This window comes from Ruditapes philippinarum, unplaced genomic scaffold, assembly GCF_026571515.1.
Source record: "Ruditapes philippinarum isolate M1 unplaced genomic scaffold, ASM2657151v2 ctg2326_1_1_1_1, whole genome shotgun sequence".
In the NCBI taxonomy this organism is placed as follows: domain Eukaryota; kingdom Metazoa; phylum Mollusca; class Bivalvia; order Venerida; family Veneridae; genus Ruditapes; species Ruditapes philippinarum.
Window position 1 is genome coordinate 3,872 of NW_026860994.1, and position 144,179 is coordinate 148,050.

Here is a 144,179-nt window from a genome sequence, read left to right on the forward strand (position 1 = left end):
ATAGGTTATATGGCCGTATATAAACGGCTGTTTGCAATATAACCCTCGCCTAGCGGCTCGGGTTATATTTACAAAAAGCCGTTTATATAGGGCCATATAACATGTCAACAATCTTTATAACTAATAATATACACGGCTGCTGTCAATTTATGAAAAAATCTCCTTTTTGTCTAAAAAGGGAGTTTGCTGTATAATAAATTCGTTATAGATATTCCTGACAGGTTATATGACCGTATATAAAGGGTTGTTTGTAATATAACCATTTATATAGGCAATATAACCTGTCAGAAATCTGTATTACTAATAATATAGCTGCTTAAACTAAACAAAATGTTATAAGTCGACACATGCTTTCGCTTCACTCACTTAGCATACTTTATTATCGTAGAATAATCTTAATAATTTTTAAGCTATGATTTAACAACCATTTACATAAATATCTTGAAATCGGGTGATCCCTCAGAAGCATAAAAAACCCAACAAAATTGCATGAAAATTGCAAACTCGTTTTGATTGAGTCTGTACATGAGGGGTAATATAAAAGTGCAACATCCCTCGCGTGCTCTAGATACTCAATTTATTTTCAACACTTAATATGCTGTAATCAATGATCCTGAAGAACCAGAAAAATATAGCAGCAACTATAAGCCATACTTGACAATTCACTTCTGGGTTACTTTGATTTCTTTACGACATTTTTATATATAGCTGCCTGCATTTTGTTTAATATACTAGTATATCAGTGTAATGCATTTGTTTTCATTCTTTTAATCGTCTGCAATGTTTTTATCCAAAAATCTTATTGTTAAATTCTTCAATAATAAAATATATTTTTATAATGCGTGTCGTCCAATATAAATACCTCTTTCTCGTCTGATTTCTGGGAAAATATTTCTATTTACATTATAATGTCATTCAGTGAACAAGTTAACAGTCACTATGCCTTCATTTTTATCATTTTTTCACAATTTTCGATATTCCTAAATACTTGGAATACATCGCCTAAGAAAACTTATACAATGTCGTGTAGAAAGATTTTAGAAAAAAAAGATAGTTTGTTAAACATTTTATACATTCTTCATGATCATAACCAGGATCACTGTCAGTAAAAAAATGCCTTACAGTATCGGAAAAAAAAACATTTTTTTCTTTCGTTTGTCAGGTGCCAATCATGTTATTTTATGAAAGTAACTGTTACTATTACGCCAATTTAAACTTTCTTAAATATACTTTAGAAATATTGTGTCCGCAACGACTTATTTTTTTAAATTGCGGAAATTTTGGACGCCGGCCTGAGACTAAAAAAAAACTGATATGATTAAAATTCAGTACAACACGAGACAGTTTATATTCTGAATCAACGATGATTATTTTGGGTAATTTCAGGTTTTGCAAAACGTATATGTTTTATGTACCACCAAAACCGCTGCCATTGTTAAATGAGGTTTTCAACATAGAAAGAATTATAACTTATTAATTCACAAATGTTACTTCCCTTTAATAAAATTAGAAATCGAGTAAACACATATTTAAATGGGTCGTCACCAGAACTGGATTTTAATTAGATATTGAAATATGTGTGACATGCAATTTCTTCTATTATCGGCACACAACGCTAGTTCGTGAATATCTTATCTAATGCATTATTGCACAGAATACACATCATACATACTTATATGTTTTTCTTTAAGACCACTATCCTATGAAACAAATAATTGAATATAAAACATTATTATGATAAGTTGCAACCCTAAGATATAAAAAAATAAAACGGTGGAAGTTTCAAAAACGCTTTACAAGCGTCCTACTCAATCCGTAAATTTTATTTTATGTACTTTATCATGTAAATGTATGGATTATAAATGAAATATTGTTTAAACTAACAAATTGAAATAATCTATCGTCTGCTATTGTTAGCTGAACAGATATGATATATTTCCAACCCTTATAGATCGTTCAGAACACCATTTTTGTGTGTGTTTTGGTAATTTTAGTTCTAACCATTTGGCATCTTCAAGTAGGATGGTTCCAATATTCCTGCTTGAAAATATGATTATGATATGTTGTCTAATTTTTAAATTTTCTTTTGACATCTGATATGTGAAATGTGATATGTAGGCTTCATAACCTGATCCCTTTTCAAATTCCATTTTGTTTATTTCCGCCCATTGTTTTCTAGTTTAGGGTACACGCTTTCTATGACTTGGATGTTTCTTAATCCAAAATATTAAACTTTTTCATGTTTAAATGTTGAACTCTGCTTAAGCCGGTGCTAGGTGTTTGGACAGAAGTTTGCTCTTGAGAGTATCGTCCATGTATATGCTCAATATAACCGAGCCTGCAACATTTTCAATTTTGCCGTTTTAAACTTTCATTAGAGATTTTTTTAGTTATTAATTAGCAATAACTTCAAGACATTATTTTAAAAGATAACTAAAATTTATTCCTATTGATTGACATGATAAAAATGATTTAATGATAACTTAAAAATAATAACATAATATCGACATTATGAGCATTTGCATTTTCAAAGACATGCATGGCATGTACCGATGACTATTATTGCTTGGAATAAACTCCCAAACTAACAGCTATTCGTCATCACCTATAGGAAATACTGTGTTTAGTCACGTGACTTAGTTTACGTATTATTATTTGCAATGTACTATCCTGTTTCTCTTCTATATCCAACACATGCAGGCAATGTTTTACCACGTGCAAGTTTTGTATGTAACCCGTGTAGGAAATGTATAACCCTATATCTATCACTTATATAAAACGTGCATGCACTGTTTTACCACGTGAAAGTAGATACACAGGTAGAAAAGTTTGGTCCTGTATCAGGACTAAATTCACCATGGGCGGACAATACACTAAGTTGTATTTGTTCTTTATCATAACTATGCAGCCAACATAATAATTATCATGTATAGTTTCTTTATCTTACACGTGCAACCATTGTATTATCATGTATATTTTCTTTATCTTACACGTGTATTCAATATATTATCATGTATATTTTCTTTATCATACACGTGCAACCAACATATTATCATGTATATTTTCTTTATCTTACACGTGCAACCATTTTATTATCATGTATATTTTCTTTATCTTACACGTGCAACCATTTTATTATCATGTATATTTTCTTTATCATACACGTGCAGCCAACATATCATCATGTATATTTTCTTTATCTTACACGTGCAACCATTGAATTATCATGTACATTTTCTTTATCTTACACATGTATTCAATATATTATCATGCATATTTTCTTTATCTTACACATGCATCCATTGTATTATCATGTATATTTTCTTTATCTTACACGTGCAACCATTGTATTATCATGTATATTTTCTTTATCTTACACGTGTATTCAATATATTATCATGTATATTTTCTTTATCATTCACATGCAGCCAACATATTATCATGTATAATTTCTTTATCTTACACGTGCAACCATTGAATTATCAGTATATTTTCTTTATCTTACACATGCATCCATTGTATATTATCATGTATATTTTCTTAATCTTACACGTTCAGGTTGACAATGCTGTATCTTTTATATAACCACACGTGCAGGCAAGGTTGCTGTTCTATATCTAACACGTTGCTGTTTTATATCTAACACGTTGATGTTCTATATCTAACACGTTGCTGTTTTATATCTTACACGTTGCTGTTCCATATATAACACGTTGCTGTTCAATAATCTAACACGTTGATGTTCTATATCTAGCACGTTGATGTTCTATATCTAACACGTTGCTGTTCTATATCTAACACGTTGATGTTCCATATCTAATACGTTGATGTTCTATATGTAACACGTTGCTGTTCTATATCTAACACGTTGCTGTTCTATATCTAACACGTTGCTGTTCTATATCTAACACGTTGCTGTTCTATATCTAGCACGTTGATGTTCTATATCTAACACGTTGCTGTTCTATATCTAACACGTTGATGTTCCATATCTAACACGTTGCTGTTCATATCTAACACGTTGCTGTTCTATATCTAACACGTTGCTGTTCTATATCTAACACGTTGCTGTTCTATATCTTACACGTTGCTGTTCCATATCTAACACGTTGATGTTCTATATCTAACACGTTGATGTTCTATATCTAACACTTTGCTGTTCTATGTCTAACACGTTGATGTTCTATATCTAACACGTTGCTGTTCTATATCTAACACGTTGCTGTTCTATATCTAACACGTTGCTGTTCTATATCTAACACGTTGCTGTTCTATATCTAACACGTTGCTGTTCTATATCTAACACGTTGCTGTTCTATATGTAACACGTAACTGTTCTTTATTTAGTTCGAGCAGACAATGTGTTACTCTGCATCTGTTCGATATTGAGTAATGTATTAAATTTTATTGTTATATATCTAACACGTGCAAGTTATGTTTATGTTCTGTATTTAACACGTTCAGGCAATGCTTAACCCTTTGTCTATTATATATTTAGCACATGTATGAAATATTTTACAACCTCCCCCCATCCCTTACTGCCTATATGTTCTATTAAAGTGGATTAAAAGATTAATAAAACAAATCCAGCACGTTATTTCAAAAACGATTCTTATACAGCTGAAATGAAGTACATGGATCAAATATTAATAACTGAAAGAAATAAATGTTCAAATTTTGCAAATCTAAGTTTATTGCCAACTACAAAGTGCTAAATATTTTAAAATCAATTAAATATCTACTTTGTGCTTATAAATTTCATGGTTAGAAAAAAATTTAATTTCTATAATGTCAAAAAGACAACATTTATTTTTCTATTTCAAACAAGTTGAATAAAAGCTTTTACGTCGGTCGTAAATCGATAATTTAGTTAAAATACAATTAACCGACCTTTAAACGTGTTATCGCAAATAACTCTAGATAAAACAAAACAAATTTACTTCATTAGACACGAATAGAAAGTTGTAACCCAATGCCTTTCTTAAAGACATTTTTGTGATTGTTAAAAAAACGTATTTCAAAAAGACGAAACTAAGGAGAAATCTTTTTTATTCGAGGCATTAATCACAAAGCATTTGGTAAGTTATTTTTTTTATTTCTTATCTTGTCTTGAAAGAATTCAACTGATCAATATATATCTTAATTTATTTTTTGAACGAATGTATTTTTCATTCACTGGTTTTAAGACTTACTTAATCATTTCAGTTTTTACTAAAACTGACCCAGTGAAAAAAATCCAATATCATAATAAATACGATCAAATATTTGCTAAGTTTTTCATTAGAAATCAGAATAATGCATCAGTAGGTTTTTAAGTTGTATATTTGCGTTTAATGTACCTTTAAAAAGTAGTAATTTCACTTCACACAATGAAATTGATATTTTGTTATATCTAAGTGTGTACCTTTCTTAATGAAGTACCATTCATCAGTTTGTTGAAGAGAAATCCAAAATAAAATCATAAGAAAAATGTTTAATTTGCTCAATTTTATTGTGATCTACCTTTCTATCTATATATGCCATAACATTCGGAAATATTTAATCCTTTGTTTTATAGATTAGTGCAGAATTTTATAAGCACATTAAACTGGAAAACGTGATTCAGAAAAGTAATAAAGTGACATATAGTGTACATTTCAGATAGGAACTTACATTTTATAGTTAAAAAAAGATTCGTTTTTCGTGTCTTTATGACTTAATTTCTTTTTAGGGGAAATCGACTTGGCACTACCTCTACAAAGAGTTTACCATAAGAGAAAGGAAAGTATGAATAAATCATGTCGATGAGACACATATATGGAAGATAAAATTTGTCAGACTTCGATGATCAATTAGAATATATTCCCTCATTAAAGGACATGTTAAAATGATATCCATCGATTTGTCAAATAGAGAGAGACAAGAATAAAAGGGGCATTTCATTGTTGTATAGGAAAGAGGATCATAAATCATTAAGAATACAACACTTTTTGGGGGACAAGAGGAAGTGCAGAATTGACTGAGAATTTATAAACATGAGTGTAGTTCAATACTACGGACGACCAGGTCCGGGTGTGTCTGCCACATATCGGATGAATTACGCCGTTAATTCGTATTTTCCATCGCGGAAACCGCGACCAAGCAGCTTAAAAGGAAATAAAACACTTAAAAAGGATATTAAAGAAACAATACAGCACGCAACTCTCATTAATATCGTCGCTGCAGTAAATGAAAATTTGCACAGATATACTGCCCCGCGTCAAGCATCCGGTGCAACTGCACGTAGTACCATTACTGTTATTCCAAATGTAATGATTCCGCATGAAAAGACAGTTTCAATCCCGCAAGCAAAACAGAGGATATTTAACATGCCAGACGAGATAGTTCAAAGAAAGCCAGTGTATTACAAACATTCGGCTGATCTTGAAGTAAGAACAAATTCGCATATACGGTTTTACGACGAACCTGTTTCGTTTGATCTGAAAGGACAAAGGAAAGGAGTTGTCAAAAAAAGGGTGTCGTCTGCAAAAGAATTTATCAAAAGTCTTCCAAATAAACCAAGGACACTTGACATTAACTTTCAAGATCATCTGAAAAACAAAAGATCTGAAAATAAACATATTCAAGTTCAAAATGAATATAAATTGCGAATAGCCTCAAGCGTTCGTCGCCTCGGCTGTGTCAAGAAATCAGCACCTCGTGAAGTTTATGACCTTCCTAAATGCGATGCCATAGACATACAAGATACAAAGACGGGTGCAAATGACGAAGAAAGGTCAGTTTTTGATGACTCGAAGAGCGCAATTCCACCATTCACTCAAACAAAAATACCATATATTCGAACAAAGTCCTTGCCTGTGTTGTTCCCAACAAAGACGAGTAATAGTTTATCAGCAACTGCAACTTCCTCGCTTCAAAAGCAGCCATTAATTTTCAAAGACCGACCATTATCACAAAGTTTGCGCAAGCAAACCCCGGATTCCATGTATACAAGAATAAACCATTTACCTGGTGGATTCGGATATGGAGGAATGACAATTAACAATGGTATCAATCAAGCACCTGATGTCTCTGGAAAATTAATTCATGATTCAGAAAAACAGCCTCATACGAAAGGATCGGCATCAAGTAATGCTCGACTGAGACTAACTCGGACATTAAGATCGCCGTCTTCTCCAACAATAGGTAGAAGAAATGGAAATGTGTTTACGCCTATTCAAAGCGAATTTCATAGTAAACAGACAAATGTAAGATCATATACAAGTAAACACGACTTACATGAGGCAGTTCGCTCAGCAATTAATGGTCAAGTTGAAAGAACTAAATCTTGTGAAGCTAGAGACGATTCCAAAAGGATACTTACGTCTGCAAGGAGTAGAAAAAGCTGTTTAACCAGCAAATCTGGTATAAGTGACACACTAAGTGGAAATCAAGCGACAAAGAAAGTTCAGTTTTTAAGCAGTGACTCATCTCTGGATAATTCTGACACAAACAGTGTAAAAGATGAGCAAAGTGAATATTTCGACGTACGTGGAGGTTCAAGTGTTCTACAAGCTCCAACTCCAACTTCTGTTCTAAGGTCATTCTCGCCCGCAATTCAGCCAATGTCTGCCAGGGAACTTCTGCGTTTGGAGCAAAAAATTCTACCTGCCAATACTCGTCCACCACCAGCAGACAACCTTCAGGATTATTACGCAACAAAAACTTTATTAAGTGTGCATACCTTACTACGTAATGACAGTGATATTTCAGAAAAGCCATTTGTCTGTGCTGATAACAATACAGACAATAAGATTGGTGTAGACATCGATAAAGATTTAAAGCACAACGTCAAAGAGACACATGATCATGATAATGATATTGATAATGATCAATATACAAGTGAAGATGATAGCGAATTTCGTGTATTCACTGACTCCAATGATATGGAAGGGGAGGAAAATGAGAACGACACAGAAGGGTTTTATAAACTTGTTAAAGCATTTGATAAACAACCTTATGAAGGTTTTGAACATAAAAAGATCCGTCGGGCGTCAGCTGGTTCAAAATCGAAAGACATAGAAACAGATAACCAAAAAGCTCATTATGTTAAAGTGAGATTATGTTAATTTTGTTTTACGCTAGGGGCCTGACAAAAAATAGCGCAAGAGTTGGAACTAGTTTCGCAATGTTTATGCCGCGAAACAGACTTTTACTACACAATGATAAAAAGTGATGGAATAAACAGTTTAAGCGTATTAATGATTATTTTCCCGTTATATGTGTATAGGCGAAAAAGGTATGACTTTTAAATATAAATGAGAATAAATAACTTTAACGGTGTTGATAGCAATCTTTGTTAGATATGTGCCATAAGCATTATTTCTTTGTGTATCCTGCGATAGATATTTAATACGTATGAAGTTCAGTCATTTCTGAATATGCAAATTCAATATCTGATCTATCAAAATGGTTGCATGATCGATAGCTTTGTATGATGTGAGTCAATTTCTAAAGTTTATATCCAGGAGAGAATTTGGAATAGGACTGCCTACTGTATTTTTAAATCAAAATCTTTTAAAATAACAATGGTAATTCTAAATCTGAAGCAGGCAAAGTCAATGAAAGGCGTAACTTATGTAAAAAGAGCGTTCCCCATAGGACACTTTGTAATTACGTGTGGATTGTTAATATCAAATACTATCAAAAGCATTGGGCAAGTAAATCCACGGTGGTTTTGATTTGCAGAGATAAAATGTTTAATATATTTCCATTGAAACGTATAAACCTTTTAACTACATGTACATGGAGTATCCTATTACTGAAGGGCACTTTATCAATACCCGTGTTTTAGTTAAACCTTTGACACTATCTCAAGACTGGTATTATAACGTTTGCATGTACTAAGTATATCATATTACGTTATTTAAAACACTTAAAAGGCAGCATGACAATAATATTAATTTTCACATGTGTTTTATTTGCTGTCAACTATAAACAATCAAATTTAGTAAACAAAGTGAATACAATTTTAACACTACAGATATATGTGATATGCTATAATGGCATTTTTGTTGTATTAAATTCATGTTTATTTTAAAACGATATGAGCTGTATCTGTTCGGAATACCTCGATGATTACAAACAGTTATGTCGGAAATAATATAGATTGAAAGTAGCTTCATCATGTGACTTTTGATTACCTTTACAGTGCAATGAGTAATGAACATATTTATCGAACATCAAGGACAGTACAGTGTAGTTTGGCAATATTCTGATTTGAAATTATGTCTAACAATCATATTAATTTTAGAATATCCGTTGCAACAAATCCGAAATATCGTCAACAAGTATTTCATGTGTACTTCCGGTTCTAATAAAGCCATAATAGTTAGCAAATATGATTAAACGATATAAACTAACTCAACAAATTCCAACAATTAAATACTTTATTTAAAAAATTTATAGCGTAGGTCAGATCAAAATATCGTCAAAGTCCTTGGCCGAAGTTTTACGGAGTTGCGACTAAACATTTGCCGGAACCGTAAGTGATAAGCCTTTCCCACTTGTACATAGTTTAACAAGGTTCTATTTTGTTAGTAGCTCATATTTGTATGCTGATATAAAAAAAAACCTATAAAATTGAAATTATTTTTCGAAATTCAAAGCTGTGCATATCCATTACACAAATTCAGTAGACTTAGATATAATACTCGTATATAGCATATTTGTATATTTTTCTTAAAGTTACATTAAATAAATATGTAAAAATATTTTGCCGTCGGCCTAAAAATCAAACATTCTACAGTTTCATTAACCTGTTTAATAGTATTGTTGTAAATCTCATCAAACTCTGGGTTTATTTTCTTCTATATAGAGCAGGCGATATTCACAAAAATCCTGGTCCCGATATAAATAGCTCAGATTCTTTTAATTATACATCTTCCCTCTTCAACGGTAAACGAAATCTTAGAGAGTTTCAATAAACTCCTTATCAATTGTCCATTATAATGTCCAGAGTTTCTTCTCAAAGAAAGATATCGTACAAGGAGAACTACAACATTTTGATATAATTTCTGTCACAGAAACATGGCTTAACAGCAATATAGACTCGGAATCGATCTCTTTTTTTGAAAAATTTTTTCTACTCCATTTAGAAAGGACAGAGTTGCTGATTAACCATGGTGGCATTTTAGTATACGTTAAAAAATAGCATTCCAGCCGTAAGAAGACAAGATCTCGAGATTAGTGGTATTGAATGTATTTGGATAGAGTTAACGATTCATCATTCGAAAATTTCTTGTTGGCACCTTCTATCGCCCTCCAAATTCTCCTGCATATGTTCTCTCCAAATATTGAACGATCAATTGACCTTGCCTTTGATACTAGCATTAAGAATATAATAATCACCGGTGATCTCAACTTAGATATCTTAAAAAAACAGCATCATCCAAGAAACTACTTGATATAGCAAATCAATACAACATGACACAAATAATAAACGAACCAACGCATTTTCACAGAATCATCTTCCTCTCTGATTGACGTTTTCCTTGTTTCTTTTTCGGGTAGTGTCCATGCTTCGGGTGTAGGTGATCCATTTCTTGACCAACAATTAAGATATCATGTGTCCAGTATATTGCTTACTTAACTGTCAAAAGTCACATGCTAAATCATTTAAAACGTCTTATCTGGAAATATGATCAATGCAACTTTAATAATATGCGACGTGAAGCGGCTTCATATAACTGGGAATCCCTTGAAAGTGACGATATCGATACTTATGCTAGTAATATTACTGAAACCTTAATTACATTATCAAAAAAACACATTCCAAACAAAATAGTTACTATAAGACAAACAGACCCTCCCTTGGAATGCATAATGAAATAAGAAAATATATACGGAAAAGAAAAAGGGCATATGACAGAGCTAAAAAATCAAATAATATTGAACACTGGAACAAATACAAAACATTAAGAAACAAAACAACTCACCTACTTAGAAATGCAAAAACAGATTATACTAAACAATTATCAGAAAAAATAAAAGGAGAAAATTTAAAAACAACAGATTACTGGAAAATTCTCAAATAATTCATTAAAACCAACAGTAAATAGTAAAATTAAGATTTTGAATGATAATGGCACCATATTGACTTCTGACACTGAAAAAAGCAAATTTACTTAACCAATTTTTCCAATCACAATCCTCACTTGATGATAAAAATAAGTCTTTACCAAACTTTCATGTACATCAAAATATTAATAAACTTGACACAATAAATATAACTTATGATGAGGTTACGTGATACTCTTAAAACTCTCAATGTTGGTAAAGCATCAGGACCTGATAATAATAACAACAGGATACTAAAGGAATTGTCAGAAAAGAACTCTCTGTACCTCTCTGTCATCTTTTCAGGAAAATCATTAACAGCTTGTAAAGTCCCTTTCACAATGGAAGCTTGCCAATGTATGTGCAGTCTACAGAGAAAGGTGACCCGTTCAATTGTTTTCTAATTACAGACCTATATCACTTCTTAGCACGATCAGCAAATCTTTAGAAAAAATTATACATAAGCATATATTCAATTTTCTTTGTTGCTAATAAACACAATAACTTCATTACAATCTGGGTTTGTTCCCAATGACTCAACAAACAAAATCAACTTGTTTCTATATATATAATACATTTTTGCAAAGCCCTTGATGATGGAAAAGAAGTGAGAGCTGTCTTTTTGCGATATTTCAAAAAGCCTTTGATTCGTGTCTGGCATAAAGGTCTCATTTTCAAGCTTCAGTCTGCTGGAATAAATGGTGGGCTTTTAAACTGGTTTAGTGACTTATCTCAGTGATAGAAAAAAAAACAAAAAGGTGGTTCTTCCAGGCGGTTCCCTCTCAAACCGTTTTTATTTTCAGCCGGAGTTCCTCAAGGGTCCATTCTAGGCCCTCTTCTCTTTTTAATCTATATAAATGACATTGTTCTTGACATTAACTCATATATCAGACTCTTTGCAGACGATACAAGTTTATATATTCATTGTTGATAATCCACTTCATGCTGCGGTGACTCTTAATTCTGATCTGAAAAAAATTACAGAATGGGCAAATGGCTGGCTTGTAGACTTCAATCCAAGTAAAACGGAATCAGTAATTATCTCTCGTAAAGTAAACAAACCAATTCATCCCCCCATTGACAATGAACGGAGTGCAAATAAATGAAGTGACCTCACACAAACATCTTGGAGTAACATTTTCTAATGATGGAAATTGGCATTCTCACATACAAAATATTACCCAAAAAAAGCCTGGCAAAAGAATTTATATAATGAGATTCTTTGAAATTCATTCTGATCGTAAGTCACTTGAAAATATATATCTCTCTTTCATTCGGCCCCTTCTGGAATACTCGGATGTTGTTTGGGAACAACATAACTCAACAAGATGAATTTTGAACTTGAAAAAAATACAACTTGAAGCCTGCAGAAATAATAACCGGTACAACAAAACTAGTTTCTATCTCTAATCTTTATGAAGATACTTGCATCCAACCCCTTAAAGTAAGACGCTACAAACACAAACAAATACTTCTTTATAAAATGTTCAATAATCTTTCTCCTCATTACCTCTCTTCATTAGTTCCCGATACAGTAGGAGAATCTTCAGATTATAATTTACGAAATGCAGACAACACTAGAAATATATTTTGTCACACACAACTTTATTCTCATTCATTTTTGCCATCATCAATTAAATACTGGAACAATCTTCCTGTTAATTACAGAAATTCACCATCCATTTCAATTTTCAAAAGTAGACTTAATGAAGATGTTTCAAAGTGTGCCTTCTCATTATTATGTAGGTGAGAGAAAATACCAGATTATACACACACGACTTAGAAACACATTGTAGTTCTCTCAAAGAACATTTGTTTTCAAAAAACATAATAGAAAGTCCCCTATGTGAATGTGGTGACATAGAAAACACAATCTCATTATTTCTTCTCGTGTCCAAGGTACCAAGATGAACGAAATGTCCTCCTTAATAATTTAAGTGAAATAACAACTGTCACACTTAACGTTTTACTCTATGGTGATAATTCAATTGCTGACGATTTAAATGAAGCAATAGTCCTTCATATACACTCATATTTACACAGAACAAAACGTTTTGAAATGTAAATAGAAAGTTATTTTTTCGACTAATATGAAATAGAGATTTAGATGCATAATATCTTCTCAAAAGTATATTGTAAACTCGTTCCATCAACTCCATAGTATTTTAGTGACCATTCCTGTTGTCTTTCTTTTTCTTTCTCTCAAATCTGTCTCTTATTTCCTACCATCTATTACCCAACAATTTCAACAATTAACTAACGTTTCCATTTATTTATTTTTCTTTAAATTTTTTTAAAACATGCTTTAAAGTTCTATTATTTTTCTTGAAAAGTTTAAACGTGCTAATCTGTGCATTTATCACTTACGTGTATTTATGCTATAGAACTATAGGGTTTTCTTTCACATTTTTATGTCAATATTCTATTATTAAGGTCGTTTCGATTAGGAAAACCAGAGTGTAAATTGCTAACTTTCCTGTACATGTAAAGAAGCAAGTTTATAGTGAAAATGTTATGTATATTTAACTCAAAAATGCATACAATTGTTACCATTTTACATACTGTTTGAGATAGTGATTACGGAAAGAGTTTTTAAAAAAGCTTTCAAGCTTACTACTCAATCCGTACTATTTATTATTTGTTAATTATCATGTAAATGTAATACTTATAAATAAAATATTGTTTAAACTAAATCTCATCAAATATTGTTCATAAATTAGGATTTTAAACGGGAAACCCCACGGTAACACTAAAGTTCGTATACGAATTTTAACATGCAAATGAAGACTATAATGAGCTCGTGTATGCGCTACGTCACAGTTTTATAGTTGCTATCCGTAACACAGCAAATGTGATATTTTCTTGTGCAAACACACTTTTACCGTTTAAGCTTCACGGTGCACTAAACCAGGGGTTCAGTAAAAGTAATCATCTCGTAAAGAGATTAAATTTGTATGAAAACAATGCGGAAATATACCGTTAAATTAGGACTGCCACTTATAGTCATGTTTGTTGATTTAATATTGATGTACGGATGATCCGAAGGCGGAGTTTCTCATGCAAACAGAAATTGTACTTCCCATTTCGCCACAATGAGGTTACCTATTTTTATGCTAATTAAACTCATTTTGGTTGTTCGGACACCAAAATAAGACCTGGAGTCGTTAAAAACCCAATTTATTAATGAAATGTCGCTATTTAGTTTTTTATGAAATTTATTAAATGTAACTTTAAAAAAAAAGTTTAAAAAATCTAATAATGTCCTTTTTAAAAGGAGACAATATTTTAACAAGTGAAAACAAAGCTTTATATACGAATATTCATCAATTGCCTACTTGTTATTTGTTGTTTGAAGTGGATAGATCTTCAAATGGCACATTTTCCATTATTATTTCAAATATTGATAAAAACAATAGAAATGTATCATTTGGATTTTCTTTAAAATTCTGCTTGAATAAAAATATGTTGATAAAGTTCGGGGTGATTTAGAATGACAATATATATGCGATGCTATATAAATGAGCCGCGTCACGACAAAACCAACATAATGGTCTGGATCCATGCTGGTCGCAAACGCACTATGTTGGTTTTGTCGTGGCGCGGATCAAATGTATGTAATATTGGATCATATATCTCACATTTGCCAACAACTTCCATGTATAATTCTTTCGTGGTTTGTTGTTATGTTTAATATGGTTTGTTGTTATGTCTAATATGGTTTGTTGTAATGTCTAATACTAAATGATATCAAGGTTTATGTATTTATTAAGAATGATGCATCAGTTTTGAACCACACACGCAACAAATTTTATATTTCAAATATTACCCAATGAGAGCTTAGCGATATTTTGTACAGTATTCATTGTTTTTCTACAATTACACATGATAGCAAACCTTTCTACATGAATCTTGAAAGATGACTGTCCTCTTGCAAATTGCCATAAGCAAATCAGCTCTCATGATTGCAGTATAAAGAATTTGTTATATTCTATTTTTATTGAGATGTTTACACAATTTGTCAGAAAGCTTCGGTCTAGAAATGCAATGGACTTTTGTCTCTTGGAGATGACTTATCTTTCTCAAAGCAGTGATGTTGTTATAAAGTAAATAAATAAGTATTAAAATAAAAATTATTTCTACGACCCAAAACCCCACCCCCTTCTCCTGCATCACCCCCTACTTAATGTAAAAAAAATATCAAAATCTATCAAAGCGAATAAATTCTAAACGTACAGCCTGTATCATTTAATTGTATCATAGTTTGGGGACCTTTCTGTTGAAAAAGTGTCAGAGTTAAATCGTATACATATACATGCACAGTGCGGTAACTGGAGTGCAGGTATCAGTTACCCGCACTCCAGATAATGCCCGTTGATTGGTTCATTTTTGCTGGGGTTTACTTATTGTGACGGAAGGGAAAGGGGCAGAACTATCATATTCAAATGCTCGTTTATTGGTTAATTTTCTCTGGGGTTTCCTATTATGACAACACCTAACGTGCTGTCATGTTTGACTATGATACAAAAGAGAAAGAACACCAAAAACACTCGGCAATCTGATTTATACTCGGGGGCTACGCCCCCTCGTACAAATCAGATAGCCTCGTGTTTCGGTGCTCTTTCAATTACTTATTTCTGATATTTCATTATGGAAAGGATGAGTAATGGGACATTTTTTACCACGAACATTTCGGACCAGACAGGCAACTGAAATTAGTTAAAGTTAAAGAAAAAAAATACGGTTGGGTTTATGAATAATCTTTTTTTAAAAGTACATAAATGATATTTCAATGCAAGTAAAAAGCACTGGTCAAGTAAATGCCATGTGTATGATAGTTTGGGGTATTTTTTACATCTTGTTTATACTCCGATGTATATCTCAGATGATGTTTTAGGTAGGAGTATAATTATTACAGCTAGAAGGTGTGTATAATTTCTGTACCAAACACTGCTAGTATTTTACGTTTGATCTGCAACAAAAAAAATCTTGTTATTCTACATGAATTAGGATTAAGTATGCTAAACAAGGGACGCAATTCGAGTCGACCCTCCTCTTGTCAATAAAGCATATTTACATTCATATTTTCATTATCGTGTCACGTATTTATTTTAGTCTGCAGATATTGATTTTATATATCAATGCATTTTATTGGTTGAGTTCTGATCCGATGACTTGTAAATAGAGTAACTTCAACAGATTAAAGTATACATATACCCATCCTCGGTATCGTATACCAGTATTAATACGGAATATACCTTGGGTTCCGCAATGATACATCAGTACCTAGTATTTTAAAATCATTATGTACAGTATCTGCTTTAGTCTTTACGGATTTAAACAGGAAGTTAATAAAGTATTTGAATCGGTGATGTGTATTTTTATTGAAATGAAATCTTCAAAATATGGATAAACAGTATTATTGATAGTGTTTTTGCAGCGTGTAATAGATGCCCATCTGATGTCCAGGCACGTATGTACATAATTGGTAAAAAGGCACATTAAGCCTTTGAACTGAATATTTTTTCTGTAGAAAGGGCAAATGTATGTTTGTGGATTTAGAACATATAAGACGGTTGTCACCTCAAGAAGATGTTGCAAAATGTAAACAGAATAGAATTTTGACTTCCATACAAAATACGCAATCATTCTATCTGTAAGTATTTCAAACTGCAAAAGATTACTCAGCTATTGGTCATTGAGTAACCTTTTAGAAACTGTAAAAAAACTCTTAATGTAAATAGCTTTTAGGAGAAAATGAAAATATTACCATTTAAGGCTTAATGGGCGTTTAGATAGTAATATTAAAACAATGTTTTATTTAGAGGTGAGAGCGCAATTTAATTTGTTTGTAGACTAAGAAGAATCTATCTGCGGCTTTACTTCGTTGCGAAATTGTCATGTTTTATTTACATACCAGTATATCTATTTTTTCATGGCGAAAAAGTTAAATATGTTTTAATATCACACATTTCTGCATAACAATTTACTAGCTCGATATGTAAACAATAAATTACATTTTTGAAACATAAAAAAGAAAAGCAGAATTCGTGTTTCCAGAAAGTCTTCTTTTTTTCATCTAGCGGAGAAATAATGAACTTGGCGCTATATGTGAGATAACTTGTTTAGTATCGGTGTACAGAACACAGTGTATTTGTTTACGTTTGTATATACCTTTTTCTTTTCATTATTACAATAGCAAGGTTGCATATTAAGTTTTATCCGCTTGATCATCAATCATTACTGGTATGTATATGGTAAATGCCCAATTACAGCGAGCAGATATAATTTAGTCTTTACTTAATGTGGTAAACATTATTAATATCATCAATGTCTCCAACCCTGCATATATCGTTCTATTTCAAATGGCACAACTATTACTGAAATGCCCAGTGCTGGCATACATGTGCATGACATTTTGTCACCACACATACATTCACTCACTTTCCACTACTTAAAGCTGCATGCCTCCATATAAGCCAAATTATGCGCCGTCCGGTTAGCTCAATAGGTAGTGTTGGACTGTGAATTGGGCGACCCGGGTTAGATTCCCGGACGGCGAGGTTCACTTTCGTAATGATTGATCATGAAATCCTTTCTACGGTCATTCGCTTTGTACCTCTGCTCTTGTATGTACAGAAGTTATCAGTTCCTTGCGAAAGTGAAGGCAGCTAGTACTGGATAACTGCTCCACAGCATGCACAGGAACAATGCGGTGGTTGAACTGTGCTCTGGTAAATTCAATGTGACTTACGGCCGTGATCCGAAGTGAAAACTACCAACATATTTCAATAAAAACAAACTTGAAATACTGGCTAAGATTTTTAGAAAAGTAGAAAGATTCAAGTTTCAAGTAATATTTTACATGTCATGTGCGATTAATAACTCATTTGCAGCTTTGTCTGCGATGCATATTGAGACCTCTTTTTTTTGGTAATTTAAGTAAATTGTACATGCAGTTTACTTTCTTTGTTCACTTTACAATAATTTACTTTCAAACTCGCTTTCATAATTTTCACGAAAATTAACATAAACCTGGGGGCATGCTTCTTTAAATACACTTCAGTACCAAAATGTACCATAAAGTTTTTTTTATTCTGTAAACATTCTTACATTAATGTGAATTGATCCATTATGAAAGGTCTGCAAGATATGAAATACTAATGGAAAATGTGTCCATTGCAGACCAAGATATTTGACAATGTTAAAATGTCTTAAAGTTTAAACATTTTAAAAACAACAATAACAAAAATATGAAATAAAACAAAACATTTAACCCGTACACTTTGTGTAGGATCATGAGGATGGAAAATGAAGGCTAATAAACGAATCATGCGGAAAGAAACTGAAAAATTATAAATGGACCATTAAGGTAATAAAATCTCATAAACCGGATCTTTTGAAAACTGTGGATTTTTTCCAAACCATTTTGTATGATACAGTTAGTTAACCCGCTCATTCATTATCTATATTAAAAGTTTATATGTACAACTAAGATTGTATTTTGTGCGGTTTACAAAGCGTGTAATATGATAGTTAACTAATACAAATAGATATAGGTAAACATGTAAATTAATTTGAATTTACGACGTATTATTCAATACGGATACGCAGTTTAAAATGTTTTGTTCAGCTTGTGTAGTAAAAATTTATAACAAACAGCACGTCAAAAAGGAAGTAAATATTGTAGTCAATGCTTTTGACAATCCCCCAAATTTATTCTACGATTTTTTAAAACTAAATATACACATGACGGGATAGTGATACTTGTTTGGATATTTATGTTAGATGGTAAGCTAAAGAACTTTTTAAAACAGCTAAATAAGTAAAATATACCGTTTATTCATTGATATGTTTATTCTAATTCGAATTCAAAGTTCAAGATAATTTTTGTATACTTAAAAAGTTATTAAGTACATTAATGAAATATCTACATTATGTACTAAATGAAAATCCGGTCATATAAAACGATTTATTTCAAATCGATAATCGTGTTTTATAACATGAACAAATTATAAATTAGGCAATAAAAAATATTTTGATTGAAAAGTATGTTTTTGCATTTTGCAGGGGAAAAAATGGGAAATTGTACATGTTCAAAGATGAAAGAAGAGACAGGCACTGAATATTCATATAATGATGATTATTTAGACATTGGTCTTGGTGACATAATTGATGAGATATTATCTCCTCCATATCGTCCTGAATTCGCTGACTTTATTGCCGAATTAGATGATTTAGATGATGATGATGATGATTATGAAGATGACGACGAAGATGATGACGATGATGAAAGTATACCAGGTTTACATCGTGACATATCGTTTGAGCGGGACTCTAATGTGAGTAAGCCAGAAAACGTTTTTATCGAAGACGAATTGTGTGCTATTTGTACTTACAACTTTGACGAGGATCAGCATGTTCCAAGGATTTTACCGTGTGGACATACTTTCTGTGCCTATTGTATTAGGAAAATTGCTAGAAAGTACAAATTCAGGTATTTAAGGTGTCCCCTGGACAGAAAACGACACATTCTGAAGAAACAACAACATACCGGTATGGTTTAAATTCTTACAATTTAAGTTTAAAGCAGCACGCCTCCAGATTCATGCTTACGATAATGAAAAATTTGACAATGCATTTGAATGTGAAATATTGAAGTAAGCAAAAGGAAGCAATTAAAACATTACAAACAGCACTCACGACTCATGTCAGTAACACAGCTAGTAGAAATATGGTTATAAACACCGAAAAATCAATCATTAATCACACACAACATGTTAATTATTACTTAAATCTTGAATCGTTTTACTTTTCATAAAATATTAGTACATACATTTCTCAGGTTTGATTTATTAAAATATTTTGCCTCATCTGGAGGCATGCAGCTTTAAAGATACTTTTGGATTTTAGGATTATTCTATTTAATCATTTTTACAGTTTATGAACTAAAGAATTATTGGTTATGAATAAATAATTATATGATTATTTTGACGATAATTCTGATCAACGAAACCTATATTTAAATCAACTTAATTAGTTTTAGTTTAAAGGGAAAAGATAGTGCGGTAAGTAATGATAAGAGAAAGTTCTAATTGATATGATACTTCACTTTCAGATCCTATTTTGATTGGTCAGATGCCTACAGACACTGTTAGTATTGCGAGTAGTATTTCGGGTAGTGTTGCGAGTGGTAGTATTGATTTATCACAGTTTTTGCATTTAAATCACCGAGATAATGCTGTTGACGAAGATGACATGATACATCACTTAGGGGGAGGCAACATAGATACGCCAAGCGAAGGAGAGACTGAAGAAAATTTCCTTGACCTTAGAAACTTACCTTCAAAATACAATACGTCTGATGCTGAAAGTCAAGTTTTTGAACAGCTATCAACAAACTCTCATGAAACGTGCTCAAAGTATGCTGTTCAGTACTCAAATACTTTATCAGGAAGATACTCAGACATAGGTGATGAGTCCGAGATAGATAATGATTTATGTGAACATTTAAATCACATACCGCAAACCAATGAACAACGATCATTAATGCTTCCTTATAAACGCAAAAGCGGTCGCTCCTGGCGTGAAGAATATGATGAAAGTGATGATATATTTAATGAATATAGTGATATAATTTATTGGAGACGAAAGTTAAAATCGGAAACTTTTGATAATGAAAGTAAAACAGATTATGATGACGTTTACGCCGACGAGAGATCTGTGAGGTCTTTTAAATGGGTAGAGCCGGATTATGATTGACAGAGCGAGACAACTTTATTTCACTGTACCCAGTTGCCAGAGTAATAACTCAAATCAATATGCATTCATTCCGAGTTGATATCAAGAATTATAAACACTCAAAATTCGTAGTAGATCTATCATAATATGATATATTATAATTCTCGAGTAAGCTTTATTTACAGTTATCTTGATTATCTTTTTTATACTAATATCGCATTGTGTAAATGTTCAAAATGTAAATGTTCATTATATGTTCATGTGTTACCTTTATGGCAAATTATTATACATTTTGCGTTTCTGTTTGCAGGTAACAGGCATCTAACATGCTCCAAAACCATTACTTATACTTTATAAAATTAATTTTTGCTCTTCGTACGTTATAAAAACAATATTAATATTAATGTGCCCGTAATTTATATCAGTCATTCGTTTTTAATATGAGAACGTTGCATTTTTATATCATTTGAAGTCACGGTTACTGATTTCACTTGTATGATACACAGAAGAACAATATGTTTTAAAAGTATTATTACAGAAAGGTATGGAATGCCGGTAGGGACATGCCACTTTGCTTATTTGCCAACTACTTAATTGCTTATTTGCTAATTGCTGATTTGCCAATTTGCTTATTTGCCAATATGCTTATTTGCCAATTTGCTTATTTGCTAATTGCTTATTTGCTTATACATGCATACATAATTTTTTATGCTATTGTCAGGCGACACGTCCGACTCGCTAAGTTCTTGTTTGATATAAAATAACAAGTCTTTGTAGACTTTATTTCAAGCTCATGAACCTATATCATGTTAATATTATGTTTATAAGGTTTTGTTGTGACAATTATGATCAATCCATCATTACCTAGAATATAGGTAGAAAAACAGATGGATACATTTTAATCAATTTCGAAAAAAATAAATTCAGTTTCAGAAAGTAGTTGTTTTTTTTAATTATCTTGAGTTTCCGTTTTAGCTCCACTATTCAGAGAATAGGGATGCTATTCTTAGTAACTTGTTTTTCTGTCATATCTCTGTTACTTTTGCTGATTCATGCATCTTACTGCAACTTTGCATAAACTTTGAGTTACAAGCATGCATACAAAGTACATGAAGAAGCTGTGCCCGTTATATACTGAATGTCAAGGTCACCAATGTATTGTACTGAGAAACCTTTGTTTTTCTGTCATATCTCTGTTACTATTGCGTATATCTAACTGTTACTTCACATAAGCGTTAAATAGGCAGCATGCATACACAATATTCAAAGAGGCTTTGTCCATTATACCCTAGGTCATGATCATGGTCATGGTCACCTGATAGCATGTAAAATGTACAATATGAAAAAATGGAAAAGTGTGACCAAATTTCAAAACCATTGAACCAAAGCAAAATGTTGATGCACACACTGACATAATTGATCTCAAAATCTTACAGAGCTAAAAACGAAGCCTATTGCTTAAGTGCAAAGACAAACACCCGTGTTAAGCATGCACCAAATGTATCATTCGTGATACTATGTGTTCGTACCACTAAAATGAGGCCCTCTGTGACAAATCTGCTGAGAATAACGACATTTTATATGCCATAAAATAATAAATAGTTTTGTTTTCAAGTTCTTTTATTTTCAATCTTTAACCAATATTTTTCACTTATATATGACTAATCAAGTGTTTATTATGCCACCAATCTCTGACTTAAGCTGCACAAACAGATCTATAGCTGCAACACATTATAAGGCATTCTCAAGCACAGATGCTGGCGGGTCAGATCCTGCCCCTAACGTGATACGCGTCTGTAAACACTATAATTATCAAAACTATTTTAATATTTATTTAAATACAAATTGGACATTTGTTACAACGATAAAACCATTAAGTACTTTATTGAGACTTGGTGGTATATGGTATTTTTTCATACCGGTATATGTAAAAATTGCTTGAAAATCAGTTTTAACGATGTCCAATTCGTGTTTAGATATCAAAATATTTTAAATAGAGTGTTAACAGGGGCACGTATCACGTTGGGGTACGGGATCTGACCCCAAGCGTCTGTGTTCTCAAGGACATGTCAGCCATCAGTTGTAGACATATATCTGCGTAGGCATCACTGCAATTAAATTCATTGACCAACAGTATTCTTGGAAAAACACTGAATTTACAAGAATACTGTTGGTGAAAGTTAACAGATCTGACTCAACTGGTTGTCTGTAGTCAGATGTTCCATATACTTCCGGCACAGTGTAAACTTTTTCTATTGCAAGAAAGCAAATTAGCAATAGGCAAATAAGCAAATACGTAAACCAGCGGTTAACAAATAAGCAAATTAGCAATTCAGCAATTGGCAAATAAGCAAATTTGTCATTAAGCCTATCAGCCATTGGCAAATAAGCAAATCGGCAATTAGCAAATAAGCAATTCAGCAATTGGCAAATAAGCAAATTGGCATGTCCCTACCGGCATTCCATAGAAAGGAGATAAATCTGAGTTCTAGCCGGGACCAGCCGCCAAAATTATTGCAACTAAAAACTTTATTACATAATCTTTGTCTTTGATGTTGTTGTTGTTATTTCATCAAGTCATTACATTTATTTTGTGCATGCCTTTATCAGTCACCTTATGCTTTATCGGAAACCTCAGCAATACATACTGAAATAAAATGGAGAGAATGGAATGTTTTGCCTCATACAAGTTTGAAAATATTAAACTGATAAAACTATGAATCGAATTGAAGTTTTGAATGTTAAAGTCTCACTTACATATGACAAAAAAAACATTTGGGACTATCAATTATAGGTACGATCCTTGACATATTACTGTGCGCGGCATGAACTCGACAGTTTCTTGACTAGGTTTTGTTTCATTTGAACGAAAAGAATTTGATGAAAAGAAGCGCACATCAAAATTGCAAACATTATAATAAGAATACCAAGCAAGTGTCTGGTCAAGCTCGGCACGAAATAATTATAAAGGGCTCAGCAGAGCCTCCTCCTTGTTTTTTCTTTACCTCGCTTGATAAATTGTGTAATATCAGACACTAGCATAGTATTCTCTATGTCTCCTTTCATAAGAATTTTTTAGACAAATAAGATATTTTGAAGTGTTTAGGTGAAATCACCTAAGATGTTTACAAAACAGTTTGTTAATTTGTAGAACAACTATTGCTATTTGTCTGAGATCAGAGATGCAGATGTTATCTATGTCTCTGTGCAGATTTAACCGTCTGAATGGCATATGAAGTATAGCACAGTGTTGATACATTAGCTTGTTTGACAACCATCCCAAAGAAATACTAAAATATATAATAAAGGAGTAGAGTTCGAGCCAGTATAAACATCCAATTATGGCGGATCAATTATTTGTCAAGTTCTGGTATAATTGCGGTTTCAGAGTTTTGTACCTATCAAAATTTCAATTTTGACGTATTGTGCGTTCTATAGGGATTCTTATTTATTCTTATTCATATTATTCTTATTTTTATTGATTACTTTTTATGAGGCACACATGGTAGATTGCCTTTGTTGCAACTGAGTAGGCTCAATAAATAAAGACTTTATTATTATTATGATGATGATGATGATGATGATGATGATGTTGTTGTTGTTGTTGTTATTATTATTATTATCATTATTATTATTATTATTATTATTATTATTACACATGTATTATTATTATTACACATGTATTATTATTATTCTCTATTCTGGCCACATTACCATTACCGAAAGGCTCCGCTTGAGACTTCCCAATAGGGCAGGAATTGTCAATTACACCGAAAAAAAAAAGAAAAAAAAAGTGTTGAGAAATAAAATGAGGGTCATTAAGATTTAAAAATCGAAATAAACCTTCGTCAAAAGCAATTAAACGCATAAATTATCAATAAAATTCACGACATTTATTCATTTGTCTTTCTTTTGGGTTTAAATGTTTTTATGTAATCATTACTTGAAAGAAACATTTTCGGTTAGTGTGCTTGAAAAGCGTTAATTGGATATATTTCCCTTTATTATACACGAGATACGTCACCCATATAATGGTCATGGCATATGATTTTCTGTCTGTAGTCTCCATTTGGGTCCATCCGCCCTTAAAAACACAAAAGGTAGCTTTCACTGTCGAGTGCGGACACCGGACATGTCACCAGTTATGATGTATGAGCCATAGATATGAAATTTGAGCCAAAAGTAGGTAATTGTACGGCGGCCAATGAGAACCTAAATGTACAGTAACCTGAAAAAATATAAAAAGATGGTAGCACTTGAAAGGGCTATTGGTGCAAGGTTCAAGCCGTCACTCTCTGTGCAAGGGGCTCACGCACTATAATACACTTTCCTCGTCTTCCCTGTCTACTTTGCAAAGCCATTCCCCTCGGCTTTAGTCAGGACACCGGCAGCATACTTGCCGTACACTTCATTCATCTGCCAATGTACTAGCTGTGCCAGCCACGCACACGCACTGAGGGCTTGTACAATGTGTATATATATAAGAAAGTCAGGAGCATGAAATTATACACAGAAAAGAAAAGGAAAATCACACGAAAATTCCTACACATGTAATTATTGAAGTTGTTTCCATATTATGTTTCTTTGCCCTGATGATAAAGTCGGCATTATATTCAAACACAGATTTATATTGTAATATATATCCGTGATTAAAATGAGAAAAATATGTTAATGCCAGTTATATAATGGTCCCCAAAATACTTTGCCTTTTTGTAAATAATGCCTATCCGGGATTTTATCAAATCAATATCACAATTATGCAAATTGGCTTGGTTTATTATCATACGAAATTTATAGCACCAATAATTCAAGATGATGCAATAGGATGTTATTTTACTACCTGTGAATTACATAATCTAATATACTTCACGTGCAGATGTCATGCTGGCAGGGGTATCAAAAAGATAGGCAAGTGGCTGGTTAAATCTTTTACATGCGTGTGTATCAACATTGCACTGTAGTATATGGTGGCTAATTTTAAACGCTTTTGTGCGTCATTTTGTCGCTTGCGACGGAACGACAAAGAGCCAAACGACGCGTTGTCAGACTTTCGTCTTGTCGTCCTGTCGTTAACGATGCACGCCAAACGGCGCGTTGTCGCGAAGTCACATTGTCATTCAGCTTAAATCGAAGGATTGTCTTATGAGAAAAGCAACAGGGTGACATTGTGCCACACGACAACGCGCCATAATAATAATACTTACTTACTTACTGGCGTTCGCTCTACACGATCACGCCAGTATCTCAGAGCCCGGCACTGTATCTCCCTGGAGGGATTCCAAAGATCCAGCACCACATCGATGAATACCATTGTTTCGTGTAGTCATTATAGCGTTAATAATAATATAATATAATAATAATGATGATGATAATTTTATTTTGAGAAGGTGACATATTAAAAGTACATAATAAACATACAACTTATTTCTAATATGACCTTCTATACATATATAAACAAATAAAAAGAAAAAACAATGAACAGCAATATAATTACGACAAACACTCTTACAAAATACATAGCATTTTTGTGAATTATAAATAATAACTTATGGTAATTAGTACTTAAAGGGACTCCACTGAGGTTTAAAAGCCTAAAAACATAATATTTGAATTTCTTACATAAATGAGCTGGGGCACTTTAAACAGAAATTATGCAAAGATAATTAAGAAATATACTTTGAAATACATTGAAATCGCATTTTTTTGCTTTTCTTAGCCCGATTTGAGTGGGTATTTTTTTACCATTCTGGAAAAACAAAGAGCGCAAATGATCTGAAATTATGCACAAAGATTAGTGGTCCAAACCCTACATCAAATGGTACATTTATCTGGAAAAAATATTTTCAGTCCCATCATGTCAAAAAACCTCAGTGGAGTCTCTTTAACTTCGTATGCACATACAATCATTAATCAATGTTAACAAACAAACAAAACGCTATACAGAGCTATATCAATTTCTGTTGAAAAATCAGTTTAAAGAGTTTAGCGCTTTAAGCTGTATTTTTTATTAAATAATCCTTTAGTTTACCCATAAAAGATGACAATTTGCTTTGTAGTCTTATGTCAGTTGGAAATGTATTCCATAAATGTTTGTTCCGTGGCCTGAAGTGAATAAGATCATTATTCGCTAAAGAGCGAATATTATATCTGTCATTATTAGAAAAACTAGTAGTTCAGATATATATTTTGGTGCAAGATTATATTCACTTTTAAAAACCAATAAGGCCATGTGGTAATTGCATCTGTTTTCAAAAGTAAGCAGATTTTGGGTTTTATATACACTTTTTAATATACATGTAATTGTTACATGCTGTTTCAGAATTACTCGAAGTGCCCTCTTTTGTATGTTGTATATTTTTTCGGTATCCGATTTGCAGTTTTGTTCCCATGTGGTATTGCAGTAGATTCTAGTCCATTGTTGACACTATATATGCATTATAGTATAACATTTTCATATCATCTGTCTTAAAATGAAATTCGTTTTAAAAGTGCAATTTTTGAATTGTGTTTATTTATAACATTATGAACTTGAGTATGCCATGTTAAATTACTATCAACACATATCCCGAGAATATTTTGACTTGATACGTTTTCTAATATAGTGACATTTATAGCAAGCTCGAGGTTTTTGTTTTTAGCCCGCTTAGTTTTGAATTTTGAACCTAATAACATACACTTAGTTTTTCCACGGATTTATATTACATAAATCCGTGGTTTTTTCATGGGTGCAAAGATATATTATTATTTATACACCATTTGTTGACTAAGTTAAGACTTTTTTGGAGTTCTTTCTCAATAACGAGAATATCAGTATCAGATTTGTATAAAGTGGAATCATCGGCGTAATTGTCAATGTTAATAGAATCTGAAATTAATGTCGCTATCGACAACGCAACGCGCAAAGTGTATCAAATCAGCCACCATACTGTATTTCATAGATCACTTTTAAAAATACTGCACTGAAACCTCTACAATGGACAAGGAGCTGTTAAAAGTCGATATGGCATATTTACTTCAATCAAAGTACATTAACATGAAATTTTATGTGTGTGCATGCTTTATCAAAACTCAGTAGTGAACTGATTTTTACTTTATCTATATAACTGTCTGTCTGTCTACCCTTCCCTTCGCATATTGATAAAAATATACTGGTCCTCACACACGTACACATCCTTAATCAGTGGTGTCCAGTCTAAGAGCATTGATTTGGTGGTCTGATTCAGAAGCATTCGTCACAATATCAACAATATCTAATCACACCGTCTGAGAAAAATAACTTCCGGTTTTATTATTTTTTGCAAAATTATAAAAATAAACTGTTTTGTGGCATTATTCTATGTATATTGATAATATGCATTAACACTAAACCATATTTTGTATCTTCGTTTAAAAATTTCGGAAAATAAATGTAAATTGATTAATTATTGGCCTACGTCGTCTGCAGTCAGGCGTCCTTGGTTATGTTCACCTTGACTAGTAAGACATAGGTCAAGGCCGTTCAATTGTAATTTGCAAAGTCTGTTAAAAATATTCAAAACGGATGTTTAGAATTAAATTTTTGTTTTGTATGTCCTGGTGCATTTTTAAACAGTCCAACTTGATGTGGTTTTCATTGCAAAATTTGCATGACAATTTCACGTTGATGCTGCACAATGACAGTGTCAGTTAGCATGGATCAGCTGTTCTGTTTTTCATGATGGTACTGTTGGGGGACAGGTGACATTAACATGGAATTTCACTCAAGGTTAAATTAAACCAGAAAGTGATCAGTTATATTTTGGCTCGGGACTGCCACTAGGGAAAAAACAGAAAAATATCAGTAGCAGTGATTCCAGCATCCTGAACAGTTTGCATCTTTGGATTTTACTGATCAGTGAACTTATTTTATAACTAGGAGAAGCAACCATTTTAGATATTGATAAATCAAAACATTTTTGTAAAGATAAAGTTTCCTTTTAACTAAAACTGTTAAATTAATAAAGAATTTATAATTAGTGTGACCAACATCGGCAAAAAGGATTTAGAGGGTTACCAGTATTTTGACATACCTGTGTCAATTCAATAGTAAGTAGACAGCATCTTGATTATAATTTAAAAGTTATTTCTTATGCCATAACCTTTTTTTCCAGCATTTTAACTTGAATAAGATGTATTTTTAAGTTTATCAAGACAAACTATAATGTTCATTTAATATGTGAAGTATAAGATCTGCAGTATGGTCCTCGTAAGTATTAAAGTGGTTTTTAATTTTCTTGCAAATTGTAATAAAAGGGGACTAACATGCATTGATTTATTTTTATTAACTTTTGTCAATGCATCATTTCTTTAAAGTACATGAAAGTTTATTGATTTAAGACAATAATTAATGTGTCAGTCTGAGTCATGCCTTAGCTGTTAAGATGGTATGCATTGAAATTAGCATTTTAACACACTATCATCTTTGACACAGTTCTAAGTGAAAGTTGGTATAAAGAATGAAATACAGTCACCTTTAACCAGCCTGCTTTAAAGCAGTTTGCCTTCAGATATTTGGCAATTTTTACAAAATTTTAGGAAATTTGAAAAAAGGTTCAAATTCAATGGTAACTATGTTGTCCAAGTGTACCTATTTAACAAGTGACATTTAGCTCAATTATAACTTTATAAGGAGAAACAGCTTATGTTACCATTGGCTTATACCTGAATACTAAGTAAAATATAGTAAATTCAGTTCCCAAAACATGTAAAATGTCACCAATATTCTATGTGGACGGTTGGGCATTTTCAAATTTGTTATATTATTTCTTAGACTATTTATACATTCATCTGGAGGTGTGCAGCAGGAGGACAATTCTGTAAATCATTTATAATGAATACTATATTTTTCCAAGAATACTGGAGCTTTCCTACTCACCGGAATATCAGTGTCAATGTAACTTTTTGGCTAAACTTTTAATTCCAATTTCGTGTGCAACTTCAGATCTCATCAACCACTAAAGATTTCGCTTTTATTTACTTCACTGGCAGTCTGCCACATGTCTTTGGGTTCATTGTTTGAGGTCTGTTTCCAAACCTCATGTCTAGCATGTGACATATAACAGACGAATGTTTACAGCACATGTGCTCTTGTATTGTGTTTAAATGTAATAACAATTTTTTTGTAGAATTTAAAAAAATATATGAAAGTTATTATTTTTGTTGTAATTGTTTATGTACATTATTGTATCTTTCTTTTGTAGATCATGGCTTCTTGTCAAGTAAGAGTTTTGACATTGAATAAGGGTGAAAACCTTGAAACTACACTTTTTCGGCTTGAAAAAGGTTTGTCATTTTTTAGCTCGACTATTCGATAAGAATAAGTAGAGCTATTGCAGTCACCCGAGCGTCGGCGTAACCACTTATGTTAAAGTTTTTGTAATAGTTCAAATATTTTCAAAGTCCATAGACATATGGCTTTGAAACTTTGCACACTTGTTCACCATCATGACCCCAACCTGTAGACAGGAGGAGGTAACTCTATCAAGCATTTTGACAGAATTATGCCCCTTTTTCGACTTAGAATTTACGTTAAAGTTTTTGTAATAGTTCAAATATTTTCAAAGTCCATTGACATATGGCTTTGAAACTTTGCACACTTGTTCACCATCATGACCCCAACCTGTAAACAGGAGGAGGTAACTCTATCAAGCATTTTGACAGAATTATGCCCCTTTTTCGACTTAGAATTTACGTTAAAGTTTTTGTAATAGTTCAAATATTTTCAAAGTCCATTGACATATGGCTTTGAAACTTTACACACTTGTTCACCATCATGACCCCAACCTGGAAACAGGAGGAGGTAACTCTATCTAGCATTTTGACAGAATTATGCCCCTTTTTCGACTTAGAATTTACGTTAAAGTTTTTGTAATAGTTCAAATATTTTCAAAGTCCATTGACATATGGCTTTGAAACTTTGCACACTTGTTCACCATCATGACCCCAACCTGTAAACAGGAGGAGGTAACTCTATCAAGCATTTTGACAGAATTATGCCCCTTTTTCGACTTAGAATTTACGTTAAAGTTTTTGTAATAGTTCAAATATTTTCAAAGTCCATTGACATATGGCTTTGAAACTTTGCACACTTGTTCACCATCATGACCCCAACCTGTAAACAGGAGGAGGTAACTCTATCAAGCATTTTGACAGAATTATGCCCCTTTTTCGACTTAGAATTTACGTTAAAGTTTTTGTAATAGTTCAAATATTTTCAAAGTCCATTGACATATGGCTTTGAAACTTTGCACACTTGTTCAACATCATGACCCCAACCTGTAAACAGGAGGAGGTAACTCTATCAAGCATTTTTTTTACTATCAAGCACTAAGAATAGTCGAGCGTTGCTGTCCTACCGACAGCTCTTGTTACATTTACGAAAAGAAAATTCGTTATAAGCCTTTGAACTTTAGGAAACCTTTTTTGGAAATCATATTTGATCTACATGTGTATTTATATTGAAGTGCATTCATCATCATATTATTATAGATAAAGTTGAATTAAAAGGTAAACTTAGTGTTTGAGTTCTCAAGATTCTACCAAATAAGATAAGGTGTAAGTAGTTGGTAATATTTCAGTCTGTCTGTCAGTGATAAATTTCTCACTCTTTAGGACTGATCTGATATCAAATGAGTGTCTCCAGTTATTTGATTTCAATTCATTATTGCAATCTAAATGATTTGTATTGTAAACTTGTTCAATAATTGCTGCTAAAATAAATTGCAGATTGGCATTTACGTTTTGTATTGGGTCCATCTCTTCATGCCAGCACAGTACGACTGTATTGTAATCATCCTCCAAAGAAAGAAGTGCCATTCGAGAGAACAACATACTATGAACTTGAATGGAAGAGCTCCAGTGGCTCAAAAAGTGACAGTCATGATGTCTACACAGAAATATCCATGGTTATAGCTGGATCATTTAACTACTATTTTACCATAGATAACAGGTAAAACTTTCATTATACTCCAAAGATTCTTACATTAATTAAACATTAAATAAGATTTACTCTACTTTAAAAGATTTTTACCTAGGCTCAGCCATATGACTGTGGTATAAAGTCAGTCATATTTTTGTGTAAATATTTAATTTGAATTACAAAGAATTCTAGTTTTATATACATGTATCATGATTTTGCTACTATTACATGCCCCAAAGGGTGACATATACTTTTTAAATTGTCCATCTGTTTGTCTATTCTGTTTTTGTGCAGTCAGTAGCTTTGTTACTCATTGACAATTTTGATATGTTTGCACAAGAATCGAATCTCCAGGTCAAAGATCAAGGTCACACTTGTGTACAATGTTATAGTATGATTGTGAATAGATGGTTGTGTCTGGTCCATGACTGTCATTCATTGATGGATATTTTTAAAAATATTCATAAATATTTATTTCATTTAGCTGAAGTAGCTTCCACGAAAACCATTACTTGTCAATGGTCAAGGTCACACTAAACTTGATAGTTTTTATTTAAGTGCATTGATGTTCATGTCTGGTCAACAATCCTTATTTCATGGATGAATTTTAAAATAGCTTTGCATAAATGTATACCCATTATGACAACATGTCACACATAAGAATAAGATCTCCAACTCACACTTATATGCAAAAGTTATCTAAGTAGTTATGTGTGTGTGTAATTTTTATATTCATGGATGGATTAAGAAATAATTCAATAATTATTATTGGACAGTATTATTATTCATACAATGTACATTAAGAAACTTTGCTACATACTAAACCAAGGTCATCAACTCGAAAGCTGAAGACTATATGGCCAGTGAAAATTAGTTCAGGCCAGTGCAAATTTTAAGAGAATTTAGTTAAAAATATAGAAGAATAAATTCAAAACTGGACTTCATGCCAGTAAATTCAAAATCTTAAATTCACTGACTGAATGTATGCATATGTGTGAAACAATCATCATTTTCTTAAGCCTTTTTTGTTGAAAAAAAATCAATTTTGAGTTACAAAGTAAATATGATTTTAATATTTAAAATTTAGCAATATAACATTTAGTAATATTAACTGAAACATGAAAAATATAGAGTGTAACACCATTTATCGTCATTTAAATTTTTCAAAATGGCCGACCAATGATCTACATTTTGACCATTAAATCTGATTATGATTGAATGTGTGGTTTCCTTGTGTCATACAGCAGAAAATACCTAAATGTTACAGCTTATAATAATTTTTTGTACAGTAAGTGACTAAGTCCATTCTTTGTTTTCCTTCTTGTTTCCATGAGCTAAGAGGAGCGCTGTATATGTGTAAGTTCTAAGCAAATTAATTATCACATTCATTATTCATTTTTTTAAGAGCTGAGAAAAAAAGTTAGTAAAATATTGTGTCTAACAATATAAATCACCATGACAGATGCCTCTGCAAATATTTGGATTATTGCCACAAAGTAGCAGATACAAAGTGATTGATTCTTCCTTGCAGATAAAAACAACAGTTTTTTCTGTTCTATACAGTATGCAGATATAATAATAAACATACATAATCTAACTGAATTCTGCACGTCAGGTAGAAAAGAGCAAACACATTTAAGCATTATGAGGTTGAAACAAGTACATGCATTGTGTTTGAAGTGGCATTATTTTACTTATGTGAACTTCAATTACACTGATATTTTACATCAATTCAAATGATACAACAAGTAATTTATTTTCCTCCCTTTTTAGCTCACCTGTCACAAAGTGACAGGGTGAGCTTTTGTGATCGCTTTTCGTCCGGCGTCCATCCGTCCGTCCGGCGTCCGTAAACTTTTGCTTCAAATGACATCTCCTCATAAACCACTAAGCCAATTTCATCCAAACTTCACAGGAATGTTCCTTTGGTGGTCACCTTTAAAAATTGTTCAAAGAATTTAATTCCATTCAGAACTCTGGTTGCCATGGCAACCGAAAGAAAAAACTTTAAATATCTTCTTTTAAAAAACCCAAAGAGCTAGAGCTTAGATATTTGGCATGAAACATCTTCTAGTAAGTGTCTACCAAGTTTGTTCAAATAAAAGCCCTGGGGTCAAAATTGGCCCCGCCCCAGGGGGTCATTGATTTTCCCTATATGCATATAGTAAAAACTTAAAAATTCTTCTTTTAAAGAACCCATGGAGCTAGAGCTAAGATATTTAGCATGAAACATCATCTAGTAAATGTCTACCAAGTTTGTTCAAATAAAAGCCCTGGGGTCAAAATTGGCCCCGCCCCAGGGGGTCATTGATTTTCCCTATATGCATATAGTAAAAACTTAAAAAAATCTTCTTTTAAAGAACCCAAAGAGCTAGAGCTAAGATATTTAGCATGAAACATGTTCTAATGAGTGTCTACAAAGTTTGTTCAAATAAAAGCCCTGGGGTCAAAATTGGCCTCGCCCCGGGGGTCATTGATTTTCCCTATATGCATATAGTAAAAACTTAAAAAATCTTCTTTTAAAGAACCCAAAATCAAACTTCACACTTCATACTTGAAACTTCACACTTTACAGTTCAGATTTCAGACTTCACACTTTACATTTCAGATTTCAGACTTCACACTACATACTACACATTTCTGATATAAATATATTATGTGTAAAATGAAAAGTCTGAAGTTTGAATTCACCACCGGTCTTCCATATATTGCTGTGTACATGTACTTGTTGTTTTTGAAGAGTTGTGTCTATATGTAAGCTTAAAGCTTTCTACAGAATGTAGCTAATCCCGTTTTGTATAAACTAACTTGCCGATGGGATTGTTAGGATAATCTATTTCTATATCTTGAAGCAAATCTATATTTATTTTATTATTAATTACATTCACCTTAAAGGACAATTTTTTGTTTTCTTCAGTGGAGACATTGAAAATGCTGATGGACAAGGTTACTTCTTGGTTGATCCTACATTATCTGTTGGGGAGCAAGGCAAACAGTATACTCTTGACTGTTTACAGTGCCAGTCTGTCATATCTAAATGTCTTGGCCATTTTGATGACTGGGAAGGTAGATTGTATGTTTCCAAGGCAACTGGATACAACCTCATACACTTTACACCAATCCAGGCACTCGGCAAATCTAACTCGGCATACTCCATCAAAGACCAGCTTAAACTTAACCCAGTTTATATCAAAGAGGGGCAAAACTATGATTTCAATAATGTGGAAGGGCTGATCAAAAAGATGAATAGAGAATGGGAAGTTTTATCCCTGACTGACTTGGTATACAACCACACAGCTAACAACAGTGAGTGGCTACAAGAACACCCAGAGTGTGGGTATAATATGGAGAACTCTCCACACTTAAAGCCAGCTTACCTTCTGGACAGAATTTTACATCACTTTAGTTTAGAGGTAGCTGAAGGAAAGTGGGCAAGTCAAGGCATTCCACCAACTATCAGTAAAGAAGCTGATATCCAGGTATCATTGTCATTGTATTTATTCCAACATTTGTTTCTTTATTCAAAATAAACTTAAAATAATGCAGAGTATTGGAATTTTAGTTTTGTTAGCAATAGATCTAGTTTACAGCAAATATTTTGATATTGAAAAAATAAACAGCACACATTATTAAGTAATTAAGAAGTTGAAAATGTACTAGTACCTTAAAATTGGTTCATTATTGGGTATAGTTTTTGTCTTCATGAATATATATCATCATTTCTTTTATTACGTTTTTGGAAAGTCAAAATTTCTGTAAAATTTTTTAATAAACTTGTTGATAATTAGATATATTTGAGATTTAAGAATGTATAACTCAAAGATGCTATCTTTTCTTTATTAAAACTTTTCGTTAATGCTTGAAGATAAATCTATATGTACATGTATATATTTTTCAGAAAATAAGAGAGGTACTATTGTATGAGGTGCTCCCTGGTTTTAAAATGCATGAGTTTTACACAGTTAACATTGATGATATAATGAAGAGATTCAAACATGGAATTGAAGGTAATAAATACATAAATGTTAATATAGGTTCATTTTAAATGTCCATGTTTGCCACTGTGTAAATCCCTGCATTACATTTCTTTTCTTCTTAGAGGTCTGTTGTCTTGAAATTGCAATGTATATAAAAGTATACAGTTTCACAATTTTGGTGTTTTCACTTAAACTATTCAGCATATCAATATTTCACTAAAACATTACTGAGCAGTACATTGTTTGAAATCTTGCTGATAAATGTTCGTTCAAACTTTTTTAAGAAAGTGTTACCACAGTTGCAAGTTAATGAAGCTGTTGAGAGGTATTCAGTTGTATGTCAGAAAAAAAAACAAGACAGGAAGAAGTGAAATATCCAGGAAAACTGATATAATTGGGAAAAAAACTGAAGTATCCAGGAAAAATTATATATGAAGGGGAAAAACCTGGAAGTAGTAAAGTATCAAAGAAAACTGATATATGACCTTTTGTACTAGAGATTGGTAAAATAATCAAACTGTTTCCGTTATTACTATTTGAAGATGTTTGATAAACATTGTATGTTGTGTTTTACAGAAAATAGAGTCATAAAGACCGATAGTAAAAAGTTAGAATTGATTCAAGATCCCAGATATGAGAGAAATGGTTGCAGGATAGACATGGATGTGGCCCTGAAACTTTACAACACTGACAGGTCTGTTTCTGTCATTGCTTTTTGTTTATATAGGGATTAGATAAGAAGCATTTAAAGGCATATTGAGCTTCAGAAATGTATACATTTTTACTTCTGTAGAAAGAGAAAACCTGCATTTTATGTTTTAGTAATGGATTTAGAGCATGTTAGATGCTTATCACCTGAAGAAAGTATACAAAAATGTACCTGTATGTGCAATTAGAATTATTTGTCATAAAAGTAGCAAAGTATAAACTAAGTAGTATTTTGACTTCCATACAAAATACTTAATCACTTAATAACTGTACTAATTGCAAAAGATGATTCATCTATATGGTCAATAAACAACATTTTGGAACCTTTAACACGACACCAAAAGTAAAAAAGTTTGTGAAATATAATAATGTAAGTGTCTTTGGTACTTACTTAATGGGCTTTTTGTAAGATTTTTTTCTTTCTAAACATTTTTAATGCTGCCAAGGGATTTTAATTTTCTTATTTCAAGAAAACAGGAGAGTAAAATTGTGCAGCCAGACTATGGCTTGAGTTTTGTTTGTAAATTCACTAACTGTACCAAATAATTTGTTACCTCCAAGTCAGGTTTGTATGAAGATTTACTGTTATTTGAAACCAGTACAAGCTGGTAAATGACAGCTGTTGAAGTCATACATGTCAAAGGAGACATTTTGATTTGTACTGAAATTTAATATATTTTCTTGTCCATAGCCTATTTTCGTTAAAAAGATAATAATAACATAAGTAACTTAATATCATCACATGCGAGAAAAGATTAAAGTGACTATTTTAGATTATAGTTTGTCTATAAAAAGACTTTAACAAGGTGTTAAAAGGTAGATAACAAATAGATATTTCTTTCTTTATGTACATTATATTGATATAGCTATTTGCATAGCTGTTGGACGTTAAGATAATGCATTAAGGTCTTTTGTATGCTGATTATTTATAGGTAATAGTGAATAAGGTTAACATGGACAAAATCTTTAGAGAATACTTCAATACTTCTTGCTATGTATATTGTGTCATATACATTTTGACCTATATTTGAACTTGGTTAGTATTATTTGAGTGACTTGGTAAGTCTTACAAAAACTGACATGTGAAGTAGGTGAAGTGTTGTGCAATATGTAGGTGAAGATATGTTAGCATATTTACCTATTACCCTACTGTATTGCAGAACTGCGTATTTATCGTATTCTATAGTAATTGATTTTTCAGATACAGGTTATAGTACATTTTCCTCCAATTGTAAGATAAGTGAATCTATAGGAATTGCACTTATAATGTATTTATATCATCCTGTATGCAGAGAATATTCATTTGAATAATCTTAAATGAAAAAGAAATTTTTGCTTTTGAACAATTATTTGTCTTGTATATGTACTGAAATTATATAATGTTTCAACTTTGCTGATTTTCTTCTTGTTTTTTTCCACATTGAATAAATTTCATTTGATTTGTCAATCAAGTATATTTGCATCCTCATGCATAGATCCCAGGACCTATCAGATTAGTGTATACAATAAGAATTTTGCAACAACATATACTTCAGGTTAAATCTATTGTCATTTAAATAAAAGCCTTAAAGGTCAGTCTTGGTTTAATCTTTAACCTGCTGGATTTGAGTACAGGATTTTCCCAGCTTTTAATTTTGGAAAGGTCTTTTATGATTTTAAGGGATTTTAATAAGAAATTACAAAAATAAGTTGCCTAAAGTAAAGAGCCTGGCCAGGCTGCACAGATGTGTAGCCTGTTTAAAACAATATTGATAAAACTTGAATAATTGGCATCCATTGAAACATTTTTGTTTTAAAAAAGGTTGTTAAAAAAGTACATTTGTTTGAGTTGCCACTTCAAATATAATTTTGGAAAAGAATAAAGCCCTTTTGTGTTTAGGAAGTTGATTAATGAAGAACATTTTATTCTTTTATTTTAGATTTGAGCTATTTGTTTATAGTTTTTCCCTTTTGACTGAAATAATCTCAGATATTTTTTAGAGAGATTAGGATTCTATTGTGCTGAGCAATTTTCTTTGCTGGCCAATTTTTCTTTAATTTATTATACTTCTCCAAAGAAGGAATGGGAGTATATTGGAGTCATGTTGCCAGTTGGTTTGCTGCACATGCAAAAATCTTGTAAGCACTTCTTTCCCTTACTTTGTAATGGATCTGCTTGAAACTTATGTACACTATTTATGCAATAAATTAAAAGATTTTTAATGGGGGACAACACATGAAAACACCAGGTTGGTTTATATATTTATTATAACTACCAGTTTTGGGTAAGATATACCCTACCCTTCATCAGGTTATCACTATTTATACAAGCATGTAAATTTGCTTTGAAAAAAATTGTAAATTTCTCCCTTTCATATACATGTACAAGATTTGACCCCTTGACAATTTTTAGCTCACCTATCACAAAGTGACATGATGAGCTTTTCGGATCGCTTTTCGTCCAGTGTCCGACTGTAAACTTTTACTTTAAATGACATCTCCTCATAAACCACAAAGCCAGTTTCATCCAAACTTCACAGGAATGTTCCTTTGGTAGCCAACTTTAAAAATTGTTCAAAGAATTTAATTCCATGTAGAACTCTGGTTGCCATGGCAACCGAAAGAAAAAACTTAAAGATCTTCTTTTAAAAAACCTTAAGAGCTAGAGCTTAAATATTTGGCATGAAACATTGTCTAGTCAGTGTCTACCAAGTTTGTTCAAATAAAAGCCCTGGTTTCAAAATTGGCCCTGCCCCTGGGGTCATTGATTTTCCTTATTTGTATATAGTAAAAACCCAAATAGCTAGAGCTTAGATATTAAGCATGAAACATCTTCTAGTGGGTGCCTACCAAGTTTGTTCAAATAAAAGTCATAGGGTCAAAATTGGCTTCGCCCCAGGGGGTCATTGTTTTTCCCTATATGTATAGTAAAAACTTAAAAAATCTTCTTTTAAAAAAAACTCTAGAAGAGCTAGAGCTTAAATATTTAGCATGAAACATATTCTAATGGGTGTCTACCTAGTTTGTTCAAATAAGGGCCCTTGGGTTAAAATTGGCCCCACCCCCGGGTCATTGATTTTCCTTATATGTGTAAGTAAAAACTTAATAAATCTTCTTAAAAAAAATAAAAAATCTAAAGAGCTACAGTTTAGATACTAAGCATGAAATATCTTCTAGTGAGTGTTTGTTCAAATAAAAGCCCCTGGGTTAAAATTGGCCCCACCCCGGGGGCTTATATCCAGGTGATCAATTTCATGGCCATCATGGCCCTCTTGTTTGCAATCTGTCTGCACATGTAAAATCGTGTGAATGCTACTTCTACAATTCATGAATTGATGTTTTTCCACAATATTTAAAACAAGCATGTAGATGTGTCAGTATACAAAATTATTTGAATTTCTCCTCTTCATATAAAAGCAATGACCCTTTGAATCTTTTTATTGAAAATCAGCTTGTACATAATGGATTGGGTACAAATTTGTACAAGTTTGCATATGTTTTACAATATCAGAAATTGTGTTAAGATAGCCCCACAAAGTACAAATCAACAAGTTACCAACTTCATGATAATAATCACATTTAAAATGTTTTCAGGCCAGGTGCTATAAATAGAGAACAGAGAATTAAGAAATGTTGTGAGTTTTTGAAGGGAGATTTGGACGCTATAAACAAAGAGAGGCTGGATGCATTACATGACCATCTAAACACAGCTGTCAATAACTTCATGGCAAATATACGATGGAGATTCCTTAATGAAGACGGTCCAAAGATTAAACAGGTTACAGAGAGAGAACCGTTGATGCATGAGTAAGTTTAAGTTTAATATACATATACTGAAAATTATAACCTTTTCTTGCAATGGATCTTATTTGAGCATTCAATGGCCATCATTGGCCTCTTGTTTACATATTAACAAACACAACATATCAAGGTATAATCTAAGGATTGCTGACGATGTGGGTTCAAACAACCGTCAGGGGCAAGGCATTGTTTCTTTGAGCAAGAAAGTACATTCATTGGTTAGTACTGGTTGATTCCAGAAACAGGTTTGAGGGTGTTTTAATAAGCTTATAGCTTCTAACACAATCGAACTAAAATAAATTCATATAAACTAACACTACAAAATATGTATTGATAGCAAAATAAAACGTATGTATAGTGATCGCAATATTTTATTTTACAATATTTTGTTATTAAATGATACAGTTATTCAAATTACTGTCAAATGAAAATGAAAGAACGATATTGTTACAATATAAAAGAGAAATACAAATTACTGTCAAATGAAAATAAAAGAACAATATTGTTACAATATAAAAGAGTAAAAGAGAAATACATGTATGTTGTATTCACCTTACAAACAATACACAATATGACTTATTTATCTGTTTGGTGATTTAGTTCTATAGAACATGAGTGACATTTTTGCTGGGTGACAAATTGGAACCATTGAACCAAAGCCTTACTTCTGACCTTGATTATCAATCCTCTCTGATTTTTTAACCTGCCAGGGAAAAGTATACTTCTTGCATTTTGATTATTTAGAGAGATTTTTCTGTATTTTGTATAATTTGACACAAATTTTGTTTGTTATCCAATTCTTACATAAGCTACATTTCAATGTTGTAGTAAATAAAAAAACAAGCAAGGTAAGGCTAGCATAAGGATGTTGTTCTATCATGAAAAAGTGTATACTAGAGATGAGGACATGTATTAGGTAAGTTGGTTACAACAAAGATTGTTGAATGCATGTTTTATATACAGATGGATATATGAGGTGAAATGTATGTTTTATTTTTCAGTTACTTTATAGTATCAAAAAAGTACACAGGGTCTGTAGGGTCAGAGGAGACACACATGAATGGTGATGGTGGCAAATATGTGTTTGCTTGTAATGGTTGGGTGATGGGAGATGATCCACTGAGAAACTTTGCTGAGTCAGGTATATTTGTCTAAAACAACCATAAACTCAAATGTTAGTTACAAAGAGTAGGGAATATCTAGAGTTAGATAATGATGCCAGAGAGTGTAACTACTACATATGGGAATGAGACAGTGTTTCTTAAAGATATACTATGCACAAATTGATAATCATATTAGAAAATATTGATGATTGCTATATGGTCTCTTTGCAAATATAAAATAAACATGTTTTGACCTCACACAAAGTAGATATGTTTTGTTTAAAGCTCTACACACTATGGGTGGGCTAAATATGAATATATAATGTCATTAAAACAACTGGCAGTTTTTTGTTTTTTAAAGTACGACTTTTACCTGACGTGTAATAAGATATGCAACTTCCCATACATAGTTTATTCATTCTTTTATTCAAAAACAACTCTGAAACCGATAACCAACTATAGTACCAGAAACATATCAGGCTTATCAAGAAAATGTCATTTTTGCCATGATTTGCCATTCACAAAAATAATCAAAGAGTAATTGAAGTTAAAGAAAAAAAAAAAGAACTTTATCATAGTCTGATAGAAATAAAAATCTGGCATCAGCAAATAATACCTGTGAGAAAATTTTTAAATAGGATGATTCTCTGTGAGAGTAATTTTGTCATGAAGGGCTTTTGATAGGTATCAATATGAAAATATTACTGTACTTAGGTATGAAAATTTGTGATATTATCATTTAATACATTTACATAAAATACACCAATGATCCTTGCAATATTAATTACTTGCCATATCTTAAAACCATCCATAACTGTTGTAACCAACTAGTTCCAATAAATGTTGGTATAGACAAGATTCACTGTATGTTTGTTTTAATTTTGCAACAGGGCCTGTAATTGTTATTAAGATTTTATGGAATTTTGCTTGAATTTTAATACAGATAATGATTTAATGCACATTTTTTCCACACTTAAAATCATTATATATTACTCCAATATCTTGATTAAATATTCCTTATTAGCTTCTAATATTTCAGTGCTAAAATGTGAAAGACAATCAACATTCTTGCAAGTATATACTTGAGTCCAGGTATTAATTAACAGATGGTTTAGTTGAAATGATCATGCATTTTGTCTTTGGTTTCTTGTCCCTGTATTTGTTATTTTCCATCAGTGAAGTCTGAATCTAAACTACTTTCATGTGGATCTAGTTGACCAACCTGTACTGGTAAATTGTTGACAGCTTGTTCATGTGTGCAGATTGGGTAAAAGTTGTCGTCTAACTTATCATTGTTGTCTACCATGTCACTATCAGTTGGTTTGACAGTGCCAGGTGGTAGCAAGTGATCATTATTCTGTGCAGTACTTGACAGCCTGACAGTTTCCTTACAGGTTGTTTCTGGGTGGTTGTTCTCTTGTTGGTTGTTTTCTTGTCCTGACTTTTGCAATGTCTTTGGATTACTTGATATTTTCTGCTCTTGTCTGTGTGTTATTTTCTGATATTTCTGTGCAGTTTGTTCCGTCTATGTTTAGTGGGTGTGTAGTTATACTTTGATACAAGCTGATTACAGAATGATTCTGTACAGATTGATTCTCCTTCATTACATGTGTCTTCAGTATTACTTGTTAGTGCTGCCCTTTTTGCTTTGGCTCTCTCTATATTTGTCAGCTGAGTTTGACTTTTTGATGATGTTCTTTCTAATATTCTGTTTTAAATGCAACATTTCCAACACTGTCTTCCTGAATGTGTTAGAAGTTAAAATGTACAGAAAGAAATTGATGCTGTAATTGATCTGTTCTAAACGTTGTGAAGTCTCCCTGAACACAAAGATAGAATATGTTCTCTCCATCTCTTTCTTTTTAATATGTAGCCAGAATTTTACCTGCTGGAAAACAGTAATTGGTGTCACACATATGATAAAAGCTGCCACAACTGAAATGAGAACAGTTGTTGTCCGAATTAGCTCTTGCAATTGCTGAATTTCACGTTCTTTTCCGGTCTCTGTTTTATTGGTGAGAGCTTTCTTATACTGATATCGTTTGTACAGTTGTAGAATAATGATAGGTGTTAGAACTGACATGAGAAAAATTGGTCCTACAGAATACAGCAACATCTCGACCAACATCAATGCTCGAAACATTTGCTTCTCATTTGATGCTATAGCGTCCTTTTTACAAATCATGTTGTCAGTGGCTGTTGAGAAACTCAGTATTATAGCAAAGCCAGTCATAGTAAGGTAGACAACAATGATGTAGACCTTTATCCTCATTTCAGTAATGATGATTTTAACTTTGAGGGGAAACTTGACAGCAACAAACCTCTCAATGCAGAGAAATACGATAAACCATGATGAGGTCATTTTTGAAGTATGATAGAAAATATAGAATATCTTGCATCCTATATCAGAAAATGCCCTAACATCAAGTTTAAAGAGATCTTGAAGAAAATCTTGGTTGAATGTATGACTGCATATCATGGCCGTGTCAGATACAGCCAATGCTATCAATATATGTCTGGAGGTTACGTTTTTCCATTTCTTATAGATAAGTACACCTATTGTGAGACCGTTGCCAACCAATCCAACAGCTAGAAATATACAATGAAGAATGATCTCAATGTTGTACATTGCTTTTTTCTCATCTTCCCAATCTATAGATGACATTGGAGAATTCTTGGTTGGTTTCACATCATCAATGGGGGTAGTGACATTTTGCAAGGTTGTTTCACTGTCGTTAGACCAAGTCTGGTTCAGCAAAGTTGCATTCATTATGCTTTTCTATGAAAATAAAAAAAGTTCCATGGTTAAAATTTTTTTTGCAGGTTATCAAATTTTATTGCCTTTTTCATTGAAATACAAAATATATTATTAATTAAAAAGACAGAAAGATAGATAAAAGTTTGAAAACAGTAGGAGCCAGCATCATATTTTTGGCATAAAACAAATAACTGTTTTTGTTTGTTTTTTATCAAAAGATAATTGTGAAGAACAAAGAAATTTTGAATTTAAAAAATCAGAAATTTTATACAAAAATTTTACTTTTATTTGATGATTGATGTTTTATATAATTTACAATATTTTATCATTTAATAAAAGGAATAAATTGATTCTTTTGTATCTACCTGATAGTAAAAGTTGGGTCCCTATATCCAACAATATGTCCTTTATTACTGAGGTTGTTTTGAATAAACACCTTTGCTGGATGTACTGACTTTTTATATTGTACGGGTATAATGGCTATGGCTATAATGGCTATAGGACACACCCTTACTATATAATTGACAGTTTTTAGCTGAACTATTATATTAATGTTATAGGTAGATACTTCATGTCCACTAAAGTCGATATATCGCCGTTGATAAGTTTATGTGTTTGTTTTTCACTAAACCCCTTAATGTTTTTGTTTTAAAACTTTAAATCTGTTTTAAAATTGTCTTAACAACCAATCAACAAAAGGAAATAATTCTGTTATTGCATTTGATAAGAAAATCCCCTTTTTCTCTAAAATTTATTTGTTGTTTTTTTGGTGTGTTGAATTTGAGCACCTGGGTGTGTGTAAAAAGATACATATAGTTATAAGTCAGTCTGGTCTATAAATCTAAGGGGGGCTTTTGTTTGATGAACGGGGAGGGGGGGTCTTTTGTCCTACCTGTATTTTTGATGGGAGGGGGCTTTTGTCCTATGTGTAAATTTCATGGGGGGGGGGGGAGGCTTTTTGTCCCCCTTGTAATTTTTAAATTGGGAAGGGGGCGGGGGGTAGGTATCGCTCTCCTTGTAGGCATAAATAAACAACTCTCATGATTTTGACAATAGCATTGTCCTTTTACTTCTGCCTGCAGATAAGTAAAAATATTTTTAGATAATCAAACTTTAGAAAATTGTACTAAGATTTTAAGAAAAGTAAAAAGATTCAATATTTAAGTAATAATTTACATAAATGACTGTTTTGCAGTATTATCACCATATTTCTACCTCGTTACTAATGCATTAAGGGCTATTTTTGCACATTTTTGCCTCTTTTTGGTATTTCAGTTGGATTGTAAGCGCTGTTTGCAATGTGTAAATTATTATTTCTGTTCTCTTCACAACATTTTACTGTTAAGTACATTTTTAAAATTTTCATGCTGCTTTAAATTTTGATGATGTTTTTCTTGTGCCACTTCATTATTTCACTAGATCATTTGTTTATGACAATTACTGTATTTTATATGCATAATGATTGGATTACTCACTCATAAATACTGACAAAATTGTGCCTCACTTCTTCCTCAAACTTATGTCTTTTTGTTCCAATCTCATGTTGTCACTAAAGTGAACTCTTTTAGATATGACATTGAACACTAAATGTTAAGGACCTATACTTCCATAATGAATCTAGAGTGCATAACTCTGCATAGATTTTGGGCATACATGTAGTTTGAGTTATGTTTTTTTTTGTTTTCTTTTTAAATGTTTTTATAGTCCAAATCTTATTCCAATGTCTGTAGGAATAGTAGAGCAAACCAATACAGGGCAGCTCTTGTTCCTATAATTGGTTAATTAACTATGATATTTATAATGGTGTTGATTTGGTGTTTTAAGGTTGACCCTTTGGTTCCATCACCGATCAATAAATGTGATAATATCCATTAGATATGTGACTGCTGATTCATTTCTTTTATAATAGACACTGTTAAGTACAATTTGTATGTTTGCGTACATTTCTCACATTTTTCATTATCATTTTGTAAATGAGTTTGTTTTATTTCATCTTGACAATGATAGGCATAACAAATGATTTATATAAAAATTATAGAGAAATTATTTTAGTAATGGTAATAATGTTGTTCATGTCACATTTGTTATCTACTGCACTACAATCAGTGTAATGGTTTGGGCAAATTAGCAAATATGTGTTGATCGTTGGAATTGGTAAATGAAATGATAAATTGTCCTATTAGTAAAAATATGTATGGGGATAGAAATTTGTGATAATGACAGGCCCAGATTGCATTTACAAGTATATTGTTCTATCTTGATACTTCCTTTTTGCTTACAAAACTTCATGATTAGTTAAGAGACTAGGACTTGCCTTTTGTTGATTTCAGGTTCTAATATATATCTGCGGAGAGAACTGGTTGGATGGGGAGATAGTGCTAAGTTAAGGTACGGTCAGAAACCTGAGGATTGCCCATATTTGTGGCAAAGAATGAAAGAATACTCAGAAATTACAGCTAGGATCTTCCATGGTGTACGGTTAGATAATTGTCATAGTACACCTATACATGTTGCTGAGGTAAATATACAATGACCGTTCTTCAAAATTACATACTTTTCTACAAGAATTAAGAGGTATTTTTTTATTTGTATTTATTTTTTGGCCTGAAACTTAGTTGTGACACTTGGAATAGGGTTTTCATTATTAACAGATTGGCTATCCATATCATCAGTTGAAATGCTGTTAAAATCAGTTAAGCCTGTAGGTTCAAATATCTACCTTGACTCTTGGCCAAATCGGTTGTTTTAATTTGCACATCTGTTGCCTCACATAAAAATGAAGACCCTGTTGGAATATTGTTCATATTAAATTGCTGTATGGTATATTTCCATATAATTACTCACCCACTTTGATCTTACCAGAAGTAATTACACAAAATAAAATACCCTCTTGACTCAAAAATTTAATGAACATTTTCCTCAAGTTCACTTGAGTCAACTGGTCCTGTGGCCGATCTATCCACGAATGCTACACTTCCTACATCACTTGATGGATTTTCTAGCAACAACTTATGTATTCTGTTTGTAAAAGCATGTAGCTCTGAATCCATGGAAACAAATCTAAATTTTAAACCGACAGTTTAATATAGAGTCTCACATTTTAACTAAGACTGAAGGTCACATTATTTGCAGCTTAAAATATTTACAAATAAAATAATACAGACATATCCTTCATAAACTATAAACATTTTTGTGACATATTTATTGGTTTATGTTTGAGTATTGTATATTTTATATTACAGTATATGCTTGATGCTGCACGGAAGATTCGACCAGACTTGTATGTTATAGCAGAATTGTTCACAGGAGGGGAACATCTTGATAACCTCTTCATTAACAAACTGGGTATCAACTCTTTGATCAGAGGTTAATATTCTTATTCACCTTTAACCTTAACTTGTGTTTATTGAACTTGGAATTGTCTGTTGCTAATTCAAATGATTTCAATATTCATTACTGCTAAGTCATAGCTTAAAGAGTTGCTGTAAACAAATTTCAAAGGCCACTTAATTCAAATTCAAAGGAATATAGACAATAGACAATATCAGAAAATATCAATAGTATTTAAAATCATCCTTACATTTAAATATAATATATAGGGTTAGAGATAGCAAAACAAAAGTTCAGAAATTCTTACATGAAGATTTACATTTTAATATGAATTCAACCATATCTGAATTATTAGACGGCTGATTAAACAGAGCAAAAGATTAATAGTATTCAATGTATGAAAATGTTAGTTTTATGTGCCTTAAGTTCCTTTACCTTTGTTTTTGAGGAATATTTAAAACAAAGAAAAAAGGAGGAAAGGTCTTTAACAAAGAATCACACAGTTTCCTTTTGTTGTTTTAGAGGCAATGAGTGCAGAAAATAGTCACAAACTTGGTAGTTTGTTACACCGGTATGGAGGCCAGCCAGTTGGAGCATTTATCCAGCCACGTATGAAACCCCTGGTTAGAAGTATGGCACATGCAGTGTTTTATGACCAGACTCACGATAACCCATCTCCAATAAAGGTACTAATTCTTACACTTGATAACAGATGTAAAACATGTTTATATTTTGACCTTTTGTTACTTAACCAAAAATATTAGGAATTGTTCCAATTAGCAGAACAAGATGGCTAAGCCACAGACCTAGAAATATAAATAAACTTTAAATGATATCTTCTTAACCACTTAAAAGATTTTGCTGAAACTTAACATAAATGATCATTTGGTGCCATGTACAAAGATAATGTAAATTGTTTTAGTGTCAATTATAATTCTTCTTGTTTGCTGAACTATAATATTATTTTTGTCCTGGTGAGTTGCTCACTCAAGTGAGTGATTTAGGACCATAATGGGCCTCTTTTTAAATGTTATATTGTTGTTTATTTCAGACAAAATCAGCATATGATATGTTACCAACAGCCGCTCTTGTGTCTATGGCATGTTGTGCTACAGGAAGTAACAGAGGTTATGATCAAATGATACCTCATCATGTAGGTTTTACACTTGTTCTTTCTGTTATAATGTTCTTTTTATATCCAGAATAGTTCAATTTCTATTAAGATTTGTGTTTGCAAAATTAGACTCTACAAGCTACTGAAGTTCTAAAAAGGCCTACAAACTTACTAAGGGAATGTGTGAAATGTGATTATGAAAGCATTTAAGAAGGCTGGTTAAGATATTTGATGCTTTCTATGTTATAGAAATGTTATTGCATTTCTTTATAATGAATGATAGAATAATCTAGAAATTTTTATTGTTAAACTGCATATGTCAATATTTTGTCTAAAAAGAAAAGCGAGGTAAAAATTTACTCAGTTTAAGAAAGATATATACACAATTTGTAACATGATATTTAGAAGAAAAAAAAAAGCAAAAGTTAGAAAATATTTGTCACAAATATAGGGTTATGTAAGTATGCACCGGAATTCTAGTTGACATGACTATAGATGCACATTGTAAGTACACATTAATGTAGAAATCCTGCATAATGAACAGTTCTTAAAATGAATGAAGGCCAAGACTGTTAAACAGTTCGAGTTGTATTAATGTTAAATCATTATAGAATGTTTCAATTATTTCAGATACATGTAGTAAACGAGGAAAGAAAGTATACATCATGGGCAGACTGGGAGTTTCCTGACAGACCATACATAAATCAAACATTTGGAATCAGCCGGGCCAAAACTCTCCTGAATAACTTACACTTTATGATGGGGGATAGCAGTGTTGCAAATGATCTCAAAGAGAAACATAATTTCTCTCAGGTAATGTCAGTGTATAGTGGAAAGGAGATATTTTGATTGCATGCTTCCTGACTGAATGTCACAAGTAGTTTTTAGCAAACCTGTCACTTTGTGACAGGGTGAGCTTTTGTGATCGCTTTTCGTCCGGCGTCCGGCCGTCCGTCCGGCGTCCGTAAACTTTTACTTTAAATGACATCTCCTCATAAACCACTAAGCCAATTTCATCCAAACTTCACAGGAATGTTCCTTTGGTGATCACCTTTGAAAGTTGTTAAAAGAATTTAATTCCATGCAGAACTCTGGTTGCCATGGCAACCAAAAGGAAAAACTTTAAATATCTTCTTCTAAGAAACCTAAAGAGCTAGAGCTTAGATATTTGGCATGAAACAACTTCTAGTTAGTGTCTACCAAGTTTGTTCAAATAAAAGCCCTGGGGTCAAAATTGGCCCCGCCCCAGGGGTTCATTGATTTTCCCTATATGTATATAGTAAAAACTTAAAAAATCTTCTTTTAAAGAACCCAAAGAGCTAGAGCTAAGATATTTAGCATGAAGCATCTTCTAATGGGTGTCTACAAAGTTTGTTCAAATAAAAGTCCTGGGGTCAAAATTAGCCCCGCGCCAGGGGGTCATTGATTTTTCCTATATGCATATAGTAAAAACTTAAAAATCTTCTTTTAAAGAACCCAAAGAGCTAGAGCTAAGATATTTAGCATGAAACATGTTCTAATGGATGTCTTCCAAGTTTGTTCAAATAAGAGCCCTGGGGTTAAAATTGGCCCTGCCCAGGGGGACATTGATTTTCCTTATACGTGTATAGCAAAAACTAAAAAATCTTCTTCGAAAAAACCCGAATAGCTAGAGTGTAGATATTAAGCATGAAACATCTTCTAGTATGTGCCGACAAAGATTGTTCAAATAAAAGCCCTGGGGTCAAAACTGGCCCTGCCCCAGGGGTGTCATTGTTTTTAAATATATGTGTAAAGAAAAAACTTAAAAAACTTCTTTTAAAAAATCCAACGAGCTAGACCTTTGATGTCTAGCATGAAACATCTTCTAATGGGTGTCTACCAAGTTTGTTCAAATAAAAGCCATGGGGTTTAAACTGGCCTGGCTCCGGGGGGCCTATATACAGGTGAGCGACTTCAGGGCCATCATGGCCCTCTTGTTTTTTTTTTTAGCTCACCTGTCACAAAGTGACAGGGTGAGCTTTTGTGATCGCTTTTCGTCCGGCATCCGTCCGTCCGGCGTCCGTAAACTTTTACTTAAAATGACATCTCCTCATAAACCACTAAGCCAATTTCATCAAAACTTCACAGGAATGTTCCTTTGGTGGTCACCTTTGAAAATTGTTCAAAGAATTTAATTCCATGCAGAACTCTGGTTGCCATAACAACCAAAAGAAAAAACTTTAAATAACTTCATCTAAAAAATCCAAAAAGCTAGAGCTTAGATATTTGGCATGAAACATCTTCTAGTGAGTGTCTACAAAGTTTGTTCTAATAAAAGCCCTGGGGTCAAAATTGGCCCCGCCCCAGGGGGTCATTGATTTTCCTTATATGCATATAGTAAAAACTTTAAAAATCTTCTTTTAAAGAACCCAAAGAGCTAGAGCTAAGATATTTAGCATGAAACATCTTCTAATGGGTGTCTACCAAGTTTATTCAAATAAGAGCCCTGGGGTCAAAATTGGCCCCGCCCCAGGGGGTCATTGATTTTCCCTATATGCATATAGTAAAAACTTAAAAAATCTTCTTTTAAAGAACCCAAAGAGCTAGAGCTAAGATATTTAGCATGAAACATGTTCTAATTGATGTTTACCAAGTTTGTTCAAATAAGAGCCCTGGGGTCAAAATTGGTCCCGCCCCGGGGGTCATTGATTTTCCTTATATGTGTATAGCCAAAACTTAAAAAATCTTTTTTTGAAGAAAACCAAATAGCTAGAGTTTAGATACTAAGCATGAAGCATCTTCTAGTGAGTGTCTGCAAAGTTTGTTCAAATAAAAGCCCTGGGGTCAAAATTGGCCCAGTCCCGGGGGGACATTGATTTTCCATATATGTGTATAGCAAAAACGTAAAAATCTTCTTTGAAAAAACCCGAATAGCTATAGTTTAGATATTAAGCATGAAACATTATCTAGTAAGTGTCTACAAAGATTGTCCACATAAAAGCACTGGGGTCAAAACTGGACCTGCCCCAGGTGTGTCATTGTTTTTAACTATATGTGTAAAGAAAAAACTTCAAAAAATCTTCTTTTAAAAAAACCCAACAAGCTAGACCTTAGATGTTTCGCATGAAACATATTCTAATGGGTGTCTACCAAGTTTGTTCAAATAAAAGCCCTGGGGTTTAAACTGGCCCCACTCCGGGGGCCTATATACAGGTGAGCGACTTCAGGGCCATCATGGCCCTCTTGTTAAGAATTTGTATATACCAGGGAATAATTCTCACCATCATGAGACTATTTGTCTTAAATGGTCATTTCACAATGTTGTACTAAAATAAAAAAGAAAATAATGTAGATCTTGATTATACAAAGCATAAGGAGAGCTGTAGTGCTCACCCTGCTGTCTACCTCCAGATTTGTGGTGTAAGTTTTTGTGTAGTAAAATATTTTTCATATACTGTAATTTCTTTAATTTTTAATAGGTAAATTTATTTTCATTATTACCACCCACAAAAACCCTTACCAATTCTTTTTGAAAACTTCCATGTTTCCTAGTTTTCTCCTCGTTATCTAACACACTACTAAACAGCCTTTGAATACTGTAAAGGTGTCATTCTTGCAACATAATAAAACTTTTTACTTGATAAAATTAATTAAATAATCATAGGGAAATGAATATAAAATTAGAAATTCAAAAAAGAAAAAGAAAAAAAACAGATAAATAGCCCAGTAATGTGAAAATTTGAATAATTATTTTATCCTGATGAAGAACCACATAGGTTTGAAACTGGTAGGTCTTTATTAAAATATTGTTCATATTTATCCGGTGTTGACGTGTGGTTTCTTTAAATTCTTCAATTTCATCCAATTTTCTTATTTGAATTATGTTTATAATTGTAGGTGTATGTAGACCAGGTGGATGAACATACTGTATCTGTGACTCGTCATAATCCAGTCACCCACGAGTCTATTGTACTAATAGCTCGTACAGCATTTAGTAAACCTCAGGAGCCAGAGAAAACACCTTATATTAGACCTGTTACATTACAAGGTACAGTAAACTCGCTTATAACGAACTCATCGGGACATTCCAAATCTGTTCCTTATATCCGGAGTTCCTTGTAAGCATATAGCGAATTAGTTCCTTGTATCAGAAGTTTTTATAGCGAACAGTTTTACATATAACGAACTAATTGTTTACCATCGTCCTCCATTTAGAAGAGCATTTGATTAGGAGAAATAACTCTTGGGTTCGTCATTGTTGGCTCCCTTATATTGATTTGATAAAGAAAAAAAGGAATAATTGCAATGTTGTTTCTTTTTAGTATAATTTTTATGTATAAATATATCTATAAGATAATTATATGATATGTACCATATATGCAATATTGTTATTTATTAACGATACAGTATCATGCACAAAAATAATCACCTAGCTTTGAAGAAGTCGCGAATTTTAGTTTGGGAATGTTTACAACTCTTCAGGTTAAATTCAATATCCAATAAACTTATAAAAACTGTTTCTTCAACATGGGCATTAGACTCGAAGTGTGACCTTATCTTGTGCAAACAATCAATAGCTTCATTTTTTTGACACAACCGGCAGATCATCTAAATAGATCTCGTCTTCGGAAGATTGACTGTCATCGTCATTATTTGTTCCTAATATATCCGCTACATTCGGCCAAGTTTTAATCTGTGCCGATGAAAATGCGGATAGCCGATATTTTGGAATACGTTATAAAAGTGTAATTTTCTGTACTTTTTATGGCATTGGGATTTAAAAATGAGTTCCTTATAAGCGATAATTCCTTATAACCGTGTTCGCTGTAACCGTATTTTTTTAACTTAAATAAAGAAAGGCAAAATTCGGGCCAAAAAATTTTGTTCCTTATAACAGGAAGTTCCCTGTAACGGTGTTCGCTATATGTGAAGTTTACTGTATACTGAATATATGAAATTATTTTTTTAATTATTGATAAAAATGTATTTCTATGGAGATAATAGAAACTCTTTGATTGTATTGGATTAATAATAATTAATTAATGATAGTACATAATTAATAATTGTAAGTTACTTGCAGATTTTTTAAATTTTTAATTTTTTTTTTTTTTGATAATTGGGCTGCTCAGCTAAATTTTGTTCATCATTACATATCAACCTAATAAGTACATGGGTACAAGTTTTTAGACACTTGATGAAGTTTAATTTTATTAAACTGCTGAAAACTTTCTTTTTCTATAAAAACCAATAAAAATAATGCTAAATTCAGGGTTTTCAGGTATCAGAAATTTTACACTTGCTTCAAGTAAGCAGCATGTTTATGCATTATTCTGATGTGGTCTATAATACATGTTTGACTGTATTGATGTCAATATTTACAGGTATGGTAGAGACTATTTTATTTGAGATACAGACGTTACATACGGAGGCTTATGAGTACACTGAAGATAGTGATTATATTAATGGTCTTCCTGATTATTACCTCAAACTACAGGAGAATATACCACCTAGTCTGAGCAAGATGGTTCGAGTAAATGTAACTGGTGATGGAATGTGCTCTTTGATCAACTTTGAGACATTTACCCCAGGAAGTGTGATAGCTTTCAGGTATTTAGTTTATATGAATGTATTTTAGTTTGATTGTGTTGGAAGCTATTGCATAGATGTGACATCCCAGCGGGATTTAAAAAAATCCCGATATTTCGCAACTGATCCCGATTCCCGATATTACAGCTTGAATTCCCGATATTTAAAAAAAAAAATCAACATAAAAAAAATCAAGCCCTGCACCTGTATCTAAAATGTAAACTGTGCCTCCGGGCATTGATTGTTATCTGTCCATATCCTAAATTATAGCGGATTAAATGTTGAGTCGCTAATTGACAGCAAGGTGACGTAATAAACAGTTCCATCACCCAAAGTTATTTTCACATGTTTAACTTAACACGTGTCGTGTGTCTGTCAATTGACCTCTTTTATAATTTGGCAGTAGGTATTACACGCTACGTCATCAAAACGACCCTTTAAGTTTACATGTATGAATTCCGCTCAACCTTTGATTTTCTTTGATTAGTGCTGCACTGATAAAGATTAAAGGTGAGCAGAATCATTTAAAGTGGATCATTTAAAAAAAAAACTGTTTGAGATGCGGCAAAACCATGTCTAATTAACCTATTTTTAGTGAGTGGGTAATTTGTTTGTTTTGTTTAGGAATTACACAATCATTGAGACAAAAATGTGGATTTAATTAACGGAACGATTCTTGCATTTATTTTGAGTCTTCTACTTACGTTACGTTATTTAACTGTCAGAGTCTTATGTTCATGAATAGTTGTTGCACGTTTTCAAATAGCTTGTGTTTTAAATTATTAGCCAATTATTGTATGACTGAAAAGACAGATATAATTATTCAAACTGAAAATAATGAAATGTGAAAATGTGACTGTTTTAGAAATAGCCTGTATGACTACACTTATTTTATCTATTTATTTATTTTTGGTGAAATAAATTAATATTGATCAACAAAAAAATCATAAAAAGTATAATCATTTAATGATTTTGAGGGTAATATAGATTCTTTGAACCAAATGTGCCAAACAGGCATTGAAATTCGAGTTAATAAAAAAAATCCAGTTTTGAGCCTCAAAATCCTGCTGAATATCCAGATTTGGCCCATTTCTTTTGTCACATGTATGCTATTAGCTTATTAAACTGGCTAGAATCTGCTCCTGGAACCAACCAATATTAAGCAATGAGTGTAAAGTGTCTTGCTCAAAGAAACATTGGCTTGCCCCTGACAGGATGTATAGATGTGTACAGTTGTAACAAAATGACCTTTCTTTGTCCTGTTTGGGTCTTTTTTAGTATTAAGAAAGCAGATCTAGCTTTTAGTATTAAGAAAGCAGATCTAGCAGATAATGATGAAAGAAATCAGTAGTTTACATTGCTCAATAGAAAGAAAATCAATATGTTTAAAACAACAAAAAGTTAAGGATAAGCTTTTAGTACATAGATGCTCAGACAATTGTCAACTAGCGTCAGTTAAATTAAGTTAAATCTCTTAAATGAACTGATCAGATATATATACAGAATATATACATACATATAGTAGAATAATGTATTTGAAGGTGTGTGTTACCTCAACCAGCCCTGAAGGCAATTTTGGAGATAAGGAGAGGTCTTGGACAGTTTGGTTACTTAATGAGATCTTACAGTGGTCGGAAACTATTTGATGAAACTGTAGATACATCCAACTTCCGCTCTATAGTGTCAGCCCTTACACTGAATGATCTAAATGTGGCTTTGTTCCGATGTAAACAGGAAGAGGAGGCTGACGGCAATGGTTTTAGTGTGTATAATATTCCAGGCTATGGTGATTTTAACTACTGTGGTCTCAGAGGTAAGAATCACAGTTTGTTGTTGCATGTTTACCATTCAACAATATTCCCTGCTTTAAACAATGAAATTTCAGTACAGCCTCAGAACCAAATGCTTTCAAACTTTACTTGATTCTTTGTCATCATAAGTTATTTAAACAAAATAATTATTGCTTGTTTTTGTTGTGTAGCACATTTGTTTTGTTAATTGGCCAATGTGTCTTTTCCAGTCTTCCATTGCCCTTTGAATCAAATCTGCTTAAGTATATTCCATTGTTTATCAATTTATTTTAAGAAACATAAACAAAAAAAGGAGTATTCCACTAACACATTATGATGGTCTGTATTTCACATTTACTCATTGTATACTCATTTTGTTGATGATAAATATTACATGCCTCTTATAAATAGTTTTATAAGAATATAAGAATATTATCTATATTCATGCAGAATGCATATATTGCAGGAAGACATTCTAGTTTATACTTTTACAATGGTTTATTTCATTATTTCAAGGTGTGACAACTGTATTAGGTCAAGTGAGGTCTCAGAATGATCTAGGTCATCCACTGTGTTGTAATCTTAGAGATGGTGACTGGTTACCCTCCTATATAGCTAATAGATTACTAGTTTATCCAGGAACCAAGAATGTGAGTAAATTACCATTATAGATATATACCTTCACTGTTCATAAGAGCACATGATTTTGCGCAATGCTGTTAACTCATTTATTGTATGTTTTGATTACATATTAATTCATAATTACCAATTTCTATGTCTAAGAAATAAATATCTAAAAATAAAATGTTGTAGTTGTGACATGAAAAAAAGTTCGTTATTTTCTCTTTTAACAATATAATGTGGTCAAACCAAGGTTATTTGACAGTACCCTTATTTGAATATGGGTAAAAAGTATATGCACGGTCCCCTTTTATTTACTGTCTGAATTAATATAAATAAAAGTGTATTATCCAAAAATCCATTATTTGAATACTTACTATTTCTTGAAACAAAATTTTGTTACTGACTATTCATTTATGAAAGAATTGAAGCATGACTGACGCTGACAAGAGTCTCTGCACATTCCATATTGTGAAATAAAAAATCAAGGTTGGACAATATCTCAATTTTTGCCATATTTGAAAAGACAAACGGTGCTATGGCTGTGACCTGTTGAACCATCTCTAATTGCCATGTTCTCTATTCCATTTCTCTGTAAATGTATTTATATTTTTAAGCAGTGTTTTTAATTGCTTGGTTGCGTAGTCCTTGTCATGCAAAAACTTTAATGTTGCCAATTATTCAAGCATTTCAAAACAAGTTAGACAATGGGCATAAAACTGAAAGCTATATTGTTGGTATTATGCCCCTTTTTAACTTAAAATTTTTGTCAAAAGTTGTTAAAGAGACGAGAAAAAGCACATTCTGTGGTGCTCTTGTTCTTAAATTAATCATTGATATTATTTTGCTTATATGAATGCTTGCATATACATGTATTTTTTCTGGTTTTCAGTTAGGAGTTTGGTTCCAAAACTTGTTTCAACATTTAGCAAAGGTACCTCGTTACTTAATTCCATCATATTTTGATGCAATCATAACTGGAGCTTATGTGATACTTAGACAACAAGTATTTGGTCTTATGTCAGAGTAAGTTTGTTGTATTTAATCTAAGAATTTAATTTTTATTCTATATTTTAAGCGTATTATTTACACTTACATCATCAATATATTGTTGGTATACATCAAATGTAATTTCAATATCTTTTTATAAAAATAAAATAACAACTCTTTATGTATGCAATAATGTCTGCCTTGTTAGTACATGTTACTCAAGGGACTGTCCTGAGGTTTTTGAGAGGACAAGAGACAAGACTCGGAAATATTTTTCTGAGATTTGTGTACCATCTGTTGTAAGTCTAGACCAATTACATGTACTTGCATGCAAATTTTCAGATCATTCCTTTACTCTGTTTTTCCAGAGATAATCATTTTCATTGTGCAAAATGATCCAAAAAATGAAAATGCTTTTCACTCAAATCAGGCTAAGAATTGCACAAACAATTGATAATAAGAATAATTTTAAGTATATCTCTTTATTATTCTTTGCAATTTTGTTCATTTAAAGTGCTGAACAGGATCTGTGTTACAATTTCAAATTTTATGTTTTTAGGCTTTTTGATCTCATTGGAGCTCTTAAAAATAATACAAAAGATGTAACATTGTGTTTCTTATAGTTTTGTGGCAGATGGATCAACGTTTATCCAGGCTTTAGCAATGGGTTCTGTGATGTTTTGTGGGTATGTTAAAAACTCTCGTCTACCATTCCTGTCACCGGACCTTGAACCTCCTAAACCTCCTACTATAAAAGTGGAAACAAAGGATGGGTCGGAAGAAGAAGAGGCATGCCTGTCATTGGCTGCAGGTATGTTTGTCATTGTTCACCAGATTTATGATTTATAAAATCATTTATCTTACTACAGTGTTGGAGCAGTAACATCTAGACCCTTGACAGAAATCATGATCATAAAGTAGGGAACATCCCTTTTTCATAGATTGATTAATTTTTCATATATGATCCTATATGAAATGTTGTGAGGCAATAATTTGCCATCTTAATGTGCATTTCAGCAAGTGAAAAGGCCAGATTTTAGCATTCTATCATTTAAGTGCCTTGTCTGGTATATATCAGAATGCAGAATTTTGTGTGGTGCTCCAACACTTTTTTTTTAAGACTCTTTCCATATAAAGTTGGGGTTTTTTTTGTTGATTTCTTACAATTTTAGTTGGCTAATCAGGCATTGCTGAATTTGTTTCCACATTATGCTCTGATTTCATGAAAATCAGCTGAAAGTTCTAAGAGATGTTTGTAACAGGTAGATACAGCCTTGGGCCAGAATTATATGGCCCACTTAATGAGGGCATCAGCATAGGGACAAAAGTTATTTACGTCAAGTTGTCACATTTCTGCCCGTCTTTAATGTGAACATGTTTGTGTGCTGAAATCTTATGAATTTAGATTGAGATTGAAAATAAAGTGCATGTATCTTTATTTTAGGGTTTCCTCATTTTGCAAGTAGCTATATGCGAAACTGGGGCAGAGATACGTTTATTGCCCTGAGAGGTCTTCTGTTGTTGACAGGCAGATATCAGGAGGCAAGGTTTGAATAAATTCTTTTATATAGATTGAATGATTTAATTTGAAGTAATTGAATGCACAATGACAGCTGTAAGCAGGTATGGTATGCTGGTTTGAGACTGAGAATCTGGTTGTCTAGCCATATGTGTGCCCTAAAACTGCTGATAAAATTTTAAGAAAACTTAAATTGACATTATGCCCATCCAAATGTATATAATGAGTGAACAGACAAAAGTTAAAAATGACCTTTACATGACCTTTACCTTTATTGTAAAATTATTCAATTTTTTTTAAAATTTGCTCATTGGCAAACCAACACTTGCCATCAAATTGACCTCTAGTGCCTTTTGGAACATTATTTTAGACACACACTTTCCTCATTTAGAATAGGGGTGTCATGTTAATTCGTTTAAACGGGGTCGGTTGTTTTACAGCAATAAACTGGTAAGGAAATTCAATTACCGATAACTGAGTTTAGTATTAATAAACAGCTGAAGAAATCTTAAATTAATTTTAAACATTAAATTTGTTTCTTTATGGTTAGTTATGACATTTTGTGTGTATTACATGTATATTTTCCCATATGCATAATCAGTTTGTAATCTTTTCAATAAAAACACAGTAAATGTTAAAAGTATAAAAAAAAATGCTTTTAGTATGGTCGGTTAACCCATTACCCGATATACACCCCTTTTAACTTAACGCCTTTTTCACACACCCCCCCCCACCTTTTGTTATCTCAAATGGTGATAAAATGCCTTATTTAGGCCCCCAACACTTGAATTTTGTTTGAGAAATGTTGTTTAAAAAAGTGACCGCTTTTTCGGCGCAGCCCGCTATCCAAAAGATACATCAGGGGGTTGCCAGAAGGGGGATGTGTCCCCTTCTGTTTGGGGGGTTTGTAGGGGGACTGCCCTTATGGCCAAGAAAATTTTGGACTTGTGAGAGGCTAAAAATGACCCCAGGTCAATCATAAGGTAATGGGTAACCAAAGTTGAAAAGCCTTTGACTCTATCTAAATCCATTGAGAAAAAATCAACACAAAATAGTGATTTTTGGCAAATTTGAGATGTCCTCTCATTGCCATGGTAAAAGAAAATTTAAGACTGAGCATGTTGTTACAAAGGCAATGGTACAGTCAACATTTGTGCCAAGTTTGATTAGTATTGAAGCAGTTTTTATAGTTTTATAGCAATTTGAACTTGTAACTGGAGACTTTTTAATGAAAACAGCCATCTTTCACAAACTGCTCATACAGTAATGGGTTAAGCATCTTACCTGGTTATTAAGTCGCTATTTAAACTGTTAGCATGTTTGCTAACCTTGACACTTCTAATTTAAAAGAACCAAGGTCTCTGACAGGATTCGAACCCACAGAACTTTAAGGCATGAAGTCTGGACCTGAGCTTATCCACTACAAAAAATATGTAAATCATGCCATTAGGGTCCGATTGGCCCTGCCATTGGGACTTAGTTTACAAACATTTTCATAGAAAGAAAAATTGAATCATTTAACCTTCAGCTTATGTTTTTAGTATAAAACATTGCTTAGTGTCATATGAATTATGGCCCTGTGGTGAAAAATGGCCTGTCTAGTTTTACCCATCCAGTTATTTCCTCATGGAAGAATTATACCTTTTCTACCAATGGATCTCAGCTGGATGATCTAAGCTCATAATTAACCTCTGAATATGAGACAAAATAATAAGTTACTGTAAAAATACGCTGTAAATGTTACAGATATATCATCTTAGCTTATGGTGGATGTTTACGTCATGGTTTGATACCAAACTTGCTGAATGAAGGCACTGGTGCACGGTTTAATTGTCGAGATGCTACATGGTTCTGGTTACAGGCAATACAGGATTATTGTAAGATAGTACCAGATGGAAAATCTATATTAAAAGATAAAGTTTCAAGATTATATCCCGAGGATGATTCAGAGGCTCAGAAACCTGGCAAATATGTGAGATCTTTATTCATATAAAACTGGTTAAATTACTTTTTTAGCTGTTTTTAGTTGTTTAGTTTTTATTTGTACAGCTGTTATCATCAAAGGTTAATTCAGTGATGTTAATGTACAAGATCTTGTATAAGTTATTATTGAATTTAAAAATGATTTTTAAGTTTGATATGTAATTTTCTTTTTCCTGCTTTTTGACCTTTTATTAGGATTTTTGCATTTTTAACTATTTTTGTTTAATTTCCACTATTATTAGTTTTAACATATTTATGAAAGCTCGATTATGAAACAAGTTCTTGCAACTTATATTAATCACTTTAATCCGCTTCCTGGAACTAACCAGTACTGGTGTCAGATGCAGAAACATGGTCATGACCCGAGTAGGGCTCGAACCCATGATCCCTGGGTTGAGAGACAGACACCTTTACCACAAGGCCATCACTTCTCCAAATGGCTGAACTTGTATAGATGTGTAATGTGTTTCATCATAGTAAAAGAATTGATAAAAATGCATATATTATATGTTACCTTTTTGGGTAAATTTGTAGACTTAATTGGCATCATTTTAGGATCAGCCATTATTTGAGGTAATGCAGGAGGCAGTACAACGACATGCTGTAGGTCCTAACTTTAGAGAGAGAAATGCTGGACACAAGATTGATAGTGAAATGACAACGCAAGGTACAAAACGTAAAATACGTGGTATGTTCAAAATATTTGTGGACACTTGCTGTTCTTTTCTAACTTGGCTCATTAAAATCAAACTTGGTTATTATGAATCATAAGGGTGTCTTTATTTCTAAAATTGAATTTTACTTTTATAGTAAACTTTTTATTTCCATAACAAACTATGTGCACTTAAATAACGATTGAAGTGGAACATTGTTGCACACCAAAATGTTCATACAACATTTAAATATAAACCAATTATTGAAGTAAGCAAAACGGTCATTTGAGGAAATGCAGAATAACATCTTTTAACATTTAAGTGACATTATTTTTTCAAACTATGATATTGTAAAAAGTAGACTTGTTTTTTGTGTAACCTGTTCTAAGTAATGTAATTCTACAAAATCACTGTATTGATTCAAATTAGTTTATTAATAAAATCTTTAATGAATCTAATTCCTTTATCATAAAAACTTTGAATATAAAAGTGTTTGTTTCCGGCTAACAAGATATGCTTATAAAATAATGGCACATGTAACTCTTTCTCTATTCTATCTTTACAAAGTTAATCTACAAAGCTTTTATAACATCTATCAAAAATGCATTTTTAATTTTATCAATAGTCAGTTTATAAAACAATTTACCTGTGCTAAACACTTTCTTAATATTTCACAAAGCCATGATTAGCTTACAAAATTTACTTTTGCTATTACTACTATATCTTTTAAACAATTTTATCTTTAAAAAAATGTATATAACTATCAATATCAACCATATATGGACCAGAAGGAGTATTGACGTAACAACAGCAATTTTTCCACTTTTTTTGCCAGTGTCTTATACTATTTATAACTTTCTGAAGTATTTCCTTAAAATTTAAATCTATCATTTTCCCTAAATCAAAATCAAACCTAACAATGTAAACTGTGTATTACCGCATGTCAGTTTCCATTTTGTCGTAATGGATCTTGTATTGTACTTAAGAGAGCCTATCCAAATAACTTTAGTTCTGTCAAAATTTACTTTTAATCATGAAATATCTGATACATATTCAATAACTTTAAAACAGCATTTAGAGACTTTTCTGATCCATCTAGCAATAGTGAAGTATTATCAGCAAATTGTGCAATTTTATATTCCTAACCATCTATTATTATACCTTTAACATCTTTACATTGTCTTATATTCACTGCTAAAATCTCTGCACATATAAAGAAGATATAGGGGGACAATTGAATTTAATCAATATTCTATTTTAATTTATCAGGATATATACAAATTTCCAATAAAATTAATGTAATAATAGTACAAAGTTATTATTTGTAATTAATTTATTTTCCCCGCTTTGTTTGGTAATAAATGCTACCCCGTGTTAAATAGATATACTGAAGAAAATAATTGTCAATTGATAAAATATTTTTCTTTACTGCACATAATCGTATTGTTTAAAGATCTGACAATGACGTTTTTAAATTGATAATATAAATTACTAACTTAATTCACTTGATAAGACTAAGACCTTTGTGTGTTGAGATTACTCAGAAATATGGATTAAGAGCAGATAGTGGGTGGCTCTCGGACCTTTGTGGAGAATGGAGCCAGTAGGTAACCTCTTTCTTTCTCCCTTTGTCAAACGTAAATACAGAAAACTGGTTTTGGTTACATAATACGAAGACATTGAAAACTCGAGAGAAACAATGACACTGGTGATATTTCCTTTATTAGTCCCCTACCGGTTTACCGGAGGGGACTTTAGGTTTACCCTCCGTCCGTCTGTCCGTCCGTCTGTCTGTCAGTCCGTCCGTCCACAAAACTGGATCCCGCGATAACTTGAAAAGTACTGAAAATATTTTTATGAAACTTGGTATATGGATAGATGGCAGTATGGAGATTATGCACGTTTTTTTCTTTTCTTCCTATGTTGAAATTTCTGGTTGCTATGGCAACAAATAGGCTGAAAATATGGCAAATTTTACACATAAACTGGATCCAGTGATAACGCAAAAAGTACTGGAAATATTTTTATGAAACTTGACATATGGGTAGATGGCAGTCTTGAGATTATGCACGTCTTTTTCTTTTCTTCCTATGTTGAACATTCTGGTTGCTATGGCAACAGATAGGCTGAAATATGGCAAATTTTACACATAAACTGGATCCAGTGATAGCGCAAAAAGAACTGGAAATATTTTTATGAAACTAAATGACATATGGGTAGATGGCAGTCTTGAGATTATGCACGTCTTTTTCTTTTCTTCCTATGTTGAACATTCTGGTTGCTATGGCAACAGATAGGCTGAAATATGGCAAATTTTACACATAAACTGGATCCAGTGATAGCGCAAAAAGAACTGGAAATATTTTTATGAAACTAAATGACATATGGGTAGATGGCAGTCTGGAGATTATGCACGTTTTTTTCTTTTCTTCTTATGTTGAAAATTCTGGTTGCTATGGCAACACATAGACTGAAAATATGGCGAATTTTACACATAAACTGAATCCAGTGATAACTCAAAAAGTACTGGAAATATTTTTATGAAACTTGATATATGGGTAAATAGCAGTCTTGAGATTATGCATGACTTATCTGTTCTTCATATTTTGAAAAAATATCAGTTGCCTTGGCAACAAATAGGCTTAAACATGGCAAATATAACAATATTTGTGATTAGTCAAAAAGAGCTGAAAATTTTTATGAAATTGCATCTTTAATTCAAGAGTTATCTCCTCTTTAAGAATATTTTGCTTTTAAAATGTTATATTTTGGTAACAGGGATGTTTCAAATATTAACTTTAGAGTGTCCTTCAGTCCATCTGTCTGTCTGTTCATAAAAACTGTTTCCTGTGATCACTTTTAAAGAACTTTTCCAACAAATTTTATCTACTTAAAATAGAGAAAAATTGAAACATTAGTGAATGGCCAAAATTGGCCCCTCAGAATGTTGATGGGGTTCTAACCGGTAGGGGACTTATGGATTGCTTGCAATACTATGATAATTGCTTATTAATTTTGTGATGTCACAAACATCATTTATTGTATAATGTAAATAAACATGCGCCAGTGGCGTACCCCTTGTTATTTATAATTTTCACAGAATTGATATTAATATATTGCATTGATTTTTCACTGTATCTTAAGGAGGTGTTCTGATATTTGTCTCTTATAAAATCATGTAAGCAAATTAAAACAATTGAACAGTAGAGCCACAGTCCACAGACTTTTTGAACATACCTTGTATTTGATACTTGTTCTTTGATTAGCAGGATATACTTGTTCAAGTTTAAAATTTCTATCTGAATCTATTACTTGTAATTTTATTGATATATGACATATTATGAATGTATATTTGTGATGTCTTTAACAGAATAACTGCTTTGTAACAAACTCGTATTAGAATTGTTTATCATGTTTGGGTGTGGATGCTTGCTAACTGCTCAAGATCTGTATAAATATATATACATTACCACTCAGATACTTGTTTATAAATAAAGGTTTGATATATCAAAAAGTCATGTTTATGATGTCTCTTTAGGCTTTAACCTTGAGATTGGTGTGAAGTGGGAGACAGGGTTTGTATATGGTGGCAATGAACATAATTGTGGAACTTGGATGGACAAAATGGGAAGTTCACAAAAAGCAGGAATTAAAGGAAAACCTGCTACGCCAAGGTATAGTGGAAATATTTAATGTAGTTCTAATTATGCATGTTAGTCTTACATTTCAGTGTAGAAATGCTCTTGATAGTAATATTGTGTTCTGTTGTCACACTGAATGATATCAAAACTCATTTACTATGACTCATATGTTAATTAATGAAACAATAATTTTGATACATGTAGTAAAAGATGGAATAGAATAAGAATTGTATCCATAGGACACAGATGCCTGGCCTACGTTCAGCAGTATAAAAGTAATGACATAGTTATAACTGGTACAGGATTTGACTAAGTGTGATCTTGGCATTGGAGTTGTGGACATGCGTCAAGCATATTGTCTGCTTATGTTTATTGTGCATACCAATTGTTTTTTTTATGAAATCCAATCATGTATGCAGAAGTTATGAACCAGACACAAATTCATCTGCACTTTAGACTTTAAGACCAAACACCAAGTTCAATCCCTTGCTATGACCTTGACCTTTGGGTTAAAGATTGCATTTTGCCACATATCTTTTTCTTATGATTATAAAGTGTACTACTTTATTTGCATGTGAAACAAATGGCCCTGGACACCAACTTTAACAGCACTTCAGACTATATGACAAATACAAGTAGTTCAATTCCTTGCTTTGATCTTGGCCTTTGAGCTAAAGATGAGGGTCTTGTGTTTGACATATTGTCTACTGATGCTGGTTTAGTGTGCTAACCAATTAATTTTGAAATGCCATTATACATGAAGAAGTGATGGACCTGATTCATATCACCAGCTACACTCGGGACTAAATGAAATATACCCTGCTGTGGTCTTGACATTTGAGCTTGGGATCTGGGTCTTGCACATGATATGTTATCTTCTTGTAGTGATATTTTATACTAATTTATTTTAAAATCCTATTTTGCATGCCAGATTCTGCAGAAGTATAAACTTTTTCAACACAAACACTAACATAAACACACAGACAAGGGACTATACTCCCCCCTATTTTATGGTGAATGTATAAAAGAATAGCAAAGTTATTTTTGTATGTAACAGAGATGGTTCTGCAGTGGAATTGATAGGCCTGTCAGCCTCATGTTTGCTATGGCTACATAATCTGAATGAGGAAGGAGTATATCCTTATAGTGGTGTAAAACTGGTTAAACATGGTAAGTTAAGTTTAGTTTTATATCGATATTGAAATTAATGTGTAAACAGAAATTATACAGCTTTATTTGAAAAATGGCTGTCATTTATCATCCAATGAAACCTTGATCATTTGTATAAATTTGAATCAGTGGAAGTATTTTGATATTCCATGTAAATACTACTTATATTATATAATCACTACTTATATTAAAATATCCTGAAATCCCTAAACTAATAAATGTCATTATGAACAGGAAATTATTCTTTTGTAAAACATGTTTAACTGGAGAATATGAAGAATAAAGATATTATCCTACTCACCCATGCATTATTTACTGAGGTTTCACACATCTCTACAGAATTATAATTGTAGGTCACATGATATCACTATAAGAATTGTGTCTATTATGGATTTTGACTGTAAATTAAAACCTTTTTGAACTTTGTGAAATACTAGGTTCAAATATAATACAAAAATACAGTCGAAACTGTACTAACGGTCACCTCTTATCGGCAATAACCTGACCTTAACGGTCATTTTGTGACGCCCCAGACAAAAACCACTCTATTTTATACATCTGTTCAATGGTCACCTGCTGTCCGCGGTCAACGGTCACCTAAAATGCTTACCGAATCTTAAACTCGGTCATCTTAAGCGGTCAGCGAGGTGAAACGGCCAGACAATCTTCTGTCATTTATTTTCAAAGATGACACCTGTCACAGATTAACATAAGCTACTTGTCAGGTGCTAGATATTAACACAAACCACAACATTTCAAGTTTGCATAATTGCTCATCCATGTCGTAATTGCAAACGTTTGGAATGTCTTAACACACTTGCAATTTGTGCTTTTGAGTTACTGTACGCTAGTTTTTTATTTTTCAGTTTACCGATTTTAAGAAAAAAGAAAGAAGAAAAAATGCATTATCGATGGCAGAAAGAAATATTTTGATTTCTTTCCTTTTTATCAGTTTGTCCCGATTCAGATAAATTTTGTGCGTACATGGTACTCACCAAAGAAATGAAAATGAATTACATCGCCCATTGTCTAAATTCCTCAGTAATAAATTCATGCTCCATGTGTGAAAAAAAAATTACATAAATATAATGTGGTCATTGTTAAATCACACCCATTAAGTTTACACACTAGATGACCTCTAAGAGGTAACTAGTGGGCTCTTCAAAAGAATCTTTGATGTTTACAAACCTGTAGCCCTGCTGTTTCAATCCGAAACATCAAAGGAAGTGCTGGTACTTAGATGCCGTGTACACAATATAGTTAGAAAAAGAACTGTCATACTTTTTTTTGTGAAGAAAATATTATGCATTTTAAATAATTGCGCAAGAAGATATTTTAATGGGATAATTAGTTTCAATTATTGACATAATAAATCGCGAGTGCATTTGTTTACCTGTGTTACATTCATGTAAAGCTTTATATGTTGGAAGGATTGTGTACATGTTAAACAATTAAAAGCATACGTTTGTAAATGGTTAAAAACTGATGATGATGATGATGATGTTGAATCAGACTGGTTTATTTATACTTAAATCAGATTTATTTTACAAAGAAATGAATAATTTATTTGGATAAAAACTGGATCCTCCATTCAGCAGCCACCTGTCTTAAGCAGCCAAAATGACTGCATCCCTTGACTGGCAGCTTAAGACAGTTTTGACTGTAATGTTGAAACACTTCATTAAAATTGGAAGAATTATTTGAATGAATGTTTTGTTTGACTACATATTTTTTAGGAAGTGAAGAGTTGATGACATTTAAAGCCTGGCATGAACTGCTGTGTGCTAACTTTGAGCGGTGTTTCTGGGTGAACACTGAGCCAGATCCTGCAGAAGAGGCCCCAGAGTTGATATTCAGACGTGGAATATACAAAGATACTTACAATGCCACACAGTTCTGGACAAATACACAACTTAGACCTAACTATCCTATCTCAATGGTTGTGGTAAGTAGAAAGTCTGAGTACTGTATAATTGAAATATTACACGTTATTTACTGGAAACTTACATTTATTTATCTTTGTCCTTTACACCGGAGAGTTAAAAAGTTGACAGTTTTATTGTTTCAAAGTGAAGAATTTTGAAATGTAGAACTGCAGACTGTATGACAGAAAACTGAGTTTTTGTAATATACAATATATTTGCATTTGATGACATTCTAGCTACTTTGATTAGTGAAGGGAATATTGTTGTGTATTTCCAGGCACCTGAATTGTTTACACCAGAGAGAGCTTGGACTGCCTTGCAGACTGCGCAAGATAATTTACTTGGCCCACTTGGAATGAAAACATTAGATCCAAGGTATAACTTATCAGTGATGTTGTTTATCTTACTAATACTTAAGTACATGTATCTATCATTAAATCCAATATTTCATAGCCATATATCAATTACTACTTCAGCTTGTGCCAAAGGGCATGAAGTATATTAAGATATGTTACTTTATTTTGTCTTGTGTGAATAGTATCCACGAAATTGAATCTTTGATTTTCACCTTTTGTTGTTTTTGTTGTTGTTTTTTATCATTGCATTTTTACTTTTAACAATTATTTGCATATCTACATTTTCAAATTCATTATATGATTTCATTATTTTGTTTAAAAGCTTAATCATGTAAACAGTAATTTATCATTAAAATCTGGATGTTCAGGTATTATTCATTACCTTCATAATGCTGATAAGATATAACCTTGTGTACATTATATGACCTGTATTATAACTCATGTTATTTATTGTATCAGTGACTGGAGCTATGTACCATTCTATGACAATGCAAATGATTCAGAGGATGCTAAGATTGCCAAAGGATTTAGTTATCATCAAGGACCAGTAAGCTATAGTTTCAATTTCATACAGAATGCATTGAGAATAAGTTACATTAAATTCTGAAAGAATTTTTTGTTGTTAATTACAATACATATAGTAAGTGGGGATACAAAAAAATTATATCAAAATGTTTATATTTTGAAAATTTTTATGCTTGACTATTTGAAGAGTATTTGGACTTTCTTACAAACATGTACTTCAGTATGGTTTTAAAAATTAGTCAAAGATTCATGTCTTATCAACCATTAAACTTTTCACATGGCTTTGGGCTTTTTGTTGTTCAAGTAAAGTTTGTTTCCAGGTACCTATAACTTTATTATGGATTTTGACTAAATTAGAGCTATTTGTGATCACTGTTATTCTTGGTTAAAGTTGCCTGTTGATGATTATCTTAACATGTACTGAAGCTTTAATCTGAAAACTTCACAATTGTCTCCAAGATTGTCCAAAACTTACATCTCTGTCTTAAATTTTGAATAAAATACTCACATCATGAGTCCCAACATTACACAGGCACAAGTTTTACTATAAATGACAGTCTAACATGCAACTCTTGTAAATGTTCCTTGATTACATGATAATTAATAATTCACTTTAACAATTGTGTTCCAGTCTTTTAATGTATTGAGATTCCTTTTGCAATTAAATCTCTTCAAGATAAAGAACCTCAATATTAGCAGGTCATTTACCTTTTTGTTTCCAACATTTTAGGACCAAATTTAATATTTCTGATGTCAATTATCCATTAACAGTATCAAATTTACTCAATTGTATTATGTATTGGCAAATAATGTTATATTCAATTGATTAAAACATTTGTTGTATTTTATTAGGAATGGGTATGGCCCATTGGATATTTCCTTAGAGCAAAGTTAATTTTTGCTAGGAAATTAGAATCATCAAGGCCAGGAATTCTACGAGAGACTGTAATGTTTATAAGGAGTACATTGACACGTCACTATGAAGAGGTGATGAAATCTAGCTGGAGATCCTTACCGGAACTCACGAATCACAACGCAGAGGTAGGTTATAAAATGGAATGAGACTTAAAACAGTGTTGGAGCACCACATGTAATACCTTGTTCCGGTATATACCAGAACAAGGCGCTTTGATGATTAAATGATAAAATCATGCCTTTTCATTAGTGATGTTCCGATTGTCGCAAGTCGCTGATAATCAGTTACTGTTATGTAAAGCGACAATAATCGATTCACAAAAAATTGTTCCGCGACGTCGTCGAAAATGTTTAAAGTATCAAAACGAATTAATTCTGACGGTAATTTTCTTTTAGGAACACCTCGCCGATGGCAAAAAAATTATCTCAGAGACAATTTGGAGTTGAATAGGATCAATACGTGATGTAAACAATAGTAATATAATGTGATGTGAATGTTATTATTTGACATCCATTGGAAAATTAAATCTATTTCGTAAAATAATAACTAAATAGGGTTAAAACTGTGTTGAAAAGTGCTAAATGAAGTTCATATTACTGAATATAATCAAGTGCCTTGGGAAAAAATGTTTCTTCCCTATTTCTTTTTAACGCGACTTTAATCGGAAAGTAATCGATTATGTCCCATCCGATTGAACCGATGATCGATTGGGACAAATTTCATCCGATTTCCATCACTACTTTTCATCCACCGAAATGCTCTTTAAGACATCTAATGAATGAAAAATATAAAAAAAATCAGTCAATATTTTCTTACAAGTAAAATGATTTCTGCAAGCACCTTTAGGTACTGCTCCAACATTGTAGTGAGTTATAGAATAGAAGGAAAATCATAAAACTTGGTGAGGCAAAATAAGAAATGTTTTGGGGTTTTCTTTGTGAAAAAAAAATTAAAATGTAACAGTAACTATAGGAAGTCCAGAGATTGTAAATATTTTATTTAAAAATTGAATACCTTATGACAGTATTTTCAATGTAATATAAATATATATTACATTAGGTGGTTTTGCAAGATTTTCAACTGTTTATATGTAATCTATTTAATAAATTGGAATACATTTGAATTTTGTTAAATATTTTTGTCAATAAATCTGAATGTATTTTTATATATATTGAGGTCTGTTATATTTTCAGCCCAACAAGTTTTGTTGTCCTGCTCAGGCATGGAGTGTGTCCTGTGTGTTAGATGTTCTCTATGACCTTGAGAAACTTGATACAGATGTTACAATTCAACCTAGCAAGTCTACAGAAAATCTTGTTGTTGCTCCTGTATAAACTGATCAAAATAAAGTGTAAAACACACAATGTTTCACTTACATGAAAATGCTACAACAATTAAAGAAAAGACGAAACAAACTTCTAAACACTACTCAGAATATGGTATTGTAAGGTAAAAAATTGTGGAATATAATGACTTAAATAAGAATATTTGTATGTGTTCATTACAAAGCTAAATTTCATATTTGCACATTGGAAGGAACTCCACATAGTCAAGGGCATTTGATATAGAAGTGGTGAGATTTATTCCTTTAAACATCATATTTAGTTTCCATTTGATAGAAATTTTAGTTTTATTTACATAATAATTAGTACCTATGTAGCAGTAGTTTAGTTAGATGATTTAATTAATTGGTTCCAGTTTTATTCTACATCATTTTTGGTATCCATTAGAACAAAAAACTCATGTAAACAGGTTATAGAATCAGATGTTTATATACCTGGTGTTGTGTCATATTTACATGTGATCATTAAAAGTTACCTTTATATAAAGGTAAAAATTTCCAAGTTCTGTAAAATATGTGTAGATCTCTGTGTAACACTGTGGTTATGAATATGTTTGAAAGTGGGAATGTAAATTTTGACTGAAAGCTTGTGAAAGTGAAATCCTAATAGAACAGAGGTTGATGAATCAAATGTTTTAATCAGTATTAACATGTATAGTAAATGTGTTTGATGCAAATATATGTTGTCATTGTTGTGCTACATGTTTACAAATGATGAATTTTTATGGATTTGTTTTATTAGCAAATGCATGTATTTTATTTGTACTAGAAATTATTTGTTTGTTTTTTTGCTAAAATCGGCACCATATCATCTAAATTGTTTTGGTGCGCTGTTAAACCAAACAAGAAAAAAAAAAATATTGAATTGATTTTTAGTGAGTGATTATAGATATTCAAGACAATGTTGATGCTTGCTTAAGTATGCTACTTATAATTGTTTCTTTATGCTGAAAATTGTTCATTTGTCAAGTTACAAATAATCATAAAACTGGTAAGGTGTAAATTTGGTCAGGTTAATACTGTGCAACCATTCATTGGTTGTTTGAATCTATGTCACCAAAGATATGAATCACCTTTGTAAATTCTAGTCATTATGATTTTCTTGCAACATTTGATTTTGTTTTGTGCCAGTAAATTAATTGATAGACTTTTTTACCACTTGCCCATCTCTGTTGTGGGTTTAAATCCCGCCTGGGGCTCTGAATTCTTTCATGTGAAAAAGCTATCCAGCGAGTTTACAGTATGTTAGTGGTTCTTCTCTGGTGCCAGCTTCTGTCTAAAATAATACATCAAGTGACACCTGAAATCTTTTACCACCAGTAGAGCTGGAAAGTTGTCAGATGACCTTGATTTGTCAGTGTGATTAAAACCTAACACAATAATAATATTGTAGACATAAGAAAATAGAAAGCAGTTTATTTTGATAAAGCTTACTGAACAAAACTCACAAACCTCAGGTTTATTGTTTGTTATGAATATACATATTTTTTAGACAATTTTATATGGCCAAACACAATTGACTTTAAGCTTTAATTAAATATGCTGTTTAGCCATAGGAAAAGACAATTTATACATAGCTATTAAATCTGATATGTAATACTGAACATCTGCTTTACCGAATTATTTAAAGCAGCAGTGTGTATAAATGATATAAATTTCATGACTCACTGTCCAATGAAAGTCTATGTTACAAACTTGCTGTATTATTATATGAGCTGCGTCATGACGTAGAGAAACTGATAGCGAACAGCATGGATCCTGATCAGACTGTGTGGATGCGCAGGCTGGTCTGGATCCATGCTGATCGCAAACCCATTATGTTGGTTTTGTCATGACGCGGCTCATATGTATTGTCTATTCATGGGTGTATTCACTGCAATGTGATACAATATAAAAGATACAAAGCCACTAGTAAAGCTCATCAGTCTCATTGATAATCACAAGTTTCCACTGATTTTACCAAGTTTTGCAACATTTATTCAAGATTATACATCAGTATTTTCTGTGTTGAAACTATTGTTTTTGTCAGATGTCACAATATTATGATGCTAGTATTAAACAAGGCAGCAACCCACTTTACATACCGGTAATGCCCATTTTACCTCAAAGTGTAATACATGCTTTACTCTTTCTCATGATTCCATTCATATAACAAGAAACCTTTGCCATTCCACTTGCTTGTCTGCTTGAAAGTCTAATAAATGTCATTGTTGGTGTTTTTGATGCCCCTAAAACGCACTGTCTTAAGCGTCACAATATTGGTGTCCAGATTGTAACTTTGTAATGCATTAAAAGATTTTATAATAACTTTGCAAAAATGTCTACTACATCATGATAATGTGTCACTTCATCATAATGATGTGTCCCATATAAGACCTATGTCCCTACCTCAAAGGTCAAGGTCACACAGTCTGAAGGTTCACATTCTTTAAAGGCATACACATTTGTGTCCAGACTGTAACTTTGGAGGGATTTTTCAATAATGTAGCATATATGTCTACCACATCAAGACAACATGTCACATTCACGATCCATGTCCCTACCTCTAAGGTCAAGGTAGTTAGTTTGTTATGAATAGTACTTCATTTTACAAGAGCAATATTAAGCAATTAGTGACTTTTATTCTCTTTTCTTTTCATGATACCTTTCTGCAATACTTATGAAATCTTTTTGGGGGCATTTGTCACTTTTGCGTGACAGCTTTTGTTGTCTTTGCTCTCTGTGGCTATTGATTATTATTTTCATTGACTTAATTAGTTTGTGATACATAAAGCTTTTTTTCATAATTATTTTAAACAAGTAACTATGACTGTTACTAACTTGAATAGCATAAAAGTGCTACATTATTTCATTGTGCTCTTGCTACAGTTACACTGAGATTAATGATATTTTTACTGAATATTACTATCTGTTATGTGATATATCAATGCTATATATTATGTTCTATTTTTAACACTTTTTCTCTTTACATAATTTTGTTAATTGTTGTTGTGTTTATGTCATGCTTTATTAATATATTCATCACATGTTCTGCTAGTTGTTTTCCACAAAATGTGTGCCAGTATTTTACATTGTTGAGCTCTATCCTGATGAAATGTTTGGTGCTTAAGGACAGAAAGAATTAGGCAATGGTTTTTAGCTTGACTATTTGAAGGGAGAGTTATTGTTAATTATTGTGTCTATGTAACACTGATTAAGTTTTTGCATGTAAGTTGGAATCTCCAAAACTACTAGAGGGAATGGGTTGAAACTTCACACACTTACATTAGAGCATAATAGGAGGTCACATTACAAGGCCCATAACTGTTACGTGAATTTTGATAGAATTATGGCCCTTTTTATGCCCCCACATAGTGGGAGCATATAGTGTTGCACTTGTCCGTCCGTCCGTCCGTCTGTCCGTACAAACCAGAGCTACATTATGGGGTTTGGTCTATTGAACTCATAACAATAGATGTCTTTGATGTCATTCATTCCGTTTCTCTTGTGGGGTTATTTTCTGCATTGTGGGGTTAAAAAGAACAAAAGAAATAACAAAAGAAAACCCCATAATGTAGCTCTGGTAAGAACGTCCATACGTCCCGAAATCTTGTGAACGCAACTCCTCTTAAACCGGATGGCAGATTTTGCTTAAACTTCCAGGGATGAACAACCTTAATGTGTAAATGGTAGTAAAGGAAGGAATTTTTGCTGTGACCAAGTTTAACAGAATTATGGCCCTTTGTTGATATTTTCACTATATACTATGTAGAAATTTTGTGAACGCAACTCCTCTTAAACCGGATGGCAGATTTTGCTTAAACTTCCAGGGATGAACAACCTTAATGTGTAGATGGTTGTAAAGGAAGGAATTTTTGCTGCGACCAAATTTAACAGAATTATGGCCCTTTGTTGATTTTTTCACTATATACTATGTAGAAATTTTGTGAACGCAACTCCTCTTAAACCCGATGGCAGATTTTGCTTAAACTTTCAGGGATGAACAACCTTAATGTGCAGATGGTAGTAAAGAAAGGAATTTTTGCTGCGACCAAATTTAACAGAATTATGGCCCTTTGTTGATTTTTTCACTATATACTATGTTGAAATTTTGTGAACGCAACTCCTCTTAAACCGGATGGCAGATTTTGCTTACAGTTCCAGGCATGAACAACCTTAATGTGCAGATGGTAGTAAAGGAAGTAATTGTTGCTGCGACCAAATTTAACAGAATTATGGCCCTTTGTTGATTTTTAGTTTTCAACTTGTGGCACATGTAGTCCAAAAAATACTTGACCTAGAGTCATTAGATTGACAGAACAGTGGCATGTGGGGGCATCCGTGTCCTATGGACACATTTCTAGTTGAACTTAGAAAAGTGAATTTTGATAGAGTTATGGCCCTTTTTGAACTTAAAAAATTCTACATTATCCAGGCTCTTGTTTAACTATCAAACATCGAGAATAGTCAAGCATTCTGTCCTAATGTGAGCTCTTGTTAATGTGTGTTATACATTTTGTTATATATGTGATATGTTTATGTATATGCTTCTCTATTAAAAAAAAAAGCGGATTGTCAAATTTTCTTGTGTGGGTTTGCCAAACGATATTTTCTTTTCCATTTATCCGTTCAATGTTAATTATCACAAACTTTTGGGTGTACTTATTTTTACTTTGTTTATATGTAGGGTATTACTACAGATTTGAAAGCAGTCGTCTAGGCAGTTTTTAAATAATGTGTCTGACTATTGAGTGAAGTAACACACGTTTGGATAATATTGCTACAACAGTTTTCAAATAACCAACTTTTATAACATGTGTTTTTTTGGTTTGTTTGATTTTGTTGGGTTTTTAAATATTGACCAATTTTGTGTTACATTTTATTTTGGTAAAACAGATGCTTTGTAAATATGGAATTAGGATTTTTTTTTTGATAGTTTGGTGTTATAATATTCATCATCACAGAATGGTGCTAAAGGCAAGTTAATGAGTAATGTTTAAATAGTCAGGTATTTAGTAAAGAATATGAGCTTGAAGGGGCATTATACATTTTTATTAAAAGAAAGTTTTATTATAAGAATGAAGATGTTTATGATGATGGTAATAATGATGATGTATTGGTTATTTTTATTTAGATATTGTTTATGTTGCCTGATGATTAAATGAAACGTAATTGTTTTGCCGAGAACTTAACAGTCAATATTCCATTTAGACTATATGTGCTAATATTGGTGCATTATGTGTTTTAATCATTTGTTGAATATTGCTATTTTAATTAGGTAATTAGGTTTTGCTACTCAGAAAGTATTAAATAAAAAAAGAATATTGAATTATGTGAGTTCTTTTATTCATCCTTAAAATTTTTAATTCTTTTACTAAAATCTCATTTATATGGAAGATTTAGGGATTTACCTTGTGTCAAATGATAAATGCTACTGACTCTGACTATATGTAATACGTTATACCTCTTGTTGATTCTTATATCCTGATAGGAATAATGGGATATTTAATGATAAACCATGGCATCAATTAAACATAGAAAAAGAGTGACTTCATTCAGAGCGCTATAGGGTTCAAAAGATAAAGAAAAACAAAGACTCATAACACAATATCATGTATGGATGATGTGCCTACATGACGATATTGTTCAAGTTGACATTAGTTTCATTCCATTTCATGTCAGTTTTATATTTTTTGTACCGCTTTATGGATATATATGTCAGTTTTATATAAATTATTACCGCTTTATGGATATATAATTATTAAAATTTGGTCGAACATTCATCTAATTAAGATCTGCAGAACAACAGTAAGGCTGATCATTATACTTCCTGTACGAATAACCACTGTCTGATTTGAAATGGGATGTAAGTTCTCTTCCCGGGCAGGTTTTTCAAGCAATGTCGTGGACTTTAGAGAAGGTAGATATCTATATTTAGTTGTTTTTGGCAAACAGTTCCGGTTGGGGTTCACGAAATATGTTAATGAGCCGGATACAATACCAGCCCTGAAATAGATCCCCTCTGCAGAATTGTCACTCGCACATATTCTTTAACTTTGGAGAAGACAGGTTTTCAAATGTTTTTTTTTCTTTCATCTGCCATTGACACAAATGATGAAGTTCTGCAATGAATGATTTTTTTTACAATTTTGAAAAAGGATCACCCAAGGATCATTCCTAGAATTTTTCTTTATTTTATTAAACCAGTGGTTTAAGAGATATTCAAGGAAGCCTTGACAACGAATTTATGAGCTTTTTCTTTGATGTTTATTAGGCATTCTTAGTTCATAGACAAATAAAAATTACCACTTAATTAAAACAACTTAAATAGGATTTCCTTTTTCAACTGAGATTACTCAAAACCAGTTGATGTTTGCCCGGGTGGAAGGACGTACTTGGGAGATGTGTATATGGAAGTATGACGTTTTGTCTCTTAGAAATCTTTCATAACCAGCTTATTTTAGAAATGTGTAAACGTCACATTTATATCTTGATTTTAAAAGCATTGTATAATGTTTACAACAATAGTAATTTTGAAAGAAAGTGAGGAATATTTCTTGATAATAACTAAGAATAACATCGACTTGCGTAGAATTAATTACTTTAATATGATCTTTTTGAAAGGAATTAGACCACAAGCGGTTTATATAAGATATTATTAAATAACACATAACAAATTTAATCAACACTTTTTGGTAAATTAGATTGCATAAGCAGGATAGACCTGCCAAACTTGGTTACCTGTCATTGTTAACCATTGTCAATTTGCTATAAAATATTTGCACCTCAGCCTCAGTAGTTATTTTGATTAAATTTAACAAGTTTAAAATATATCTGCTGAAGATATATAGATCTATCTTGTTTTATTGCACTATAATTATATATGTATCTAAAGATATTGCATCACATCGTTTCGAGAGTTCTCGAGTAACCATTCAGTAAACCGATATTATAACGTTAATCAAGTGGGTACTCAATTAAACGGTTACCTGTTGCCATCACTAAAACACAATAAATAGACCAGTCTTGATCAGATAGCTCTTGAAATCACGAGATTTGATTAATTTTTTACACATCACTGCCACGGCTCAAGGAAAAATAAATTGTAACTGCAGATGATACTAATATAAAATAAGTTCAATATTTGGAAATAATATTAACAGAAATCATGAAAATCAATTTTAGTGTTAAATACGGTTATCTAATGGTTTCCATGTATATTCCCGACGTCATCACAGGTCATTCTTCTAATTTGAGTAAGGTTTAAATCACGATTCTTGGCAAATAAAGCATATAACCAATTTCTCTACATTAGTTTAGAATAATAAAGAAAGCATAGAATAATAACTTTTAAAGATACAAGTGATACTAAGTCATTCTATAGATAACAACAAAGTTCAAACAACAATTTTAGTAGAGGATACTCATAAGCTTTCATAACTTTCTGCCCAATCCCAAAATAAAGTGCATCATGCAAAATGTAAATATATCGAATAATGTATGTTAAAACCAAGCAATAAGGTTCTCTAAACCATGCTATGCTTGTAAAATGGTATAAAACACACAAAAACAGTCTGGCCCAATTCTTCACAAATATGACGGTTCTGTTTTATTTGATTGAGCAAAGATAAATGACAATACGAGATTATGTGCATCATATAATTTTGTCAATAGACTTCAAATCCTAAAAATGTGATCCTTTGATTCAGAAGATGCTTTGAATAACGACATGAAACTTTAAATCTGCCATAGATGTAACTATAGAAAATATAACCATCATTTTACTCTGTTACATTTATGTAAATATTTTATGTTGTAAAAATAAATGTGCTGGTCAAAAACAAGATTTCTTAATTTCATAACATACGTCGATCCTATCGTTGTAAAAAAAATACGGCATCAGTTTACGAAGACATGAACCCACGAAAGATAATGATTTTACTGATGCTGAAACTCGGATTAGTAGAAATCTTGTAATATCAAATACAATGTATTAAATATGAAATGAGCCGTGTCACGACAAAACCAACATAGTTGGTTTGCAACCAGCATGGACCCAGACCAGCCTGCGCATCCGCGCAGTCTGATCAGGATCCATGCTGTTCGCTATCAGTTTCTCTACTTGTAATAGAGTTGGTTAGCGAACAGCATGGATCCTGATCAGATTGCGCGGATGCGCAGGCTGGTCTGGATCCATGCTGGTCGCAAACCCGCTATGTTGGTTTTGTCGTGACGCGGCTGAAATATTGAACCTTTATACCTCGTATGAATTTATGATTTGGGATCTTCGAGAACGTGAGCACTGTGATCTGTTACATAAACTAAAGAATCATGTACTATATGAAAATTGATCCCTGAATAAATGTGCTAGAACTAATTATAGAATACACTGATTAAAAAGATATAAAATGATGAATGTGAGACATTCTCAATAAACTCAGGACCGTTGTATGTGCTGCATTGAATAATTGTGTCTCCAAGCTTTATACGGTAAGTAATGTTTTTTTTTTTTTATTTGAATAATTAACTAGATATGAACACTTTAAAACTTAAAAGATAAAAAAAATTGTTACACTGGTTGTATAATGTACCAAAGTAAGAAAATTATAATGAATTATAAGTATTTATTAATTTTTTACCCACACGCACTGAGATAAGTTTTTGCAATTGCAAATTTTTTTTATAAAACTTATGAAATATGTAATCTAAAACAAGATATTTAGAAATGAAACAGGTGCTCTCTTCTTCAGACATTAAATGTAAATACAAGTTTATACAAGTTTATTTGGCAAAATCAGCATGTAATATGTCTTTGACCAATTGCAATTTTATTAGATAAGATGGCCAAGACAATATAAATATGTATACAATACAATTTAATAGTATGTAAAAAATAAAAATATGAAAGAAAGGAGAAAAACAAAAACAAAACAAAAACCATATACATCAACATTATATACAACAATAAGATGTGAATTTGGTTAATATATATCTCTTTTTAAATTATCAAAATAAATGATGCTGTTAACAAATTTTTAAGGAGCGGCTATATTTGCAAGCAATTTAGTTCTTGATTTCATAGCACATGCAGTAGATCTGGCAACATTTCTAATAGTTCTTTTATTTTTATTACACAACAGAAATTAAAATATATTCACAATATTTTAGACGTAATTCCCTATGAAAAGGACAACAAAGCAAAAAGTGATATTCATTTTCAACATTATTACTACACAGTTTACAAATATGATAGTTTCTATCGATTCCAATGAATATTCTACTTTTCAATTTCTAAATTATGTGACGATATTCTAAATCGAGATAGTGTTTGTCTAAGAGAAGTTTTCTATTACATCTAAATATTTTTCATAGCAAAATTCAGATTTAAATGTACTGTAAAATGTAAGTTTTGGCCGATTTGAAATAGTTTCACTCCACTCTTGATAATATTGGCCTTATAATATTTGCTTTAGCATATGGAGTCTATATCGAAGTTTGATTCATTCAATAAATATCCGACACCTATATTTTTTTCATTCTAACTCATTGAAATGGATTCTTAAAATTATTGCATAGATTTTTTATCTCCAACACACATATATTAGTCTTACACGCATTATTTTTACCATCATGACAGTAAATTATACATAGAAAAGTCACACAAAATTTTAAATAAGCATATTCATTAAGCAGAATATTTATATAAACTATCGATTACATGAAATTTAATATGTTATGTAAATTACATACATGTAGCAATAGGTACAAATTCTCACATGACAATAGTTGTTGTTGTTTTTTTTATTTTATATCTTTTTAACAGCTTCCTTTTAAAGAAACTAATGTATAGAGTTTGCTTCTTTAATTTTCTAGTATACGTGTATAGGTAGTATTTTCATGGTTTTACAATATCAAATGTGCTTATTTCTGCAGGCGTTAAAGTTTTGTTACTTTTTTGTTGTTTACGATTCCATTCCTTGGGTATTGTTGAAGTTAGTTTGTAAAAGTTAAACATTTCTGTATCAGGAATGTTAAAAGTAATTTTCAGCTGGTCAAAAGTTTTACGATTTAATTTGTTTTGTTTCAGTGCTAAAATATATTCTATTTTGATAATATTCCATTTTTTTTTGGAAAAAAATTAAAGATCCATTATTTGTATATATGAATATTGCCATATTATTTGGTCAAACAAATCATGTGATTTTTTTTGTTACATGTAAAAATCTATTTTAATCCAAGACATTAGAAATTTATTTTGAGTTTTTTAATTGCTGTATATCCTTTGTGTTTAAATTACTTTAAGATAACTAGATTCCACCTTTTTGTAAATTTTTCTTCATTATTTCTTTCCACAGTCCATGGTTATTTTAATCAAATATTCTTTTGATCCAGCTTGATTTTATAGAGAAAATAAAATTTGGCAAGTCTTTCATATTATATCCTCCATATTCAAAGTCTTGTATAATTACATCCCTTTTAACTTTGTCCCTTTTTGAGCGCCATATAAATTCAAAACAGTTGTTTGTAATTGTTTTCATATTTTTTTTTCTGGTGGACTCGGTAGGGCAGTTATTATTAAGGTTAGTTTTGAGATAATTAAGGACTTCAAGACGGAAATAATACCAATTGGTGTCAGATGTCTTGCTCTCCATCTATTTATATCTGCTTTAAATAGATTTAATTTATGCTCGTAATTAAGTCACAATTTTAATGCAACGTAATGACTTATTTTTCTGCACTTTCGGATGTTCAAATTATATTTGTATTTTTTTTTCTATAGTAAATTGGATCATGTTGTTTATTAAGTAAGCCTATTCTGAGAATTAGGTTTTAAGACCAAAAATAAAAGAAAATTGTTCAAATATGAACATGGTTTCTTCATTTACCATTTGATAGTAAAGTTGCAAATGTGATATTTTCACTTCTACACCAAATTTTTTAAAACTTTCAATATTTCTGTTTTTTATAACTATCGACAGTTATACATGTACATGTATATACAATTGCTAAGATAAATATATAAGGTGATAATAAACATCCTTGTCGTACTCCCCTTTTAATATTGAATGGTTCAGACAAAACACTGTAGAGTATGCAACATTCGGCTCTTTTGTGATTAAGTTCAATCCATGCTGTTAATTTATGTGTCGCCTATACAGAGTAGCGGTGGCATATAGGGATCATTTCTCTGTCGTCTGCCCATCCATCTGTCACAAAACTTGTCCGGACTACTGCTCAAAAACTGCTAGTGCAATTTTATCCAAACTTTATAGGAATAATATAATCAGTACCAAGTTCAGTTATGCATATCGTCACCCTTTTCCATTCAAATTTTTTATGAGTTAGAGCCCTTAAATTATTTTAAGTGTTTTGCGGGCTACTTCTCTTATAATACTAATCAATTTTGAGTGATACCTAATTTACAGGATTGATTAATTGGTACCTCAAGTATACTTGCGCATATTTAACGGGATATCCGGGCTGAGTTTTGACCCTCGGATAAAATTTCCTTTTGGCCTGTTATGACCCTCGGATAAAATTTCCTTTTGTCCTGTTACTGATTTGTGTGTCTCCTGCTTAACAGAAGTTCCAACAAGCTAAAATGTACCCACGACACATAAGGAACAAACGGTCCAACCACCCCTCAATACAACTTCTTATTTGGCTATCACCAGGCGACACATTTGATCACTGATCACTATTGTTTTTAATTATAAAACTTTTTTATTTCATAAAGGAAAATGAATGCAACTTTGCTGAATCAGACTTGGTCTAATGAAAGTGAGACAACCTTGCAAAACGTCACTACCACAATGGATGATGTAAAACCAATCGGGAATTCTCCAATGTCATCTATAGATTGGGAAGATGAGAAAAAAGCAATGTACAACATTGAGATCATTCTTCATAGTATATTTCTAGCTGTTGGATTGGTTGGCAACAGTCTCACAATAGGTGTACTTATCTATAAGAAATGGAAAAACGTAACCTCCAGATATATATTGATAGCATTAGCAGTATCTGACACGGTCATGCTTTGCACTCAAACATTCAACAAAGATTTTCTTCAAGATCTCTTTAAACTTGATGTTAGGGCATTTTCTGATATAGGATGCAAGATATTCTATATTTTCTATCGTACTTCAAAAATGACATCATCATGGTTTATCGTATTTCTCTGCATTGAGAGGTTTGTAGCTGTCAAGTTTCCCCTCAAAGTTAAAATCGTCATTACTGAAATGAGGACAAAGGTCTACATCATTGTTGTCTACCTTACCATGACCGGCTTCGCCATAATAATGAGTTTTTCAACAGCCACTGGCAACATGATTTGTAAGATGGACGCTATTGTAACCAAAGAGAAACATATGTTTCGAATACTTTTGTTGATTGAGATTATACTTTATTCTGTAGGACCAATATTTCTCATGTCAGGGCTAACACCAATCATTATAATACAACTGTACAAACGATATCAGTATAAGAAAACTCTCACAAATAAAACAGTGACATGGAAAGAACGACAGGAACTGAAAGAACTAATTCGGACAACAACTGTTCTCATTTCAGTTGTGGCAGCTTTTATCATATGTGTGACACCAATTACTGTTTTCCAGCAAATATTTATCGATACAAAGAAAATTGAGAACACATATTCTATCTTTGTGTTTCGGGAAACTTCACAACGTTTAGAACAAATCAATTACAGCATCAATTTTTTCCTGTACATTTTAACTTCTTCCTCATTCAGGAAGACATTGTTGGAAATGTTGCATATAAAACGGAATTAAGAAAATACAACAGAACGACCAAAGTCATCTGACAAAAGTAAATGAAGCAGCAAGGGGTGCAATAACAGGTACTTTTGAACACACAAGTAATGATGGAGTGCCAACCTGTACATAATCATTTTATAATCAGCTTGCATCAAGTATAATCAGCTTGTATTAAGTATAATCAGCTTGTATCAAGTATAATCAGCTTGTATCAAGTATAATCAGCTTGGTTTAAGTATAACTACAGATCCACTAAACATAGATGACAAAAACTACACAGAAATATCAGAAAATAATACACAGACAAGAGCAGAAATATCAATTAATCCAAAGACATTGCAAAAGTCAGGACAAGAGAACAGTCTCCCAGAAAAAACCTGTAAAAAACTGTCGCCTGCTGTGAAGTGCTGCACAAAATAATCATCGTTTGTCCAAACCAACTTATCAATGATAAGTTAGAAGACAACTTTTACCCAATCTGCAAAAATGAAAATGATGGCACTAATGTTCTAGTCAAAAATGCACAAAGTGAGCATTAGATTCATGTAAAATGTGTATATCAGCATCTTTTGTTTATGTGAAATTCGATAAAGATCCTGTAAATAAAATGTCCATAGGAACTGTTTCTTACTTACATGTTTTATAAGTATACAAATCTACTTTTAAATGAGTATGTGAGCTTTCAAAGCATATTAAATTTTCATAATGATATGCAATAATATAATTATACTCCAAAATATAAACTGTTTTTAACGTGTATTTCAACAAAACTTTACCTTGTGTTTTATCATTTTTTCAAACCAAATAGCTGAACACTTCACTTCATATTGTCAAATTTATCTGCTGTTGACAACATAACGCATTTGAGTTAGAAACATAAGAAAAAACAGAGTTGAACGAATACACTAAATAGTATGTACAGTTCAGAAACTGAAGTGCTTTAATACCAAACAGAACACATTTTTCCTTTCATATTCAATTTTTACATAAGAAGTTATTGATCGCCTTTTGTGTCTATACATTTAGTTTCATGTATTACAAATGTTCACATTTAACTTCTTCATTATCTTATTAAGGGAACTGTATTGCATTCGTTTATGATATATTCACAGTTTAGTTCAAACATCATTAAAATACATTTGTTTATAAAAACTTTGTGTGTATAAATAATCTGGCTGAGCAACCATTACAAGCAAACGCATATTTGCCACCATCACCATTCATATGAGTCTCCTCTGACCCTACAGACCCTGTGTACTTTTTGGATACTATAAAGTAACTGAAAAATAAAACATACATTTTATCTCATATATCCATCTGTATATAAAACATACATTTAACAATCTTTTGTTGTAACCAACTTACCTAATACATGTCCTCATCTCTAGTATACACTTTTTCGTGATAGAACAACAATCTTATGCTAGCCTTGCTAGGCTTGATTTTTTTACTACAACCTTAACATGTAGTTTTTGTCAAAATCTGGATAATAAAGCAAAAATAAAGTAAGAAATCAAATAAATGTCACAAGTAAGGCTTTGGTTGACTGGTTCAGATTTTGTCACCCAGCAAAATGTAATTCAAGTACGTACAGAATTAAATCACCAAAAAGATAAATTAGTTAAATTTGTGTGCTGTTAGTTACATGTATTTCTTTTTATATTGTAATAATATTGTTCTTTCATAAGTCATATACATATATTATATATATGTATTCTATGTCAATAATTTGAAAGTATGTCTATCAAATCATTCAGTAACAAAATATTGTGAAATAAAATATTGTGCTATCTTTAAACATATGTTTTAGTCTTGTCTTTTTCAATATGTAAGCAAGAGGGTCATGGTGGCCATAGACTGCTACCTGTGACATCAAATGACATAGCTCGGTAACAAATACGATGTTCATGTCATCAGCATCATAGCAATAGTCTTCGTTAACTCTATAATCTTGTTAAATAATTCAGGCAACATCTGGATATCAACAGAGACTTCCTAGGTAATGAATGATGTTTGATATCATTATATTACCCTTTCTTATAATTGCAATATTTTTTGGCATTTTCTTCCACTTTTGAAGCGAATACAAAAAGGTTGTTCATCTTGGTTATTTTCCTAGATGGTAGATTTTAATTTTGTGACATCACATCTCTTTTCCCGTCTCATATACATGTATTTACATGCTAAATATAGAAGTGAATTTCCTATACCAACAAATCCCAGACAATGCAAATCCCGGACGATTCCTCTCCCAGTTATTTTATTGATGACAATCCAGAAGACAATGTCCCTCCCGTTATTTTTATAGGCGGACAATAACCCTCCCTGCCATTTTATGCACCGCATACATCCTCCGTAAGAGCTCATTGTAGAAAACGGAAAAAAACTGTTTTGAGTTTTTTTTCTTTAAAAAAGACATTTCACCTACGTGATATTAATCCCCGAGGGGCATTATTTATATAACTTTTGTAGAGAACAACAAAGTGATGTTACATGCAAAATATCTAAGCTCTGGGCACTGTACTTTCAGAAGAATTTTTTCAGACATTTTTTTATATACAAATCTATGTAGACTATGTGACTACAGGGCGTTGCCATTTTTGACCCCATGGGCATGACTAATACAACTTGGGACCCCATGGGCATGACTAATACAACTTGGTAGAGATCGGCGACATGCACAAGCTAGGAAGTAAAGAGAGATTGATTTATCATATACATCCGAAAGAGGAAGCTCTGCTGATAATAAGGATGTTATAGAAAAATAACTATTGATAACATTTCTTTGTTTAATTTCTTAAATGACTAATTAATATAACAGTATTACTCATGTGCAATTAAACATACATACAACAAAAATGTCAAAATGTTCTACACACAGTGTTAGATTTAAAAAAAATACATTTGTATATATTGTAACTATTGTTAGCAATAAATTAGAAATTTTATGCAAGAGACAGTGTTAAATAGTCAAGCACTTTTTATTATCAAGTCATGGATTTCATAAAATGTCAAATGTAGTTTAAAAAAATGTTTATATAATTCTTTAACAAAATTAAAAGATAATCTTTGAGTTATATATCTATGAGATTTGATAAATAGATGAATTAAATAATGCCGGAAACAAGACGTTCTTATACAGTGTTATTCAGTTTTTATTTTTTATCATTATTTAATACTTTTTTAAATAAGGAAGTGTTCAAAACATCCCTCTATGAAGGCTTGCTTTAAGGGAAAATAAAAATTTATCACCTCATATAAATAGTTCCATGCAAATTTAGTAAGATAGATTTATAATGTTTATACAATCTGATTATACTGGCCTAGGCATAGTAAACAAAACAAAAATAAACAATAATGAAGCATAAAGTATTGCCTTACAGTATAACAACAAAATATAATATAAACAACATAGTGACCTGCTAATATTGATTTCACTTTCAACAGTTTCCCTTTTAAACTTCACTTATATGAAGGAAAAAAAAATAAGGAATGCAATGTCAAATACAGTGAAAAGTTAAACTAGAAATTTGACAGAAAAAGCAAAACTATAGTACTTATTTTTTTGTGATTTGTAGAAATGGTACAGAACATAGAACGAGCAAAAGAATCTTTCAAATATTAATGCTTAATATATGTTTTAAACGATATATAAAACATCTATACATTCTTATTTCTTTACACATATATATACACATACACATATAAAAACATATATCATTGAAAACACAATTTCTGAAGAAGAAAAAAAACTACCATATATAGAATCACAAATTATTACTATTTCCCCATTTATACATTGTACATACAAAGATATAATTATTACAATATCAACAATAGTAAAAAGAACAACCAAGAAATAGGTATGAAGTTAATATTCTTCTCTTACATACAAATCTATTGCACTGTCACAAGTTATTTCCCTTGGTTAATATAATAGTAAATATCAATTTTGATACATAGTGATATATTTAATTTAAATGTAGCCTTAATAATTAACTGTCAATATCATAAAGTAAATTAATTACATGTAAAACAAGGTTTGATTGATTTGTAGAAAACATAATGTAAGAAAAAAGAAAATAATATGTGGTTTAGAAAATAAACAGCAAACTCCTTGCTAAAGAGGGTTTTAACCCCTTGAAATATTGGAGGTTGATAAACTTTGTGAAATAGATAGTAATTCATTAATTGTTTCCAGAGTGCTTTCTAAAACAAGGTTTCATTTCAATAACTAGAACATTGTGTGATAAATGGCATCTAAATGTATATTACATAAATAACAGAAAGCATCAGGTGCGAGATATATAACAAGCTGAAGCAGTCTTAAGCACATATTTTTTTTTTCATTCTCGTTTCAGTATCAAAATATTGCAAATGGAAAAAAGAAAAAATGTGAATTTTGTCATCAATACTAAAAGAATAATGAAAACTGTACATATAATTTTATAATGTGATATTGCATTGATCTAATGATTCACAAATCACCTCTTTGTCTCTTGTTTATTCTTCTTCAGAAAATCTGAGAAAATGGTAAAGTAATAATTGGAAAAATTGGGAAATGTTTAATCATTCTTATTACAAAGAACACAATACCTACACTGTACAAAAGCCTAACAATGAAATGGTATATGTCATGTACATATTTATATATCAATGTAAATATCATGGAATGTTTGAGGTTCTAACTACAGTAAAATCTTGTAGCCACTCATTCACAATTACAGGATGATTTCTTATCAATGTTTTGCTGCACAAATCTATTTAAATTGACAATGATATTTACAAATAACAGCAAGAACTATCTTAGAGTAGTGCTACACTCCCTACTATCTTTTTCTAAAGGAAAATAAACATCAAAGAAAGAACATTGTAGTGGACGTTTTTGAAAAAAAAAGGCATTTCATATTTAACCCTTAGACACAAGGTCATGTACAGATGACAAAATCCAAATATTTGACCTTAAAGGTCAATGTCATTTATGTGTCAAGATCAACCTTCTTTGAGATCTTGTCCTAAAGATTGTTCTGTCCAGGTATGAAGACATAATAAAGTTACAGTCAGTTGTACCAAAACCAACCAAAATTTGAGTTAAGTTCAGTCTTCACTACTTGAAGGTCTAGTCTAAAAGTTGGTCTGTCCACATATGAAAAAAATCCTTGCGAAAATTTACATCCTTGTATAATGTTTCATCTGTAAGAATATCAAAACTATATCAGAATCACATGGTCTATAATATATTTACATACTACATATCTGGTATGTTACAATATTTTCTTTCAACCCAAATTGTGTATGGGTGGCTTAAGACTTTACAATATTACTATATGCAGGGTCTTTCAAATAGAGTCTTTCAAATAGAGTGGTCTGGAGACCGACCAATTTTACGAAAAATGCTGTCTCGGTTGAGTCACGTGATTGGGTTATCTACCGACCCTGATATGGCATAGAACATCACCATTCAAAAATTAAATTATAAGATAATGTTTTGTTAAATCAATCAAAAAATTACTAAAAACTAAATCTGACTACATTATATTATCAGGTTTTACTTTAAAAGTAACAATTTTATAGATTTGCAATGATATTAGAAATTTTTCGTTCCCGGTGTCAAGATAAAAATCTACTGCTCATATTGTTCAATGACAAAATAGAAATTGATTTTACAGAGAAAAGATGTTATTAAATCGTATCATGTAAAAGTATTATAATATTTCACGATGTTATTTGCAAATATTTGATGTTTAATTTGGTGCATTTTCAAAATGGCGCCGATAATCGGCAAATATTCTGAACAAACAGTCTATGTTTTTTTAACAAATATGGCTTTAAAAACACCATTTCCTGAAATATTTATCCTTTTTTCAAAAGTTTAAAGATTTTTAAATAACATCATGTCGTTGAAATTTTCATTTTTGCTCTTGTATTTAATATTCGCCCTTTTCTTGAACACTTACATAATTTGTTTATAGCAAACTATACCGATTTATACTGAGACATGTTTAATTGTAGGGAGAAGGGTTTACATAGCGTGTTTCCAGACCATTCTATTTGAAAGACCCTGCTGTATGTAAAATATTTGACAAAAATTACTAACTATAAATTGAAGCAAATATATGAATAAATTCACTCTATCCATGTATCCCAAAATAATTCTTCCTACAGATTATGAATGCATATATAAAGAAGCAAATCTGATTCCTTCCCTTATCATCGTGTAATGTATAGCTTTATTTACATAATAAAATGATACATGCAAAAAGGCAAAAGTTTAATCCTATTTAAAGACGTAATTATTAACACTACAAGACGGCAGATTGTATATGCTTCTGTCATGTACAGGTACAGCCATACATTACGAAAAATAAGATATTGAAGTAAACAAAAAAGTCATAACATATCATTCAAATCAATTAAGCTCTACAATTTGACCTATAACAATTTTGGAAACAGAAACACAAAAATAATATATATACCAACATTAAATGTAACAAATACGGACTAGAAAATTGAAATTAGAAAAATAAAATGATTTCTTTATTATTAAAAATTATATCTTTATCAACATATGATAATGCCACAATATCAGTCATGGGAGTATTTAATATTTCTCCTATTCAGAACAGCTCTAAATATTTGCAATATAATCAATTATGTTTAACCCTTAAACTTTTTAAGTGGAAAGTAATTAATAAAATCTGAATGAAGTTTAAACCTTAACTGCTGAAATTAAAAGTAAATAGCTTTTGCCATTAGTATAGAGCCAGGCCAGCCTGTAATTACTACTATCTGACCAGACTCTCTAATGTTGGTAGCTCAAATTCCGTATATTATTATTGAAATTCCTTAAACTTTAAATGGACTATTCTAACTTAAAAGCTTGGCAAAATTCACAATGCAAGTACAGCAGGTTAAAGGTCAACTACATAGCCTATAAAATTAATAACTGAAGAAAACAATCAACAATTTAAAATAAAAGTAGGTGACTGTAAAAAATGTCATAACTTACTAAATTGTAGACTGTATTTCCATCATAAAAAGAAAATACATTTTGATGTTTTTGCATCATGGACAGGATAAATAATCTATTTAACCATTTAAAATATCAGAATATAATCTTTCATACAGAAATTGTTTAATTAAATTCATAATTGACATGGTTTTATAGTTCAACATCAAAACAATCAATTTTGAGTGATACCTAATTTACAGGATTGATTAATTGGTACCTCAAGAATACTTGCGCATATTTAACGGGATATCCGGGCTGAGTTTTGACCCTCGGATAAAATTTCCTTTTGGCCTGTTATGACCCTCGGATAAAATTTCCTTTTGTCCTGTTACTGATTTGTGTGTCTCCTGCTTAACAGAAGTTCCAACAAGCTAAAATGTACCCACGACACATAAGGAACAAACGGTCCAACCACCCCTCAATACAACTTCTTATTTTGCTATCACCAGGCGACACATTTGATCACTGATCACTATTGTTTTTAATTATAAAACTTTTTTATTTCATAAAGGAAAATGAATGCAACTTTGCTGAATCAGACTTGGTCTAATGAAAGTGAGACAACCTTGCAAAACGTCACTACCACAATGGATGATGTAAAACCAATCGGGAATTCTCCAATGTCATCTATAGATTGGGAAGATGAGAAAAAAGCAATGTACAACATAGATATCATTCTTCATTGTATATTTCTAGCTGTTGGATTGGTTGGCAACGGTCTCACAATAGCTGTACTTATCTATAAGAAATGGAAAAACGTAACCTCCAGATATATATTGATAGCATTAGCAGTATCTGACACGGTCATGCTTTGCACTCAAACATTTGTATTACAAATGTTCACATTTAATTTCTTCATTATCTTATTAAGGGAACTGTATAGCATTCGTTTATGATATATTCACAGTTTAGTTCATATCACTATAATACATTTGTTTATAAAAACTTTGTGTGTATAAATAATCTTGCTGAGCAACCGTTACAAGCAAACGCATATTTGCCACCATCACCATTCATATGAGTCTCCTCTGACCCTACAGACCCTGCGTACTTTTTTGATACTATAAAGTAACTGAAATATAAACCAAACATTTTAACTCTTACATTCACCTGTATATAAAACATGCATTCAACAATCTTTTGTTGTAACTAACTTACCTAATACATCTACTCCTCTCTAGTATACACTTTTTCGTGATAACAACAATTTTATGCTAGCCTTGATTTTTTTACAACAACCTTAAAATGTAGTTTTTGTCAAAATCTGGATAATAAAGTAAAAATAAAGTAAGAAATCAAATAAATGTCACAAGTAAGGCTTTGGTTGACTGGTTCAGATTTTGTCACCCAGCAAAATGTAATTCAAGTACGTACAGAATTAAATCACCAAAAAGATAAATTAGTTAAATTTGTGTGCTGTTAGTTACATGTATTTCTTTTTATATTGTAATAATATTGTTCTTTCATAAGTCATATACATATATTATATATATATATGTATTCTATGCCAATAATTTGAAAGTATGTCTATCAAATCATTCAGTAACAAAATATTGTGAAATAAAATATTGTGCTATCTTTAAACATACGTTTTAGTGTTGTCTTTTTCAATATGTAAGCAAGAGGGTCATGGTGGCCATAGACTGCTACCTGTGACATCAAATGACATAGCTCGGTAACAAATACGATGTTCATGTCATCAGCATCATAGCAATAGTCTTCGTTAACTCTATAATCTTGTTAAATAATTCAGGCAACATCTGTATATCAACAGAGACTTCCTAGGTAATGAATGATGTTTGACATCATTATATTACCTTTTCTTATAATTGCAATATTTTTTGGCATTTTCTTCCACTTTTGAAGCGAATACAAAAAGGTTGTTCATCTTGGTTATTTTCCAAGATGGTAGATTTTAATTTTGTGACATCACATCTCTTTTCCCGTCTCATATACATGTATTTACATGCTAAATATAGAAGTGAATTTCCTATACCAACAAATCCCAGACAATGCCAATCTCGGACGATTCCTCTCCCAGTTATTTTATTGATGACAATCCAGAAGACAATGTCCCTCCCGTTATTTTTATAGGCGGACAATAACCCTCCCTGCCATTTTATGCACCGCATACATCCTCCGTAAGAGCTCATTGTAGAAAACGGAAAAAAACTGTTTGAGTTTTTTTTTTCTTTAAAAAAGACATTTCACCTACGTGATATTAATCCCCGAGGGGCATTATTTATATAACTTTTGTAGAGAACCACAAAGTTATGTTACATGCAAAATATCTAAGCTCTGGGCACTGTACTTTCAGAAGAATTTTTTCAGACATTTTTTTATATACAAATCTATGTAGACTATGTGACTATAGGGCGTTGCCATTTTTGACCCCATGGGCATGACTAATACAACTTGGGACCCCATGGGCATGACTAATACAACTTGGTAGAGATCGGCGACATGCACAAGCTAGGAAGTAAAGATAGATTGATTTATCATATACATCCGAAAGAGGTAGCTCTGCTGATAATAAGGATGTTATAGAAAAATAACTATTGATAACATTTCTTTGTTTAATTTCTTAAATGACTAATCAATATAACAGTATTACTCATGTGCAATTACACATACATACAACAAAAATGTCAAAATGTTCTACACACAGTGTTAGATTTAAGAAAATACATTTGTATATATTGTAACTATTGTTAGCAATAAATTAGAAATTTTATGCAAGAGACAGTGTTAAATAGTCAAGCACTTTTTATTATCAAGTCATGGATTTCATAAAATGTCAAATGTAGTTAAAAAAAAAAGTTTATATAATTCTTTAACAAAATTAAAAGATAATCTTTGAGTTATATATCTATGAGATTTGATAAATAGATGAATTAAATAATGCCGGAAACAAGACGTTCTTATACAGTGTTATTCAGTTTTTATTTTTTATCATTATTTAATACTTTTTTGAATAAGGAAGTGTTCAAAACATCCCTCTATGAAGGCTTGCTTTAAGGGAAAATAAAAATTTATCACCTCATATAAATAGTTCCATGCAAATTTAGTAAGATAGATTTATAATGTTTATACAATCTGATTATACTGGCCTTGGCATAGTAAACAAAACAAAAATAAACAATAATGGAGCATAAAGTAGTGCCTTACAGTATAACAACAAAATATAATATAAACAACACAGTGACCTGCTAATATTGATTTCACTTTCAACAGTTTCCCTTTTAAACTTCACTTATATGAAGGAAAAAAAATAAGGAATGCAATGTCAAATACAGTGAAAAGTTCAACTAGAAATTTGACAGAAAAAGCAAAACTATAGTACTTATTTTTTGTGATTTGTAGAAATGGTACAGAACATAGAACGAGCAAAAGAATCTTTCAAATATTAATGCTTAATATATGTTTTAAACGATATATATAACATCTACACATCTTATTTATTTACACATATATATACACATACACATATAAACACATATATCATTGAAAACACAATTTCTGAAGAAGAAATAAAACTACCATACATAGAATCACAAATTATTACTATTTCCCCATTTATACATTGTACATACAAAGATATAATTATTACAATATCAACAATAGTAATAAGAACAACCAAGAAATAGGTATGAAGTTAATATTCTTCTCTTACATACAAATCTATTGCACTGTCACAAGTTATTTCCCTTGGTTAATATAATAGTAAATATCAATTTTGATACATAGTGATATATTTAATTTAAATGTAGCCTTAATAATTAACTGTCAGTATCATAAAGTAAATTAATTACATGTAAAACAAGGTTTGATTGATTTGTAGAAAACATAATGTAAGAAAAAAGAAAATAATATGTGGTTTAGAAAATAAACAGCAAACTCCTTGCTAAAGAGGGTTTTAACCCCTTGAAATATTGGAGGTTGATAAACTTTGTGAAATAGATAGTAATTCATTAATTGTTTCCAGAGTGCTTTCTAAAACAAGGTTTCATTTCAATAACTAGAACATTGTGTGATAAATGGCATCTACATGTATATTACATAAATAACAGAAAGCATCAGGTGCGAGATATATAACAAGCTGAAGCAGTCTTAAGCACATATTTTTTTTTCATTCTCTTTTCATTATCAAAATATTGCAAATGGAAAAAAAGAAAAAATGTGAATTTTGTCATCAATACGAAAAGAATAATGAAAACTGTACATATAATTTTATAATGTGATATTGCATTGATCTAATGATTCACAAATCACCTCTTTGTCTCTTGTTTATTCTTCTTCAGAAAATCTGAGAAAATGGTAAAGTAATAATTGGAAAAATTGGGAAATGTTTAATCATTCTTATTACAAAGAACACAATACCTACACTGTACAAAAGCTTAACAATGAAATGGTATATGTCATGTACATATTTATATATCAATGTAAATATCATGGAATGTTTGAGGTTCTAACTACAGTAGAATCCCTCCTTAAGACCACCCCTGAATTAAGACCACCCTGCTATTAAGACCATTTTTTATAAGAACGGAATTTTCTGTTCTTTATGTCAATGGTTACATGATCCAGAATTAAGACCACCTTGCTTATCCACTTTTAAGACCACTAGATTCAGTCCCAATTCTCTATTTTGTTCTTTATTTGACCCCACTATTGAGACCACAGATTTAAAGTCAACACCTACCTAGATCTTTAATTTGTTGTTATGCTGTTATTTTCTGCTTAAATGCTCTTAGGCATGACACGTTATTTCACAAGGTGTCAAAAAACTATTTGTATTGAAATAAGGTGAGAAGTAGATTTGAGAGTGGTTTAATGTTGCTCTAAGCACATTGATTTTGCCATGAACGCGAATCCTATACATCATACCCCACATCAAGAATTAATTTCTTATTTGATGAGTGTATTATGTACATCATATAATAATTAATATTGAAATCAGATCAAAAAGAATTTGATATTGAATTGCTTCTGAAATGTTTTCGTCCCACCAGATGTAACATTATAACATACTTTAATATTTGCAGGTTAAGATACATATTGTTTATTCACACAAAATGACTAAAATAGAACATGGTCGTAAAGTGTGTAAGCAATAGGAATACTCACAATTAAGACCACCCCGCAATTAAGACCACTTTGGTCCAGTCCCGATGGTGGTCTTAATTGAGGGTTTTTACTGTACAGTAAAATCTTGTAGCCACTCATTCACAATTACAGGATGATTTCTTATCAATTTTTTGCTGCACAAATCTATTTAAATTGACAATGATATTTACAAATAACAGCAAGAACTATCTTAGAGTAGTGCTACACTCCCTACTATCTTTTTCTAAAGGAAAATAAACATGAAAGAAAGAACATTGTAGTGGACGTTTTTGAAAAAAAAAGGCATTTCATATTTAACCCTTAGACACAAGGTCATGTACAGATGACAAAATCCAAATATTTGACCTTAAAGGTCAATGTCATTTATGTGTCAAGATCAACCTTCTTTGAGATCTTGTCCTAAAGATTGTTCTGTCCAGGTATGAAGACATAATAAAGTTACAGTCAGTTGTACCAAAACCAATCAAAATTTGAGTTAAGTTCAGTCTTCACTACTTGAAGGTCTAGTCTAAAAGTTGGTCTGTCCACATATGAAAAAAATCCTTTCGAAAATTTACATCCTTGTATAATGTTTCATCTGTAAGAATATCAAAACTATATCAGAATCACATGGTCTATAATATATTTACATACTACATATCTGGTATGTTACAATATTTTCTTTCAACCCAAATTGTGTATGGGTGGCTTAAGACTTTACAATATTACTATATGTAAAATATTTGACAAAAATTACTAACTATAAATTGAAGCAAATATATGAATAAATTCACTCTATCCATGTATCCCAAAATAATTCTTCCTACAGATTATGAATGCATATATAAAGAAGCAAATCTGATTCCTTCCCTTATCATCGTGTAATGTATAGCTTTATTTACATAATAAAATGATACATGCAAAAAGGCAGAAGTTTTAAAAGTCTAATTCTATTTGAAGACATAATTATTAACACTACAAGACGGCAGATTGTATATGCTTCAGTCATGTACAGGTACAGCCATACATTACGAAAAATAAGATATTGAAGTAAACAAAAAAGTCATAACATATCATTCAAATCAATTAAGCTCTACAATTTGACCTATAACAATTTTGGAAACAGAAACACAAAAATAATATATATACCAACATTAAATGTAACAAATACGGACTAGAAAATTGAAATTAGAAAAATAAAATGATTTCTTTATTATTAAAAATTATATCTTTATCAACATATGATAATGCCACAATATCAGTCATGGGAGTATTTAATATTTCTCCTATTCAGAACAGCTCTAAATATTTGCAATATAATCAATTATGTTTAACCCTTAAACTTTTTAAGTGGAAAGTAATTAATAAAATCTGAATGAAGTTTAAACCTTAACTGCTGAAATTAAAAGTAAATAGCTTTTGCCATTAGTATAGAGCCAGGCCAGCCTGCACATTACTACTATCTGACCAGACTCTCTAATGTTGGTAGCTCAATTTTCGTATATTATTATTGAAATTCCTTAAACTTTAAATGGACTATTCTAAATTCAAAGCTTGGCAAAATTCATAATGCAAGTACAGCAGGTTAAAGGTCAACTACATAGCCTATAAAATTAATAACTGAAGAAAACAATCAACAATTTAAAATAAAAGTAGGTGACTGTAAAAAATGCCATAACTTACTAAATTGTAGACTGTATTTCCATCATAAAAAGAAAATACATTTTGATGTTTTTGCATCATGGACAGGATAAATAATCTATTTAACCATTTAAAATATCAGAATATAATCTTTCATACAGAAATTGTTTAATTAAATTCATAATTGACATGGTTTTATAGTTCAACATCAAAACAATATATCAAAACCAACTACAAAATAAACTTTTAGTCAAGCATAGCAAATATTCACACCTATATCTAATATGATATTATACTACATAAGTATAACAAATGAAATGGAAAACCAAATTGCATGTAATGGCTATATAAATGTTACAGTGATAAATAAACCAGTATTCTCCAAGATCTATTGTTCAACGATTTGTGGTTATTTATTATTACTCAAACATCATCAAAGATTCCTCTTGGTGGCACCCTGGTTCCTGGCCGCTGTGGTTTGATCCTTGGTTGCTGGGCTTGAGCCTGGTAGCCTGCTGCAGAATTTGGTGATGTGTAGCCTTCTACAGGAGCATCACTATAGTCTATTGGTTCTGCCTCGTTTAGTAACTCACTCTTATCATATGTATTAGGAACCCTCGGCATCGTGTAGCTACCTATAACATCAATATAAACTCATTATTTGACAACTATCAATTTTACTTTAAATTTTTTTTCGACTGCATTGTTTTTTTTATCTTAACTGTTCCCTTTTAAAAGTAGGCAGAAATTTATTTCCAAATCTCATTCTCTTTCACCACAAAAAAAGTTTATTTTACGTTACTTTATTCTTACAGTTATTGAGGCTATCCTACCCTTGACGATAAATTAATCACATTTACGGTTGCGAAAACCTGACAGTTATTATTTATCTATTTAAAACTTATACATTTAAAATTAAATTTTTCAGTTGCTTGCTTCATTTGATAAACAAGATTAATAATTCTGTCTCAATCATGTAACAAAGTTTTGACCTTGATTAGAAGATCCAGATCTTATTTTCATATCTTCAGGTGAGTCCATCCTGGCCCCAACAGATCTATTTAAGTTACTCCCATCTCCAAACCTTGTATTCCATTCTCTACGTCTTGCCTCAGTATCAGCAACACGATCTAATCTACGCCGCTCTGTAATATAAAAACATGCTGATTGTAATTCTTGCATAAAAGTTTAATTCAACTATAATATAACCCAGGGGTGTGGAAATATGAAATTTTGCCACTTGCCCATGGACAAGTTGGCCAGAAATTTTTACTTGTCCGCAGCTCAACTGTACTTGCCCATATGAAAATACAAAACATTGGCCATGTGTTTAAACAAAAGTTAATTAGAGGTAACAGTGTCCTTTCATATAGTAAAGTGTGAACAGATTTGCTTAGTAAAGACCAGACATCATTTCTGTAGTTTAAGGAAACAATCTACAACTCTTATAAAGCAATGAATGATGTCCAAACAATTATCCTTTTGAAAAAATTTGAACCAAAACAACTTTACAATTGTTACCAAATGTGCATTTTAAAATCTACTTTAAATAAAGAGTTAGGTTCCTCCATATGACCTGCATGTATCAAGGAGCCTGCTTTCCTACAAGAGTTCTTCCATGGGTTGAAATGATTGATATGAAAAAGTGTATTTCCTCATAGTTAACCAAGAAACATAACTTAACTTACTACAATAAATGTTCCCCATTGATAAGCAACAAAAATACAGTATTTTGTTTTTCCTACTGGATCAGATTTTCACTTGTCCACGGACAAGTTCTATGGAAAAATCTACTTGTCCGCAGGCATAAAGTCCCCAGTCGGACAAGTCGGGCATGGGATTTCCACACCCCTGTAACCGAACTTTAAAACTTTCCTTTTAAAATGTACTATCTCTATCAAAAAGTAGAATGGATTTAAACGTCTTTCACTGATGCTCAGAGTAACCTGTACCTACACTTGTGACATTGGTTAGTCATTATAACCTCTAGTAGTGATAAAAAAAAATTTAAAAATCCAGCAAAACAATAAATTTCATCAACATATTATCAATTCAATTCAAATATCTTTATTCATCCACGTATCTGCTATCAATAAAATGCATATATACCTCTTTTAACTAATTCCTTGCCTTCATCAACAAGTTCCGAGGTCAGATCATCGTCTCCTATAAACTGATTAATGCCCAGGAAGTGTAGTATACGGCTACCAAGACTAAAGTAGGTGCATATACACAACAACACTATCATTATCGGGAAATATATATTAAAACCATCTGATATTATTGGTATCACATCCATATGGCCCATTATCTGAAATATCAATGAATATGTTGAATTATTTAATTTCAGTTAACAAAATATAAAATGGTATGTAGCTACAATTTAAAACAAGCAAAAATCAATTCTATTTTTAACCACACAAACTTACAAAAAAAATAATTAAAATGTCCTAAAAATTTACATCCAGGATAAACATGTGAAGAATTTCCCTTCTATCAACTAATCATCAACATAATTTAGAAATATAATCTTGTGTGTCACTATTTACAAAGAGACTTTGGGATTAATGTGGATAAAACCAATGTCCCTGTTTAATTAATGTGTACTAAAATTACACTTACTTACTGCAAAAAAAAAAAACAACAAAACAAACAAGTTTTTACCTAATTGAATAGCAAGTGTTCTTACTATAGAAATCTGTTTAAAAGGTATTTCTTTCAAGGCATGCAGTTAGTAACTTTTACCAAAAATTAAGGAAGGTAAAATATCATCATATTAGAATTTTCCTTCAAAATCATTATTTAAAAAAAACAAAACAACAGCCATAATCATATTGTACAACTTTAAAACAGTGAAACCATTATATAACCTGAAAATAAACTGTCACCTTGATTCTTATTTTTTAAGTGAAATATTTTCATTCAACAAGAAATTTTCCACCTTCACTTTGATATATCAAGTTTTTGTTACGTTAGTTCACTCATACCTATCTATAACAATTTTCTTACCAAATACCGTTTGTGAAATGTGTTTCAAAATATCATAATTATGTAAATTTATTTTTGACTTGTTAGTATTAGGAACAATCTGGTTTCCTTAGTCATGCAAAAATATTGAGACATAAACTACCGGAAGGTTTAGATGTTTGTAACCACGATATAAATTCTGAAAATGAGTTATAAAATACATGTTACAATGTTTGAATATCATTGTGAGAACAGATCCTAACTAATTTCAATCATGTTCAATCATTTATAATTTAGTCATTTCACAAGTGACCTTATAGAATTCATAACAACCCACGCTTTACAACGGTTTAAATTCATTATAAATTTTATGGATATCATGATGAAAATTTGGAAAATTATTCGGCAAACAGAACACTGTCTGGTTAGATTGCACAAGTACAGACTGGCCTGTTGCTATTACAGTGACAAAGGACATAGCAGTGTCAGTTTCTGCATTTAAGGATTAAATAAGTGGCGACACACAGACAGATGGTGGTTTATTAATATGCCGTCCGTAGGGGCCATAAAAAAGATACTTTTACTACATTTCTAATTACTACTAATTTACTACAAGCGTATCAAACAATATTAAATAACTATATGCTATTAGTCCTATAAAAAAGCACCTGCCACGTTCAATAACACAATGGCCTGCCTTAAAGCAGTGCCAATATCTATATCACTTTTTTCGTCCCTGGGCCGAAAAGTAATATAGATATAAACCTCGCATTTGAAGTAATTTGATTGTCTAATAAAGGCGGGCCTAAAAATGATATAGATTTCTGCAAGAAACTGGGAAATGGCAGCCATTTTGTTTTAACTCGGTCTATGTGTAGACGCCGACAGGTTGCATAAATGAAACAAAATATTCTCAGTTTCTAAACAATCATGTCATGATTTAGTACATGAAGTTATTTAATAAAATTGTCAATAAATAAGTGATTTGATATTGGCCCTGTTATTTGTCCTCGGCCTTCGGCCTTGGGCCAATACGACTGCCCTCGGACAAATAACAGGGCCAATCACTTATTTATTAACATATAATATACAATGGTAAGCAGATAAGTTAATATTGTTTAGCTGCAATGCTACCAAATCTGAAAATTAGTACTGAACTTGTTATATAATAAATAAATCATTAAATGTAAATATGAAGAAGATCAATACAAAATATTATTTGTGATCAACTCTTTAAGAGTTATTAAAGCATATCAAATAATCATATAAAAGCTGTGTTAATAACTATTACACCTTGGTTTTTTATTTGATAAAGTTACAACCCACTACATCTAGCTTAACCTTCAGTATATATATAAGTAATATAACACAGTATGAAGTGAAACACTTACCAAAGTATAAGCAGTTTCATGAATATTTTCAGAGTGAGTCACATGACTGTCAAGGTGGATTAATCCAAGGAAATTTAGACACATGGGTGGTGTTAGACGGCATAGCAGCCTGAAATAGACATTTGGTGTTCAGCAGGACACTTTTGGGAAAAAACTTCTGTGAATTTGAAATTCTTCCAGAAATATAGCAGTTGCTCAGTCAAAGTATTTTTTATATAATGTATGCGAAAAAAAAGACCAAATCACAAACCCTCTATCATTCCTACTGCTTGTAACATTGGAAGGTGCAATAGTTCTGTGAAAGTTTGGTTGAAATCCATCGAGAAGTATGGCAAGAGTTTCACACAGAAGACAAAATATTACATAAATCATGAAAACAAACAAAAAAAACAAACAACAAAGGGTCATTTTTCTGTCAAAAATGTTCAAATCACAAAAACCCAGACAATATGCACCAGGTCATATGACGACCTATGAGTTTTTGCTCACAGAAGAAACTGTCTAATCTTATAACCAGTATTTTCTTTCCGTAAACTTGGTTAACAAATGATAGGAGAAGGTAAGTACTTACATGCCAGTAAAGATAAGACTGTATTCGTTGGTTTGGTGATGGGGAGCAATATAATAGTAGTTGAGAATTTTTATCTGAAACACGCTGTAGTATGCACATGTACACAGATAGGCAATAGTCAAAATACTTGCCAGCTGAAAATAACAAATAATAACACATTACAGCTTTATGTTTAAATATATCTAAAATTTGAATAAATAACCAGAAAAGTAAGAACGAAATGGACATTTATATAAGTCAAATTTTACATGAATGTTTATCGCATAATATTAAAAAATTTTTTTATACAGTTGAAGCATCTTGATTTGCTTTGTTAAAACAAGCATCATAACATATTGACAGTGTATGTTTCACAATTTTGAACTAAAACAAATCTTACTGATTTAAAGAATAAAATATTTCTATACTATTTCTATACAAGATGCATAAAACAAGTAACTAAGTTTGCACTAGACAACAAACTTACCTCAATGTATACATAATCATAGTTTTCTTTGGCCAAGTTAATAAATACAGCAAAAATAGAGAGGACTGGACTTTTGATGAAGAACAGACACTCGGACCACACAACCATGAATGATACAATAGTAAGTATAACAGCGAGTATACGACATACCCACGGCTCACATAAACATCTCCAATACCACTCTGTAAGTAACAAATATCATGTATATCACAGTACAATATACCCTTCATTAACCAGTACAAAACAGTATCATAATCAAATAACTGCTAGTACACAAATATATATCAATCTTTTCACAAAAATCACAATCTATAATTTTTTTTTTGAAAATTATGTCATTTATACAGTGTTTAAGAATTCGATAAATTCTATTGAAAAATCAAGTAATCTTTTACCTATATTTGGAGTGAAAAAGCGCTGTACAATTCTGTTTCTCTGCACAGGAAAGCTATGTTTGTACCGTTTGTCAATACTCATATCATTGAGTATACGATCTTCCAGTTCAAATGATTTCTGCATCATCATGCTCCACTGAGTCTGATGTCTTTTATTAGTCTGCATTGCATATATCACATTACGGTGAAGCTTTACAAGAGCTTTCTCCGATGGCGTCTCTATACTCTTGTTATAGTCTTCATAATCTTCTGTCCGACTCACGCTATTCCTCACCGAATCTGGACACTGTCATATAGAGTTATATGTATTTATCATGTCATTACATCAAGGTAAGTACATGCCTGATAAATTGAACTGTATCAGTCATCCTCAGCTTTACCAGACACATCAATACATATTGAATAAAATGAAGAAAATGTAATATTTTTACCTCTTAATAGTTTAAAAATACTTAACAGATACACTTTGAATCAAATAGAATTTTTGAATATTAAATTATCTCTTACATTTGACTAACAAATGAACAATCTGTAAGCAAAACCTTAACACAGTAAGAACTTTCACATGCCGAAAAAATAGTGTTATAAATTTTTTTTCAGTCTGGATCCTTTAAGGTTTTTTACAAAGACTTCAATCTGTTTTAGATTTGTGTACCATTTTATGTAGGTCAGGACCAATAACCAAATTGTATGTTGTTATTTGAAACACCTTAGCATCTAAGTGTGATTTTAAAATCTGCCTCAAAAGAAAATATATAAGATTTTACCTTTTCAAGAATAGTTTCTACATGTCTTCTAAGGGAATGGTTGTAACGTATCTTCTCTGAGGCCTGTTTAACTTCCTGCAATAAAGAGTAGGTGAAACAATTAGGGATATATCTTGCATTAAAAAGCCATATAATTACATATATGAGCCGCGCCATGACAAAACCAACATAGTGCGATTGCGACCTGCATGTATCCAGACCAGCCTGCGCATCCGAGCAGACTGATCAGGATCCATGCTGTTCGCTATCAGTTTCTTTACTTGTAATAGGGTTTGTAAGTGAACAGCATGGATCCTGATCAGACTGCTCGGATGTGCAGGCTGGTCTGGATCCATGCTGGTCGCAAACGCACTTTGTTGGTTTTGTCATGGCGCAGCTCATATTTGCTTAACTTGTTAATGAATATAACAATTTAAATATTCGTGTTATCAGACAATTCTGTTAAGATTTTTTCATAACTTTAGTAAGCTATTCATTATTTACCTCCAGAACATCTTCAAGATTTTCCTCAGCTTCTGTTTTCTCGGTACTCTGTTTTGCAATTTTGAAATATGTTCTTGACAACATATAAGAGTGCTTTGCATTATTCCATACATATCTGGGAACCTCCACAAGACCATATCCCAGCAGCAATACCAACAAAAATAATCCCCAGGTGTTACTTGCTGTAACACCTATGACCTTCAACTTTTCCCTATAATGAAAGTAAATGTTTGATATTAATAACAACGGAAGGATACAACTAACAAAAGGTTAAAAACACCATTCAATTTTGGAAGGAAGCATTTTCCAAATAACCCTTTGTTGTAACCTTGACATTTGACTTTTAGACCTTATGCAGGCAACAAAATAAATGGTTGCATTGAGAGAATTTCTTTTTTTTTATCATAAATATGAATTATTTATCCATTTGATCTGTCATGATCATATGAAAAAAACAAAACAACTGTTATAAATAGGCCTGCCAAATTACTTTTTACATAAATGACACTTACCCATCAATATTTAGATCTGGTCTTGCAGCAACATAAATCAAACAAACACCAAATATCAGAAAGTAAGTTCCATAATATAAAGCATTTTCTATCACTGCAGACTTAATTTTTCCAGCTACAGTGAAGTCCCCTGCTCGAGAGTATGACTGCATCATTGGTAGAAGAAACCTGTTTAAAAGATGAACATTTGAGTTGTACTCTGAACTGGCTTAACACAATTTAAAACATTAATGTTTGTAAGACTTAAAAGCAAAAGGCAATAACATTATTTATAACTTTGAGCTCACAGAGCTTTGTCCTGTTTGAACTACTGTACTCACCAAGTTAAGAATTGAGATGTCCAGTACACTATCTTCCAGAGCGTTGGTAACACATTATCTGGCACATGACTTACTGGCATCTGACATGGTTCCTCAATCACTGCTCTACGTACCAGCAAATGACTACTTGGTTTTGGTGTGGTAGTATCATTCCTACTGCTTGTAACATTGGAAGGTGCAATAGTTGTTGTTGTTGTCACAGGTAAACTTCTTGTTCTCTCCTCTAAACATTGTTTATAAAACGTCTGACAAGATAAAAATCAAATACAAAATGTGATTTCCAATATTAAACCACCAGCATTATAGTAGTATATCAATTTTGATACTTTACAATGTATATCAAATGCTGTATCTAATACAATAAAGTAAGTTGAAACCAACCATAATCATGAATATTTTCTATACTTCACATCTATTATCTAAAATTTCTACCCTCAACTGATGTATATTTGTGATATTAAGCGCATTCATGAGAAATAATGCGGAATAAAAATATAAACAAATTACACATGTACTGTAAGCTAAAAATTTATCTTATTCAATCTCAGTTCAGTTCAAGTTTCACCTGGTAACACTTGTCTAGTATTTGTCAGTGGTACCTCTAAATAATAAGAGTCTGCCATATGGAATGGTATGTTGATTTGCAGACGACTACAATTATGTCATAGTAGGTCAAATTAGTTCAAATGATTAAAATATAAGCTCATTCATGTGCCAATTCAAGTTCGGCACAGAGTTTAGACATATCCATGGCCATTTGCTGCCTATTTTTCTTGCATCATTTCAATTTTTTAGCACAAATGTTGCAAAATCAAGTCCTTGGCAGATCTTTGTGCCAGAAATATTATATCACTGTCGGGCAGTTTGAAAGGGTTTCAATGAGTTTATGCAGGTGTGAAAAAAATCCATGAATTTAAAGATGCCATGATTTTAGAGACATTGGCACTTGTGCGAGAGACTAAGATTATTTTCTTTTGGAAAAAACTTGAGAAAATGAAATTGTTAAACTGATGAATAAATTAAACTGTTAAAACATTACATTTACATTTCTCAATATTGAAAAATGCTTATTACTTACGCTTGATACATCCAAGGGCAAGATAAAGATGATCATAAAAGAGAAGTACCAAGCAATAAATGTAAACAAGGTTACAAGAACATGCTGTTTCCGTAGATCTCCATAACGATGAAGGAGAATGGCAGCAAGAAAGCAGGTCAGCACAATCTCAATTATAAGAGGCCCAGCACTCATCCTGACAGGTGTCCTTTCACATCTAAAGAATTGATATAAATATAAAACAGTATTAGTTGACTCTATCACAGGGTTGAATTAAGGAAACCCGACAATAATAAAATATCGATTGTTTTTATTTTACAGACAGATTATCAGATTATTTTTAGTGAGATTTTGCAAGATGGTCGAACATTTCTTAAAACTATGGAACAAGATAAATTCATTGTTTTTTACATTATAAATTAGTTTAAGTAATAAATTTCAATATACATCTTAATAATTACCCCTTAATCACTTAAAATCTGTAAAATAATTGATTTTCAGCCGTTGACGTAAATCCGGAAGTAGTAACTGGTTCTCGGCTTGCCTGTCTTTTTACCGTACTATACCGTTTGTTCTCCGGAATATATTACAGGTAGAACAACACTAAATTATTCCATTGTACAATTAATAGAGACACCTTAAAATAAATGGAAATTTAAGCGTTGAAGGTATTAAAACAACTGCTGGTAAAATAGTTTTATGTTTCTTTGTTATTTTCCATAATGTCAAAACTCTTTTTCATAGACATAGTCTATTGTTCTACACCTACACCATTATTCCTCTATAAGCTGAGCATTTTTATCAATGAAATCCTACTGACAGCCTCTAATCTCGCAATGAAACCAGACCCAAATGCAAATTAAATCAACAGTACATACTCATAACCAAAGTATCAGAACAGGCTTATCATTAAATTGAATCTAAAGTCATGCTGATTCTATAAATGTCATTAGGTGAGATAACAGTACTACTAGTTTAGGAACATCTTACAGAACCAAATGCTTCTCCTGGTTCATTAGCGTGCCAAGTGTTTAGCACGCATACACGGGACCTCGATTTAAAGTCTCATCCATAGACTAATTAGTAATTTTAGTTAGCCAGCCTGGGAATCAAACCCACACTGTCAAGAATACAAGTCTCAAGCTCTAATCGATCGAGCTATATTTTTGGCTGGCTATAATAGCAAGAGGTGAAGTGTGGCTCTATATACATGTACAGTACTGGTGTATATATACTAGTGTGTGTGGTCATATGAAGAACCTAAGTCGGATCCCTTGATTGAGAGGCAAACTCTTAACCACTAAGCCTCTGCTTTCCTCATAGTTTATTGATCAATGTATTTACTACTATCTGTGCATTATAAAATTATTGTTTATACATGTATTGTGATTAAAATGATTACAGAATACCTAGAATAAAAGAAACTTGTGTCTAATTTATTAAATGTCAGTGGGCATGCATGAAGTTGTCACCAAACCTATTAAAATAGGAGCTGATTTTGTTTCAGAACATTTCATTCTGTTTAAGTTTAATATTTATGTACAAGTATTATAAGATTAAATTGACATTCTGTATACTAGATTAAATTGACATTCTGTGTTACAAATAGTTGATGAACAGGTCATAAGGTTACAGAAACAATATACATGTATTTTACTGTTTTTAATTTTTTTTATAGATATAGATTTATAAATTTGAATTTATAAACAACGTGGGAGTTCAAAGAACAATCAATTGTGTGTACAAGTTATAGCTGCGCATACTTTCATTATATTCCGTTGCTGAAACTTTGGTCAATCTGTATTTTTTCTCTCCTATACTATCACATAAAGAAGCATGGATTTGCAAATAAAACACAAAACTTTTACACTACTTACAGTTTATTTGTTCTTTTTCAAATATATAAGTAAACAATAATAGAGAAAAAAATAAATAGACGTATGGACGGAAAATCAGATCAGTCAAGTATGTAAAGGTATCATTAACAGGAACTGCAGTTTACTTTAAATAGTATTTCATGAATTCAAGTTAGTTGACAGTAAACAAAAATAATAACACCATTATGACATTAAAAAAACAGTTTAAAAAGTCACAATACAAAAATTAATTTGAACGTTTGAATGTTTACTGGTAGATAAACATCCAATTTGTGACTGTTTTCTTACATGTACATAATTTCACTTCATGATAATATATTTCAGTTTAGCATGAATTTTAAGTTAATTCTCCAAATACATGTAAAGTCTTTTTTTTATTCATTAGAATCATTTACAACTTTTATGTCACAATTACAATGTAAATCACATGTTAAGTATAACTAGGTTATTTGTTTTGTCGTAAAAGTCTACATTTTCCTGTTATCTTGTGCTGTATTTTACTGGAAAGAGTAACTAGGATTAGGGGTAGCTCCACACCAGACCCCTATAAACTTCAGCACATCTTGTAACTCTGAACTGTGAGACACCTGAAATATACAACATCACAATGATTTAAATAATTGTATACACACATTGATATCAACAACATATGTAAAATATTACACTGGAATGGAAACATTACTGTAGAAACTGTCATAACATTTGGTTAGAAATATTTAAGTTTTCTGGATTTGTTTTCATTTTATATTCTTTTTATATTTCTGTATTTGCAATATTTTGTTGACAAATGAGTTAAAACTAGAAATGTGTCCATAGGACACGGATGCCCCCACACACCACTGTTCTGTCAATCTTATGACTCTAGGTCAAATATTTTTTGGACTACATGTCCCACAAGTTGAAAACTCAAAATCAACAAAGGGCCATAATTCTGTTAAATTTGGTCGCAGCGAAAATTCCTTCCTTTACTACCATCCACACATTAAGGTTGTTAATCCCTGGAAGTTTAAGCAAAATCTGCCATCCGGTTTAAGAGAAGTTGCGTTCACAAAATTTCTACATAGTATATAGTGAAACTAGAAATGTGTCCATAGGACACGGGTGCCCCCACCGCGCCACTGTTCTCTCAATCTTTTTACTAAGTCAAGGGAAATAACTCTATAAATACTGGATAAATCCACAAGCGAAACCCCAGGTGCAAATCTAAAATATGCTGAGCAACCTGCCCATAAGGTTTAATGACTATGTCAAATCCTTCTTGAGAAACTTGCGACACAAGTTGAAAATTGCAAAAATTTTCAAAGTGAAGGGCAATAACTCTAAAAATACCTAATAAATCCAGACGAAAATACCTGGTGCACAACTGCACATGCTGATCAACATTCCTGTAAAGTTTCATGACTCTAGGTCAAATACTTTTTGAGTTATTAGCGACACAAGTTGAAAATTGCAAAATTTTACTAAGTCAAGGGCAATAACTCTGAAAATACTAAAAATATCCAGACGAAAATACCCAGGTGCACAACTACACATGCTGATCAACATTCCTGTAAAGTTTCATGACTCTAGGTCAAATATTTTTTGAGTTACATGCGACACAAATTGAAAATTGCAAAATTTTACTTAGTCAAGGGCAATAACTCTAAAAAAATACTAAAAATATCCAGGCAAAAATACCCAGGTGCACAACTACACATGCTGACCAACATTCCTGTAAAGTGTCATGACTCTAGGTAAAATACTTTTTGAGTTATGTGCGACACAAGTTGAAAATTGCAAAATTTTACTAAGTCAAGGGCAATAACTCTAAAAATACTAAATATATTCAGAGGAAAATACCCAGGTGCACAACTACACATGCTGATCAACATTCCTGTAAAGTTTCATGACTCTAGGTTAAATACTTTTTGAGTTACGTGCGACACAAAAGAGAACGGACGGACGGAAGGACGGACGGAAGGACGGACGGACGGAAGGACGGACGGACAAGGGTAAATCTAAATGCCCGCCACTATCGTGGGGGCACAAAAATCAACAAATGGCCATAATTCTGTAAAATTTGGTTGCAGCAAAAATTCCTTCCTTTACTACCATCTACACATTAAGGTTGTTAATCCCTGGAAGTTTAAGCAAAATCTGCCATCCGGTTTAAGAGAAGTTGCGTTCACAAAATTTCTACATAGTATATAGTGAAAAAAACAACAAAGGGCCATAATTCTGTAAAATTTGGTTGCAGCAAAAATTCCTTCCTTTACTACCATCTACACCTTAAGGTTGTTCATCCCTGTAAGTTTAAGCAAAATCTGCCATCCGGTTTAAGAGGAGTTGCGTTCACAAAATTTCTACATAGTACTAGGGAAAAAATCAACAAAGGGCCATAATTCTGTTAAATTTGGTCACAGCGAAAATTCCTTCCTTTACTACCATCTACACATTAAGGTTGTTCATCCCTGTAAGTTTAAGCAAAATCTGCCATCCGGTTTTAGAGGAGTTGCGTTCACAAGATTTCGGGACGTACGGACGGACGGACAAGTGCAACGCTATATGCTCCCACATTGTGGGGGCATAAAAATCCTGTATGAAGGTTCAGAATGTCAGAGTTGTAACAACCCAAGATCAGTAAAAATCTGCTCCACTCTTTACTTGGTAGTATAAAAGAGTTATTTCTAATTCAATTTCAAACATGAAATAAGGTATTAGAGCAATGCACTAATCCTTTTATAAAGATTTAACTGATTCAAAACAGAATATCCAATCATCCAGTGACATGCAACATTTTATTTTTGGACCTTTTTTCTAGGATGTTTTGCTATTTTTGCTATTTAAGATGTTTGTTTTTTTTTATATCAAAGAAAATGGAGAATATCAAACCTTTGTTGCCATCAAGTACTTGTTCCAGTCATCCTTGTTGGCCACCTTACCAGGGGCTTTAAATTCCATCTTGTTATTCAACACAGGGTAACCTGTATTACAAAACATAATAAAATTCATTGTGATTTCAGCAAAGAAGAAATTTTTGAAGATTGCAATATTAATTTTTTATCTTAAGCTTCATCAAACTGTACAGTTGCACAATGGGCCAGAACACTTTGGACAACTTTGATACAGATCATGCAAGGAACATCCTAGGCAAGTGTTACAAAATTTGGCAAAGTGGTTGGAAAGGAGATAATGTCATTTGAAACAAATGTGGCCTAGCAACAGACAGACAGATGAAAAACAATGAACAGACAATAATACTGAAAACTTGGTCATAAACACAATGTGCTCAGGTGAGCTAACAATCTAACCAGCTAAATTATATGAGATAAATGAGTTGTACTCACCAGTGATAACACAGGGTAAAGCTCTGATACCAGAGTCAGGAGCTGTCAGACTGCCCTCAAAACAACCTCTCTCATCTTTTGGTAAACTTTGTTCTATCTGCTGGTCCATTGATATAGCTAATACCCACTCTCTAATATCTTCATGTTGCTGAGACTGAAAGTTATTGACATGCAATGTAAGTCATTTCTCTTTCATGAAAGATAGACTTTTTAACCCCCTTTATGTACCTTTATAAAGCAGTATCAATTAAGATACAGTAGTTGCCACAGTAAACTTTATTACCAAACAACCCATTATATTTTTAAAGAGCAAACACATATATGACTAAATTCCAATACTGTAAAATACTGTCAATATCTTCATTTGTGAAATTAAAGAGAGTACCTTTTGAAAAACCAGAAATCCAAAAACAAGAAAATAAGATAATGTCAATAATCCTAACAAAAATGTGGCACAAACTCATTAAATTTTCTAAAAAAATAAAATCAAACAAAACATTCAAGCCAAATTATACTTGGTTAATGTACTCTTGGTGTTTCTAAAATTCAATTTTGTTCTAATTGAAATTCAACCAAACTAAAACAACCAAACTAAAACAGGGTAGGGTACTTGTCCTGCTTTATCTTTGCAAATGTCCCATGTGTCTTGTATAGGATTTCAATTTTAAATTAAGAAATTTTGATAACAATTTTGCTGCAAAGAAGTACTGACAGTTTGACTCATAAATCATTTAAAACTTTTAACTTTCACAAGTATGAGGATAAATCAAACTAGATCTTTTGGGGATGCTTAAAATTGGGAGGTTGCACTTTTTCATTATCCCTCATGTATAGAATCAATCAAACCAAGTCTGCAATTTTCATGTAATTTTATTGTTTTTAATGCTTCTGAGAGTTGAAATTTTTCCAGATATTTAAATGTTTAGTTTTTCTTAAATTTAGTAATACAAATAAGAAATCAAATAACACAGAATGCCTTATTCATGACACTAAAATTCATGGTTCTAAAAGGGACATTAAGAAATAAGTGAAATAATAATAATTACTGTAAGATGTGGTTTCTCAGGTAGTGGTATCTCAAACGGAATGTCAGTTCTCTGAAAGTCACTATGATCTATCATATCTAGACTGCCTTCTTCTATAGCCTGTAAAACATCAAGTTTATAACTGTCCTCACTTTTGTTACAATCAACAATGAAAGGATACAATGTTAATTTTAACAAACTACATTTACTAATCAGCAATGATTTATTTCTTATGATAATAAAAATGTGATGCTATCAAATTACAGAAAATTAGCTGGTGTACATCAGTATAAATAACAAAATTCAACAATTAAGGTTTTTAATTTTAAAATGGAACATAAAATAATCATTCAAAATAGGATTTTCAATATCTTTGAAAATAACCAGAATCAGTTATTATGTTCAATTAACAAACTATTACATACTACATGTATGTAACAACTCCTATGTTTATTTCTACAAACATTACATCATAACAATCTTAATACAAAATATTTCATCAATTCTTCGTTTCATGAATTGTTTTAAAATTCTAATTTACAGCACGATAGTTTTGTGATAAATATTTACCTCAGAGATATCAAGATATCTGTTCAAGAACACAAATGCCATGTTGTCCCAACCTATTGCCTAAAAAATAGATAAAAATTGCAAATCACAAATACAATTGTATCTTTTGCAAAACAAATGTCATAATTCACTTAAATCATTACTGTATTTTAGGAGAATCACAGTAACACTGGTTCCTTTTTAGCAATAAATTATTAATTAAATTATTAAAAATTTCCTATTCAAAGTCATTTCCTGTTAGCACTTTCATACAATACTCACTAGCTATTTTATTCAAAGTACTTTTCTCGATATATACACTAGTTTACAGTTCACAAAAATATACATGCACATTTATAAAGGCCGGTTCCAAACAAGTCAATTGAAAAATTTAGCATGGTATGTGTAACTATATGACACTTCATGCTGACCTTATAAGTAGCTTTATCAAGGTAAATATATAACTTACACGACACATCATGCCAGCCTCAAAGAAAGCTTTATCAGCTGGTATGACATCTGTATGTCTCAACATTGATACAGATAGCTTGGTTGCAATAGAATCCAGAGATTTATGAGCCATGGCTGATGATCTTGTAGCATAGTAATGAGCTATAACCATGAAATTCTCAAACTCTTCATGGTCAGGACCGTTGGCATCAGGGGATTTCCTCATATTCTCAGTCTAAAATACAGATTGTTAGAGAAATCAAATAAACTGTAAAGCTGCATGATTTAACTACATATACATATAAAATGCTTTAACAATGTCTCAAAAATGTCTGCTATATTCTTGAGCAAATTTTCAATAAAAGATGTAAAAATCATGCATTTGTTAGGAAAAACTTATGTAAGAGGTTACCCACCAAATCATACAGCATGTCCCTCAGATCAGCCCATGTTCTGAAAGCCTCAGGTTTGTTTAAGTCTTTCATTGATAATACATCATTGAAGATTCTTTTGTAGATGTTGAAATTCTGAAATATTATTAAATACAAATACATATTAATATTACTTTTCCCCCTATTTCATGTACTGTACTCTTCATCTAAGAATGTGTATATTTATCATGTTTGTTTAGTTTTCATTTTTAATTTTGAGCCGCAGAATAAGAATAAAAATATATACAGATCTTTTAGCTTTACTGATAGATTAAGACCATCATTATTGAAAACAAATGAAGTTTATTCAAATAATTTTAGTTTAAACATCTTTATTTAAGTTTGACTGTAAAGCAAGGTCTTGCAATATATAAATCACTTTATATTCCTCTTTATATTATGACAATAACTGTATTTAACATAGATAGCTCTACCATAATACCTGTGCATTAGCTGGAGCACCATACTTGACATACACATCCATAGCTCTCAATGTATCTCCGCCCTTGATAAGATGTGTGGCATACAGGGCAGCGTATTTATGAAGGACCTTCGGGTTTTGTTGCTCAGCTGTATCCAGGGCTTTCTGCCATTCTCCTTTCTCTATATACATGTCTATAGCTCCTACAACATCAACACCCGCCAGCTGCAATATATTCAACAGAATAATAAACCTATACTAGCTTTATTGATTATATTTCAAAACTTAATCTAAATCTTTCCAAACCTTATGACATTAGATATATATTAAGTAATTATATGATTAAATATGGTTTTTTAACAAACACTACAAACTTCATCATATTTTTTCACCATTCAATATCTATACATATAAAAAGTATATGCCAAAGTTCAGTTTTCAATAAGCATATATGCATTTGTAGCAGATATGTATGATAATATAAACTTACCACATCAGCTCTACCCTGGCTCTTTAAAGATTCCTTGTATCTGTCTTCAACATATGCCTCATACCTGTAACACAAACACATTATTATATGTAATTGAGTTCAAACATATGTGTACTGTGTATTTAGAAGACAAAAAATGTCTAAAAATGCTGACAGTTATTGATACTTATCACAATAAAGATACTTATGAAAAAGGGGGTTCACAGAATTTCCAATGCTTCAGTTCAATTGTGTAACTCAACTTTCATACCAAGTAAAGTTTTACCCAATGCACAGAAAATGTAATGCTATAATGTAATCAAGAGTTTAAAACTCAACACTTCATCAAAGCCTCTATAAAACAATGATCAATGTTAGAAACATGTATAAATAAGAATCATACTTAGGTTCAAGCTCCTTGGCCACCTTCCTAGCCTTGCCCCACTCCTCAGCTGCCATAAACATGTCAATGGCATCCTTAACTAGGTCAACACTCAGGTACAACTCTGCTGCCTAAACAAGTAAGGTTATAAATAATGACACAGTCAAAATATACAAATTTATGTTTGTCTTCTCAATCTAAGTCACATTGTTTTTAAGTCTTATTTCTAAATTGTGATTATTTGCAATTGTAATATAAAATGATTGGTATGTGAGTTCGCATTTATGGAGATTTTAGATCATACATCATCAATATTAGCCAGGTATATTACCTCATTGTATGTGGCTTATCTAAATGCTATCAATACAACAATAACTTTTTATTTTAGTAAGTCCTTAGTAAATATAACAACCTATCAAAAATATTGTAAATTATTAAAAATTCTACTTCAGAGATCCTTTATATGCACATCTAGTTTGATGTGTCAACATGTTAACGATACTTACAGCTGTAAACTTCCTTTGTTCTACCAGTCTTGGACAAACTATCTCTACAACACGGACTGCCTTCTCTTGTCCTAGGAACTTTATAGCTAAATCTGCTCCCTATATAATATTAACATTAACACTATAGTTCCTTTTTTAAAAGAAGTGGACAATGCAAACTGTTTATGAATAAAATTCCTTCATATGCTCTAATACAAATACATAAGTATTGAAGAAATACAAATGAAAAAATTACTTTGACACATTTTGTCTTTAAACATACAAGTCCAGGAACTTCAATAATATATTTTGGATATGTCTGTGTTCTAAGATACAGATTAGATATATATAAGTAAAAGGTATAATATATTATTGACATAAACCATACAAACCTTCATCCAGCATTTAGACAAGACCTCTTTATCGTTGGTAAGTTGATCTGTGACCTTGAGATAACATTCCACAGCTCTAGCATATTCCCCAGATGATTCCCAATCCCTTGCCTGTTGTAGCATTGACTCAGCACCTCTGTTTTATAAAAGTAATATATAGGAATTTAGATGATATATATTTATTTCAGATTTCAATTAGTTCTAACCAGATCTCAAAGTTTTTATATTGGCCTACATTGTTTAATTGTCAAATTATTTAAAAATGAAAACAACTTTTATGCTATAATAGAAACATATTAATGCAGGATGTACCTAAAGAGATGTAAAAAGTACTATATTTTCATGTTATACCTTGTAGATTTATCTGTCATTTCTCTATCATAATCATCTTGAAGTTGCTGTAACTTATGAGGAACATACTCCTTACATACACGCAGTGCGTCCTGCCACATACCAGAGTCCTAAAACATCAGAGATTTAAAAAATGTTAATTTGCCAAGTCAGTACATTATCCCACAAACTCATGAATGTGTTTCCCTTTAAGAAATCCAAACAAGTGACAGAAAATTGTCACAAAACCAGGTTTTCTATCAATATCACAAAACCAGGTTTTCTATCAATATTACAAACAGTATGTAAAAAGAACAAATGAAGGCCAAAAATCTGTAAAAATTGATGCAATTCCAAATCCTGTTAAGTAAGCACAAGGGTACTTGATGAAGACCAATCTGTTCAAGTTTGGTTGAAATCTATTGAAAGATATAGAAGAGTTTGCCTACAGGAGAAATTGTTTATGCTCAGATGTCTGCCCTTGAAATTCACTTTGTCTAATCTAACAACCAAAGTTTTTTCTGTTTAAAATAATACGGGTTTGAAAAATTCCTACCTTACTAACAGTATTTATAACTTACTCTGTAATATTTCACTGCCAGCTCAGGCCTCTGTGCTCTTAGCAAGTATGTCTCAGCCTTGGCATATTCTTTCTCCTCAAAGGCAAATCTTGCCTGACCAACCAGAACATCTGCAACAGAATCTGGATCACTAGCTTCAGCCACTCTCTGAGCCGAGTCCCAGTCCTGGTTGTGTACATACCTGAATTGGAATATATATATACACATCATTTTATGTATAGTTAAAATAATGTATTTCCATGCATAATGTAAAGAGACCAACTAAAGTAAGGAATAGGTAACTAATTATTTATTACTATTTACTTTTAAAAGTCAAATGAAAAACTTAGATGCTTTTAAATATCTAGAGAACCTAAATAATTACATGTTAAACTCAGTGGATGGTATTCTTACTAGTTCCTGGTAAACTAGCTCACTAAACTAGTCTTTCAAGCTTTTAAAAATATCATTTAAAAGGACCTGAAGCAGAAGTGATTTTGACTGCGATCCCATTAAAACAGGACAGTCTGTCAAAGTATCATTATGAAAATTGTGTTCAACAATAAACTGCTGTTTCATGGGTGTCTCCAATACTTACATAAGAACAGCCTCCTTTGGTTTCTCTGCCCTAACAAATTCTGCCTCGGCATCAGCAAACCTTCCTTCATCCTCCAGGTACATGGCATGCTTTAAATGAATCTCTGGGAGCTTGTTCTTCATAGCAATTCGTGAAAGCTCAAACGCAAAGTCGAATGCACTAAAACAATCAAATCATTTTGAACAAAAGTACATATTGTTCAGGCTATAAAAAGAAATGTTTCAAGACAAAAAGTTTATTCTCCAGTCAACTTTCATTATCTTGATATCCCATAACTACACATTTTGTCTGCCATTTATAGAATTTATCAAGCTATGTAAGTTTCTTGACAATAATTTGGTTATCTTTAAAAATTCAAACATCATAACATCTCACCAATTTTCTGCAGCATAATCTATTGCAGCCTCCAGTAAACCAAACTTGTTGAGAAGTTTCACAGCAGAGTCTCCACCAAGACTCTTAGCCCACAAGTAAGCTACTTGTTTAGAAGCTGTCTGTCCACCGTGGGCTTTAGCCACCTGTTATAAAATAAAATCAATTTAGTGAAAAATTCTGAAGAATCAAGTTTTAATCTAAATAGGTCATGTTAAATGTACTACATGTAATATTTTGTTTCTGCCCTCCATTACTTAAGATGTTAAAGAAGAAATTATTTGTTTGAGAAATTATTGACATTTTTCAATTTCTTTGAAGACAACTTTCATAATCATGCCAAAGTCAAAGGAGATATCATAAAACTATTAACAATCTATGGGAGCATTTGCATATTTCCAGAAGCAAATGTAACAAAAGTTATAGTAAAGTAAGGAAGTATTTTAAGAGTGTACCCTGTGTGCCTCATCCCACATATCTTGTGATCTGTACATGTTGACAGCAGCCTTCCAATCTCCAGCTTCACAATAATAATGTTCTGCTTGTCTCAGATTATTGTCAGTCTCACATTCCTGCAACAATGCAACAACGTGTAAAGGTACACAAAATCTCTTCTATAATAAACATAGTTCTAAGGATAAGTAATTGTTGATCTAAATAGAGAGGGATACAATTTACTTTGAAAATTACAAATTATCAACAGAAAAAAAATCTAACCTTCTTTGCAGAACAGGATCAGATATACTAGATACATTAAATATATAAATATCCTTTATAAATACTTATTTTCCCCCATTGAGTTTAATGTAATATTAACACTGCAACAGTCATATATGCATATGGTGAAAGTTAACTGGTGAATGAAAACTGCTCTAGATGTTCCTCAGTGTGTAATCAATAATTTCAGGCACTGAAAGGCACCTGCTTAGCTCCACTGACATTTAGATTCCTCTCTTGGGACAATTAATCCACCCTGATTCAATGCTTGTGATATACAAGTTATAGTTTACCTTAGCCAAGTGGAGATATGTATCTTGAATTAGGTCCTTATGATGCACTTTAACAAGGCGAATCATGTCATTGTACATTTTCTGCTTCTTGTACATAGAGATAGCAAGATCTGGTTCCTTCACAGCAACAAACAACCTGTAAATATTTCAACATTTTACACATTTATTTTCTATCAAATTTTCAAAATATATGGTATTTTTGAACTAATAACAATATTGTAACTACAGTAAAAACCCGTTTTGCAACCACCTTGATTTTGACACCAACCCACTAATAAGAATGATTTATTTTTTTAAGACCCATTTTTTTTTCTTCTTTATTTCAAAGGTTGCCAACCACAATATCGAGGCCACCCTGTCATTCCATAATATGACAAGTTATTTCAGTCGCGTTTCGTTAGTCAGGTACATTTGTTAACCCCTAAATACAACCACAGTCACTTTCTCACCTTGATATTTATGTGCATGTTATAAAGGGATATTCCAAGTTTCATGTAGATAACTTTATAAAATGTCTGAATACTAGGCTGGATAGAAGTTTTTGCCCAATGACAACACTACAGCAATCATAATAGCTCAACTTTTTCTTTGAAACAAAGGAGCTAAAAATGCTATTTCATTGAAAAAATAACTGAATCAATGGTGTAATATTTACTTTTCTGCCTCCTTAAATTTGCCTTGATCTTCTAGCTGCCTGGCCTGAGATATATATAGTGAGGAAACATCATCTGACTTCATGTATGTCGAGGCCATCTATATATAAAACATAGAATATTAATTATATGAAAACAAACAAACAAACATTTCACAGATAAAAATCCGAAAATGATCATTTGAAAAGTGGTTTTGGTAGCCTTATAAAAGAAAATGGCAATAGTACTATGCAAATATTACATTATTTAGGAGAGATCTTGTGGAACTTGGCAAGTGTCAGATGGTGTCAATGTTAAAATTGTCATTGTTACTTACTTTCTGACTGAACCCAAAATAAATATTATGGAATTTTATATTACATTTATTTTGCATCAAACATGGTAATAATCCTTCTAACTGGTAACTAACAACTCTTAGTATGATCTGCGTAAAAATTACAACTTAAAATCTTCTTACATGAAGACAGAGGAATAGACAAGAAGTGTATCCTACCTTATGAGCCTGTTCCCATTTACCAGCTTGGTTGTACATATCAACAACCTCTCTAGTACAGCCAGCCTCTACATACAGTTTCTCTGCAGTCTAGAAATATAAAACATTATAGAATATTCTATACAAACACTATCAAATACAAGGTAAAAATGTAAACTATGTTTAGTTTATATAAATTTATTAAGTCTGATTGTGTTGGAAGCTATTAACTTAATGAAACATTTTCAAATCCATTCCTGGAACCAACCAGTACTAAGCAATGAATGTAAACTCTCTTGCTCAAGAGAACATGGACTATGTTTATCAAGTTCGTATGCCAAGAAGAAATACATATAGTTAAAATGATCATAACAAAACACTTGCCTTCTCGTATTTACTGTGTTATATAAAATATGAAAATTTTCCCTTCTAACTGACTTGCAATATTATAGTATCACATCAATAAATAATTCATACTATTTCATGTATATTACCTGTCAGGGATGAAACAAGAGGGCCATGATGGCCCTGAAGTCGCTCACCTGTATATAGCCCGCCCCCCCGGCAGGGCCGATTTTAACCCAAGGGCTTTCATTTGAACAAACTTGGTAGACACCCATAAGAAGATGTTTCATGCTAAACATCTTAGCTCTAGCTCATTGGGTTTCTTAAAAGAAGATTTTTAAAGTTTTTACTATACACATATAGTTAATAAATGACACCCCTGGGGCGGGGCCAGTTTTGACCCCAGGGCTTTTATTTGAACAAACTTTGTAGACACTTACAAGAAGATGTTTCATACTTAATACCTAAACTCTAGCTATTTGGGTTTTTTCAAAGAAGATTTTTAAGATTTTGCTTTACACATATAAGGAAAATCAATGACCCCCAGGGCGGGGCCAATTTTTACGTTAGGGCTTTTATTTGAACATACTTGGTAGACACCCAGTAGAACATGTTTCATGCTAAATATCTTAGCTCTAGCTCTTTGAGTTCTTTAAAAGAAGATTTTTTAAGTTTTTACTATATGCATATAAGGAAAATCAATGACCCCCTGGGGCGGGGCCAATTTTGACCCCAGGGCTTTTATTTGAACAAACTTGGTAGACACTCATTAGAAGATGTTTCATGCTAAATATCTTAGCTCTAACTCTTTGGGTTCTTTAAAAGAAGATTTTTTAAGTTTTTACTATATGCATAAAGGGAAAATCAATGACCCCCTGGGGCGGGGCCAATTTTGACCCCGGGGCTTTTATTTGAACAAACTTGGTAGACACTCACTAGAAGATGTTTCATGTCAAATATCTAAGCTCTAGCTCATTGGGTTTCTTAAAAGAAGATTTTTTAAGTTTTTACTATACACATATAGATAATAAATGACACCCCTGGGGTGGGCCAGTTTTGACCCCAGGGCTTTTATTTGAACAAACTTTGTAGACACTTACTAGCAGATGTTTCATGCTTAATATCTAAACTCTAGCTATTTGGGTTTTTTCAAAGAAGATTTTTAAGTTTTTACTATATGCATATAGGGAAAATCAATGACCCCCTGGGGCGGGGCCAATTTTGACCCCAGGGCTTTTATTTGAACAAACTTGGCAGACATTCATTAGAAGATGTTTCATGCTACATATCTTAGCTCTAGCTCTTTGGGTTCTTTAAAAGAAGATTTTTTAAGTTTTTTCTTTCAGTTGCATATAGGGAAAATCAATGACCCCCTGGGGCGGGGCCAATTTTGACTCCAGGGCTTTTATTTGAACAAACTTGGTAGACATCCATTAGAACATGTTTCATGCCAAATATCTAAGCTCTAGCTCTTATGGTTTTTTAAAAGAAGATATTTTAAGTTTTTTAAGTTCTGCATGGAATTAAATTCTTTGAACAATTTTTAAAGGTGACCACCAAAGGAACATTCCTGTGAAGTTTGGATGAAATTGGCTTAGTGGTTTATGAGGAGATGTCATTTAAAGTAAAAGTTTACGGACAGACGGACGACGGAAGAAAAGCGATCACAAAAGCTCACCCTGTCACTTTGTGACAGGTGAGCTAAAAAACAAAACAATCAAAGAATAAATTTGGATATCATATTAAACAAATGAATTGTAACAAAGAAGCCCATTTATATACATGATAACTTCTTACTAAATTGTCCATTGCCGTTTTGTTTTAAAGATGTACATCATTATTTAGCATCATTTACACACAGATTACACATGTATACAATGTTGGTTATTTTTACCTCATACTCCCCAACAGAAGCATAATGATCTGCAATTTTCTTGTAGTATTTGGAGGCGAGGGAGGAATCTTGTAGCTCAAGTATCTGGACAGCCTTAGCCCATTGCCTTGAGTTGATAGCAGCATCTACAGCCTTAGATATAGCTCTGTCAACAAAATTGATTTTTATTCATTTTGCTTAAATCTCATAGTTCTCAATAAAAATAATTAAGCAATTACTTCAAATTCTTAATCGTTCAAAACAATTGTAATTGAAAAGTTATCGAAGTTTTTGTTTTCAAACTTTAAAAACCACAAAAAAATAAATCATGTGTTTTTAGTGAAATCTTAATCATGTGAAAACATCTTAATTACAAAATTTCTTTAATTTTTAAAATGATGTACCAAACCTTACCAGACCAGACTCTATACTTTTGCTGCTCAATAATTTGTATTTTGTTAATGAACTCCCTTATACTTCGAATAGACTATTCCAAATTATTAGCTGGGCAAAACCATAACACAAATTGAGCATTTTAAAGGTTTATCACAGATTTTAAGGCTGTAAAGAGTTACATACCCTGCTTCAATGAAATGATTGATGGCAGCATCAAGTTGTTTCTGTGTTACGAGATAATCTCCCCATTCTTCCTCCAGTTTCACAACATCTTGTGGGAAAGCATATCTTGCCAATTCCACAGCTGGTAGAAGACAAATCCAAATACAATTATATGAATCAGTTTAAGATATTTACATCGAAATTCTAAAATTGCCAGCAGTAATCATATTTAATAGGCCCAGTTAAAGAACCGAGTCGATAACAGTTTCAAAATAAAACATATAAGTTACTTCATTTCATTTATACTGACTTGATGTCTACAGTCTGAACTTTTACACTGACTAGATTCCAAAAGTCTAAACTTTCTAATCATCTAGATGCCTTAAGTCTAAGCTTGTACAGCAACATCATAGAAGATTAAAATTAGAGTCAGTACAAACCTCTCCTATAAGCTTTGCCCTTCTTAAAGCAGCCCATAGCCTGTGTATAATCTCTTATCTTCTCATACATATCTCCAGCCTGAAACAGTTAAAACATACACTACATTACCTTCTTACATTCTATGTTACTTTTAAACTTTTACCAAGCTTGTTAAGTACCAAACTTTTATATACATTTGTATCAATATCATAATGTGATCAGAATAATTATTTGTTTTCATTAAGATTTTTTTATCTAATTTTTTGATACATTTTCTTTAGAGAACAGGTAAATCCTTATGTAAATGTTCAGGAAGGATCATTCATTTAAAAGTAAATGTATAAATCATCTTTACCCGTTCATAAAGTTCTCCCTTGATCAAAGCTGAAGCTATCCTGCTAATAAGATCTGTGTTAGACATCAGTTCCTGAAATACAACAGTATCATGTTATTACATCTTAAATAATCATGCACATGGACAGAGAATTTCCAATAACCATTCAATATTTAGTATCAATCATCTAAAGCAAAGACTAACAACTATCAAAATTGTTGGATTTATAAATATCATTCTCATGGAATACAGTGAGTGTTTTTATTTTTTATTTTCATGACAGAAAAAGATTCAAATGAGTTGGGGGAAGCATTAACATTTCAAATAGAATTAAAGCCTTGTAAATTTTCTAATAATGAATGTTGAATAAAAAGGAATATTGTTAAGAATGTGATATATACATCTCTGCTTGTTGCCAGCCTGGCTGCTCTTGCTGGTAATCCAGCTTTCATGTACAGGTTGATGGCTGCTAAATAATCTCCCTCTCTCTCCTTAACCTATAATAAACAAACAAAGTAACTTTAGATCATATTATCTCCATACATGTATAATATAATTCAATTTAATAAAACAGTTACATAAAAACTTTAGTTAATGTTTAAACTCATTTTGTATTGTCAAAATATTTCCTTTTTCATTTCTTATTTTGTCTGTAACACTGCTCTTTCCTCAATACTTTGGTCAATTTATTCCTTTTCTTTCCTCTGTCAAAACTGTCTCTTTCTAAAACTAATTTCAACATTCCTTTTACTATTTATCTATGAGTGAATATTTTCCTTATTTGTTTTCCTTATTATGCTTGTATTTTACCTATAACATTTTACTTTATGTTGTTCACTGGCATTTATATATACATATATTATAAATTTGAACATAAAAATATAATGCAAATGATAAGAGAATGTTTACCTCTCCAGCAGTCTCTTCTTGTCCAGTCTCCATCAACCATTGATAATAGTTCCTTCTTAATGTCTCTAACTCAGGATGACTCTATAATAAAACATATTTACATGTAATGCAGTTCTATTTCTTATTTTTTCTGTTAAGAGTTGGCAGCATATTAATTTAAGTGCCACTATAAAAACTATAGAGCAGATACAAAATACTCAAAGAAATAGTTAAAGAAACTTAAAGAATATCATCAGCATAAAGTACTTTTCTTATCCAATACATACTACTGAAAACATACAAAAAAAGTTAATGCTTAAATTTTTTAGTATTGCTGGGGGAAATTATTTTTTATATCAAAATGTTTCATTTTCAATTCATATCTTTGTATTAGAATACTTATTTTCAATTAATACTCAATTGACAATTTAAATGCTGTATTACCTTAGCCTCAGCCACTTCAATAGCTTCATCCCACATGTGCATTTCCTGGTACATCTCCATAGCCTCATCTACATGATTCTAATACAAAAAAAAATAACAAAGAGGCAATGTTAATCTATTATCAATCTATTGGATATAACCATATTAATATGGACTTGTGACATACATAATAATAAGTAGCAAATATTCAAAGTTTGAACTAAATCCTTAAAGTAAAATAGAAGATAGAGTTCTTAAGTATTTTCAATAACTAAGGAGATGATAAATCTCTGTACAGTTTTTATTGTCCAGCTCAAAATTATTGCAATGAAAGTAAATGATTTTTTAAACATCTGTTTAAGTGAGTCACTCTGATTATATAGTGCTTTTACACAAAGAAGTTGTACAATACCAAGTATCTTATAAAAATGTTGGACATTTTGACAATTATCCACATGAATTCTGAACAACATTAATGTCATGATATACATGTGGTTTCTGTACACAAACATTACATCATAAATATAATGATAAAAATTTTAACCTGCTCTAAGTATATACTCTCAGCTTCCTTGAATCTTTTCTCCATGATGGCCATTCTAGCACGGACACGGTAGTTATTAAACCCATCACCTCCAGTGTTCTTTGCCACTTCTTCAGCAATACGGAATGTCTCCTTCATAAATCTCGCCTTTGCTACATCACCCAAAGCAGCGTAACATCTGAAAATCATATATACATTATTTTTTTTGGCAACATGTACATAGGACTTTGTCTGGTGGTCAGCCAAGCAACAAAGTTACAGAATATAAGTTCATTAAGAAATAACTTTATAATGTTAAACTGAATCAGTTTAATTCAAATAAATCCTTTGTATTTTTAAAAAAACAACAACAACAAAAAACAAACAAAACAAACAAAACTTTTTTTACCAAGTTATGATATATTGCATGTAACTACCAAATAACAGCAGCAACAAATCAATCTTGAACATGTAATATATAATACCTTTCAGCAATATGAAGTTGCCTATCCTCCATTGCTAATTTACTCAAAGTTTTCCACATGGCTTCAGTCTCTGCTGACATCTCCAGAGTTTCCAGGAAAGCTACAGCCCTGTATAAATATATATATCAAAATTTGATCGAAACGGATCATAATGTTTAAAGATTCTGTAACATTTTATTATCTTTCTACTTTCATTGTGCAGTTATTTCAATGATCATAAACACTTAAATACTTAAGACTGATTGCTGTTGATATCTTTAATCATATTTCCTTTTCTAAATTAGAGACGATTCCTGCCATCACTAATATACTAAACATATCTATTTAAGAAATAATATATCCCAAACTGTGATTTTATTGCTCAATAACATCACTGTTTGGAGTTGGGATGCGGGGAATTATATCACGAGGGCGTAGCCCGAGTGATATAATGATGCGCATCCGAACGACAAACAGTGATGTTATCAAGCAATAAAATCACAGATTTGGATATATTATTTTGATTCTAACACGACATCAACAAATAAATGCTACCGTACATTATAATTAGCTTAATTGCGCCTGATTTGTTTCCGTACTTATTGTCAGCGCGTCACATTTTTTGTGGTTACGTCACGTGTATAATGATTACGTCACATGTCTAAATATAGAACGTCAAAACAGTGATTTTATAGCATACTAACACACACTTTCGGTTCTTCTATGTTCAATAGGGAAAAATGCGGGTCGTGTTAGAATGACTAGTAAATATCAAACTCCTGTTTATATAAATTGGACTGTGTAACAAATTACCTTATTTACTGTGGACTGTGTAACAAACTATTTTATGTACTATAACTATTTCAACAGTGACAAAAACCTACCGTTCTAAATCTCCATCATCAATGGCTGTGCCAAACTCAATGAGTCCTTCATCTAGAGTATATGATATGGTAGTAACACCTTCATTTACAATTACCTCAGTCTTACCATCTGTTCTCTCTAAATCCACAATCTCTCCCTGTAATTATATTTTTAAGAATGTTTCATATAAAACCCAGTCACTAATATTGTATAATGGATATGTTGAGCTTTGAAATTTAACTTTAATCATGAACTATCTGAGATTTGTATCACAAAAGAGAGCATCTTATAAAACTAGAGCTTAGGTCTCACTGCTTAGATGATAAGGTAAGCCTGGCTCTCCAATCATGGTATAGGTATGTTTTTTGTCTTTGTAGCACTCAAAAGTACAAAACACTTTGAAATGAAACTTATTTGGTTTATACAAAAGTTATTTTAAATTTGATTGTGTATGAAGCTGAAGGCTTATAGACGCACTCTCTAATCCGTTCCTGGAACCAACTAGTACTGAGCAATGAGTTTCTTGCTTAAGCAAACAACGACTTGAACCCATGCAGAAAGCAATCCTTAGATTACTTATCTTGCGTGTTACCCTGAATTCTGACTGTATTTCAACAAAACATATCAAGCAGTACAAAATATAATATTCTATATGTCACAAGCTCATGATCAGTGTATGAGTAAGAAACAAGCTGTAATACCTTTAAAGGGAACATGGTCACTCTCTCTGGAGCATCTATATTGTACCAGACACACAGATTTCCTCTATTCTGAGCCACGACGACATCACTGCCTGGTACCCACTGTACATAGGAGCAGTAACTGAGTACTGTAGACCTTTGCTGTGTCTCAACATCATACAAGTTCAACTGTGTAACATAAAACATATGTCATATGCATGTCAACAGATGTTATATGTCAGAAATCTTACATAAGATAGATTTTCCCAAAATTATTAAAGACAAATATTACTTGCTTGTACATCTATAACATTAATATAACTTTTATAGGATAGAAATAACTTTTATAGGATAGAAATAACCTGTAATCCTTACCTATATCTTATCTATATGATTTTCACGTTATTCCTAAGCGTTTATCACTATTACAAAGTTAATGACAAATTATGAAACTAAAATGTTTTATTTATTTTTCTATCTTATAAAATCTTTACCCTCAGTCTCTTGTCCCGGAACAAAAGTTTTCTTCCAGTTTCATTTAACTGAAAATAAAAAGGTGTTTTTGTTAGGTATGATTAGTTTTTCCCCACTGCACAATGATTAAATTTTACAAGTACAAATATTTTTGTGATGACAAAAGAAAAAGCATGTAATTTTCTAGTTGCAAGATATTTTATCGCTTAACCCCATTTGTTATAGTATAGTAATTGAGAAAATTCAGTCTTTGCTAATATTTCTTCCATACATCTAACAATCACTCATTGACCTATACTAGGTTGGTGTGCCATAAAACCAAACAAACAAATAACCATTGACAAATCAAATGTTTATTAAGTGTCCTATTACTACCTCTGTAATGTTAAAGTTTTAACAATATAGATATTACAATAATGCCTTACTTCAGTGTACAAGATGTCTTACCTCTAACCAGTCAATTTTAAATTCATGATTGATCTGCCCAACGTTGATCCCACTTAGTAAATCCACTGAAAATTATTAGTATTTTTATCATTTATACAATTTTGTTTAATTCTATGAAATATTGTAACATTATTATGATATATTATTTATTCAATAAATACTCTACATTTGTTTTATATTTTATATAATGAAATATATAGCTAATTTATAGCCATTTTTTCTGAACGAAAGTAAATCAGAACTTACAATTACTTAATTATCATTATCACAAGGCATATGAAGAACTTCCAGAGTACCAAAGAAAGCTAAAAAGAAGCTATTGAAAATAAGCCAGTCAAAACATGTATTTAAATTAATGGTAAAACAAAAGTTGACTTACTGATAGCAATGGTTTTCAAGTCCATGAGATAGGCAATTTTCTTGTTCTTCTCATTGCCTCTTTGTTTCCTCTCATTCAGTCTAACACTGATCAGATGTGGGTTCATAAACTCCGTTCTCACACAGCCCAATATCTCGTTCTCTCCATATTCTACCAATGTCAGCTCTCCAGCATTGAATATCATACATACCTATATAACAGATATGTAGTGAATACATGTATATCAGTAGTGTACTCATTTCTTGATGAAACACATTTCTTTTCATAAATTACATATATACCTATAAAGTTATAGAGGATTGATATATGCATATATCTCAGAAAACACTAAAACATAATATAGCTAAAATTCAAAACAGTCACAAATACACAACAGTTAACTATGTCATATTGTTAATCAAACCTGCATGATACATTTCATTCCAGGTTTTACCTGGACAACAGTAAAAGTACAAATTAATGACTAAAACTAAAATATTTGAATTCTACTTACACTTTCATTGTCAAAGTAGTATTTTTCATTTCCACCAGAACCTTGCCATGGTACCTGTCAAGTAAGGAAATGTATGTTAACTGATAATAAATCTTTAAAATCAGTCTCTATCAAATAATATATATTTGATTTTTATAGATAAAGTTTTATAGATTTTTTTTTTACATAAGTCTTTAACAAAGTTCTGAACATAACATAATTTTATGAACGCGTTTACAAATGCATGTCTTTGAAATGTTACACAGTAAGATTTTAATGAAAAGTATAAAGAATCTTTTTACACAAGCCGATGCTCTTACTATTTCTCAAACATTTCCTTACCTCACTAAGTTTATTTGACTGCAGATCACCAAGTAGCAGTGTATTAGAGGTATGTGAGACGAGGTAACGATCTTTACCCATAATCCTCACTTCATCAATCTCGTAACCGTAGTGAGATTTGAGAACGACCCGTGTATTATTGGACATGTTCTTCACGATAACTTGGTTAGGACCAACGTGTGTCATCTCGAACTTGTTCTTGTAGATTGTTCTCTTGAGACAGCAATCAAATAACTCAACCCCACCACATAGAGTTCCCTAAATAATAAATAGAACAATAAACTATCATAAATGCCAAAATTAATAAATATGCTTTCACTTAAAAATTTAGAAGAAAAGAAAAATTAAAAAAATAAAGTACAGGAACATGATGTACTTAATTTCACATATCTCAGGGTTTTTTTCTCAGGATTTTGGGAACATGACCCATACCCATGACATTGGGAATTTCAGCAATGTTTTGTTAACAATTGGGGAAAAATCCATGACTGAAAATTTGCAGTGATTAAATAGAATGCAAAGGCACTATGATCACAGTGCAGAAGCCCTTATTTTCAAAGATTTTTTATTCAATATTTTCATTTTGTTACTTTCAATAAGGAATTTTCTCCTGTGGATTGGGAAAAAAATACACTATTTTCAATTGGGAATATGACCGAATATCGACTATAAAATAAGCCCCAAAAAATCCCTGTATTTAAATTACAATGGATTAGAGCAATAACATTCCAGAAGGAAATTTATTTGAAAATATCATAGAAACTTGATGTACTTACTGCAGTGACTCTAGCTCCATCTTTTTTCCAGGCCAGTGCTGTAATTGTGTACAAGTTCCTGATATCCTTACACTTTGGTTCATCCCACATCTGACGCCTTGGACTCCAGTTTAGTACTCGCAATCTTGAAAATAAATTTAACACATATGTAAACATTTTTGCATTCTGAACGTAATGGCTTATAAAGAAAATCTGGCATAAAATTATATTCCGAAATTTCTAATAAAATATGTGTTACTGATCACAAGTATTGAGAGAAAATGAGAAAATTAATATTTGTCCATAAAAACATCACTCAGGCTTCAAATTCTTTTATAAATCCACAAGTAAAATATTTACAACCAACAGTGTTGTCTTTCGTTAAACATTTTTAGAACAACATCTAAATCAGACCATTATAAGATTTATTTTTATATTAAAAGTCATTTGAATCATATTAGAGTAATGAATATAAGGTTCTTAAAGAGAAACATAATAGACAAAGTATAACTTTACATACCTATCATAACTGCCTACAACAATAGACTGTCCACTAGGGCTACAAACAGCTACAGTAAATTCATGTTCATCATCATCTCTACTGTAATCAAAATGTTGAAAGCTACGTCCTTCACGTCCATAGGCAATAATACGTTTATCACATCCAGCTGCTACTATTGCATTCTGGGAGTAGGCGAGAGCGTATGGTGGGCAGGGATGAGTACTTATTTTACCCTACAATATATATACAGTCAAGTATTTCTACTGTTTATAACATATCATTCAAAATAAAAGCAATAAAATATTATTTTCATGCATGTAAAAAGTTGATATAAATGAATAGTTGATACAGACAAACTGGTCAATAGAGAGTGGTTTTCAAACAGAAAAAGAAGTTAACAAGTGAACTGCCAAAAAAAAAAAAAATTTCATTAAAAATTGATCGCATGGGCAACTTAAAATCCAAACTTACATTCCTATATGAAAGGTTTTATGTAATTGCAAAATCAAAACTCAATTAATGCATAAATGGCTCTATTCTATATTGACTATCAAAGTAATAAAAGGTAATAAAAGCAGCACTTAGTAATGCTTATCATTAATCAAACACTTCTTCAACATAACAACATTAGAACATAAGAAATGTACAAATATGACCAAGTGCACACTGTTTTCTCTGTTATTTGTTACCATAGAAACAAATATAATACCTGTTGATCCCCAGTTCCCTCATCATCAAAAAAGAATCGAACAATAGAACCATCAGCATGGCCAGATAGAAATCCTTTCCCTGTTGGACTGTAATGAAAAATAAATTAATACAATATTTTCTCAACATTTTGTTTATTTTATCAATAAAACACTTATTACATTACTAACATTAGATTTAGTAAAATAAGCATGATTTTCACTACAAGAACATTTTTGTACAACTTTGTTTTACATACATGTATCTATCTTGTCAAAAAAGTAAATTGCATAAGTGGTATAAGAGTAATCCGGACAAACTTTTAAAAAAATCATTATAGGGCAATAACTTTGACAAAAAATTATTGAACCTGAAAATGTTGACGATATACACAACTAGATTAGGTACTGATCATTCATGTAATGTTTGGATGGATTTGCATCAGTAGTTTTTGAGGGGTAGTCTGGACAAATTTTGTGACAGTCGGACAAAAGGATGACAGAGAAGTGATCCCTGTATGTCACCACTACTCTGTATAGGTGACACAAAAATGGCCAAGCAAGATGAAGCATGTTACATTTAACCAATAAAGAAATACCCTAAATTCAATTAACTTATAAATAGTAACTTACTTGGCAGCCAGTGAAACAACATAGGAATCTGTTCCATATATTGTTGAAGACTTGTTTGTCTTGACATTAGCAGCTCGTACCTGACAATACAAAATAAAATGTATATAAACAAGGAAAATATTCTTGTTACCTTAAATATATTAATATAAACCAGAATACGAAGAAGGCTGGTAGATAATTAATTTTTGTACAGAAACTTAATGCTGAAGTCATATGTATAATATAAACATGACCTTCATAGGTTTTAACGCAAGTTCAATGATATGAAAGATAAACAACTTTTGTCACTTTGTCATCACTCCTGCTACCCAACCACATTCCCAAATATCAAACCTATCCCAAATATCAAACCCTTCCCAAATATCAAATATTATTCAAGTAGAGTGATACATCATGCAAAAGTTCAACTGTCCTTATTACATGTACTTTTTAAAAGCTAGAAGACATATAAACAAGGAGTCAGATTCCTGACCTTTGTGCAACATGTATACTAATATATGCTGTGTATGATTTTTTAATGTTCCTAAACTTATATGTACTGGTAGGTAATATAATGTATAATGAAATTCAAACTTTAAACGAACCTTTCCGTCTGCAAGTCCAAACACTATTGGTTGATCTGGTGGCCAGATAAGACAAGTTACAGCACTCTGCTGGATAAACTTGTTACATATCACCTTTTTCTCTCCCCTGAAGAACACAAATTAAATATTACTACTAAAAGAACAAATGAATGTGAAGTTTTATTTAATATAACACTGCAATTTACCATATATAATTAAACTATAATTATTTAAGGGACCAAAGGAACTGAAATCAATTAATTTTGTTGAAATGGAGTGGGACTGGTGTATTGTTATGATTTTTAAATACACAAATTAAATAACATTTACTGATTCTTTAACAACCTACCAGTCTTCCCCTATCTTGTACACATATACAATATTATCTGTCTGTCCTATAGCAAGTTTAGTAGAGCAACCAGAAAATGCTATTCCTTTCACTGTGTAGCTTCTCTTTCCATACTAGAAATATCACAACAATATCAAAATTTAATTTCAGAGCTTATTTTAACACTTAAGTTTCAATCAAATTAGGTCTACATTTTGAATGAGTGATTTTGTAATTACTGTACAATGTGCATATGACATCTTAAGAAACTGTTGTACCAACTTTGATTTTGACTTGTTAATATACGATGTATTAATCATCTAAAAACATTTATTGCAGCTTCATCCCATCTAGAGTCAAATGATGTTAAACATTTAAAAGCAAGTTAGTATTTAGATTATGAAACTAAAAATCTTAAAAAGATTTGATGAATCAGTACTGTATCTTTCCTCCCATTTCTTGTTAAATTTTGACTTAAACACAATTCTAACTTCAAAAGTTTATCAATCATTTCATTATTTTTAAATATTAATATAAAGTTTAATAAACTTATAAACCCACCATTTATCAATTTATATCATAACTTTACAGATAGTCACATAACAGTAGCAACATTCTATATTAATATATATTTATAATTATATGAACATGCTTATTTATTTTTATATGTTTTACTATATTATAATATCTTAAATTTTTGAGTACATGCAGTCAATGAATTTAAGATTTTGAATTTACTAGCCTGAATTCCAGTTTTGAATTTATTCTACTAAATATTACTAAATTTTCTTCAAATTTTCACTGGCCCGAACTAATTTTCACTGGCCATGGACCACCGGGCCAGTGCTAAATTCGATGACTGTACATGTGACCCTACCTTCGCATCAGCTGGCTTAAGAGAGAATTTATCTCTTTTTTCACCTTGTTCATCAAACAGCAGAATTACTCTATCAGAAGTACAGACAGCAAACTTCATATTGTTTGCTGACCATGCCATGGCACAAATCTTTGCTGCCCCATCCTATAACAAAACATAAGCAATATACAGTTTGTGATTTTTCACCTTACATAATAGATGCCTATAAAAGGTCTCTTCCCAATGGAAATTATCCTTAAAATCATGCAGTTCTCCCAAAAAATCTAAACTTACACCAGCTTCTTTACTTCCCAAACTAGCAATTTCTTCCCAAAACAAGAGGCTATTTTAAGGCCTCTTCCCAATTAAGTGAGAAAATCCACTGACAGTCTTAAAACAGGGCATTTTCACCCTTTCACCATGAGCCAAAAGTAAGGCCTCATTCCAAATCCAATATAGCCAAAAAAATTAAACTGTTTCAACTTCTTTAAAATACAAATGTATAAAGTAAAACACTATGAACTTTTTAGTAATAATCTAATATGAGGTTACTAAATAAATTATTGCGTACAACTCTAAATTCTACTAAATGAATACACAGCTGTTAAATCTATATTATTGCACGAGGATGAGCCACAATCTAAGTCTGATATAGGTTTTGCAGTTGTGTACTCGTCCAATAGATTAAGTATTTTTTTATTTAAGCAGTACCATTATTAACAAGACAAATAACACAAATGCCTGTGGTCAAGAGATGCGAAGTTGAAAAATAGTTAAGGTAGATACACAAGTGAGGCTTTTTTTCTTCTTTTTGGGGAAAACACAAGAAGGCAAAAATTTTGGGAAATCTGTGTCATTAAAATTTTCATTTTGGGATAAAAAGTTAACATGAAATTTTACAAAGTTGGGAAAATAATTGCCAGCATTCAAGATGTTTAAATTCTTTAAATAAAGCTAAATAAATCTTATTTGTGCTGTTCAGCTTCCGGATAGCTATTATCTGACATCAAATACAAAAATCGGTCATTTTTTCAAATCGCTGACCTCAGATTGGGAAAAAAGAACAAAATTTAGATTGGAAATGTGATCTATATTTGGTCCCTCCAAGTGTTCAAAACCAAGACAACAACAATTACATATGTAAAATGAATTACCATGTTAAATAGCAGGTTTTGACATAATAAGTATTTAAGAATGCCCTTTAGATCTTTAATATCCTGGGACAACCAATATTCAATCAGTTAAGCTGTTTTTAGCCAATAATAAATGGAAGGGGAAATTATACTTTAAATTTATTTTAGCTATTAATGCATCTATTAACACTTATTCATTTTCAGGTTGGTAAATTTTCAACAAGTCTTGATCTTTCATAGAAATTCAATAAAAACAATATGACCCACTCGGGTTACTCCCAGGAATATTTTAACCTAAATTCAAACAGCAGGGTGATCACCATGGAAAATTTGTTAAAGATAAATCAGGGCCACTAAAAATTGTAGAAAATTTCACAATAGTCTATTCAACGATTTTCAACAGTTTTTTCAAGATTTTAAAAAACTTACACTAAATGTTATAATATATGTACAGCACACTGCATTGGTATGACTACTGTTAATGTGTATAAAAAGGCAGTTAAAGGTGTCACTTCTTAGTACGCTATTTGGGGTGCAAAATGATAAATGCATCCAATCTTGACAGCCATTTAACCTTCCCCACTTTATAATATTAGCAAATATGGAAACTTGTCTAGGTCTGCCAGCTGGTATCGCTTACAAAACAATTATTCTACAATCATCACATGAAAAAATTTGATAACAATATAAGATTTTATTAATAAGCAGGGTTCCCTCTGGGTCAAAATTAGTTTGCGCCACCAAATTCGCCAATCAGAAAAAGTTGGAGCCAATGGCTCCAAAGTTGGAGCCAATATGGAGCCAGTAATTCTGCAAGGGAGACATGCCTATCTTTAGCAGTTATATATCATTAAAATTAAAAACACATATTTATAATGTTACATTTTATTACAGCTGCACATGTTTATTATCTAAAATATAGACATAGTATTATGTGGTTTTCAAATTCCATTTGAATAAATACAATTGTGACATTATAAATGTAATCAAAAACATCATTTTAAGTTATAAGTGAGGTTTGGAGGTCCTGTTTTCCACAGTTTTGCCTATAACAGTTCTTATCACTTATTCATTCTCACTGACTGGACTGAGCCATGATCTTTCCAGCTTCTTCCTGACATTCTGGTGATCTACAGATACAAAATTAAAAAAAAAAAAAAAACATTACTGTAAATTGACTTCATCTAAAAATCAATAAGAACAAAAATGAAATAGATACTAAGTACTTTTTAACAATGAAGAATATTGTTTATTTTAATAGGTTTTGCATGTGATTAGGCATTTCAGCATTTTACATTCAGATAAGAAAATATTAACGCTGCAGTAAACGGTGGCTTTAGAATAATCATTGTGAAATCATTCTTTTAATTGTCATCCGATTTTATATTTCAAACTGTAATTATTTAAATCAGTTGACGAGCCAACTTACCTAAAGTTTAATGTTTGTCAACATCATTGACGATCTTTCATTTCTCTGATTCGCTACTAACACCATTTGACCACGTGTGTAATTATCAGTGCTCCAAGTCAGAGGATTAAAGACGTAAATTGTTCCAATTAACACATTGACACTTTTACCGAAGTGTCACACAATTGATGACATAATTGATTATACAGTTTGATAAACAAACTAATCGCGCATGACCTTTCACATTAGGGCCGCTTATGTAATTGACGCGGCCGCTTATGCTATTTAAGTGTACTAGTTGTCGGATGCTTTTATCTTACGTTGGCGCCAGTAAAATTCGCCAATTGAAGATTTTATGCGCCAGAATTAATATTTTGTCGCATTTGGCGCCATTGGCGAACCCTGAATAAGGACCCCCATGTAAAGTCTGATGAATATTTAGTGGTACATCATATAAATAAATGTTTTAAATACACCTAGGACTGAGGTAAATGGTAAAACTCTTTAGCCAATACTTTATAAAAAAAATTAACTTGCTTAGAAAAATTTTTACCACTATTTTAAACAAGTGACTATTTTGATATAGTGAAAGTTGGACAATTTATATTGTGTCACTTAAAACAAACAGTTTCTTATTGTTTTTCTGAAAACATCTGACAATTAATCAAGTGTGGCATTTCTGCAAGTTTTGAAGTTAATACAACATGTGACTTTATGCAATTTAGTCAGGCATGACATCAGTGCCACAGAATTAAGAATGTGTTTGAATTTAGGTTGTGACTGAAAATTGGTTGTTTCGGGATAGATCTACAGAGCTCCAGATAATTTTTTTGGCCAAGGGGTTTTTACCCCTCAAAATTTAGAGTGAGGGGTAAAATGCAAATTCTGAAAAACTTAAGGGGTAAAAATCTGTCAAAAAAGCATTTTGCATTTTTTATAAACAAATTAAACTTATTGTTGTGTTTGTTTGTTTGTTTATTTTCTTTTTTTAGAAAAACCTTTACAATTACAAACATAAACAAGATTTTTTTTATCTTTCCTTAAATAAATTATTTGTCTGAGAGAAAATTGTCCGTAACTGTAGACTGGGTACGAAAATATTGAGTACAAAACTGCAGGTGAATAACATGTTATTTTGTTCCAACAACTAAAGTTAAAGAAATTAAAATATATTTTTGGTTATATTGAGTATAATAGATGCCTAAACTAACTTAATACTTTGTTAACTCCTACGATGATTATCTGGCACAAATTTCATCAATAATTTCACAGGTTGATAGATCTACGGGAGTTACCTCCCTTATGTATTTCCTGCTACTTTCGTTTTTAACATGCGTTGTTGACAACAGAATTTTTAGTTTTCAATGCAATTAAATGGAAATATATTGTATTTTATGCTCAAAACATTTTCTTTCTACATATCAAATGTTTACACTTCTATTCTTTTACGCATAAATTTTGACATACGAGCGTATTTTCATTTTGTTGTGCGTAACTGTGACGCACGAATTTTGAAAGTGATGCGTATTTTAGATTTTTTATGCGTATTTTACGCTTATTCGCACGCTATCTGGAGCTCTGGATCTATTTGTTTAGAGTGAATCTCTTTAAATTGGTAAAATTGCCATTTATAAATCTGGCATTCTGCTCATGTCAAATATTTAAATTGGAATAAAACTTATATATTCTTATAAAACGACACTGACTAGCAACTGTTATGAGTGTGTCAAAGAATGAAAACTGACCTAAATATGAGTTTAGAGATAGTTTAACAATGTTTAATACCCATACTGTAACTGAAATCTCAGGAATGTCAGGTTCTGTAACACAATTTAACATATTAATCTTATTAAATTTGAATTTGGTCGGTTAATTACAAGAAGTAATTGTTAATCTTACCTGTGGGGGCAGCATAGTACGCATATGTTTGAGTTGCATACTCATTTTGCACGGTTTATGTGCAAATCCACCTAAATTTCAGATTTTCTGCTGTTCACTTTTTGGAATGTTTAGAATATCTCCGTTACAGTTAGATTCGAATTTAAAGTTTATACTTTTTCCCCGCATAAATATAAAAAAATGTAAAATATCATTTAGAGTAATATATTTTTAAATAAAATCATGAAGAAAAAATAGCTTGTATTTAATTTTTTTGGTAAAATAAAAATTCGAATATTCTGATGTTATTGTTGCTAAGTGATTGTTTACTCGTCGCACCTGTTCCTAAACGAAAGTGAAAGTAGAAAAATCTGTTCAAATAGTATCGGAGAACGGTTGGCACCAGAGCTTCATTGTCTTTTTCTTACAATCATTAAAACACTAAAAGTCATTCTACTTTGTTTTGTTTTTTTTCATCCAAACTATGAAATAACGTTTAGATGATTGTCAATACCTGCATGTATTATAATTTATAGAAAGGGACTACGAGCAAGCGAAGCTTTTGATGAATTTATTATTAAGATAAGATAAGATAATCTTTCTTTATAGTCGGTTTCATAAAAACATATAAACATTAGCTATATAAGCTATTTTCCGACATAACTGACTATCTTTTAACAATACAAACAAACAATATCTGTATAAAAGAAAATATAGAAGATCAATGTACATTTATGAAAGACTCTGTAAAACAAATAAGATTTATCAGCACATATAAATATGGGTAAGATAGCATTGAATGATTAAAAGCAAATATAACACTACATTCAAACATCACATAAAATTACATCATACAAGAAATCTATTTATGTACACAACCCTAAAATCAGAAATAGATTTTTTTTTAAATTTAAATTTTTAAAATAAATTTAAAAAAATGATTCAATTTTATTTTATTTTAATATAGTTGACCTAATGTCCAGCATCTGATAAATACTCAATCATGAAAATATGGTTGTAACTAAACGGTGCATAGAAAAACCGGAAAGCACCGGATAGCACCGAAATACCGGAAAGCACTCAAATTTCTAATAAAAACATATGAAAGCTTTATTTTATCGGTTTGAAAGTGTTACCAATCGATTTATTAGACCAAAATCTGGCAGACAAGTCATTTTCATAAATATATATTGATATTTATTACGAGTATTTAGGAAAATAGATATATCGATTGCTTTCCGGTCCTGCTAAGATACATGTACATTACCGAATAGCAATATTGTTTATCAAAGTAATACATGAAAACTTTATTTTATTGGTTTGAAAGTGATACAAATCGATTTATTAGATCAAAATCTTTCAGACAACATATTTTTATAAATATATATTGATAATTATTACGAGTATTTAGGAAAATAGATATATCGAGTGCTTTCCGGTCCTGCTAAGATACATGTACATTACCGAATAGCAATATTGTTTGTCAAAGTTATACATGAAAACATTATTTTATTGGTTTGAAAGCGTTACCAATCGATTTATTATATCAAATTCTTTCAGACAACATGTTTTTTATAATTATAATATGATTATTATTACGAGTATTTAGGAAAATACATATATCGAGTGCTTTCCGGTCCTGCTAAGTTACATGTACATTACCGAATAGCAATATTGTTTATCAAAGTAATACATGAAAACTTTATTTTATTGGTTTGAAAGTGTTACAAATCGATTTATTAGATCAAAATCTTTCAGACAACATGTTTTTATAAATATATATTGATAATTATTACGAGTATTTAGGAATATAGATATATCGAGTGCTTTCCGGTCCTGCTAAGATACATGTACATTACCGAATAGCAATATTGTTTATCCAAGTGAAAACTGTATTTTTTTTTAGTTTGAAAGTGTTTTCAATCTATTTATTAGGTGAAGATCTGTATATCATGACGTTTTTATAAATATTTTATGTTTAATTACGCGATTTTCAAAGTGTTAGAAATTGATTTATTAAAGTGAACTTATTTTATTCATGTATAATATTATGATTAGTTACACGATTTTTCAATCTTGCTCATACCATATATCATTGTATCATATTCTAATATTTTATAGGTTGTGTGAAAGACAGAAAGATGATGTGTAAAAAGTACAAAGAAGTTGTTCAAAGCATTGATCCATATTTATTATTATTATATTGTTATATTATGTGAAATAAAGAAAAACTTAAAATTTTTCGTTCAGTTATGTCTTTATTTTGACCATATTATGTGTACCGAAAAGCAATGTGGTCATCAGTGGAGGACAGTAGTTGTTGTATTGTTTATCACACGTGCTAATCCATGCTGATTTAAGACCTTGTTTATTGTAGCACCTAAAGGTGATGATTTAATCAAATTGTATACAATTATGATAATCGAATGTACCGACCTGCACATCAAAGTTGCATTAATCCGACACTGTCCTTTACATGCACACTAAATTAGATAATTAGAAATTGCAATTAATTACACACTCTTTTGATATAAAAACTAATTTTTTTAATGAAGAATTAAATTTACGGCACTCATAACGGATATATACGGAATCTCTTAGAACTTAATATCAAGGTCTTATTAAAATTTACTCTTATTTGAATAAAATTGTATATAAACCTCAACAAAATTAATCCATTACCATATTTTTTCTGTAAATGCCAGCAGTGCTATTAAATCTAAATTGGAATATCTCTTAAATAAAATATCAAAAATCATGACAATCGTTAAGACTTATCATATATGAATATAGAAATTTATAATCAACCTTATTTTTAAATGTAATCTGAAAAAGAAGAAGACATATCTGTTGATGTATTCTATATTTGAACCCATTTCATTACTTACTTACGTAATTTATGCGCGGAACCTGAAAATCAAATGGCACATATAAAAGAATATATTTTAAATATGTAAAAAGCTTTATTGATAAACAAATTGACAATATAAATCTGGATTTCTTTCGTAATATATGTTGGGCCCTTAAAAGGGCCGTTTTTATCAACAATACGTTTTGCCGGCTCGCCACGGCGAGCCGGTATTACGGTAGGATTTTACTGAGAAACAACCTAAAACTCCGAAGCTATCCAAAAATAAAATCGAAGCTTGGCTTCCAGCTTTCTACAAAATTTATCTATCAGGGCTAGGATCCAAAATTATTTAGCCAATCAAATTTAATCTTACATAGCGTCAAAAAACCTTCAATTTTCACGCCATTTTTAAAAATCAGCAAGTATTGTTTTGAGCGCAAAGATATAATGATGATTAAAATGTTTGTCTGTATGAATTCTTTTCAATAAATCATATTTACACTGACTTCTGATTTAGCGAATTCGCTTGTTTTCTCTGTAGTAAGTTTTCGTTTGGTTAATTAACATAAGTGTACATCTGGTTCTGTGCATTTTTTATTTTTCCTTTTTTTCCGGTCATTTTATCCTTTCCGGTATTTAGTGTATGTATTTACTGGCCGGGATCCGGGACGCCCGGGATCCGGGATCGTATAAGATATGGAGGAAAATCCTAATGAACTATATTTGTGTTGATTGTTGTCGTAATGAAAGGCCATTAAACGTTAATTTTTTTTATTGTATATTATGAACGTTAAATTAATTTAACTTAGAATATAGATATATTTAGAGCTATTTATTAACAAACTTAAAATGCGGAAATCACAATAGTTATAATTATATGCCTAATTAATTGGAAAAATCAAAGACTATTTTCTTGAATTGGTCAAATCCCGGGATCCATGTATGTTTTAAAAGGATCCCAGCTTTTTTGAAAACTATATACTTGAACTGGCCAATCCGTGAGATCTATTTACATTTTAATACGATCCCGGCTTTTCTGAAAACTATATTCTTGAACTGGTCAATTCCCGGGATCCCTATATGTTTTAATAGGATCCCGGCTTATCTTAAAAACATCTTCTTAGACTGGTCAATTTCTGGGATCCCTATATTTTTTAATAGGATCCCGGCTTTTCTGGCTGAATTGATTGACAACTTGTGTTTACTTTAGGACTTGTGCCTCTCATTCCAATACTAAATAACATACATGTATTACAACATAATTTGTATAAAGAGACATCTTTATGAAATCTACCTATCTAATATTTTGTGGTCAAGGTCAACAGGCCATATAGTAAATGTGCATAGACATAGGTTCTTCAATCTGTTTACATGCACCTTCATATATACTCATACTCATACTCATCTTGGTTAAACTGAGAGAACTTTATATGTCACTTTCAGTCAATGAGTTTAAGATTTTGAATTGACTGGCCCGAATTCCAGTTTTGAATTTATTCTACTAAATAATTAACAAAATTTTCTTAAATTTACACTGGCCTGAACTTATATACACTGGCCATCGGGCACCGGGCCAGTGTTGACTTCACTTTTATTTTGTTGTTCGCTGAAGTCTCTTCAGCTAACAGAACTGTCATTTTTACATTTAAACACACCCCTTGAAAAAAATTACGAAGCGAGTCGCTACTAGCTTTTTTAAAAGCTAACCTTGTATGTTTTTAAGCTACACAAAACTCTGCGTAGTTTGCACTGATATTTGTGCATGCCGTTGTTTCTCGGTGTTTTACCCTCTAGATGCACGAGATCTCGCGCATAGTTCTCCAGGAAATTTTATGTTAGGAAATCTCAAGAAATTGTTTTTGAAAGTTTTTGCCAAAAGCTTATTTATTTGTACCCGTCAAAACATTTTTTGGTTAGCCCCGGACACTTGGAAAAATCACCACGTTACGGTCACATGCTACAAAGGCTATAGTCTAGCCCATACTCGAACTGAAATGGATTTACCATAATATAATATGCATTGATATTGATATTAAATAAAAAAATCTAGGGGTCTGCCTATGTACATATATTGTAGTTTTTTGTGTATATAATATAGAGATAGTTATTTGTTGATTTTGTTTCGAACACATCACTGTTTGTAGAATACGAGGGTTGTTCAAAAAGTAATAGGACTGGGAGTCTTGCGTATTCAACTTTTATTCAATTTAGAATATTTTCATATGTACAGCAATCGTAAAATGTTTTCTACAAATCAAACATAATTGTTTTAATCTATTGTGCTAAACGCGCTTTTCCTTTGCTATTGAATAACCATGGTAATACGCACCCGGCGCAGCACATAAATATAGTTATTG

At 31.6% G+C, this 144,179-nt stretch overlaps 7 protein-coding genes and 1 long non-coding RNA gene across 10 annotated transcripts; 4 read left to right on the top strand and 4 right to left on the bottom strand.

Annotated features, from left to right (window-relative positions):
* The first annotated feature begins 5,001 nt into the window (after nt 1-5,001).
* LOC132714148 (uncharacterized) lies at nt 5,002-9,000 on the top strand. The gene is made up of 2 exons (XM_060696928.1): nt 5,002-5,078; nt 5,711-9,000. Exon 2 carries the CDS (start codon nt 6,015-6,017, stop codon nt 8,085-8,087), a length of 2,073 nt encoding a protein of 690 aa, XP_060552911.1. The 5' UTR covers nt 5,002-5,078; nt 5,711-6,014; the 3' UTR covers nt 8,088-9,000.
* A 7,270-nt stretch (nt 9,001-16,270) lies between these two features.
* On the top strand, nt 16,271-20,874 carry LOC132714149 (uncharacterized). Of its 2 annotated transcripts, none has more exons than XM_060696930.1 (3): nt 16,271-16,729; nt 19,144-19,629; nt 20,192-20,874. In XM_060696930.1, exons 2-3 carry the CDS (start codon nt 19,152-19,154, stop codon nt 20,833-20,835), a joined length of 1,122 nt encoding a protein of 373 aa, XP_060552913.1. In that variant the 5' UTR covers nt 16,271-16,729; nt 19,144-19,151; the 3' UTR covers nt 20,836-20,874. The 2 variants fall into 2 exon arrangements, with proteins under 2 accessions (XP_060552913.1, XP_060552912.1); XM_060696929.1 differs by lacking the exon at nt 16,271-16,729 and adding an exon at nt 18,590-18,864.
* Nucleotides 20,875-28,118: 7,244 nt separating this feature from the next.
* On the top strand, nt 28,119-76,806 carry LOC132714150 (glycogen debranching enzyme-like). 2 transcript variants are annotated; one of them, XM_060696932.1, is made up of 29 exons: nt 28,119-28,878; nt 30,033-30,114; nt 31,558-31,780; nt 34,668-35,229; nt 35,649-35,757; nt 36,304-36,421; nt 40,009-40,221; nt 41,217-41,356; nt 46,407-46,594; nt 47,319-47,442; nt 47,929-48,092; nt 48,458-48,559; nt 49,151-49,333; nt 52,379-52,529; nt 53,863-54,088; nt 55,609-55,880; nt 56,374-56,507; nt 57,371-57,504; nt 58,092-58,279; nt 58,913-59,015; nt 60,734-60,959; nt 61,526-61,658; nt 65,162-65,297; nt 66,322-66,434; nt 68,171-68,379; nt 68,637-68,734; nt 69,175-69,262; nt 70,093-70,281; nt 71,350-76,806. In XM_060696932.1, exons 2-29 carry the CDS (start codon nt 30,036-30,038, stop codon nt 71,488-71,490), a joined length of 4,746 nt encoding a protein of 1,581 aa, XP_060552915.1. In that variant the 5' UTR covers nt 28,119-28,878; nt 30,033-30,035; the 3' UTR covers nt 71,491-76,806. The 2 variants fall into 2 exon arrangements, with proteins under 2 accessions (XP_060552915.1, XP_060552916.1); XM_060696933.1 differs by having other exon boundaries at nt 28,123-28,878; nt 61,526-61,637.
* LOC132714154 (delta-type opioid receptor-like) lies at nt 42,481-44,911 on the bottom strand. Its single transcript, XM_060696936.1, has 2 exons — nt 42,944-44,911; nt 42,481-42,802 (listed from the first exon to the last, which is right to left on the bottom strand). Exons 1-2 carry the CDS (start codon nt 44,086-44,088, stop codon nt 42,481-42,483), a joined length of 1,467 nt encoding a protein of 488 aa, XP_060552919.1. The 5' UTR covers nt 44,089-44,911.
* A 6,412-nt stretch (nt 76,807-83,218) lies between the features above and the next one.
* Nucleotides 83,219-85,986, top strand: LOC132714155 (kappa-type opioid receptor-like). The gene has a single exon (XM_060696937.1). It carries the CDS (start codon nt 83,219-83,221, stop codon nt 84,266-84,268), a length of 1,050 nt encoding a protein of 349 aa, XP_060552920.1. The 3' UTR covers nt 84,269-85,986.
* A 10,485-nt stretch (nt 85,987-96,471) lies between these two features.
* On the bottom strand, nt 96,472-107,530 carry LOC132714151 (G-protein coupled receptor-associated protein LMBRD2-like). The gene is made up of 13 exons (XM_060696934.1): nt 107,403-107,530; nt 106,963-107,158; nt 105,885-106,129; nt 105,565-105,732; nt 105,053-105,263; nt 104,570-104,644; nt 103,803-104,088; nt 103,408-103,589; nt 102,942-103,075; nt 102,371-102,479; nt 100,122-100,323; nt 99,005-99,157; nt 96,472-98,647 (listed from the first exon to the last, which is right to left on the bottom strand). The coding sequence occupies exons 2-13, from the start codon at nt 107,134-107,136 to the stop codon at nt 98,436-98,438; spliced, it is 2,151 nt and encodes a 716-aa protein (XP_060552917.1). The 5' UTR covers nt 107,137-107,158; nt 107,403-107,530; the 3' UTR covers nt 96,472-98,435.
* Nucleotides 107,531-108,937: 1,407 nt separating this feature from the next.
* LOC132714153 (intraflagellar transport protein 172 homolog) lies at nt 108,938-139,124 on the bottom strand. The gene is made up of 44 exons (XM_060696935.1): nt 138,993-139,124; nt 134,574-134,717; nt 133,718-133,830; nt 133,390-133,495; nt 132,806-132,885; nt 132,196-132,283; nt 131,505-131,719; nt 131,006-131,129; nt 130,230-130,487; nt 129,909-129,962; nt 129,416-129,605; nt 129,037-129,101; nt 128,610-128,657; nt 128,137-128,304; nt 127,456-127,592; nt 126,593-126,700; nt 126,129-126,306; nt 125,606-125,683; nt 125,183-125,263; nt 124,675-124,770; nt 124,295-124,366; nt 123,960-124,038; nt 123,541-123,661; nt 122,983-123,127; nt 120,765-120,854; nt 120,274-120,371; nt 119,619-119,754; nt 119,064-119,180; nt 118,612-118,754; nt 118,237-118,395; nt 117,660-117,840; nt 117,100-117,209; nt 116,749-116,884; nt 116,378-116,476; nt 115,893-116,002; nt 115,511-115,574; nt 115,042-115,245; nt 114,585-114,695; nt 114,188-114,403; nt 113,740-113,799; nt 113,191-113,289; nt 112,145-112,298; nt 111,690-111,781; nt 108,938-109,405 (listed from the first exon to the last, which is right to left on the bottom strand). Exons 1-44 carry the CDS (start codon nt 139,035-139,037, stop codon nt 109,316-109,318), a joined length of 5,262 nt encoding a protein of 1,753 aa, XP_060552918.1. The 5' UTR covers nt 139,038-139,124; the 3' UTR covers nt 108,938-109,315.
* Nucleotides 136,555-137,474, bottom strand: LOC132714152 (uncharacterized). The gene is made up of 2 exons (XR_009623529.1): nt 137,115-137,474; nt 136,555-136,815 (listed from the first exon to the last, which is right to left on the bottom strand). It is a non-coding gene; the product is annotated as an uncharacterized LOC132714152 (long non-coding RNA).
* Nucleotides 139,125-144,179: the final 5,055 nt, after the last annotated feature.

Coding starts and splice junctions, on each gene's coding strand:
- LOC132714148 (XM_060696928.1), top strand. CDS start 6,015: ATGAGTGTAGTTCAATACTACGGACGACCAGGTCCGGGTGTGTCTGCC.
- LOC132714149 (XM_060696929.1), top strand. Junction 19,630..20,191: donor GAAGAAACAACAACATACCG/GTATGGTTTAAA, acceptor CTTCACTTTCAG/ATCCTATTTTGATTGGTCAG.
- LOC132714150 (XM_060696932.1), top strand. CDS start 30,036: ATGGCTTCTTGTCAAGTAAGAGTTTTGACATTGAATAAGGGTGAAAAC. Junction 61,659..65,161: donor TACAAAACGTAAAATACGTG/GTATGTTCAAAA, acceptor ATGTCTCTTTAG/GCTTTAACCTTGAGATTGGT. Junction 70,282..71,349: donor TCACGAATCACAACGCAGAG/GTAGGTTATAAA, acceptor TTATATTTTCAG/CCCAACAAGTTTTGTTGTCC.
- LOC132714154 (XM_060696936.1), bottom strand. CDS start 44,088: ATGAATGCAACTTTGCTGAACCAGACTTGGTCTAACGACAGTGAAACA. Junction 42,803..42,943: donor AAAAAGGGCAGCACTAACAA/GTAATACTGAAG, acceptor AATAACACACAG/ACAAGAGCAGAAAATATCAA.
- LOC132714155 (XM_060696937.1), top strand. CDS start 83,219: ATGAATGCAACTTTGCTGAATCAGACTTGGTCTAATGAAAGTGAGACA.
- LOC132714151 (XM_060696934.1), bottom strand. CDS start 107,136: ATGAGTGCTGGGCCTCTTATAATTGAGATTGTGCTGACCTGCTTTCTT. Junction 104,645..105,052: donor ATCTTGAAGATGTTCTGGAG/GTAAATAATGAA, acceptor TCTTTATTGCAG/GAAGTTAAACAGGCCTCAGA. Junction 98,648..99,004: donor ATCTGGATCTTCTAATCAAG/GTCAAAACTTTG, acceptor TTGATGTTATAG/GTAGCTACACGATGCCGAGG.
- LOC132714153 (XM_060696935.1), bottom strand. CDS start 139,037: ATGAGTATGCAACTCAAACATATGCGTACTATGCTGCCCCCACAG. Junction 132,886..133,389: donor TTGGACTTGCAGACGGAAAG/GTTCGTTTAAAG, acceptor TTGTATTGTCAG/GTACGAGCTGCTAATGTCAA. Junction 126,307..126,592: donor CAACTTCATATTGCTGAAAG/GTATTATATATT, acceptor TATGATTTTCAG/ATGTTACGCTGCTTTGGGTG.